We start from the raw sequence: 118,524 nt of genomic DNA, 5'->3' as shown, positions 1-118,524 counted from the left end.
GGTTAGGCAGAGTACACAAGCCTGCCTAGGCCCTAGGCCTGAGGAGGCCCATGCATGCAGAGCTTCAAAAACAGGGACCTTAGATTTTAGACTGCATGCACCTAATGTTTGTTACAATGAGGCCTCTGGGGCTGTAGGCAGACGCCTAACTTTGTGGTAGGTTCTGCAAACTGAAACTGATAAAGGATATCCTTTTGACATTCAACACAAGTTTAAGGAAAAATTAGAAATTTTAAGTTACCAACCAAGAATTGATGTATATAAATATTCCTTCCTCCCAAGAACTGTACTAGAATGGAATAGATTAGATAATGAGATTATTGAGACTAACTGTGTTGAAGAATTTAAGCAAAAATTAGCCCCTTCTATGTATATAGTTAAGTAACTTATCGTAATTGTATATATTTTTAGTTTATTATTGTAATTGTACATATGTATATAATTAAGTAACTTGTCATTATTGTACATACTTATAATAGTTAAGTAACTAATTGAAATTGTACACATGTAATTGCACATCAGCATTATACCCCTGGAGGGTCCTGCTGATTAACAATAAATAATAATAAAATAAGTTCGATTATGAATCATAGAAAAAGGTAGGTAAACAAGGGAGGTCGCCTACACCTCAAAAAAAGTTTCAATTGTGGGATTAGTTTTCTTCATTTTGGACAGGCATGTTCTTAACCTGATACCAAGCAAGGGTGCCTCAGTTCATTGTCATTTTCGTGTTACAGGACAAGAAAAGTCTTATCACCGCTATACAGAGTACTTCAATTAGATTTTGCTGATTTTGGCAGGCAATATTTAGAATTTCAATCATCTGACTATTTTCAAGCCATAACTGCAATGTCTACTAATAAGTCTGCATCTCCAAGAAAGCAGAAAGGTACTAGGGAGAGGAAGAGGCCTGCTGATTTTACTCCACCCGGCTGCAGTAAGAAGCAAAAGGACAGAAGTGAAGAAGACATAACTGAGGACATATGCCAAGTATGTGACACCAATTGTAGAGTATTCATCAACCACTGAAGGAGAAGAGGCTGTGTTCTGTGAGGGACAATGCAATGCCTGGATTCATAGAAAGTGTAGTGGATTAACTTCTGAACTATTTGATATTGTAAGCAAGTCAAATGAACCTTTCCGAAGCTGTTACTGCATGCTGACACATCAAAGAAGTGAGATCAACACACTGAAACACCTTGTAGAATCTTTAACTGTAAAAATTTCCAGCCTAGAATCTAAACAGTTGAGACCAACACCATAGTTAACCCACAACCTCCTCCTAATCAGACACCCAAAGACACACAGCTTCAGTCAACTTCAAATCCAAATTCAATCTTCTAACCCCACCTGTCAACACAAGTACATAGCCCCTACTTTTAAGAAACCCGCTACCCCAGATGACAAGACACAAAATGATCATAAATTTAACATAGTTGTCTATGGTATAGATGAATGCAGCAAAGGGACTCCAAAGAACGAACGACTCAATCATGACCTAGACAAAGTCACATCCATCATCACTAAAGAAGAAAACAGTATTAGTCCTTTATCCATTCGTGACCTTGTAAGACTTGGAAAATACCATGAGCAATTGAAGCAACCTCGTCCACTACTTGTCAAACTCAACTGATCCATTGATGTATCAGCACTGTTGTTAAAAGCAAGATCTCTGTCAAAAAACATTAGAATAAAACCAGACATGTCTCAAGCTGACAGGCTTGTTGAGTCTCTTCTTCTAAAAGATGGTCATTAATTCAAAACAGTATTGACCGCAAGGTCATCAAAATTCGAAGCAACAAAATTTTTGTGCACAAGAAACTTCATGGCCAAGTTATAAATTCAACTTTTGTCCTATCTCAGTCTCATCAGCTCATTCCAATGGACTCTCCCAGTTGCTAACTGACTATCCCACAAGATTCCTGAATTTTTGTAGCTAACTAATCAGTTTAATTATAGTGTATGTATGTACGTAAGTCTTGTTAGGCTGCTGGTACGAGTTACCAGCAGACCCTTGGTAGTTCTCTACCATAAAGTTTAAATAAATAAAATTAAAAAACCTGCAGATATACTATATATAGTGAACATTTGATCCCTAATTCATTCTTGCTCTTGGGTATAGACTGAATTAGGGATTAAATGTTCGCTAGTATACTATGATCTGCAGATGTAGACGACCTCTCTTGTTTCCCTACTTTTTTCTATGATCCCTAATCGAATTTAATTTTTAATTTTTCCTTAAACTAGTTTTTTCGCTTTTTTTGTAATATTATTATGACTGGTGAACCCATGTATACCTACCGCACCAAAAGAAAGGATGGTGCCAAAATTAATGGTTTCGTCTGGACGCGTACCCCGTCTATCAAAAACTGTTTCAAAAATGCAGTGGCCATTACGCTTCGTTTTCAGCTATGTTCAGCCCGTTACACAGCGATACAGACGAAAAACAGTAGAAGTGCCTCTGCAACAATGTTACTACGACATCAACCCTACCTCATTTTTCACTTTGAGTAATACGGATACCACCAGAAGTCACCAGCGCAGGGGCGGATCCAGAGTTTGGAAAGAGGGGGGCACCTTTCTCAAAAACAGTTGAAGACCAAAAAAACTTACTGAAAACCAGTTGAAGACCAAAAAAAAAAAAGGTCGCAACAATAATAGCTAGTTATCCTTACCAACTATATCACGTCTGTTACGTAAAATAAAATCCTATTTATAGCTTCATAGGTAAGCTACACTGCCTCATGAACATTGTGACTACTTTATTAGAGTAATTGACTGCTCTATTAGAGTATCTCGATCTTGTATGCAATTTCGTGAAGGGGGGGGGGGGCATTTGCCCCAAATGCCCCATCCTGGATCCGCCACTGCAGCGTACACTCGTTAATACTCTGCTGCTAGTGAAGCATAATTTTTTCACCAACAGAGTAGTTAATTTGTGGAATTCTCTTCCAGCAGATGTTATTTCTGCACCAAGCGTGGAATTACTTTACTTTGGCCCCTTTTCTGTTACACTTATTCAGTCAGTAAGTTAAGTCACTAGGTCTAAGTCCTTGTAGGGTAGGTAATCCTAAGGCTGCAGCACATGTTGCTGTCAGACCTTCAGTGCTGGTAAAGTAAAGTGCTAATCAAGACACACGATAGTGTGTCGTGCGGCCCAAGAAGCCGGCGCGCCACACCGTGAGTATATTAACAGGAAGAAAGAAAACGCAATTTTCACACCTATGTAGCTCTGTGATCCCTTATCCGATTGGAACCAAATTTGCTAGAGACGTGCCGCCCAGTTAGGGGAGTCTACATACCAAATTTGAATAACGTCGGTCCAGCCATTTCCGAGATACGAGCGAACAAAATTTCGTTTTAATTTCTTCGTTTCTTCTTCTTCTTCATCTTCCTCATTTCGCACACTTCGCAAAATTCGCCATAAAACACGAATGCGTGCTCGGATTTGGCTGAAATTTGGCACACGTAAAGGGCTCATTAAGGCGGATCTCCGTACCAACTTTGGTAGGAATCCGATGAACATTCACGGAGTTATTACCGATTATTTGCGTAAAATAAGGTCGAAGGTCTGTCACGCCTACAGGGTAAACCCCTTGGAGGAATCAGTTGAAACTTGATATGTAGATGGAGCAACCATCGTAGGAGTGCCTTTTTGTGGTTTGAAAGGAATCGGGATAAAGACCATGGAGATGTGACACAAAATCCAACCTGTGTCAAAATTACGCGATCGATTTTTATGAATAAAAAAACTATTAGTTTTCGTGTCTACCAGGCAAACCGCTTAGAGCAATGAACTGAAAATCAGTATGTAGCTGGAATAATCATCATAGAAAGTTCTTGCAGTAGTACAGAAGAATCGGATTACAAATCACTGAGTTATGATTCGAAAGGCAACTACGTGCAGCAAATGCGAGATCGAGATACTCTAATAGAACAGTCACCCTAATAAAGCATTCAGCTGCATGTATAACTTACACAGTTATATTACATTGCAAGTTATTCTGTAGGGAATTCAGCTACAAACAAGTCACCCTGTAGTCAGATCAGCTAGACGAAGATACCTTATAGATGGTTCAGCTACAAAGAAGCCATCATGTAGAGAGTTCAGCTCAAATAAATCACCCTGTAGAGAATTCAGCTACAAACAAATTGCCCTGTAGAGAGATCAGCTAGAAGAAGTTACCTTGTAGAGACTTCAGTTACAAAGAAACAATCATGCAAAGAGTTTAGCTGCAAACAAATCACCCAGTAGAAAGTTCCGCTATGAACAGATCACACTATAGTCTGAATACAATCGTACTTGTCACATGTGAATCTCATCTGGGTCAGACAGTGAAGTGGATTAGACCTACTTAACCCGGACAAAATGTGCTAAATGACCTGGATAATCTGGATGACCCAGCCCACTTAACACTGCATCTGGTTGACATGAGTCATACAACATCATTATCACACTGGTTGACATCAATGACATGAGTCAAACAATATCATACATACTGGTTGTCATGATCGAGTCAAACAACATCATCATATCACACTGGTGACTGGTTGTGTGCTTCAACTTCACAGCATCACCATTATAGCAAAAATAATTATGACATATTTATCATCAATATTAATTGTCAAGGAACTTTTGACAGCCTATTTGTTGGGCCCTACTCTTGGATCATCCCTGCTAGCTGACACCCAGATACAGGGATGACTCATTTTAGGTCGATCTGCGACCACAGTCAAAGTGTAAATCAAAAGTCAAGGCCACCAAATTCGTACCAAGTCAACGGTCAAGGCTAAGTACTAAAGATCGTCACCGGTCAAAGATTGAATAGTTCAAAGCGACTTTTTTTTAGGGTGTCAAGACCATAGATTATCGAGAGAATCTATAAGACTTTACCGATCCTAGGTCACAGATCTACCTACAGTGCGTACCTACCGCTTGATTGATTTGAATTTTGATTTATTTTTTAAAGCTCCTGACAGTCGGCATGGCCGTTCTTCCAGAGATGCCAACCTCTGAACAATTTTAGGAGTGAGACCTCAAACACTACCAGCAATGTGGACCAGATTCAATTAGCTCCAGGATTTTTGGTAGTGAAGACCAAAAAAAAAAAAAAAAAAAAAAAAGGTCGTTGCATGTTCTAAGTACAAAAATAAGCACAGGTCTGCCCAATTTTAAGCACAGGGCTAATTACGAAGCAGATCAGGCGTGAGAAATGCGTGAGAACTAAGCTGAAAGAGTGAGAAACAGAGGGTTAGGCGTGAGAGCGTGAGATTACTAGCCAAAGAGTGAGACTCACGCCTAATGCGTGAGAGTTGGCATGTCTGGTTCTTCCCTGATTGGAAATGAGATATTCAGTCTATTCTATCTCTTAAGACATTTCTATGTAGAACTGGCCATAATATATACTATATTCTTCTTCAACTATTCGGTCTGGCACCCTCGAGTGATTTCAGCAGTTGCCCAGCACTTTGCACTGCTGGGCCAGTCTGCCGCGGCCCAGAGAGAATATAAATCACGTGCTCAAATTAAGCGGGCGCGAATCTGTTCTTGTGCCACGTTGTCACAGGTGTTATCAAGAAGTCGTGATCTTAGAAGTAAGGTGTGTGGACCTCGACCATGCCTCGGGCACAGCTCTGGCACTTTTTGCCAGCTTCGGAAGAACTGAGTGACGGATCCGGAGTATACGTTGGTTTTGGAAAAAAAAGTACATCGTAAATATGGAATTTTAACTAGAGGATCGTTGATAAAGAGGGAGAATAGTGACGGCGTAGCTTGTCTTGTGGTAAGTCTGTCAAAATAGTTGTTGCTCTTTCCTTATTTCAATTCTTAGCCTCAACCTAGTCTCGCGTTACCAGACCGCTATACTTTTCCCACCTACACGCAAAGAGAAGCAGCGGTCTGGCTACGCGAGCCCTTATCACACCATCTCTGCAACTGTACAAGGTGGCTACCCATACCTTATAGCCAAATATAATGTATAGTTGTTGGTGTTTGTGCACACCTTCTGTTATTCCTAGTTACTAGTCATGACAGATTAATGTGCACTGTTAAACTCATTCTTATTGTCTACAGGCTACATTTAGCAAAGAATCCCAGCCTAATTTATGTACTTTCATCACTTCATAATTGATGGTTTTCTCTCAGTTACTAGTCATGACAGATTAATGTGCACTGTTAAACTCATTCTTATTATTGTCTACAGGCTACATTTAGCAAAGAATCCCAGCCTAGGATGTTGGATATTACAAAGTTTGACTGGACTGCCAATGATTTTTGCAAAAAGTTTAAATCTTCTGGATCCGAAGAGCGTTTTATTCAAATATTCGATGAGGAACTGAAAAGTCAAGAGTCAATTGTGAATGAAGACTTCTCCCTCAGTGGTCCTAGTAACAAACGACAATGCCTGATTGAAGTTGCTAGCCACCAAGCAAGAGAAAGAGAAGCTGCAGAAAAAGCTGGCCTAAACAAGGAGTTTGAAGACACAGGGATAGATTTGGAGACTTTAACCTACCATCAAGGTGATGACTTTATATTGTAATCTATGTGTGTATATAGTTTGCATGTTAAATTAGAGAACTGTTGATTGTTGTTGTTAAGTGAAGCTTAAGAACAGACTGAGGTGTTGCTTGTCAAAATGTGGCTTCCTGTGCTTTGCTGGTCATTGAAGCATACCTATATAACTCTATCATGCCACACAGTGCAAGTATTGTGTCACAATCTTTTATTTTCTGTTCAACCTTTCATTGTCAAGCTATTTCTTGGGCCCTTAATGTTTCAGTCCAAATGAGGTGTATATCATTATCACTACTAAGTGTGGGGCTATCTGGTTTCTGGAAACCTGACTGTTAACATGGTCCGCAGGTACAAACACTTTTTTGTTCTAAAGAATTTTTGAGTACAAAACTTACTGTTTACTAATAATTAGTTAGCCTACATCTGTCTGATTGAATAATTTGCCTGCAATATTAGATTGCTTTTGAATAGCATTAAATATAACAAAGGTGGCCGTATATAAATTTTTTTAAAATTGCCAATCTTAAACTTTAGTTTGCCTTCCTGCCTGACCACAGTCACAAGGCTAGATGCCAGTGCACGGCCACCATTTTATGCCACAATAACAAACTCACCGGTGAGATGTGCCTTTTGGGGTTCCGACAACACATAGGTCCTCTGCGCCTTCTCTTTTCTTTTATCTTCATCTTTTCTTTTATCTTCATCTTTTCTTTTATCTTCAATCAGACTAATTGTCTTCTTCTTAATCCATATTGAGGTGTTAATTTTCCATATCAACACTTTCTTTCAGCAGCATATTTAGGTGCCACAGAATTATTTCAAAGCTGCATTTCGAAAGCGCTTTAGTACCGGCGTTGCTATAGAAGAGATGCACTAGCTAGATATCTGCCTGCAACTCCACGATTGGGATCCCGTTTGCTATAGATTCATGAGCATGCCCATCAAATATGTGACCGGATCTGCGAAAACAGGACATAATTGCATATTTTTCGAATTCCTGTTTATTAAATATTTTACTTAGCCAAGTGTACCCACTGGCAAAGTTTCAGCTTCATGTGCCAATAACTTTGGGAGTTACAGCCCTACAAAGTAGCAACAACAGAAAAATCGATTTGTACAGCAACTATAGAGAAAATAAATTACAGGCGCTTACAAAAACAGTTGTAACTTTCCAACGGATTGAGGTACGGAGCTACAATTTACACTGTCATGTTCGCCATGAATAGGGGAATCAATTACTGTGTAAGTTTGTCCTTTACTCACCCTTCCTCACTGCATACAAAGGCGAAATTTGTGATGAAAAATTGATCGCGTACGATCACTTTGACGTGACGTAAACAAACGCTCATAACATACGTATCCTTGGGTCTACTGCAATGAAACAAAGATTTTTTCCAACTCCTCTTGAGCAGGCGAATAAGATGATATCCAGGTTTTTATGTTTAGTCCCTTCCTTCACTAAGAAAGAGACGTTCAAAAAATTTACGGAATTTTTTTCAATAATACACAAGTATTTCACCCAATATATTCAATGCTTTATACTATAAATTTAGGCTTGTGCGATTATGTCCTGTTTTCATAGATCCGGTCACATATAGGAGCTATCCTGTATAGCATGCATCATTCATCTCTTGTTTTACTACTTTTTATTGCATAGATCCCTACTTCATTAATACTGAAACTTTATAAGGTGTTTTAAGGCTACAACTACAGTAGCAAGCTAAACTGCGATGGAACTATAGTGACTATACTGCAATCAAGCATAGGCAAACACTGACTAATGGCTAAAAGGATGTTTCCATACATTATCTATAGTTTTATAAGGTATTTTAAGGCTACAACTACAGTAGAAAGTTAAACTGTGATGGCTTAAAAGTAGGTGTGGCACATGAAGATTGATCGCAGAGACAAACATCGATCGAGCAAGATGAATAAGCAGCTGGAATAAAGATAACAATGTTTATTTGTAATTCTTTCATAGGCCATGAGTGCATACATAGCTTCAAACAATAGTCTGAAGCTTAATTAACAACTTATATATATGCTTAACCTTCAAACCCATGAAACATTTGAAGCTTTGTCCAGCCCTATAATACAAATAGCACCTGACTTGGCTAGCGATATTTGAGTGTATTTCCAATCAAGACACACGGTAGTGTGTCGTGCGGCCCAAGAAGCCGGCGCGCAACCCCGTGAGTATATTGACAGGAAGAAAGAAAACGCAATTTTCGCACCTCCGTAGCTCTGTGCTGCCTTGATGAAACAAGACAAATTTTGCTGTGCAGATTCCCTCCACCTTCAGCACTCCACATTTCAAATTTGAGCGAAATTGCTTCAGGCATTCCTGAGATATGCGACTTCAAAAATTGGCTTAGTTTCTTCGTTTTTTTCTTCTTATTTTTCTTCCTCTTTTCGCACACTTACAAAAACTGCTATAAAACGCGAATGCGTTATCCGATTGCCTTAAAATTTGGCACACAGAAGGGGGGTATATAGGCGCATCTCGGTACCAACTTTGGCTGGAATACCATAAACAGGCAAAGAGTTATGAGCGATTATGCACGAAAAATAACACCAATATGTTGTCACGCCTACAGGGTAAACCGCGTATGGGAAGAAGCTGAAAATCGGTGGGTGAATAGGTTAACTATTGAACCTCAAACCTTTTGTGGTTTGAAAGAAATCGAGCTAAAAACCAGGAAGATACAGCGAAAAAATCAACAGTGTGTAACAATTACGCAATCGAGATTAGCTAAATTTATTATTATTATTATTATTATGCTTGCCACGCCTACCAGATAAACCGCTTGTGGTAATGCTTTGAAAATTGCTGTACAGATGGAGTTATCATCTTAGAAAGGCTCTTCAATGGTGTAGAAGAATCAGACTTAAAGCCACGGAGTTATAACACGAAATCCAACTTGGTGTAGCAAGTGCGAGATCGAGATACTCTAATAGAGCAGTCATCCTAATAGAGCAGTCACCCTGAACAGAATTCAAGAGATCAGTTAGAAATAAGTAACCAGTATAGAGATCAGCTACAAACAAATCACCCTGTAGAGAGTTCAGCTACAAACAATTCACCCTGTTCAGACATCAGTTAGAAGAAGTTTTCTTGTAGAGAGTTCAGTTACAAACAAATCACCCTGTTGAAAGATCAGCTAGAAGATGTCACCTTGTAGATAGTTCAGTTACAAAGAAACCACCATGTAGAGAATTCAGCTACAAACTAGCGACCCTGTAGATACATCAGCTAGAAGAAGTTAAATTGTAGAGAGTTCAGCTACAAAGAAACCATTCTGTAAAGAGCTCAGCTGCAAACAAATCACCTATACAGAATTCAGCTACAAACAAATCACCCTGTAGAGAGATCAGCTAGAAGAAGTTACCTTGTAGATAGTTCAGCTACAAACAATTCACCCTGTACAGAGCTCAGTTAAAAGAGGTTTCCTTGTAGAAAGTTCAGCTACAAACAAATCACCCTGTAGAGAGATAAGTAAGAAGAAGTTACCTTGTAGATCGTTCAGCTACAAACAATTCACCCTGTAAAGAGATCAGCTAGAAGAAGTTACCTTGTAGAGAGTTCAGCTACAAAGAAACCATCATGTAGAGAATTCAGCTGCAAACAAATCATGTATAGAGAGTTCAGCTACAAACAAATCTCCCTGTAGAGAGATCAGCTAGAAGAAGTTTCCTTGTAGAGAGTTCTGCTACAAACAAATCACCCTGTAGAAAGATCAGCTAGAAGAAATCACCTTGTAGAGAGTTCAGCTTCAAAGAAACAATCATGTGAGAGTTCAGGTACAAACAAATTGTCCTGTAGAGAGATCAGCTAGAAGAAGTTACCTTGTAGAGAGTTCAGCTACAAAGAAACCATCATGTAGATAGTTCAGGTACAAACAAATCACCCTGTAGAAAGATCAGCTATAGAAGAAATCACCTTGTAGAGAGTTCAGCTACAAAGAATCTATCATGTAGAGAGTTCAACTACAAACAAATCACCCTGTAGAAAGATCAGCTATAGAAGAAATCACCTTGTAGAGAGTTCAGCTACAAAGAAACCATCATGTAGAGAGTTCAGCTACAAACAAATTGGCCTGTAGAGAGTTAAGCTACAAACAAATCTCCCTGTAGAGAGATCAGCTAGAAGAAGTCACCTTGCAGGGAGTTCAGTTACAAAGAAATAAACCATGTAGAGAGTTCAGCTGCAAACAAATCACCTGTAGTGAGTTCAGCTAGAAACAAGTCACCCTGTAGAGAGATCAGCTAGAAACAAGTCACCTTGTAGAGAGTTCAGCTAGAAGAAGTCACATTGTAGAGCTACAAAGAAACTACCATGTAGAGTTCAGCTGCAAACAAATCACCCTGTAGAGAACTCAGCTACAAACAAATCGCCCTGTAGAAAGATTAGCTAGAAGAAGTTACCTTATAGGGAGTTCAGCTATGAACAGATCACCCTGTAGAGAGTTCAGCTACAAACAAATCACCCTGTAGAGAGTTAAGTTAGAAAGAAACCACCATGTAGAGAGTTCAGCTGCAAAAAAAATCAATCACTCTGTAGAGAGTTCAGCTAGAAGAAGTCACCTTGTAGAGAGTTAAGCTGCAAATAAATCACCCTGTAGAGAATTCAGCTACAAACAAATCACCCTGTAGAAAGATCAGCTAGAAGAAGTTACCTTGTAGAGAGTTCAGCTACAAAGAAACCACCATGTAGAGAGTTCAGCTGCAAACAAATCACCTGTAGAGAGTTCAGCTAGAAACAAGTCACCCTGTAGAGAGATCAGCTAAAAACAAGTCACCCTGTAGAGAGTTCAGCTAGAAGAAGTCACATTGTAGAGAGTTCAGCTACAAAGAAACTACCACGTAGAGAGTTCAGCTGCAAACAAATCATCCTGTAGAGAGTACAGCTAGAAGAAGTCACCTTTTAGAGAGTTCAGCTACACAGCAACCACCATGTAAAGAGTTCAGCTGCAAAAAACTCAATCACCTTGTAGAAAGATCGGCTAGAAGAAGTTACCTTGTAGAGAGTTCAGCTACAAAGAAACCACCATGTAGAGAGTTCAGCTGCAAACAAATCACCTGTAGAGAGTTCAGCTAGAAACAAGTCACCCTGTAGAGAGTTCAGCTAGAAGAAGTCACATTGTAGAGAGTTCAACTACAATGAAACTCCCATGTAGAGAGTTCAGCTGCAAACAAATCACCCTGTAGAGAACTCAGCTACAAACAAATATGCAGTGTAAAAAGATCAGCTAGAAGAAGTTACCTTGTAGAGAGTTCAGCTACAACGAAACCACCATGTAGAGAGTTCAGCTACAAACAAATCACCTGTAGAGAGTTCAGCTAGAAACAAGTCACCCTGTAGAGAGATCAGCTAGAAACAAGTCACCTTGTAGACAGTTCAGCTAGAAGAAATCACCTTGTAGAGTTCAGCTACAAAGAAACCACAATGTAGAGAGATCAGCTAGAAGAAGTTAACTTGTAAAGAGTTCAGCTACAAACAAATCACCCTGTAGAGAGATCAGCTAGAAGAAATTACTTTGTAGAGAGTTCAGCTACAAAGAAACCATTCTGTAAAGAGCTCAGCTGCAAACAAATCACTTGTACAGAATTCAGCTACAAACAAATCACCCTGTAGAGAGATCAGCAAGAAGAAATTACCTTGTAGATAGTTCAGTTACAAACAAATCACCCTGTAGAAAGATCAGTTAGAAGAAGTTACCTTGGAGAAAGTTCAGCTACAAAGAAACCATTTTGTAAAGAGCTCAGCTGCAAACAAATCACCTGTACAGAATTCAACTACGAACAAATCTCCCTGTAGAGAGATCGGCTAGAAGAAATTACCTTGTAGAGAGTTCAGCTACAAAGAAACCACCATGTAGAGAGTTCAGCTGCAAAGAAATCACCCTGTAGAAAATTCTGCCAGAAACAAATTGCCCTGTAGAAAGATCAGTTAGAAGAAGTTACCTTTTAGAGAGTTCAGCTACAAAGAAACCATTCTGTCAAGAGCTCAGCTGCAAACAAATCACCTATACAAAATTCAGCTACAAACACATCACCCTGTAGAGAGATCAGCTTACCTTGTAGATCGTTCAGCTACAAACAATTCACCCTGTAGAGAGAGCAATTAGAAGAAGTCACCTTGTAGAGTGTTCAGTTACAAAGAAACCACCATGGAGATTTCTGTAATCAATATATGTGACCAGATTTGCGAAAAGGGGTCTTCCACACACATCCAATTCCATAAACGTTGGAGACCATAACTCAGTGTTCAAGTAACATATTAACCTGAACATTTCACCATGTATTCAGCTATAGTGGTGCGCACCACTGCCCAAATATCAAGGCAATAGCTCTTTCCAATCTGAAGTTATCAATTGTCAAAGTTGGCAAATTGGATGTGTGTGGAAGACCCCTTTTCGCAAATGCGGTCAAATATGTATTATACAGTATATATAATTTGTACATTTACTGATAAAATATTTAAAGTACATCTACTTCATCTTTTCTTCTTCCTGTAGTAAAGAAAAAAACGTAGGTTAAAAAAGTCCCAAAGCTGGTATACAAATACAAAAAGAAATGAAATCTAATCCAAAACAGCCAAGCTGTAAAAAAAGTGTGTGGCCCTCAGAAAGGCTATGGTGAAAAAAGATGTGAAATCCAAGGTTGCGGCCAAGAAATGGCTGTGATGGTAGGTTAATGGTAAAAATTTTAATAATGACAATTTAGGTAAATTTTGTGAAGCGGCACAAAAATTCACCTGAATTGTCTTTATTAAAAATTTTTACCATTAACCTACCATCACAGCCATTTCTTGGCCGCAACCTTGGATTTCACATCTTTTTTCACCATAGCCTTTCTGAGGGCCGCACACTTTTTTTACAGCTTGGCTGTTTTGGATTAGATTACTAATTAACAGTGTTTTGTGTAGTGTGAGGCGTGTTATGTGAATAACTACTGTATTTTGATACATTTTTCTTTTTTTTTCTTATCTAGGTAAGTATATAACATAAGCTTTATGGCCTTCATGGCGTCCATCCTGGTAGTTGGTCGTCCACCTTTCTTTGCTGCTGCTAAAAGCTTGGTAAAATATAACAAACACACATAGGTTAGTAACTGAATGGTTATACTGTAGAAACATGGTATTGTACATACGATAATAGGGACCACAAACAGAGCCTGAAATTATGGTCAGACATCTGCCATTTTCTGACCATTTTTGGCTAAAGTCTGAACACTTAGAAAGTTTTTATATACTACTATTGAGTATGTTCGACCAAATAGCAGGATTTGTCAGATCATTTTCAAAACATAATTTCAGGCTCTGCACAAAGGTTTGGGTATGGCACATGAAAAAAAATAAAATTACAAACAAGCCTTCAGATTGACCCAAAATGCTTTCAGCAAGTTGTTATGGATTTTCTATTGACTGACTGAATAACTGACTGGCTGATGCCTTCAGATAAGTGTAACTCAGCAATGACGAATGGCTGGATTTCTTTGCCATTTGACATTACTTTGTCCTGAGAGGTGCTTTTGCATACCGCAGTATGTACAATGCATTCTTCATGGAGTTACCAATTTCTTTCTTTGTGTCCCATTTATCTTCACTTACATTCCTTATTTTGATGCGGTATGTGTGGGTTCACCAGTACCAAGAACAGACAATAACAGCTTATCCCTGATTCAGAAGTGAAATGATACCAAGATGCTGCAGTGAGTATAGGTGAAAAAGAGGAACACTCATATATTGGCTTGGTGGAAGTACAATGCTATAAAGTACCCCATTCTGAGCAAGTTAGCCGCCCTAGCTACATCATTTCCATCTGAGAGGGCTTTCAATATTGCAGGTCATGTCTCAAATGTAAAATGAGCTTGTCTTCTACCAGCAACCGTAAACTAAGCTACAGTAATTCAAACTTCTGGTTATGTTAATGCTTATGCTAAGTTCTATACCTACATTTATCCCATATTCAATACACTACAGTACCTGTTGGCTTGATGTATCCATTGTTTATAAGTTTAGCAGATTGTAACTTTATTTTGTACCACTTGACTCATTGTTACTTGTTGGTTTTGTAACATTTGACTGGCCTACTTTATTTCACGGACTGAATTCATGTACTAAGCTGGAATCAGCTTTTAAACAATAATCCAGGCATTATCCATCTCTTGCAACACTGGAGACACTACTATGAAACTATAACTGCTGGTACTGCTCTTCCTTGCAAGTCATATGGCACTAGCACGTGCACTAATTAATTAGAATACACCTAGATACACATGTACTCACAGTGATAAAGTGTGATAGCTTAAGGTGACTAAATTTTGCGATTCACTAAATTTAGCAAATTTGTATATTGGCGAAATTAGCGCATACAAAATTTAGCGATTTTGTGAATTGATGTAATTAAGTTACCATACATTTTGCAGGTTTAGCGTGTACTAAATTTAGCGGAAAAACCTTAGTCACTAAAATCGCTAAATTTAGTCACCTTAAGGTAGACGTTATTGGGAGTGTATAAACAGTGAAATGGACTACTGGAATGATGGAATTTTTTTAAAGTTCAATATGATTTTTTACATCCAAATAAGTACAACTCTTACCGTTAAGTAAGCAAATAAATAGGATTCTACTTAAAATTAGCTCTTAGTATACTTCACCTCACCGCAGACAAAGTTTACCAATGTAATATACTGTAAAGTCAGTTATGAACAGTTTAATGGGAATGCCAAGAAGATTCCTTACCTAATGATAAGAAAATTAGCTAGCTAGCTGATTACATGTATGCATTAATTGTAAAAGTACATTCACCCTGTATAATGAAGTTCAAGAGTTAATAATAAGAGACTTATTATTAACTCTTGGAAGTATTCATTTATTTATTATCAACTATGCCAGTTAGGTACTGTACAAACACAGAAGGCAGAGCCTGTACAACACTACGCTAACCTATAGGAGCCTAAGCGAAAATCTTTGGGTAAAGTGAAACGGGGTAAGCGTTTACAATGGCCTTTTCCACAGTTATTAAGACAGTTCGTTTCAGACAAGTAATAAAGTGTTGAGTTATAAGTCATACAAGTGTTGTGGTGAGGTGAAGTATGCTAAAAGAGCTGACTTCAGTGGGGAATCCTATTTATTTGCTTACTCAAGGAGAGGAGTGGTACTTATTTGGATGTAAAAAATGATATTAAACTACAAAAAAAAAATCCAATCCAGTATTCCACCATTCCAGTAGTCCATTCCACTGTTTATACACTCCAGGCTATTGTTGTAGCGTAGATGTTTTCCTTTGTTACTTCAGTACTTAACACTATAGCGTTAGGGCTGTACTGATGAGCCAGTCTATTTGCATAGCGCGATCACCTCGCCTGGTGGTGCCACTTAGCTACCTGCTAAGAATAATTACTGACTCATCCATCTGTAGCACTAGTGCTATGGCAACAAAGGAAAACGTACACTGCAACAATAGCCTCTGTCACGTACGTTTAGTTATCACTGAGAGTACACGTATATTGTAAAAGTATTTTAATTAATTAGTGCATGCGTTAGTGTCATGTAACTTGTAAGGAAGAGCAGTACCAGTAGTTTTAGCTTGATAGTGGTGTCTTCAGTGTTGCAAGAGATCGTAAGTACAGTGTGAAAGTATCATGAAGTAGCTACTATTCAGTATCATGGATAGTTATATAGTATCATTTATGATACTAAAATGGCAGTATTGCTACAGCCTACAGACCACACCCACCTTATGGATAATGCAAAATAACCTCTCTACAAGGAAGCTTACTCACCTAAGATTTTAGTAAAGCTTAGTTGAACACTGAAACACGCTTAAAGCACTCTAGAATACAATGGGCATTAAACAGAATTTTCTATGATATCAGTTATGTATAGTTAAACCCTACCATGAGTAGGATATCTAGTTATCAACCTGAGGCCAAGGTGTCGGTAACTAGATATCCTACGAGTGCAGGTGGGATTTAACCAGTTTCTATCCCACACTTTGAAGCAATCAAGTTCACAATCAATGTCTCAATAAGGCTAGACAAGCATATCATTGTGTATGGCTTCAAGTTTAGCTGAACTTGTTACCTTGTCCCCAGCTGCCCACAGGCTCAATAACATGACCTTTGGGTGCGTGGGTGGCTGGAGACAAGACTATAGTTGCACAATGAGTATGGCTTCAATTTTTGCAGTTTTATAATGTGTAAGGTTTTGATTACACTTCTTTCAATTGAATGTGTTATGCTGTCTTCCATATATGTATGCACTGAGGTTTAACTATCACTCCCTGGGTTTAACTACCATATACTCCCAGTTTTTTTACTTTGATGTAGGGCTTCAGTGGGATAGAACTGTTTATCCTGACAAACATAACTACAATGTTAAAACTATGCCTCCTATAATCAAATTGTTGTAGGGATGCTTATCAAATGAATGGAGTAGTTTAACTTGGGTGACTGTTCACCGACTGCAAGTCATTAGCTGCTGCAATATGCTTGGGAGAGCCGTAGCAAATCAACAACTGAAACTGAGATTGCAATGCCTTGAATGTCAATGTGTGCTTTATTGTGTCGATGTGTGCTTTATTGTGTCAATATGTGCTCTACTGTCCTGCCTTTTATCCTCACTATTATAGCCATAGCCATTAGTCAAGCACAATAGGGTTTCCATCTAAGGTTATATTGGATATCAGTTTCATGATTATACATGTACATAGGTTTTGCTGCTATTGATAATGGTGTTTAGATTACTTCTTTGTCTTGTTTCAGGTAATTTTGCATTACCAGTTAAGTGCCTGGAACCTCCCCCTGAAGAATGGCTGGTAAGAAAATGCTCAAAAAACATAGTGGATCAGCTAAAACAAGAAATGGTGGACAACACGTGCACTGATGTACAACCGATTTTGTGCATCGTCCAATTGAAGAGGGATGAAACGTTTAATCCTCTTGTGAAAGAAGGGTACAAATACAACACAATTGGAGGAAACCATTCACGCCAAGCCCTCCAAGAGCTTTTGTCTGAAAAACCTGAGCTAAAGTCTTCTAAACAATTTACACATCGAACATGTTCAGTGTATAGCGCAATGGATACAATTCTTGTAAGGAGACTAGCCAACAAACATAACCGAGCTGCAACGCATGTACATGAAATCACCACAATGGATTGGGTAAGGTTCACTTATACTTACAGTAGATATAACATTGTAACATGTACAATTAATTTTAGATTTAAGTATTACTTCATGAAAAGGTTGTCATGTACAGGGTGTATTTTAACTCTGTAATAAAATTAAGTTTGATAGAATAGTGAAGCAATTCAGACTAAAGATATATTGGTGGACCGCTTCAGTGTTTGCCCATGTCTGAATTATGCGTTACCACTACTATATATCTTTATTTTGCTACTTTTACTGTAATTTTGTTTCACTACTTTTGATTTCTGTCACTAGTGCTAGCTAAACTGTAAGGGCAGGGCAGCCGACTAAGGCAAGGTACAAATTGTTTGTGGTAATGCGCAAACGCAAAAAGCCATAGACTATGCAGAGAATTATCTGTGCTTTAAATCTATTAGCTTGTCACAACTCTAGTTGCTTGCCACCACATGATTACTCTTACACGGAGCACGGGTTACACTGTCTCCTTTCTCGCTAAATAGCTCCAAAATTATATGCCACAGAACATCAAAATTTGGTACAGACATCGTGTAAACGTCACTCTGCAATAGTACGCTTTGAATTTTCACGATTCATGCTTGATGGAGTTGTTGGCCAATGTTGTCCGCAGGTGTGTGTTTTCACTACTTTCCATATTGTTATCAGTAAAGAGTAAGGCGTAGAATTGTTCTGCAAGGTGAGAAATGGTTGGGCCCTAGTTTGTGTGCTTTTTTCAATCCATTAGAAATTCATTTTATTGACAGTGAAATTTTTTTCTGGTAGAACAGTTGTATTGATATATCGCATATCGCGATATGTTGACATATCGACATATCGTGGCTTGTTAACATGGCTGACAATCAAATTATTGTACATGGTGATTAAACTTAATAATATGTAATGCTTCTCAAAGAAAGAATAGCTCACTTAAAAAATTACATAGACCATTGTTTAGACTCTACTTTGTATTGTGCAATATATCGCTGTATCGTGATACACCAGAGGCAATATAATATATCCATACATCGTACACACTGTGTGGTTACAACTATAATAGCTACAGTCAACTATTTTGAAACTGATACAATTGCAATTTGTACAAGTAGAAGGAAAAATTTGGAATTCAAGCTCAGTTAGTGATCATAGAAATAAAAGTAAAGAAACAAGTGAAGTCAGATATACTAGTGGACATTAATCTGTAGTTGTAACTGGCCATAACTGAAATGTCCACTACAGTGGACCCTCAGTTATCTGAACACCTTGATTATCCGAATGCTAAATGTGACTGTTCTATTCTATTACAGTAAATGACTGTTCTATTAGAGCAGTTGAACAAAGCTCTGTATATAAATCAATGGGCTTCAGTTATCCGCACATTTTCACTTATCTGAACACTTTTGGCTAACTATAAGAACAAAGCTGTTCGGATAACTGAGGATCCACTGTAGTATCATACAGTATGATAGTAACTGCACATTAGGGATCATGGAGGTTTGGGCTTTTCTGGCAAAAAATATTACCCCAAAATCAGCCTCATGATGTCTTAGTAGTATTGTTGATGTATAAATAAGCCCAAAAGTGTCTTCAGAATGGCCAAAATCACTTTGGATAAGCTGCTACAGAATTTTAAATTTCTTTTATTTAGTAGAATTTTCTACTGACTGACTAACTACCTGCCTGCCTGATGCCTTCAGACAAGTGTAACTTGAAAACTGATAAGGCTACAGGGGTTGACTTTTTACTGTTCGACGTTACTTCAGCTGGACATGTGCCTTTTGGAATACCACAGTACGTACAGTGCATTCTTCATGGACTTACGAGTATCCTCCTTTGTGTCCCATTTATCTTTGCTCACAGCAAAAGGTGTCGATTCGTGCTAGTGAATTAAGTGTCTGTGATATTCATTTCTGAGTGGTACAGCAATATAATAGTCCTTGTTAGCTTGATTTATTGATGAATAAGGGTGTGGTAAATATGGATACCAGATGTCAGCGTAGTGGTTGTAGTGCTTCCCATTCATGTAGAAGAATGAGTGCCATGTAGATATTCATTCCAGACCGATTCATCTGCTTGATGCCTTGTATTGTGACTTCCTGTGTTGGTCTGGTGTGTCTTTTTGTTTGATGTCTGAACTACTTGTAATTAGTGGCCAGACTGGGTGGCCAAAGGAGGCACTATATACCCAGAAATTTTTGAGGAGATGAAACTTTCATGAGTAATGACAGCTTCATGAAATGTAACCATGAGATATTTGAGATGCACAGCTATTACCGTATAGCGGAAAATATTGGCGGGAGAAATTTTTGGCGAATTGATCATTGGCAGAAATTGGCGAATAATATTTTGGCGAATGTATGACATTACTTTGCCTACGCAATTTTAATCTGACTGCGTAGGCGACGAAACTTACTACAGTTCAATGCCTCTCATTCGAATCAACGCGCTCTTATGCAAATAGCTAGCTCGAGAGCTAGCTGTAATTAAAACAGCATGCACTAGCTCGCTAAGTCACTGGGACGCGCATGGCAAGCGAGGCGAGGGCACTGAGCTGAATCGCTTGAGCTGAATTGCCCATCTGCCTGAGCTATTAGTAGTCTAAAACCATACTGTGTTCAATGGGATAGGAAGACTAACCACTCACCGCGCTGTAACAATATTCACCCACTAATGAACAGCGTCTACTACACTTTCAGTGTTTAGAAAAATGGCGAGTAAATTTTTGGCGAATCAATGCACGCTCGCCAAATTCGCCAAAATTTTCCGCTATACGGTACCTTAGCAAACTAAGGAATGCTTTCTAGACTTTTGTAAATCAAAAATTCAAAAATTATATTTTACATGCTTTCGCAAAAGGTTCATCCCTAAAAAATTGGCTGTACAGTACCTTGCCATGTTACAACCTTTTCATATTTGATTTGTAACACTAGTAACAGCCTTTTGTCCACCCGCGCACCATACTACAAATAGAATTGTATGTCAACTGATGATGCAGGTAACTATTTTTACTTGAATAATCTATTTCTTCTGTATGTAGATACAGCAATGCAGAAAGCTTCTCTACGAGCTATCTAATACTTCACTGGATCATGATCCTCCTTCAAAGAAGCCTGAAAAGTGGAGAAAAGCTTGTTCAACGGTTCTGGTCATAGATGTATGTATATGTCTTTTTGTAACCACTATTGGTGTGGTTTATGAGCTAAGACAATATATGTTGCTAGGCAATATTCACGATAGTAAATACTATATATACATGTTAGTTATGTTCCATGAATTGACACCTGCATTTTCTTTACTCTGAAGTTGCAAAGAAGACAGATACTACAGATACTGTTTAATAGTTGGTTAATAGCACAAGTTTTATCACTGTTTAACCTCCTAATGTCTTACAGTATTTAGCAGACAATGCATGCATTGTAAACACACCTATTTCTTTGCTTGTAGTACAAATTGCAGGTAGTTTGACAATGGCTCTATTTAAGGTGACATGGGATTTACAGTGTAATTGTATGCATTCCTGCTTACTACATGTATTACGTATGTAGGGAACTGTATATTGGGCAAAAATATGGAAAGTGACGCAGATCATTATTATGCTTTACTTAAAGTAGTCATGATACAGACAGTTTGACGTCTCCTGTTTAGACACTATTTTACTGTGATGACCCCTAGCTACTGCTTGTGGATCATGCTTCTAAAATTGCATATAAGTGGTATACACCAAGAGTTCGTACTACATGTGTGTAAGGGAAGGGTTTATAATGTTATGACCATACTTAAAAGATATTTGCGTGGTCTCTGTTATAGATTGAAAAGCTTGATGAGAGGCTAATATATTTTTTATCAGCTCTACCTAATGAAACTTTTGGACATGTTAGGAAAATTTTTGACCTTCATGCCCAAGGAGAACTGAAAACAATCGCAAGATCAAAGAAAGGAGCTAAAGGTCAAGTACCAGATTTGCCTGGTTCGTCTTTTAAACCATTCCGTGGTTTAGATCAAGACACCTTATGCCAATTGATGGCAGACATTAGCTCAAAAAAGCTGACATTTAGAGAAGCAGTCAGCAAGTGTAGTGACATCAAGGCTATTCAAAAAGTTAGAAATTGCTTTATGAAGGTCACTGGCTGTAAAACGTGGGAACAAGCTGAAGAAAAGTATCCATGTTATACGTCATCAGAAAAGCTGGAGCCATTTAAAAGTTTAAATTGTTCAGGGGTTGAGACTCCAGCACAGCTGCTGCATTTTTGTAAGAGAGCAATGGAATTCCCTTGTCCTGTTCAAGACTCTGGAGTGGTTGTTGATCACGAAAATGTGTTCCTGATACAGAATTCTAACAGCAGTGGACTGTTATGGAAGACAAAATTATGCGATGCTACCCCTGGTGCCTTGAGGAATTGTTTTGCACAAGTAGGAAGGAGCGGATTCCCAGGATTTTCCCTATCTTTTTTGGATTTTACTGGGATGGAGCTAGATATGGTATTGTGAACATAAGGCTATAATAGCATGTAATTATGTGACCGGATTTGAGATTTACCTGTTTGCACAAACCTACTTTACAGTAGAATTAAACATAATGGGGCGAGATATGTCAAAAATCCATTTCAGAGTGCTTGCTTCAATATTGTAATGGATAAATGGCATTGTTGTACACTGTATGTATTTCCCATAGCAAAAAAAACCCTTTGTTTCATGTCGATTCTTTAGAAAAGACAGAAGATATGAGCTCTTCTTAGTTTTTTGCCAGTCGTAGGAAGACAAAAATTGTCTAGTGATAGCTTTGGTAGTGATTAGTGAGTGTGAAAGCTAAATCGATACATTCATTTAATACTGCATGCTCTGATGCTTTAAGTTATGGCCGTTTTTATTGAGCATCTCTGGTTTATTTTCGTAATATCACTTTACACATCGATTTTGTTACTGTTACCACTTTTGTAGTATTGCAACTTCTAAATTAAAACCTTTATTAACTATTGTTTTGGTAATGTACAGTAGTAAAAGAATTGTAATAAAATGGAATTCAAAAACGTGAGATGCTTACAGATCCGATCACATATAAATGTGATAACAATTGTCATAAACTTTTCTTCTTTAGGTACAACAAGAAGCAAAGCAGGCATTACGTGTGCTAAGGGCATTAAACTATAATGATGGACTGCAGCATTTTTACGTCATACTGATGTGTGACTTGTCAGTTATTAGTTACCTTGCTGATAGCCTGCATGGCTCTTATGACAAGCTGGATTATGGAGCATGTGGATTATCAGAAGAGAACGGTACGTATGTACTTATAGATTGACGATGTGGAAGTATATTGATGTACCATAGTCCAGTCACAGATCTTTTGTAAACCACGCCCACTTATTGAGATTACAAGCAGATGTTAAGCCATGCCCATTTATCAGTAGTTGCATGTATTACAATTAGAGCTCGGCGGTATTGAAATTTGGACACACGGTATTAGTAACAGGAAAATATCGCGGTATATCGGTATATAGGTATATAGTTAGTTTGTTTTTGTAATTATTGCATCATTTCTTGGGCCTAGTACGAAGCGGTATCATCCCAAAAACCAAAAAATATGTAGTTCAGTACAAGTAAGCATGTGTTGTAATGTGACAACCTCAAGTTTTTGTTTAGGGCATGTCTGCTAAACTATCAACAAATTGAATAATTAAACACCAAAGGCTGGGTTAAAAGCAATCCTATACCGGTATTCATCGATGTACCGGTATTTCGATATATCGGTTATCAAACACTGTCACGGTATGATAATCGGTTATGATAATTTATCATGATAAACGGTATTACCGATATATTGCAGAGCACTAATTACAATCTGTATAGCATGAACCCAAGTTGCTTACTGTTTTGCGAGCTTACATGAAACCACGGCCCACTTATTGTATAAGTCATATCATAGCCTAGTCTTGCAGCAGGTCATTATTATGTGAGCCATGCCCACTTTGTTATCAGGAATGTGTAATTGAGTGTGTACTCAGTGCAGCGTTCTGAAATTTGTAGGTATGCAGAGAGCCACACCCACTATAGATGCTCGATTGCTCAACATGCTGATCCAGCACCTGAAACGTTGCCTCAAAACATATTTCTGAACACACACCCCAGTTTTCACTAGTCCGGGTCAGCAGTTGATGCATTTCACACTAAACATTGTATCTATTTATATCTGACTATAAAAATGAATGAAATCTACTTTAATGCAATTGTTAACATTTCCTATTCTAATTATCTTGCACTTGTTCAACCTTTTAAAGTTTGCGTGTATATTTGTAATATAATTTATGTATGTATTATAGTATTTGTATGTGAATCTAGAACATGGTGCAGGAAATAAGCAGCATACAACCATTGGATTGTTGATGACTACCATAGGATCACCATCTTTTCAAGCCAACAAACCAAATTTCTTTACCCACAAGAATGACGCTTACGTCACTGATTCAGCCACTGGTAAAAAAGTCTATGATAATCAAAAGCCAGTATCATTTTATAATGAGATGATGGAGCTTCTTTCTGCTCAAGATGACTGGATTTTGAGTGCACCAACAGGAATTGGTATGTATGCATATGAGAAAATGTATGTAGTATAGAACACCACATATTTTAATTGAATTAAAATTGCCATAAAATTGATTGTTGTGTCATGCACACACCAACAGCTGGCCTTTGAGTGGGCATATGTCTGATGGTTTGGGAAAAACCATGTGTGCTTGTCTGTCCACGCATGTACGTGACCAACTTCAAGGTACGGAATTATAGTTTACAATCTTATATACCATTTTTTGTTGCATGTAGGGTGTGTGGTTGCATTTAGGGGTGTGGCCTCTGCTTAATGGAGCTTGCTTATGGGATCATTGTGATGCAACAGATGTTTTAATAACTATAAGAAACAATGTAGTAGGCCTTGTAAGCTTCCAGAAATATGGGATGTGTTCCCTATGAATATGTATGAAATGAATACCAGCCTTGAGACTTTGTCTAGGAATGGTCTGGATAGACATCCTTGAAAGTTTTGATTGTGGATCAGCAGCTGACTATGTCTGGTTATGATAGACAAATCTTAGAAATATCAATTTTTGATTACACAAATTTAATGTTTATTCAATGCTGTTGAATCATTTATGGCATAATCACAAAATTTTCTAAAGGCCTTGAAGGGTAAGCTTTCTCGTAGAGTTGTTAGTTGGTGTCGTTTTGTGTAGAATGGCAATTTTGTGTTGTCAATAATGTATGTGTGGTCTGTATATATTCGTAAAATAAGGACTGAAATTTCAGTTCTTAAAAATATAAGGGCTGAAGATTCAAAAGGAGTTATAAAAAAGGAGCTGAAATTTCAGTTCATGACTGAATTTTTAGTTCTTAAAGTAAGAACTGAAAGTTCAGTTCTAAAAAAAGGAGCTGAAATTTCAGTTGAGGACTGAATTTTCAGTTCTTAAAAATAAGGAGTGAAATAAAAAAATGACTGAAATTTCAATTCTTAAAAAAAAAGAAGAAGCAATTTTCACTTATTACAAATTGAAATTTCAGCTCTTCAAATAAGGACTGAAATTTCAGTTCATAGAATTTTCAGTCACAGTTCCATAGTCATAATATGTTTTTAGGTGAACATTTGTTTCCACATGTAGGAAGCGCTATGATAGCTGGAATAACTGGTGGGAGAAATGTGTGTACAGTGGAACACAGTGATGTTAATTTTATACAATCAAAAATTAGAGTAGTTAAAGAAGTGTCAAAGCCTGTTCAGACTACAGATGAGACTGAGACTATTGCAGAATATGACAATGGCACTTCATAATCAGTGTTTTAAAACTTTTTTTGTGTGTGTATATTAGGCTGCTTATAAATTTGCACTCCTTTTGTTAATGCTGTAGTATTGTATACACTTTTGTGTGCTGTATGAAATGCTGTTTGTTTTGAATACTGAAATTTGTATGTGAAATTTAGAGACCTGCAAAATATTAGAAAATAATGCAGTGTTTTAACACTTTTTTTGTGTGTGTATTAGGCTGCTTATAAATTTGCACTCCTTTTGTTAATGCTGTAGTATTGTATACACTTTTGTGTGCTGTATGAAATGCTGTCTGTTTTGAATACTGAAATTTGTATGCGAAATTTAGAGACCTGCAAAATATTAGAAAATAATGCATTATTTTCAGCCAATATAATAGAAAGTAGTAATTGTCAATATATAATAGATCTTGTTTTAAATATTGCAGTCACTATTGATGCCAGGATGTCCTGACTGGGTAAACTATTTGACGCCTAAATGATCACCCAAATTACAACTGGGTTTGTAAAACTATCAACTCCTTGTAGTACATACCTGTTGTGGAGTCAGCGAGAAGGTATCTGTTTCATTGCAGCACAGTCCCACAAAGGGATCAGACAATGCATGGAAGATAGTCTACACAACACACTATACAATACTATATACTTTTCTCTGTAACTTCCTACCATAATACATAGCTGGACAGGCAGCGATGGAGTAGCAGTCAGATACTTTGAAAAGAGTAGAATAAATGCAACTGGCTTGTCACTTCCTTGTTCACTCCTAACACATAAAAGATAACATGTAAGTGTTATACACTGTCTGAGCATTACTCAGTTAGCTGGTCAAGGATGGCCAGTTTGATCACAGGTTGTTGTACTATCACAGACACCGTTGTCAGTAGAGGAAGAAGACTAACAAATGGGAAACAATCATGGAATGAATAGTAGTTGATATAAAGTAGAAATAGATATGTAAGTGGTATAACATATTACAATGTATGTGTGTGTTGGTTGTAGTGGGTGTTTCAATGCTGGTAAATATTAGCATATTTGCACTGTGAAAAATTTGGATACTAACACAAGTTCTTTGGCATACTGTATCTTCTGTTCCTTGTCTTTATCCTTTATCACTGAAGATCAAGACACAAGGTAGTGTGTCGTGCGGCCCAAGAAGCCGGCGCGCCACACCGTGAGTATATTGACAGGAAGAAAAAAAAAAGTCATTTTCACACCTTTGTATCTCGGTGATCACTTATCTGATTGGAACCAAATTTGCTACACAGTTGTCCGCCAGCCAAGGGAGTCTACATTCCAAATTTGAAGGAAATCGCTCCAGCCATTTCCGAGATACGAGCTGCCAAACTTTCGTTTTTTTTTCTTCGTTTTTTTTTTCTTCTTCGTCTTTTTGCACACTTGCAAAAATTGCTATAACAAGAAAACACGTACTCCGATCGCCTTGAAATTTGGCACACAGAAAGGGAGTCCAAAGGCGAATCCTAGCATCAAATTTGGTACAAATCCGATGAATGGTTCAGGAGTTATGACCGATTATTCGCGTAAAACAAGATCGATTTGTTGTCACGCCTACAGGGTAAACCGCTTCATGGAATGAGTTGAAAATTGCTATGTAGATGGAGTAACCATCGTAGGAGTGCCTTTTGGTGGTTTGAAAGGAATCGAGATAAAGACCACGGAGATATGACACAAAACCCAACCTGTGTCACAATTACGCGATCGATTTTTATGATTAAAAAAGTATTAGTTTTCACGCCTACTAGGCAAACCGCTTAGAGCAATGAGCTGAAAATCGGTGTATAGCTGGAATAATCTTCATAGAAAGTCCTTGCAGTAGTACAGAAGAATCGGATTACAAACCACTGAGTTATGATTCGAAAGCCAATTCCGTGTAGCAAATGCGAGATCGAGATACTCTAATAGAACAGTCACCCTAATAGAGCATTCGGCTAATTTATTTACTCCATTATAGAATTCTATTACATCACAAGTTATTCTGTAGGGAGTTCAGCTGCAAACAGTTAATCTTATAGACAGTTCAGCAAGAAGACAGTCACCATGTGGAGAGTTAAGCAAATATACCACTATAGAGATTCAGAACATTACAAGTCACACTGAAGAAAGTTCAGCTATAAACAAGTCATGCACTGTGTAGAGAATTCAGCTACAATTAAGTCACTCTCTAGAGAATTCAGTTACACAGAATTCAGCTACACACAAGTCACTGTGGAGAGAGTTCAGCTACAAACAAATTACCCTTTAGAGTGATCAGCTCCAAACAAAACACTTTGCAGGGTGTTCAACTGCAACAAATCAATTACCTTTAGAGCGATCAGCACTGAACAAATCAACACAAATCTACCTGTAGAGAGATCAGCTAGAAACAAATCACCCTGAAGAGAGTTCAGCTACAAAAAATCACCCTGTAGAGACATCAGCTAGAAACTAGACACAATGTAAGGAGTTCAGCTACAAGCAATCACCCTGTAGAGAGTTCAGCTAAAACAAACCAACCTGCAGAGAGATCAGCTACAAACAAATCACCTTATAGAGAGTTCAGCTACAAACAGATTACCTGTAGAGAGATCGGCTACAAACAAATCAACCTGCAGAGAGATCAGCTATATACATACAAATCAACTTGTAGAGAGATCAGCTACAAACAAATCACCCTGTAGAGAGATCAGCTAGAAACTACACACAATGTAAGGAGTTCAGCTACAAACAAATCACCCAGTAGAGAGATCAGCTACAAACTAGACACAAAGTAAGGAGTTCAGCTACAAGCAAATTACCCTGTAGAGAGTTCATCTACAAACAAATCAACCTGTAGAGCAATCAGCTAGAAACAAATCACCCTGAAGAGAGGTCAGCTACAAAAAAATCACCCTGTAGAGAGATCAGCTAGAAACAAATCACCCAGTAGAGAGATCAGCTACAAACTAGACACAAAGTAAGGAGTTCAGCTACAAGCAAATTACCCTGTAGAGAGTTCATCTACAAACAAATCAACCTGTAGAGCAATCAGCTAGAAACAAATCACCCTGAAGAGAGGTCAGCTACAAAAAAATCACCCTGTAGAGAGATCAGCTAGAAACAAATCACCTTGAAGAGAGGTAAGCTACAAAAAATTCACCCTGTAGAGAGATCAGCTACAAACAAATTGCCCTGTAGAGAGATCGGCTACAAACAAATCAACCTGCAGAGAGATCAGCTACACACAAATCAACTTGTAGAGAGTTCAGCTACAAACAAATTACCCTGTAGAGAGATTGGCTACAAACAAATCAGCCTGTAGAGAGTTCAGCTAAAACAAATCAACCTGCAGAGAGATCAATTACAAACAAATCACCTTATAGAGAGTTCAGCTACAAACAAATTACCCTATAGAGAGATCGGCTACAAACAAATCAACCTGCAGAGAGATCAGCTACACACTAATCAACTTGTAGAGAGATCAATTACAAACAAATCACCCTGTAGAGAGATCAGCTAGAAACTACACACAATGTAAGGAGTTCAGCTACAAATAAATCACCTTATAGAGAGTTCAGCTACAAACAAATCACTCTGTAGAGAGATCAGCTAGAAACTGGACACAATGTAAGGAGTTCAGTAACAAGCAAATCACCCTTTAGTGAGTTCAGCTACAAACAAATCAACCTGCAGTGAGATCACCTACAAAAAAGCACCTTGTACAGAGTTCAGCTACAAACAAATTACCCTGTATAGAGATCGGCTACAAACAAATCAACCTGCAGAGAGATCAGCTACACACTAATCAACTTGTAGAGAGATCAATTACAAACAAATCACCCTGTAGAGAGATCAGCTAGAAACTACACACAATGTAAGGAGTTCAGCTACAAATAAATCACCTTATAGAGAGTTCAGCTACAAACAAATCACTCTGTAGAGAGATCAGCTAGAAACTGGACACAACGTAAGGAGTTCAGTAACAAGCAAATCACCCTTTAGTGAGTTCAGCTACAAACAAATCAACCTGCAGTGGGATCACCTACAAAAAAGCACCTTGTACAGAGTTCAGCTACAAACAAATTACCCTGTATAGAGATCGGCTACAAACAAATCAACCAGTAGAAAGATCAACTACACACAAATCAATTTGTAGAGAGATCAGCTACAAACAAATCACCCTGTAGAGAGATCAGCTAGAAACTAGTCACAATGTAAGGAGTTCAGCTACAAGTAAATCACCCTGTAGAGAGTTCAGCTAAAACAAATCAACCTGCAGAGAGATCAGCTACAAATAAATCACTTTATAGACAGTTCAGCTACAAACAAATTACCTTGTAGAGAGATCGGCTGCAAATTAATCAACCTGCAGAGAGATCAGCTACACACAAATCAACTTGTAGAGAGATCAGCTACAAACAAATCACCCTGTAGAGAGATCAGCTAGAAACTAGATACAATGCAAGGAGTTCAGCTACAAGCAAAATCACCCTTTAGTGAGTTCAGCTACAAACAAATCAACCTGCAGTGAGATCACCCACAAAAACGCACTTGTACAGAGTTCAGTTACAAACAAATCACCCTGTAGAGAGATCAGGTAGAAGAATTCACCTTGTAGAGAGTTCATTTACAAAGAAACCATCATATAGAGAGTGCAGCTACAAAGAAATTACCCCGTAGAGAGTTCAGCTAGAAGAAGTCACCTTGTAAAGAGTTTAGTTACAAAGAAACCATCATGTACAGAGTTCAGCTACAAAGAAACCACCTGTACAGAATTCAACTACAAACAAATCACCCTGTATAGAGATCAACTAGAAGAAGTTACCTTGTAGATAGTTCAGCTACAACAATTCACCCTGTAGAAAGATCATGCTAGAAGAAGTCACCTTGTAGAGTGTTCAGTTACAAAGAAACCATCATGTAGAGAGTTCAGCTGCAAACAAATCACTCTGTAGAGAGTTCAGCTACAAAGAAACCACCATGTAGAGAGTTCAGCCTCATACAAACCACCTAGTAGAGAATTCAACTACAACAAATCACCCTGTAGAGAAGAAGTTACCTTGTAGAGAGTTCAGCTACAAAGAAACCACCATGTAGAGAGTTTAGCTGCAAACAATTCACCTGTAGAGAGTTCAGCTAGAAACAAATCACCCCGTAGAGAGATCAACTGGACGAAGTCACCTTGTAGAGAGTTCAGCTACAAAGAAACCATCATGTAGAGAATTCAGCTGCAAACAAATCACCCTGCAGAGAGTTCAGCTACAAAAAAATCACCCTGTAGAGAGTTCAGCTAGACGAAGTCACCTTATAGAGAGTTCAGCTACAAAGAAACCATCATGTAGAGAGTTCAGCTGCAAACAAATCACCCTGCAGAGAGTTCAGCTACAAAAAAATCACCCTGTAGAGAGTTCAGCTAGACGAAGTCACCTTATAGAGAGTTCAGCTACAAAGAAACCATCATGTAGAGAGTTCGGCTATAAAGACACCACCATGTAGAGAGTTTAGCTGCAAACAAATCACCTGTTACAGAGAGTTCAGCTACAAAGAAACCATCCTGTATATAGTTCAGCTATATTTCAAGTCACCCAGTAGAGAGATCAGCTGCAAAAAAATCCTGTGGGGAATAATGAGCATGTAATAAATATATGTATATAATTTGTATAATTACTAATAAAATCAAAAATAATTGAAGTACTAAAATTCTTCTTTAAGTTCTTTTCTTCTTCCTGTGGTAAAGAAAAAAAACATGGGTTAAAAAAGCCCCAAAGCCAGCCATAGGCCGGCTTTGCAGTATACAAATACAAAAAGAAGTGATATCTAATCAAAAACAGCCAAGCTGTAAAAAAAGGTGCGGCCCCCATAAAGGCCATGGTGAAAAAAGATGTGAAATCCAAGGTGGCGGCCAAGAAATGGCTGTGATGGTAGGTTAATGGTTACATTTTAATAACGGCAATTCAGGTGAATTTTGTGCCGCTTGGTCTTGGCACCAAATTCACCTGAATTGTTGTTATTAAAATGTAACCAGCCATTTCTTGGCCGCCACCTTGGATTTCACATCTTTTTTCACCATGGTTTTTATGGGGGCCGCACCTTTTTTTACAGCTTGGCTGTTTTTGATTAGATATCTCTAACACCACAGACTCCACTATCAAACTATAACAAACAAGACTGACATGTCAATTACACAAGCAAGCAGTGGTTATAACTAACTTTGATATTGCATTAGCTAGCACAGGTGAAATGTCTGCTAACTGACAACAAACTCTTCTCAATATCTGCTGTAGCGGGATGCAAGTAGACCCTGAAATCAGTAAATGAGCAGTCTATGCAATATAATGATAAAATGTGATTTTCAAAGTAGATATACAGCTTATAAATATGCCATCTTTAAAATACAGAACTACACCTACATACTTAAGAACAGTTTGATGAGCTCAGTTATTCGTGCATGAAACGGTTGGAGATGTGCCTGCCACAGCTTCCTCTGCTGACGCAAGTTCTTAGCATCAGACTCTGATGGAGGCTAAACAACAAAGCACACATGATACAAAACCATCGATCACAACAACGGGGAACATATATCACACACCTGTGCTGTGTTGACTGGCAGAGGAAGCGGCAACAATTCTGACAGAACCATCAATCCACTGAGGTATGACTACAGCACTACAATACACAAGTATTATCAGTAATAGTAGTATTAATAGTAGTACTGGCAATAATATTTAGTCAATAGTAAGGGAGTACCTGTGGGGCATTGAGGGTATGACTTAATAGTTCCTGCAGCATGGAGCACCATGGGTTACTGCTCATCTCTAGTATTACAACAATGTAGTAAGGTCATTATACACTATAACAAATAGTACCTTCCTCTTTGGTGGGGATACTACTACCATCTGTTATTGTGCTGGGAACAAAAATCAGCAACTGAAGACTGTACAGCACTGAAATTAACCATGCTGTATGAAAGCATAATGCTTTTCTACATGCAAGCAGTAACTATGGTACCAAGTAATGGATATATTTTAACTGTCAAGAGGCTGATACAGCATGAGGAAAAGCCAAGTGCTGTATTTGACATGACCCCCCCATTGCTGTATTTTCACACAGGTGGTGCTTTATAATGCACTTCTTGGTTGTCTTGTTCAGAGCATACATCACGAGTACCCAAATCCAAACTGCTGGTAATCAGACTACTGTATCAGTAATGTTCATATCTAGACTGGTAGGATTGGTTTGGTTAGGTTTGTGATTTACAATGTCACACACTGAGTGGGATTATTTTGTGACATTTCTTCTGATGTCATAATGTGTACGGGGCAGATGCAGTACAGTTATACGGCTAAGTGTAACACAAGCATTTAAGGTAGCTGTAATAACAGTGAAGTTGAAAGTCTTTGTGTATTAGTCTATCTATTGTTATACACATAACACACCTGAGCTGCAGCATTGGAGAACACTCTGGAGTGTGGTACAGAACACACTACCATGTGTATGGATAGCACCAGGTTGATGATCCTCGTATCTTGATACTACACAACACAAAGTGATGTAAAGTGGCTCTACAATTAGTGGTATAGTTGTACTTTGTAGGTGCCATTCTTGAGTAGCTCATTCATTAAGATTTTCAGAATTGCCAGTGAGTTTGATATCAGTGCTACAAAGACATGTGCATTGGCTAAATTGGCTGTTTCTGGCCCCACGACGGTAACAGTATGTTATATACTTTCTGTAAAAAAAACAAAAAAAAACTTATACAGTACATATAAGTATATTTGATACCCACATATACCTGTAGCAGTGAAAATAACACTTCAAATGTATTTGATGAAAACATTTCAATTCAACAATTTCAAATCCTTTTGATCTGTAGAAGAGTTTGCAGTCATATTAAATTCTTACAGTTACTTTCACTAACCATTTGCAGTATACGAAGACTGTGTGATAAACAGTTTCATTATCCGAAGACATGTAATCATCGATGCACCAGGCTTCAGTAGTTTACTAATAGTTAGCTGTGATATTTTGCTACAGTACAACAAAGGATAAAAATTTAGACCATATACAATAATCATGTCACACACTTTTTGATGAAGTCTACTAGGCTGGAAACTGATGATTCATCATTGGATAGATCCTTAACAGGTTGTAACCACATAGACAGTTCCGCCAGCTGAACACTTTGATTGTCTACATAGATAATGTACTATTAAGTCAATGACAGACTACAGTACATACAGGCCACACGTTCTACAGTTGATGTTTACAGTGTTGGGAAATTTACTGTGAACACACGAAATTCTTACCTTTGAAAACGTTTGCCATTGTGACCAGCTTTGAGCTGTACTGCTTAAGAAATGCTGGCTCTTCACATCCTTTATTGATTAAAAGTTACATAAATAAAAATTTATATACAGAGTGTGTGTGTGTGTTTGTTGTGTGTTTGTGTGTGTGTGTGTGTTTGTTGTGTGTGTGTTTGTTGTGTGTGTGTGTGTGTGTGTGTGTGTGTGTGTGTGTGTGTGTGTGTGTGTGTGTGTGTGTGTGTGTGTGTGTGTGCTTGTGTGTGTGTATTCGTAGCTGAGTAGATATCTTAATCTTCTTCATACAACCGTATGAAGACCACATGACCTTTATGGTAGTGGAGAGGAGGAGGAGGGAGGAGGTGTGTGTGTGCGTGTGCGTGCGTGTGTTTGTTGTGTGTGTGTGTGTGTGTGTGTTTGTTGTGTGTGTGTTTGTTGTGTATGTGTGCGTGTGCATGTGTGTTTGTTGTGTGTGTCTGCGTGCGCGTGCGTGTTTGTTGTGTGTGTGTGCGTGCGTGTGTTTGTTGTGTGTGCATGTGTGTGTTTGTTGTGTGCATGCACAGTTTCCTAATAGCAAGTAATTAGTATTAACAACCTCAAATCTAACCTTCTAATATAACAAGTATCAGCATTGTTGCATATTGACAAGCTATGGATGACTTGATTCGTTTGTTATCACTGTCAGCTTGGCCTGAAGAACATTAATACAATGAAGGTGCATATACAATGTGTACAACCTCTAACCTCTGGGCTCCATAAAAGCCAACAAGGAAGTGATGTTATCATCCATCGAAAACACTTTGGTTACAGCATCTTTGCCTATAAAATCAAAAGAAACAGTTTGGTCAAACATGCATGATACCCAAATTTAAAGTGTATTTCTTGTAATCGAAAAAATAAATTATCAATCAAACTATTTAACATAGCAACCACTACACATATTTTACACGGTGAAAAATGACCACTCTATCTCTAAAAGCTGGACAACTATGTTTGGAAACATGGACACTTCAAATCACTGACAATCACAACTTAATATTGCATTAACAGTTGACTCCAAATTAAGACATTAAATAGCAACATGCATACAATAGAGATGCAGAAATCCACAGAGACCTACCAACTGCTGTCAGTGTCATGGAGTATAGGGTGTGCAGTGTAGAGATACACTCTGGTAAGTCTAGGTCAGTCACAGTTTGTTTAGGCTGACGTCTTATTGTATCAATGGCGTGTATCACCTGTACAAGAGTATCAACAGCAGTTGTTAAGAACAACACACTACTGAGTATAACTACCTGTAGATAGTAGATCAACATTATTCCCAGTGGATATGCAGTACATGCATCAGTACTGTCACCCTTTAAGAACACCTGCAAACACACCACATAAATGCTATAATAACATGACAACCACAACCAACAATCCGTATCACATTTGGCCACATGGATTTAAATGGAGTATCATGTTAGTGAAACAAGTATGGATAGAGAAATAAATAAATTATTGAGTCTACTGTTTCTTGCATTTTTTTTCTTTTGATAAATATTTGTAAACCTGAAAACTTTTGTAGATTTTCTACATTTTAGTGGCTTGTCTGTAAACTAATAAAACAGTTAATGGTTATTATCATCTAATAATCTGAACTCAAGCATAACCTCCTTGGGTAGTGCATCAGTCTCACAATCTGAAGGCAGTGAGTTTGATCCTCACAGGGAGAATGATATTCTGTTCTTCCACTCCTTTTGTGTATACCATCTTTTATTCATATAGTTTTACTTGCAGATGCAAACTACCTGGCTGGTTTTCAATAAGCAGGTTACACTTATTTCATCAGTATTAAGACATGCCAGTAATAGCCACATAATTGAGATCAGTAAATAGCTGACTTTTATTGCCATTTATTTATGCTAGTACCTATGGAACATGTGAATACTCAACAGTGGAACATGTGATACTCAACAGAGGAACATGTGATACTCAACAGTGGAACATGTGATACTCAACAGAGGAACATGTGATACTCAACAGTGAGTTCAAACAAATGCTGACATCATCCAGTATGCTGAGCTGGTTCAAATTTTCACTATGAAACAATAGTTTACTCAGTATTCTATGAAGTGTGTGACGATGAGTTGTGCTGGCTTGTTCCTTCTTCTTGTGGTATTCCCTGTTAGTCAGACATCAACACTTGATTGTTCTGATCAACAGTCAACAGGTAGTGCTAGTGGTATGGCTGATCATCAACAAGTCACTACACTACAATATTGCCTCGTTGATAACTGTACCATCATGAGGGTGAACAATGGAGAGATATTGGACATCATCTTCACTACTGATAGTCTACTGATAACCACTTCAAGGGGTAACCAAACTTCTCTGGTGATTGCCAAGGATGAAGCTGAGTTGTGGTGTGCGAATGCTGAAGACCGAGTGTTTCTTGTTGTGCTTGTGGTACTATCATCAGTAATAGTATTTGCCAGCGGCTATATTCTTACCATACACCTGATCTTTCCTGAGCTGCGCAATACAATAGGAAAGATACTAATCATCAGCAGTTCTGCTATGATTCTTCTCCAGGTTAGCAATGTGGCTATAACACTAATGAACACTGAGATAGCGCTTGACTCTCTTTTTATCTGCCGAATTGTTGTCCAAGCAAGTATCCAAGCATACATGGTACGAGAGGCTTGCTCCACTTGTATCCTGGCCTATGTTGCGCACATGATGAATCGTAGTGACAACCTCAAACAAGGAATGCCAAAACATCTCTTCAGATTTTACATGGCTTACCTAATAGGATCACTGGTAGTATTTAACATCTCTGCCATACTCTACGATGCTGCAACTGGCGATGCTGACCAACTGCTTCTTCCTAGCGGCCATTGTGAAATTGGTCATGTTGGTCAATATGATGTCATGTACATAATGGTTGCCTATGGTACTCTTAACAAGGCAGTACAGGTGGGTCTGTTTGTAGTCTACTTGTTCTATTTCTACAAGTTCAGTACAGAAGGTCATGTTGGACACAAGCAAACCCACAGACGGCTTTCCAAGATTGCGGTTAACATTGGGGCTACCGTGGGCATAGCTAAAGTGGCTTGGTTTATTTTGGCACTCACTGGGCAAGCGGAATTGGGAGTCATCATAGGCATATTCATTTTAACCATACAGGAGTTTGTCATCATGGCTATATTCATGTGCAACAAGAAGGTGGCTGGCTTATGCAAGCAGAAGCTGGGCAAAGAATAAGTGATGACATTAATCAACTTGTAACTGCTATTTCACTATGTAGTTGCTGTATATACATACAAAGCTGTTTGGCATATTTAATCTTTCAACAGCTGTAGTTGATACGTTCAGTTTCATGGTTGTATCAATGATACGTTTCATAAAATTTCACTTTAGGTGATATTACGTAAAGAAACTACAAACACCAACATATGTTCTATCTACGTTGAGCTTACTCAACGCCTGCATACGTATGTAGTGCTTACTTTTACATAGATGTTTATGAATAGTAAAAGGTTCACAACATGCCCTTTGGTACATTGTTTATTAAACAAGCACAGTCTGCTTGTGGTGATGATAGTGATTTAATCAGTTATTTCTGCTCTTAATTCTACCAAACGATTATTCTGTTCATCCAGATCACCGAATGGCACCAAGCCAACTTTCTGAGTGTAAGTCAATTTACGACATTCTTCTTCTTTTGCTACTCCTAATAAGCACTTTGGTATCTCGGCCATTTTAGCATGTAACAAAGTATATTTAATGATATGTATGTACCAGCACACCAACACATATAATACTGCATGCTCAATTTGCATCTCTTAGGCTGAAAGACTTCCGTTGCTACACTGAATAATGATTGTTCTACAGGTACACCTGATAAAACAATTATTCACATTTGATAGCACCCAAGTTTTGGCCGTTAAATTAGAAGCTCATTGGATCAAAGACTTTTGATAAGAGCTGGCAGCTTTTGTGCTTTAAAAGTACATAATATAAGTACTCTGAAATACCTGTAACAAACAATGCGTAGCGCACGTGCGTAATGAAAATGCATCAGTATTTGTATCCTGTCCTCTGCGTGGCGTACCCAAGATTCAACACAACAATTAAGGAGCCTACTACCAACTATGCCTGCGAGCAAAGTTTGGTAGGATTGCGTTATATAAATTCGAAGATATGAAAGCGACTTAGAATAATCTATTCAGTTTAAAAACTCATCTATCAAAGCACGTAGAAATTAATTATTTCAGCTCCCGCAGTTTTCCACCTTGTAGAATACTTCTATGGATTCCTTTTTGTGCTATGCACCACTACAGTTACTAAAAACGTACACAAGTGTACTATTATGATTGATAAAACAGTTATAGAAGAAATATTGCAAAATGTTGATCCATATTGTTTTTTTTTTTTTTTTTTTTGTTTCTTTTAGCAAATTAATGACATAAGATAAAACAGTACATAATAAACAAAAACAAATTATCTTAAATATGGGCCTCAGCGACCTGCACAGCAATTGGTGCCTCAGCAATGGGACAGCGCTCCATAGAGTTGTAGATAATAGCTCACAACAGAACTGTACGACATGTATTTTTTCAGTTTTTTTCCCAAAATGTCAAGCCATCGTGCGCGCCCCAGTCTCATTCCGGATAATTAAGATCACGCGATGGATGCGCGTCTATATAGGGCCATATGAAGAGACCAAGCATGTGGTGTTAGCGAGCGTGGTCTATTTTGTAAAGTGAATCTCGTTAGTATTACACCGTGAATATTTTTAACCTAACCAAGTAATAAAACTGACTATTTCGCCATTGATGTATACGGATTTATACACTTAGTGGGATCGAAATACACTGAGGTAAAAAAGTCAACAAAACCGGCACTACTGGAGTTGCAGTACACCATCTTAGCCTGGGCTATGGCCTAAGTGTAGGTTCAATATCTATCATCGGCCTTATTTTCTTCGTTGAAGGATACCGAGGACGACAGAGTTCGGGCAGCATGGAGCCAACGTAAAATTTCTGCGAGAATTTCTGTAACTTTTTGTACATAACCTCTTTCCAGAACTTATCATCATAGTACTGAGATTCGATGAATTACTAAGGTCTGGCTGTTATGAGGTGTGTACACAACAAAATCACACCAACTTGGCCGTAAGATATGCAGCTGGCCTTGCACTTGATAGTAGTTATGCTTGGGTTTGAGGTGATATGTTTCATCTGTGTCAGTCAAAAAGAAAGAAGATTTCTGGCATAGATCTTTCACTGATGTATCTCTTGCTAGGAATGGACACTTGATCTCGAGCAACTCCAAGGGATCATCTGCTGATGGGTCATAAAGCAATCCATCAGGTGATGCTACAAGCCATGAATCCTGTAATGTAGAAGTATTTACATGCACGCATATTTCATACTTTACCTTCAGGTCTACGTGTAACCCAGTCATGGTAACAGTGGCATCTGGATGGTGTTCTGATTTGAGGTATTCAGTGTATGCAGCTCTCGCTATTCCTTCTTTGATGCAGCCATATCGCATTGCTGATGTCTCTCTTGTTGATGAATACAAGATACGGACTGTCAGTGGACCAAACTCAGCTCTTTGCTTACACACTTCACCAAAATGAGAGGCTGTTATCCGTATCTTGCGTTGTTTTCCACATTCACCTGAAGGATCATTAGCCTGCTGTGCTGTCCATAGAGCCAACTGCTGTTGCTGCTGCTCAGTAACCACCAATCGAGGCAAATGTTCTCTACATAGCACCTGCAATTCATCGATGGTAACATCTACCTGTGCTGCTGCAACACCATATGATGTATCTTGATTGCTGGGGACCAATTTACTCATTAACCGTTACCGCTTGTACTTTACCAGTACTTTTCTAGCACTGTCCAAGGTATGCTTCCGTTTTCTTCTGTTACCATGTGTGTCCACTACATCCAGTGCAGGTGTGTTAAAGCCCAGTCGTCTCCACACTTGTGCAATCCAGTCAGGGCCACATTGGACTCTGAGTGCAGCAGCCATGCAATGATGCTGAAAAGACCCAGATTGTATGCGGTTAAAATATTTTCCATCATCCATCTTGCAGCGGATTGACATGTAGTTTTCACACAGGTTGGTGGTTTTATTACGGATCAACTGTGCAGCTTTTGATTATTATCAACCTTGTGTCAAAGATGCCAGTTACGAGGAATGGTGTAATATACCTAACACAACCCCCACTGAACAGATGATAGCAGTGTATCACAAAGGAACAATGGTGTTTGCTTATAAAGGTTATTTTAATTGTACCACTGGACTGGAGCTATTCTACTTGATGTCAAAAAAAGGGTCAGATTTGTGTACAATTAATAATGGGAGACCACCTGCACCTAGTGTACATGTGACTGGAATACTCGGCCTTACATTTGATAAAGCATCTCCCACTAACCACTATTGTAACTGCAATACTTATAATCAAGGATCCACACTGACAGTGAGCATGAGTGTTGTTGGTGTGACTGTCTCATTCCATCTTCCATCAGTAGCAGCAGAAGTGACACTGATACGACTATGGCAATTGTTGTCCAATAAATGTAGCATTTAAATGACCATTTTTGTCGCAGCAGGCAGCAGTTGTTGACCTATGGGATTCAATTCCACCAAATATTCTATTAGAAGGTCACACAAATGGATGGCAGACTGTACATGTTTTACAGGACATACAGAGATATTTTATGACTCTATAATAACTGTGTATATAGCTATGTGTTGTACTTTTCTACAGCGAGGTTTACAAAACATTAAAAAAAAATGAAATTACCACTACTGAACTTTTTGCTGCTGTATAACTATTGCTATAATATTATTAGTTTATTGCATGGAAGAATGAAAACATTGGACATACTCTCTGTGTCCTGTATCTGCTCCTTACAAAATTATGTTTAATTGTTTTCAGTCTGTGTGCATATTATATATAATTATATTATTATTATATGCATACCTACAAAAGCGGTGCACATGCATGCATGCAAACCTTTTAGGCAACTCAACTAACATACAGAACTTAGCTATATACTGTGTATTATATGGAGTGATGTATCTGTTTTCACTATTAAAAGTATTAATTAAATACGGGAAATAGAGATCGCTGCAAAAATGAAAGGAACAAAAGTCAATCAAGTCAACATGTTAAACCATTCCTAGAACTGCACTAGAGCACACTTACACCCTTTAAAAGCCTAACATTTGAAATTGTCACACACAGATCTATTCAGACTGGTAAAGACTATGAGAATATAGTGTGAGTTTTGCATAAACTAGGAATGAAGGGAAAAGCATGCACTGCAACTGCAAGCTCAATTGCTCCTGGATACACTGTTTTAGACATGGCAAAGACAGCTACATACTATAATCCTTAGCAAGCAATTAACAAGTGTAGCAGTAATCTCTCTATACTTATCAAGCTCTATAAACTAAACATATTCAGTGATATCTGTATCACCATTAGACAGGGTATGTACCACCTCCATTGAGTTTGAACAGATGCCTGTACATGTGGCAAAAATTCAAGAACACATATTATTGTGCTTTAAAGGATTTGACATATATACTCCATTGTAGCAGTTTAACATGCTGACTTGTTTAACTCTCGTTGCTTTTTCTGCAGTTTCTATTTTAATATTATTTGATCAAATAAATTTATTAAGGCTTTACAGCACACATGCTGAAGGTCTGTAGGACACCTGATCCTACAGACTGTTTAAAGAAATTAATTATCCATCATTAATTTTTGCATGGAACATGACAACTATAGCTGTAATCTTCAATGTCAATGTGCCAAATACTCCAGGTACTATAATTATATCAATAATTTAATATATCTGTAGCCCACAAAGTGTGTAGCTAAGGTGTAGATTTTTGTTGTAATATTATGATCTATGATCCAGCTCTCTGTACAGTGCGACTTTATTATGCCTAACCATGCATATTATATGGATTGGAAATCAGAAAATTGTACATTATATAGACCACACACCATGTGGTCTATATCATTATGAGAGCCCACCTGCTACTTTACAATCACAATTTATACAATAAAATTTTGAAACTGTAATTAATCGGCAAAAGCAATACGTGACGGCAATCAGTAAAACTTATGTTTAGCAAGGGATTTCATGTCATTTCTTGCACTTATATAATAGTGAGTTGGTGAGTGATATCTTGTCAAGAGAGACCAAGTATTCCAGACACATCATTGGCAAGACTGTGGCTTTCCACCTTTATAAGTTCCAAGATGACCAAGACAATACTTGTATGATAATTTCTGCATGGATCTATTTTTCAAACTCTTGTAGCATGTTCGTTTTAATGATTGCATGACAAATAAAATTAGTGTTAGGTGATATGTTTCTGTGCTGGTGTCTTATATCTTACTACAAAACAGTTTAGGTTAGTATTGCACAAATGTATACATACACGAGTACAAAAAAGCCAAATGACATTAAATTAGTCTTTTAGAGTAAGTAGCACTATGTCTTCCCTTCCACCCATCTGATGGTGTACTCCTGCTACTGCCACCATAGCCAACCATTTGCACTGTCCTGTAACAAAAAGGTAGATGAAAAGATACTTACAAATTCTATTTTTACACAGTACAGTTTGGCTGAGATTGTGTGAATGACACCAGGAGAGTGCCAAGGTCAAAAAAAACAAAAACATTAGCTATGTGGTTGTCTACCTTACTACCTAATACATGAAAAATTTGGTGGTGACTTTAATTTGGCAAATTTAAAACATACTGACAAATAGCTACATTACTAATTTAAAAGTGAAGTAGGGTAAATAGTAGTGAAACAATGAGATGAATGATGGTATTATAGCTCTGTGAGAAAATCCCCACATTGGCATGTTAAATATACTAGTTTTAGTTTTTTTTGACATACAGCTATGCACATGTGACTGTTCTATTAGAGTGACTGCTGGATTAGAGTATCCTTTCACCTACCAGGAGGCATGTCACTATGCTAGCATTATAAAAATACAGTCAGACCAATAATAAGGGTGTGTGATCATCGTGATCAAGTAAATAGATTGTTAAGAGGTGTGGACTCTACGCTCGATATTAAATAACCAAGACGGTTAATGGGCATGATCTTGAATCTGTCATGAAGTTAGTTATCTTCTGGGTGTCCAGTACCTCTTACAGTAGTGTAAGCTCTTTAAATATTTTTTGTGGTGTCTAAATATGATGTTCAAGGAAAGTGTTGATACGGAAAACTAATGCCTCAATATAGTTTTATTGCATGAAGACGACAACGGACCAGCGTGATTGAATTAAAAGGAAAGACATGGCACAGAGGGCACATGCTTGTTGGAACCCCAAAAGGCACACATGGTGAGTTTATTGTTGTGGCATAAAATAGTGGCCATGCACCACTCCATTTGGCCTCCAGCCTTGTGACTGCAAGCCATGAGTTTTGGTGATTTAAAAAATTCTATATACGACCACCTGTATGTGTTTTCTTGTATTTAATGCTGTATCGTGATTGACGCACCTTTGGACATGACTTCTGTTCCCAAACCGTGGGCAACCATTTGACCTCCATCTTAAACTATGTAAGAACCCGATGGCTGAACCCAATGAATATATAATTAAACTATTGAAACAGATTCCCGTAATGTTAAGATTTGTACTCAGTAAACATGTAACACTTATGCATCAATTGCTATACACATACCTTGAATCACTTTTGTCACTTGAATATCTTGAACTGGACTTTAGTCGAGAATACATGTCTGTGAGTATGTCACACAACACCTCATTATAAACACTACACACTCAATCTCAAAGTTGTATGTATGTCAATGGTCATGTGCAAAGAGTTATTGCATTTATAGAGTTCTGCCAGCATTTGTGATATGTGATGTACATACATACATTCTTCCTGAAGTTCTTGACCAAAATGCTTGGCAAACTACTTAAACATAACAAAGTATATTCAGTTTGCAAATGAATCAACAAACACTACATATATCCAGCAACAGTACATTATATATACTTTATTTGGAACATAAATATCTCACATATGTGCACATAAAATATGCAGAGCTTCTACTAATACTAACTCATTGACAAGCTCTCTATGTACTCTTGTGTATAGAAGAACACGTGATGTATGTATGTATGTGTTTATATAATTATTAATGCTTCCAACAGTACAGTAAAATGGTTGAATCTCAAGCAAATATACTTACCCATGTGGCCGGCTGCAGCAGATCCCCAAGCAGCTCTGTACACAAGTACATGACTATTTCAAACACCATAGAATAATATAGAACAAATATCAGACCTTGCAGATGCCAAGTGTCTTAGATTTTGGGATGACACAAATGCCAGTCTGGCTGCAGTGGCAGCAGCGGCCGCCCAAGGGTTAGAGCGAACTGAACTACTGCTACTAGACATACCTGTAGAACAAAATGGATGGATTGTAGTAACTTTTGAAGGGGAAATACACTTGGTGATCAGTTATTAGTGAACAAATAGCAATTACACACAATTTAATATTTAAATCAAAGTTTATACACTAGATATGAAGCAGTAACTCCCTACTATGACATACTTCTTCTATCCATTTGTTGTTGTTGTTGCCCCATTCCAGCGTACCATCGAGCGGCTGCCATTTGTTGGTAACCACCAACAGATGCCATCAGTGGATGCATACCCAATGAATGACTAGACCTTGCCCCTCTGCCTCGGCCAGACTATACAATCAGAGCAATAAATATACTAACAGAATTGGAAAAATAGATCTACATTAGGAAAAAAGAATGTAGGTGTGTTGTTCTACTAACTGTTAGGGAATATGCCACTCAACTAATGCCTGCTAACAACATTGTACTTTATACACTTACTCCCATAGCCATGAAGTCATCAACATGCATAGAAGGAGGTCTACTGGTGTTCTGTTTCCTCAACCTGAAGATGTCCTTGCCTCTGCCAGAGTGAGCCATAGTAGCTCTATGAGCCATCGCTATACGTGCATCAAAGATGACATTTTATACAACATACACATAGTATAGTTTGTATGTACCTTCTTTGTATCTCTTTTGCATCTCAGCATTGCCAATCCTATGTCGCCTATAATAAACAAAGTTACTTATCACAATATTTTCTGTTTTCAGGTATACGTGCAGTGCCTGATGCTTATATGTATGTAGCGTAGGCCTCTTCTAAGAAAATCTGCTTACTTTTCTCTGGCAGGTGAAGGAGGTGGTGATGGTAGCAATTGCTTTTGTAGTTCCTCCTCAAGGTTGAGGTCAGGAACACACTCTGATGCTAACGTCTTCAAGTCCACCTTGACCTGTTGAAACACAGCAATTATCAAATGTGTAAGAATCCATGTTGTTACAGACAGCAAAAAAAATTATAAATGTGTAACCTTCAGAGATAACAGCACATATATTTCAGTAAAGCCATACATCAAAGAGTTTTTGGTTGTCTGGTAAGGTGTTAATGTGAGCTCAAAGGAAGGTATTACAAAATAAACAGAATAAGTGCATTGCAGAAGTCAGACCATTCAGTGGGGACATGTGCAAGCTAGTTATATCAGTCACTACAATATCTCCCACACTTTAGTTATTGACACTTGTGCTGGCTTTGCCTCAGACTAGTGTCAATAAGATACATGTATCTTCCCTTACTTGGTAACAAATTATAACTTACTGTTTCTGGTGTAACTTCTGTTTCATCATAAGGAGGAGTAGATAGCCAAAAATCAGGATCACTGTGTTTAAACAACTAATACTTAAAAGGTATGTAAGACTGGGTCATACCTTGTGTCTTCTGTTGTTATCAATATCATTGGACTTCTCTCATAGAACTGCTCTTCAAATGATAACATCTGGGGCACCACGATAGTGGACACGTCAGGAATATCTATAAAGGAAGAAACCAAGTTAGTCATACAACAACCAATTTCACAGTATCAACACATGTTCCACCAACAAGCGTACCAAATTTAACTGTTTCGAGATCAGCGATAACAGAAAGAACCTCAGTAATTCTGTCACTAAATGTTTCAGCTAACGTTTCATTATCTTTACAGTTTACCTGCAGAAGTCATGAGTAATATAATATTAACTATTGTGATCTCACATACTTTTATCACACTGATTAGTTTTTCGAGCTTATTAGGTTTACCGTCTGCTTCAGCATAAACAGTCCTGATCAGTTTAGCAGGAAGACAAACAGTTCTTGATAGAGCAATGCTATCTAGTTCTGGGGGCTTTTCTGTATCTTCCATTTTTGACTCCTCTTTAATTCTCTCAACAACATTTGGATCAGGCTGGTATTTGATCTTCTCTTCAATGTCTTGACTCTCTTTTTTGACCACTTTTCCATAGTCTTGATCATCTTCACCCTTGATTTCATCATCTTCATCCTTAATCTCACCCAACTCTCTATCATCATCCATCTCTTCATCAAGGACCTGATTCTCTTGTTCAATCACATCAAACTCTTGATGTTTGCCCTCTTCAGAGTCTTTGTCAACTTTTGAATCAAGATGTTGTTCTCGTTTGGTTTGATCTTGAACTGGTTTAGTTTCATTATTGCAGGAAGTAGGTAAGGGGGAACACAATGACTCCAGCAGTCCAACAAAAAGAGATGTACATGACAGAAGCTCATCTGATGGTGAAGAGGTGGATCTGTTTTACAGAATTATTAAGGACAATTTTTGATAAATGCTAACGTACTCATAAGTGTCTATCAGTCTCTGAAGCAGTGCAGTAAACTCTGCGATCTTCCTAGGAAAGTGACTGACAAAAACAGAGATGATTATGTAAAACATCAAACATGCATGCATACATACGTGTGTACATACTAACGGTGTGATTGTTTGATTATAGTACGTTCAGAGTGCTGTACATGGTGTGTTTGTATGTACAGTACATACACATGGACAGACAGACAGACACACATGAACATGCACACACACTAGTATGTACACAACACACTCCACATGACACTCCGCATGACATACGTACTTGATCATGTGTACCATGCCATTGTCATGTTGGCACAGTGATACTAATATCTTGAGGCTCATCTCAACAGTAGGAAATGCAGCAACTTTACTAGTCAAGTGACTAAATATTGCAGTCACTATTGATGCCAGGATGTCCTGACTGGGTAAACTATTTGATGCCTAAACGATAACTCAAATTACAACTGGGTTTGTAAAACTATCAACACATGTAGTACATACCTGCTGTGGAGTCAGCGAGAAGGTATCTGTTTCATTGCAGCACAGTCCCACAAAGGGATCAGACAATGCGTGGAAGATAGTCTACACAACACACTATACAATACTATATACTTTTCTCTGTAACTTCCTACCATAATACATAGCTGGACAGGCAGCGATGGAGTAGCAGTCAGATACTTTGACAAGAGTAGAATAAATGCAACTGGCTTGTCACTTCCTTGTTCACTCCTAACACATAAAGGATAACATGTAAGTGTTATACACTGTCCGAGCATTACTCAGTTAGTTGGTCAAGGATGGCCAGTTTGATCACAGGTTGTTGTACTATCACAGACACCGTTGTCAGTAGAGGAAGAAGACTAACAAATGGGAAACAATCATGAAATGAATAATAGCCGATGTAAAGTAGAAATAGATTATGTAAGTGGTATAGCATATTGACAAGGTGTGTGTGTGTGTGTGTGCGTGCGAGTGTGTGTGTGTGCGCGCGCGTGTGTGTGTGTGTGCGTGTGTGTGTGCACACGCATGTGTGTGAGTGTAGTTGTGTGTGAGTGTAGTTGCGTGTGAGTGTAGTTGTGCGTGCGTGTAGTGTGTGTTTCAACACTAGTAAATATTAACATATTTGCACTGCGAAAAATTTGGATACTAACACAAGTTCTTTGGTATTCTGTATCTTCTGCTTGTCTTTATCCTTTATCACTGAAGATATCTCTAACACCACAGACTCCACTATCAAACTATAACAAACAAGACTGACATGTCAATTACACAAGCAAGCAGTGGTTATAACTAACGTTGATATTGCATTAGCTAGCACAGGTGAAATGTCTGCTAACTGACAACAAACTCTTCTCAATATCTGCTGTAGCGGGATGCAAGTAGACCCTGAAATCAGTAAATGAGCAGTCTATGCAATACAATGATAAAATGTGATTCAAAGTAGATATACAGCTTATAAATACACCATTTTTAAAATACAGAACTACACCTACATACTTAAGAACAGTTTGATGAGCTCAGTTATTTGTGAATGGAATGGCTGGAGATGTGCCTGCCACAGCTTCCTCTGCTGACGCAAGTTCTTAGCATCAGACTCTGATGGAGGCTAAACAACAAAGCACACATGATACAAAACCATCGATCACAACAATGGGGAACATATATCACACACCTGTGCTGTGTTGACTGGCAGAGGAAGTGGCAACAATTCTGACAGAACCATCAATCCACTGAGGTATGACTATAGCAATACAATACACAGGTATTATCAGTAACAGTAGTATTAACAGTAGTAGTGGTATAAATTATATGTATTCAATAGTAAGAGAGTACCTGTGGGGCATTGAGGGTATGATTTAATAGTTCCTGCAGCATGGAGCACCATGGGTTACTGCTCATCTCTAGTATTACAACACTGTAGTAAGGTCATTATACACTATAGTGAATAGTACCTTCCTCTTTGGTGGGGATGCTACTACCATCTGTTATTGTGAAGTTGATGAGTATCTCAATAATGTCATTTTGGATCTGTAGGGAACAAAATATCAACTGAAGACTGTACAGCACTGAAATTAACCATGCTGTATGGAAGCATAATGCTTTTCTACATGTAAGCAGCAACTATAGTACCAAGTAATGGATTTATTCTAATTGTCAAGAGGCTGATACAGCACGAGGAAAAGACAAGTGCTGTATTTGTCATGATCCCCCCTTCCCAGTGCTATATTTTTCATACTGTACACACAAGCACAGGTGGTGCTTTATAATGCACTTCTTGGTTGGCTTGTTCAGAGCATACATCACGAGTGCCCGAATCCAAACTGTTGGTGATCAGACTATCAGTAAGTATTCATATCTAGACTAGTAGGATTGGTTTGGTTTGCGATTTACAATGTCACACACTGAGTGGGATTATTTTGTGACATTTCTTCTCATAATACGTATGGGCAAATGTAGTACAGTTACGTGGCTAAGTGTAACACAAGCATTTAAGGTAGTTGTAATAACAGGGAAGTCTCTGTGTATCATAATTTCAAAGTCTATCTATTGTTATACACATAACACACCTGAGCTGCAGCATTGGAGAACACTCTGGAGTGTGGTACAGAACACACTACCATGTGTATGGATAGCACCAGGTTGATGATCCTTGTATCTCGATACTACACAACACAACAGTGATGTTGTAGGCTCTACAATTAGTGTTATATAGCCGTACTTTGTAGGTGCCATTCTCAAGTAGTTCATTCATTAAGACTTTCAGAATTGCCAGTGAGTTTGATAACAATGTTACAAAGATGTGTGCACTGGCTACAGAAATTGGCTGTTTCTGGCCCCACGACGGTAAGAGTATGTTATATACTTTCTGTAAAAAAACAAACAAACAAAAACTTATACAGTACATAAAGGCATATTTGATACCCATATATACCTGTAGCAGTGAAAATAACACTTCAAATGCATTTGACGAAAACATGTCAATTCTAGAAAGCAACAATTTCAAATCCTTTTGATCTGTAGAAGAGTTTGCAATCATATTAAATTCGTACAGTTACTTTCGCTAACCATTTGCAATATACGAAGACTGTGTGATAAACAGTTTCAATATCCGAAGACATGTAATCATCGATGCACCAGGCTTCAGTGGTTTACTAATAGTTAGCTGTGATATATTGCTACAGTACAACAAAGGATAAAGATTTAGACCATATACAATAATCATGTCACACACTTCTTGATGAAGTCAACTAGACTGGAAACTGATGACTCATCATTGGATAGATCCTTAACAGGTTGTAACCACATAGACAGTTCAGCCAGCTGAACACTTTGATTGTCTACATAGATAATGTACTATTAAGTCAATGACAGACTACAGTACATACAGGTCACACATTCTACAGTTGGTGTTTATAGTGTTGGGAAATTTACTGTGAACACATGAAGTTCTTACCTTTGAAAAAGTCTGCCATTGTGACCAGCTTTGAGCTGTACTGCTTAAGAAATGCTGGCTCTTCACATCCTTTATTGATTAAAAGTTACATAAATAAAAATTTATATACAGTATGTGTGTGTGTGTGTGCGTGCGTGTGTGTGTGTGTGCGTGCGTGCGTGTGTGTGTTTGTTTGTTGTGTGCATGCACAGTTTCCTAATAGCAAGTAATTAGTATTAACAGCCTCAAATCTAACCTTGTAATATAACAAGTATCAGCATTGTGGCATATCGACAAGCTATGGAAGATTTGATTCGTTTGTTATCACTGTCAGCTTGGCCTGAAGAACATCAATACAGTGAAGGTGCATATACAATGTGTACAACCTCTAACCTCTGGGCTCAATAAAAGCCAACAAGGAAGTGATGTTATCAACCATTGAAAACACTTTCGTTACAGCATCTTTGCCTATAAAATCAAAAAAAACATTTTGGTCAAACAAGCATGATACCCAAATTTAAAGTGTAATTCTTGCAACTGAAAAAACAAATTATGCAATCAAACTATTTACCATAGCAACCACTACACATATTTTACACACTGTATTGGGTGAAAAATGACCATCTCCATCTCTAAAAGCTGGACAACATATGTTTGAAACATGGACACTTTAAATTAGCACATTGACAATCACAACTTAAACATAGCATTAACAGTTGACTCCAAATTAAGACATTAAATAGCAACATGCACACAATAGAGATGCAGAAATCCACAGAGACCTACCAACTGCCGTCAGTGTCATGGAGTACAGAGTGTGCAGTGTAGAGATACATTCTGGTGAGTCTAGGTCAGTCACAGTTTGTTTAGGCTGACGTCGTATTGTATCAATGGCTTGTATCACCTGTACAAGAGTTGCAACAGCAGTTGTTAAGAACAACATACACTACTGACTATAACTACCTGTAGATAGTAGATCAACATTATTCCCAGTGGATAAGCAGTACATGCATCAGTACTGTCACCCTTTAAGAACACCTACAAACACACCATATAAGATGCTATAATACCATGACAACTACAACCAACAATCTGTATCACATACTTGGCCATATGGATTTAAAAGGAGTATATATCATGTTAGTGAAAGTAAGTATGGATTAAGAAATAAATAAATTATTGAGTCTTGCTTTTTTTCTTCTTCTTTTGCATAAATATTTGTAAACCTGAAAACTTTTGTAGATTTTCTACATGTTAGTGGCTTGTCTGTAAACTAATAAAACAGTTAATGGTTATTATCATCTAATCATCTGAACTCAAGCATAGCCTCCTTGGCACAGTGGGTAGTGCATCAGTCTCATAATCTGAAGGTAGTGAGTTTGATCCTAACAGGGAGAATGACATTTTGTTCTTCCACTCCTTTTGTGTATGTTTTAATACCAACTTTTATTCATATGGTTTTACTTGCAGATGCAACCACTTGGCTGGTTCTCAATAAGCAGGTTACACTTATTTCACCAATATTAAGGCATGCCAGTAATAGCAACATCAGTAAACGGCTGACTGTTAATACCATTTATTTGTGCTAGTACCAGTGGAACATGTGTTATACAACATGTGAGCATGTGATACTCAACAGTCAAACATGTGATACTCAACAGTGAGTTCAAACAAATGCTGGCATCATCCAGTATGCTGGGCTGGTTCAAATTTTCACTATGAAACAATAGTTGCTCAGTATTCTACGAAGTGAGTGACGATGAGTTGTGCTGGCTTGTTCCTTCTTCTCGTGGTGTTCTCTGTTAGTCAGACATCAACACTTGATTGTTCTGATCAACAGTCAACAGGTAGTGCTAGTGGTATGGCTGATCATCAACAAGTCACTACACTACAATATTGCCTCGTTGATAACTGGTACCACCATGAGGGTGGACAATGGAGAGATACTACACTACTGATAGTCTATTGGTAACCACTTCAAGGGGTAACCAAACTTCTCTGGTGATCGCCAAAGATGAAGCTGAGTTGTGGTGTGCGACTACTGAAGACCAACTGTTTCTTGTTGTGCTTGTGGTACTATCATCAGTAATAGTATTTGTCAGTGGCTATATTCTTACCATACACCTGATCTTTCCTGAGCTGCGCAATACAATAGGAAAGCTACCGATCATCAACAATTCTGCTATGATTCTTCTCCAGGTTAGCAATGTGGCTAATGAACACTGAGATAGTGCTTAACTCTCTTTGTATCTGTCGAATTGTTGTCCAAGCAAGTATCCAAGCATACATGGCACGAGAGGCTTGCTCCACTTGTATCCTGGCTTATGTTGCGCATATGATGAATCATAGTGACAACCTCAAATGTGGAATGCCGAAACATCTCTTCAAATACTACATGGCTTATCTACTAGGATCACTGGTGATATATAACATCTTTGCAATATTCTATGACACAGTGACTGGCAATGCTGACCACTTGCTCCTTCCTAGTGGCCATTGTGAAATTGGTATGGTTGGTCAATACGATGTCATGGACATAATGGTTGCCTATGGTACCCTTAACAAGGCAGTACAGGTGGGTCTGTTCGTGGTCTACCTGTTCTACGTACTTCTACAAATTCAGTACAGAAGGCCATGTTCTACACAAGGAAACCCAAAAATGGCTTTCCAAGATTGCAGTTAGCATTGGGCTGGCATAGCTAAAGTGGCTTGGTTCATTACGGCACTCACTAGGCAAGCAGCATCACTTTAACCATACAGGAGTTTGTCATCATGGCTATATTCATGTGCAGCAAGAAGGTAGCTGCCTTGTGCAAGCAGAAACTGGGCAAAGAATAAGTGATGACATTAACTAACTTGTAACTGCTATTATATATGAATGCTGTATATACAAAGCTGTTTGGTATATTTAATCTTTTAACAGCTGTAGTTGCTATGTTCAGCTTCATGATTTTATCAATAATATGTTTCGTAAAATTTCGCTTTGTCTCGTGCACCTCACAGTTAGGTGAGGAGTTTCTTTTAGCATGTATATGTCCAAATTCGGAGTTCACATGATACAGTCAGAGTTTGTTACCCAACCACACAAAAGGATTCTTATTATAAATGGCGCTTCTGACAACAAGATATACTGTCACATACGTAGTACCGTGCATTGATGTAGACAAGGGAAGCTGGAAATCATATTGTAGACATGTTTACTATCTACTTACACATCCTTGAAATTAAGAACCAGTTACCCAACAAGCAAGAAGACTGTACAAGTTTATATAGTAAGTTTACATTTTACCAAAACATAGACAAACACACAACTCGCATTTACTTCACTGTACAGAAACAGAACAAAGATAGTCTTACTCTCCATGAAGAAGTGAATCCGATAGTATAAACGTTATGTCTTGTTTCAGTGTTACTAAAGTAATTAATTGTGTGTAAAGTTATTTTTGTAGCACAAGTTTTTACCCAATGCAATTCATTGCGATTTATCTCAAAAACAGAATTATGCAAACTAGTCAAGTTTTTGCTCAGTGGGTCACATACTATAAACTATGAATTAAATGTCAACATAGTTCTTGCACTTTCTTGATCTCAGCTTGGCTTATATTGTACTGTTTTCCTGTGATCGTTGCTGGAACATCAAATGGGTGATGGGAACCCGGCATATGTACATATGTGGCCAGTGGAATGACCGACCGGGACCATGAGGACGGATAAAATTTATTTTTACATACATCATTCTGGTCTTTGTTCCAATCCACCACTTCATTTCGTATATGCAAGCAACATACATGTATTGAAGAATAGCATAATTAAAAGATATTTCTTTTATTGTTGAAGTCGTAAACTCTTTGTCTTCGCTACATCTCTTTACTATGATTTTATAGGTAAAAACTCATGGAAAGATCTTGTACCTGGCACTGGGGATTTAATGTTTTCAAATCTTATAATCTTTGTTACCTTCAACTTGTCTTGTTGGACATAAATAAACTCTATGTCCTTGATAGTATTTTTACAATACTCGAACATCATTGGTGGGATAAGGATTTGTTCACTATATGGTCGCTGCAAAATGCTTAACAGTCAATCATAATAGAGATTTGTGGGGTAACCACAATTCCATCGTGTTTGCCATGAAAAGGGGAATCAATTACTGGGTTAGTTTTTCCTTTACTCACCCTGCTTCACTGCATACAAAGGCGAAATTCGTGAAGAAAAATCGATCGCATACAATCGCTTTGACGAGACATAAACAAACGCTCATAACTTATGTATCCTTGGGTCTACTACAACAAAACAAAGATTTCCAACTCCTCTTGAGCAGGAAATAAGATTTATCCTTAGGCCCTTCCTTCACTATGAAAGAGGTGTTCAAAAAATTTATGGAATTTTTCAATAATACACAAGTATTTCACTCAATGTATTCAATGCTTTATACTGTAAATTTAGGCTTACGCGATTGTGTCGGGTTTTCGCAGATCCAGTCACATATGGCAACTATACAAGACTGGCATTTATATAAGTGACCTTCGTTCATGAATCAACTTCATTACCTCAGTGTTGTACTTTCCTTGATGTATATTTCACAGATTAAAGCTAAAAAGGAACTCTAAAACATTCTCCAGTTCATGCTTATAACACTGCATGGAATTGTTGAAAATTATGACTGCACTAGACATCCTATTTGAGACCCAGCGTTTAATCGACACCCCACACATATTTCTGTAAAGATGCTGTATATCCCCAGCAACTAAACAGCACCAGGCATTTATACAAGACTGGCTGTGATTCAAGGCAATACAGTAATCATAAACCTTTAATAGACATACTAAAAGTTTTTAGAATTAGGAATAAGGATCACAGAAAAAACCTACTAAAACTTTAGCTCCATACCTCAATCCGTTGGTAAGTTACAACTGTTTTTGTAAGTGCCTGCAATTTATTTTCCCTATACTTGCTGTACAAATCTATTTTTCTGTTGTTGCTACTTTGTAGGGCTGTAACTCCTAAAGTTATTGGCATATGAGGCTGAAACTTTGCCAGAGGGTACACTTGGCTAAGTAGATTATAAATATCTAATAAACAGGAATTTGAAAAATGCGTGATTGTGTCAGGTTTTTGCAGATCCGGTCACATATTGTTTAGTAGCCAAAGCTGTTCGTAAGAAATAATCGCATGGTTATAATTCAAGACAATACAGAATAGTATTTATAAAATTGTTAGTTTAAAAAATGAAGTAGGGATCTATGCAATAAAAAGTAGTGAAATGAATGATCGTGTTACAGCATAGCTCAATGGGAAGTCCCTACTTTGGCATTAAACAAAATTTGCCAAAGTAGGGACTTTCCCACTGAGCTATGCTGTAATACCATCATTCATCTCTTGTTTCACTCTTGTTTCACATAGATCCCTACTTCATTTTTAAATTAACAATTTTTTTAAAAATAGTAGTTTGTTAAGTTTTTTGTTGTGGCACAGCTAGCTACAATGTAACTTGTATTAGTCCACTTGTATTTTCTATTTTCCACATCTGTAGGTAAATGGGAAGGCAGATACTATCACTTATAAACATCTTGCCCATTGCTCAGTGAGAAGTGGAGTTCCCATATTCTGAGGTTATGGCTGCTTTGTTGTAGGTTGCGGTTCTCCTTGCTGCACTCTTCAATAACGTGTATCAGGGGATCGCATTCTAGATCCAAGCGTCCCTGTGTGCCTCCAGCTGTCGACCTTGATGTTGCTGAGGGGTACCTGTTTTCTTTAGAACAATAATGTAATAATACTAATTTTATATTGTGCTTGCTTCTTTTTCTTATAAAAAAATATGTCTACCAGAACAATGTAACTTGTAAATGTTTTATCATACACGACTGTTGTATTAGAGTGACTGTTGCATTAGAGTGACTGTTGTATTAGAGTGACTGTTGTATTAGAGTATATCTCGAGTCAGCCAAAGGGTGTGCAGCTAGTTAGACCAATAAGGAGTGAGGTGATCTTGTTTATTGTTAAGTAAATAGCTAGATTGTTAAGAGGTGGGGTCTCCATACTCTATCACTGTTAGTCCACCTAGATCTTTATTTGATGGACGTGGTCGCGAACCTATCGCAAACGGGATTCCAATTGTGAAGTTGTAGATATCAAGCTAGTGTACCTCTTATACGTAGTAGCACCTGCGCTTCTGAAATCCAGCTCTGAAATAATTCTGTGGGATCTATATTATGCTGCTGAAAGAAAGTGTTGGTACGGAAAATCAACACCTCGATATGGTTTAGTTGGATGAAGAAGAAGACATGCAGCCTGATTGAAGATAAAAGAAAACACAAGGTGCAAAACACCTACACTCGTCGAAACCCCAAAAGGCACATCTCACTGGTGAGTTTGTTATTGCGGCGTAAAATGGTGACCATGTGCTGCTTTGTTTGGCCTCTAGCTTTGCGACTGTGGTTAGGCAGTGAGACTAAATCCAAGTTTTGGCGATTTTTAAAAATTCTATATCCGGCCACCTGTAAGTGTTTTGTTATATTTAATGCTGTATTATATGGATTAGTACTATTCCGTAAAGGTGATTATAGTAGCATAAAATGTCTCTAGGATGATTTTTGATGGCATGCAAAATTTTTGGGGCAATCCTTACTTAAATGGTACTACTGTACCATTTGATACAGTAAGTTATAATAGCTGCCTGTCTTCCTTGGCTACCTTAGCCAAAAAGCAATACTATCAACTATCAAAGAATCATTCAATTTATATTTTGTCAGGACATGTAATAAAGCTACAGTAGTATTTGGTTATCCCAGCGATGGAACCTCTTTGGGTGTTTTAGGATAGTACATGTACTGTACGCAAGCGCAACATACTACGAATCGCACAACACCAGTTGCAGTGAGCTGATATTGCAATTAGCATGTGTTACCCATGTAACAATTCAAACATACAGTGCCACGATTGGATGAAGTGTTACAATATGGTCTCATAAACATGTTACGCAAAGCAGCCGACAGACTACAATCATAAATAGCTAAATACATAGTTGCATGTTTCTCAGTGCGCTACTCCTTGCACAACTTCTGCTTGCACAGATCAGCCAACTTCTTGCTGCACATAAACACAGCCATAATCACACATTGCTGTAAGGCAAGAAAACCTACTCCTATAGCTAAGCCAGAGACCTGGTAGTCAGCAAAGGTCAGATCATTTGTGATATCCCAACAGCAACCCCAATGATTATGGACCCTCTCGATAGGCATTTCTGAGTCTCCCCCTGACGGATCATGCCTTCTTTGGAAAACTTGTAGAAAAGTACAAGTAGATAGCAAAGAGACCAATCTGCACTGCCTTGTTAAGAGTAGTGTAGGCAATCATCACATACATGATGTTGTATGTATCCGGATCAACAATGTTACAGTGGCCACTTGGAGACAGCAACTGGTCAGCATCACCAGTCACAGCATCATAGATTATTGCACAAACATTGAATATCGCCAGTGATCCTATTAGGTAAGCCATGTAGCATCTGAAGAGATGTTTCGACATTCCACGTTTGAGGTTGTCAGCGGTACATCATGCGAGCAACATGGGCTAGTATACAGGTGGAGCAAGCCTCTTGTATCATGTTTCCTTGAAAGCCTGTTTGAGCAAGAATTCTACAGACCAAAAGAGAGTCAAGCGCTACTTTGTATACCACTGTTGCTTTGGCTATCTTACTGGCACAGCCTAACATCAGAGCAGCAGTAAGGACCATCAGTAACTTTCCCATTGTATTACGCAACTCCTTGAAGATCAGATGAATGGTAAGAATAAAGCCACTGCTAAGTATTATTGTTAATATCAACACCATGAACACAACATGAGTTGTAGACGTCGCACAAGATAGCCCAGCTTCATCCTTCATGATCACCAGAGAAGTTTGGTTACCCCTTGAAGTGGTTACCAGTAGACTATCAGTAGTGTAGATGATGTCCAGTATCTCTCCATTGTCCACCCTCATGATGGTACAGTTATCAACGAGGCAATATTGTAGTGTAGTGACTTGTTGATGATCAGCCATACCACTGGCATTACCTGTTGACTGTTGATCAGAACAATCAAGTGTTGATGCCTGACTAACAGGGAATACCACGAGAAGAAGGAACAAGCCGGCACAACTCATCGTTACACACTTCGTAGAACAATGACTATAATAGTGACAATCTGAACCAGCCTAGCATATTGGATAATATCACTATTTGTTTGAACTCACTGTTGAGTATCACATGTTCCACTGTTGAGTATCACATGTTCTACTGTTGTATATCGCATAGTGAAACCATACTAGCACAAATAAATGGCATTAACAGTTAGCCATCTACTGATCTCAATTGTGTGACTTTTGTTGGCATGCTTTAATACTGATGAAATGTGTGATCTAGCTGCTTATATCAAAAAGCCAACTAGTTTGCATGTTTCTTCAAGTCCTATTTATGACTTCTTTTTGTATACAGGAATGGGCTATTGCAGTTTCAGCCTTATTTGTAGGATACTTATTACATACATGGTTCAAGTCTCCAATATGAAAATTTTTATAAGAAATGTTGAATTAATGTGTGAGAAATGGAACTCATGACCATCAGATTATGAGACTGATGCTCTGCTGTGCCAGAGGCTACAAAGCCATTATTCATGCAAGCAAACCAAATGAATAAAAGAAGGTTTAGAACACACACACACACACACACACATACACACAAACACACACACACACACGGCTACACATAGTACTCATGTTGTGTGAACTATTTAACAACTCACTGATAATGGAGGGACTGCAGACAAAGGTAACTCATTCTCCTAATGATCACGAAAAAATGTAACAGTAACAAGCACATGACAAACTCACTGCTGACTGTGTCAAAATACGAATAATGAGGTTGACAACAGCTGGATTGCTGGACAGCATAAGAAGACCTGTAGACCAGAAAGTCTTGCATGTACATACGTATGTATAATAGTAAACCCTACACAATACCATGCTACACTCCACTGCACACTACAGGTTAATTCTTAGCACTTAAGATGATGTACACACACTACAAACCACTGTACAGACACACAATACACATTCTACATGTGCAGGTAGGTGTACAGTACAGAGGAAGCTTCACTACATACATGTACACACAACGGTAGCTAACCTTGTTGGAATGAAGCCAAATACAACAGCAGCTCCCTCACACCAGAGAATATGACAGGATCACTACCAGTTTGTGGTGACGATAACAATACCAGAAGACTCTCTAACAAACGCCTACCAAGAAAAATCAAAATAATAAATTCTCACACGCACAGATACACAACATATTGATAGAGAAACTTTGTATGGTTGGAATGCTACACCAGTTTTTTTTCCCTTTATCATACACACCCGTTACACTATATACATGAGAAGATCTCACCAACCTTGCTCTCACTGACCGAGCCACAAAAGCATAACAATCAGACACCTGTGTGGGATACACTCTAGCGGTTGTAGGGAATGACTTGATGGGTGGTTGAACCTGTAACAGACAAGATGGTACATACAAACATACACAAGCATGTATGGTACAGCTCATTTAGAGGGTTACTAAATCACTTAGTCACCTGACATGTTCATTTAGTCACCTACACATGTTCATTTAGTAACCCGCCCCCAAGGCAATTTGTACTTGGAAAAATAATTATAACACGAAAGATACACTGGAGTACTTGATAATACTGTAATACAATTCTTCTCCATGTTCTGCGATATAATTCTGGACAAATAGTAGACTAAACGGCGAATCTACTGCAGCTCTAGCCGTTACTCTGGTTACCGGTAGAATAATTATTTTTGTGGGCGCTGTAAGGACTTCAGGAAGAAACCGTTCTGCCATTCTGCATTGCTCTTTCACGCCACCCTAATGCTCTGGCTATAAAGGTATGTACTTTAAACCATAGTCTAAATAAGTTAGACACCGCGACCAACGGGAACTAAGCGATTTAGTAACCCCTCTGGCCCTTAGTAGCGCCCTCGCTGCGCTCGGGACGCTACAGCCTCGGGCCATTGGGGTTATTAAATCGCTTAGTTCCCTTGGTCTTCGTGTCTAACTATTATTTAGACTATAGTATAGCTTCATTTACAGGGTTACTAAATCACTTAGTCACCCGACATGCTCATTTAGTCACCTACACATGTTCATTTAGTAACCTGTCCTCAAGCAATTTTGTACATGATAAATAATTATAACACGAAAGGTACACTGGAGCACTTGATAATACTGTAATACAATTCTTCTCTGTGTTCTGCAAATAATTCTGGACAAATATTGGACTATAGTATGTTCACGTTGAGCTGAACCCTGAAAAACAGCTAAAAATTAAAAGTGGATTTTTTTTCTCAACAGAGTTAACATTTCAGCCAACCAGATGATTATTGGTAACAGCAAAGGTGTCAACAACAGACACGTACGGTTTGGCTCCATTACAAGTTCGGGAAAGGGCTCTAATGGACACTGTACTTATATGGCTTCCCCATGGGAAATGTATTGTGAAAATTTTGATTGGCCGTAAATATTATGTCAAACATTTGAACAAAAAGATTTTGAAATATTTTTAGCGGATCAAGCAGTACTACAAATGAACCAAATTTCAAGATCGTGAGTAATTGCATCCATGAGTTATTAAACTTTTTTGAGGATTCAGCTCAACGTGAACATACTATAAGCAGTAGCTCTAGCTGTTACTCTGGTTACCGGTAGAATAATTATTTTTTAGTGGGCGGTGTAAGGACTTCAGGAAGAAACCGTTCCGCTGTTCTGCATTGCTCTTTCACCCCACCTGAATGTTCTGGCCACAAAGGTATGTACTTTAAACCATAGTCTAAATAAGTTAGACACCGCGACCAACAAGAACTAAGCGATTTAGTAACCCCTCTGGCCCTTAGTAGCGCCCTCGCTGTGCTCGGGACACTACAGCCTCAGGCCATCAGGGTTACTAAATCGCTTAATTTCCTTGGTCTTGGTGTGTAACTATTATATAGACAATAGGGCTGTGAAATAATGAAAATACTATAACCATTTTACTCCTGTATGAACATGTGTAGAAAACTACAGACAACATTCATTTCGAATACTGCGTGCTCAAATCTCTGAAGCCCCACACTAACGCGGCCATTTTGTCAATTATGACATCAAATTTTGTCATTGCGGAAATCGTCCGTTATTCAGGTGGCTCCCAACACAAGTTTGGCTATATCAACATTACAGTTTGTGGCTATCAGATACGAAGGCCTTATATACAATTCATACTAACAATTGTTGATGAAGCTACTTCTATAGCTGCTTTCAACTCCACAAGACAAGTGCCAATCTTTTCTAATTCCTCTGGCAACATTGGTTTAATGTCATCAACAGATACTCCTGAAGTATCATTAGTGTCCATACATTCCTCTGGGCTGACTTTTGTGACTTCATCTAGACTCTCTATGGCTTCTTTTAGACCAGTGTTTTGTAATCGTTTTCCAGTTTGGTCTCTGGTGTGTTGACTGTCTTTGTCTGTAGTTGGAGCTTTTTCAGGAACTGTTGTCGCTTGTGCTGCAGTGTTGATTTTGACAGGTGAAAGACACACACGCGCATGCACGCACGCACAAACACACACTCCCTCACTTTCATCATGTTTCTCCTCCACTACTACAACAGGTTGACTAGTAAAAGTTCCTTGTAATGCCTCCTCTAGTCCCAGCCCCAGATCAAGGTCATCTATCACTTCATCCTCAGGCAGGTCCTCCACCTGTTCCTCTACCTCAGGACTCTGTGGTGGCAGTGGTGCAGTTACCTTGACTGGAGTAGCAGCCACCACCCTAAGAGAGTGTATAGCGTATGTTCAAAGTGGATCCATGGTTACCAGGAACAAGTGTGCATTTTATTAGAGCAAGCGTACGCTTTTATTAAAGTGATTAAACAGATAAAATAAATACAAATTCTTAAGTAAGCACAATGGCAATCAGTACAAAACAGCATCCAATAACTGATATTGACAAAATGCTCCTGGGTATTTTATTTATTTAATACATACAGACAGCGTAAATACCAGCCACAATTAAAATAGTCAAACTGAGCAGCTGTGTTATACAAACAATAGTCTACTACATCTAGGTATTATTTAAAAATCATTCCTTTTAAAAAGAACCATGCACAAAAATCTACATTTTTGAGATAAACCTTGATGCAACATTTTGATCACAACATCTACTATAGTCACCCCTTAAGGAGCAGTGACATTTCTTACTTGTCTACTTCTTGTTGGAGATGAGCCATCACTTCGTAAAGATGAGCTTTGTGCAGTAAACTGCTACCAGCAACCATCACCCTCACTGTCTGTATAGGAGACATCATGTAACACTCAAAGTCAGTTACAGGTATATAGTAATGGGAGTATTTAAAAAAGGGGCAAGTAATGTGAAGACTCATCATTATTGGGACCACCAACACGGTCAAAAATAAAATCAGTATAAATAAGGCAATGAAGTCATGAAATACACCAACTGAAAGTGGTCACTATATAGAGGAGGCAGCTAAGTGAGGTTTAAACTAAACACCTCAAATGGCAAAATGGATTGACTGCTAAACCATTTTTACATCGTAGTGTATGTTGTATTAGAGTATATGAATGCAAGCTCACTACTCCAAGCAAAATAACTTTGCTGTTGGAAAACAGAAAACTGGGATGATCAGGACATGATGAAATGTGGTGTAGGCAGGTATAGTACATGTAACATGCAACAAAACAGATTTAGCATGTACCTGGTCGGTAATAAGTAAGTTGATTATTTTCCGATAAGGAGTCTCCTTGCTAATCACCTTTCCCTGTAATGACAGGACAATACAATCTGTGTGTGTGTGTGTGTGCGTGTGACAATGTTACCTTTTTGAGCTTTGCATCCCAACCAAAGAACCTCTCCATACCAATAGGATACTCTAGCATACTCTCAATAGCTAAGAAGTGAACACAAAATTGGGATAGTAAATAAACAGAAGCAACACATACCCATGCATGCACCCCCCACATACAATACAAAGTGCATACACGCTTTTATTCATGTACACACTCACTATACATGCATATCCTGCATACAAACACACACAGACAATACCTTTCAGTGCCAGTAGTTTCAAAGAAGTTGGCATGTTGTAAGAGGTAAGCAGTAAACAAACCTGCTCCAGAGCAGTGTGTTTCTGTGGAATATACAGTAAACTTTAGCACTGTACACACAGGCTACATGTATACACCCGCACTACATTAGCTATTTTTGTCATACAAAGATCTATTTTAACCCTTAAGCTGGCATAGGTAATCTAAACTTAAAAATACATGTGCCTTAAACAAGCGCTGTAATTCTTGAAACATACTATGGCTATGAAATTAACGTCATTCTACCTGTGGCGTACATCTGGAATAATACAGATTTAAATGACACCTATGGTCTTACTCTAATGCTAAACCGTGAGGCCTAATCTTGCCGTGTAACTTTTTAATAAAGAAAACCCTTTACAAAAAGATCATAACTCAGTGGAGGTTACTCCTGAAAATATAAGTTTTGTTGATTTCCCCATCAGCCACAGGTAAGTGACTCAACATAATTAAACCCACAATCAAAAGTAAACATCAGGCAAAGACTTTGAGTCACGGAAATGTGACTCATAAATCACTGTAGTTTAACGCTTCATAATAAGTACATGTAAGCTTCTGTAGTTACTGTGTTGATCTCCAAGTAGTCCAGTGATAGCCTTTGATCATTGTGTCATTGTATAGTTTTAGATTAAAGGAGTTAAGTTACCCCACAAATAAATGTCACTATGAATGCCTCCTATATTTCAAAAGGTTTTATGTGGGTAAAAGGTTAAAAGGATGTTGTAAACATTTTCATGACACAGTGATACTGAGTCTACAACAATGCTAAGACACATATTCAATATTACTGTATGTACTAATAATTTCTTACCACAAGAGCTTTAGTCACACTGCGGCCTAGTTGACTAAGAGTTTTGACTAGCTTGAGACCAGCTTTTAACTGCCTCACATTCATCTACAGTAACACATACTGTATTACAACACATACTGTATATATGTATGGAATCAAATGTTGCTTTGATGTAGTGTACTATGTCATTGTATGTTGTGTTGTATGAAAGTATGTTCCCTCCCAAGTCTGCCACTGAATGTGTTACACATAAGAGAAAGTTAATATATACTATATATAATTATCAAGACTTATCCTCACCGTATCAAAAATAAATGTACAATTGTCAAGTAGTATACTGCTACTTAAAGAAGTTGAAACATCTACAAAGATAAACTGCTTTAAAAAGAGAGTAGTGAATTTCAAGGAGGTCAGATAGATTGAGGATGGTGGTGTTTGTTTCCATTTACAATTTGTTGTTTCTGCGATGCCAGAAGAACTGAAAAGGTTGCGATGACTCCAACGCAGTTGCCGCAATACCAAGAAAAAAAAACCTTGATGATCTCCACTGTACTGTATGATAGTGACAGTACGTATGTTGTGAACTGACTATTATATTGTATTTCTTATGTTGTAATTATGTAGTGTGTATACATGCAAGTTTGGCTTTCATTAAGAGCAGCGTGTCAACAATCTCTCCTAAGTTGGACCTCTCTTGGTGTTCATCAGATCATACATGACAATGAACATATTCCAGATATTCAAGACACACACTACACATATTACTTACTGGAACAGTGACTTCTTTAGCTGCATCTATGCTGAGTGCTTCCAATGTCCAGCCAACTAGTTTTTGAACAATTTCTAAACATCAAAAAGTTTTTAGACTAACGTATCAATAGACTATCAGTATACCTTTACTGTCTGAGCTAGAACGTTTCTGTATTTGAGCCTGTAAAACAAACAATGCAATCAATACTGCTAAATATTTCTGAAAGTTAGAAGTACTTGCTAATGCCAGCTACACCCATATACACATAGGTTACTATGGTTACAAAAGCATATACTCCACAAATATTTCAGTATCATTTTTTATGCAATTATAGACATGCACACCTACCAAACATGGATACAAGAGGTTGTTGATTTCTTCCAAAGACTCAACCCACCTAATAGCAAACAAATAAAAATACAAACCCACAATCACATGTCACACTTACTTGATTGAAGGATGCAATTCTTTCGGCTTCATCACTAAATCCCGCAGCAACGCAGCCTAATAATTAGCAGCACAACATGTATGCATGGCAATAATACACACAGAAACACATGAATTTGTAGCACGACGTACACTAAATATGTTGTCACGTTAGGTTTAAAAGGCAATAATCTGTAGTATATACATGCACACACTAATAACCTACTGAATGTGTAGGCAATACAGTGTACTACACGTATAATATATACACGTACCTCATCAGATAGAGACTTCCTTGAACCTGCAACGAAACAGTACCAGTGATCACAGCTATAACAGACACACATCAGTATAAGTTAACAAACAAACAAACAAACACACAGTTCAAGAATCCAAACACTGGCTGCAATGGGAAGTTTTTTTAACATTGTTATAAATTTAAGGCGAACCTTTTGGTTTTAATTACGTATGTAACACTTTCACACCTCAGATCAAATGAACCACCCGGGCTACATTTCGTATGTAGCCCAGCTAGCCGGGCTATATACGAAATGTAGACCGGGCTACAACCTGGCAGTGATTATATAGACATTGGCGCTGAAATCGATTGGGGGGTGTGGGGATCGGTTAATACTCCTGTGATTAGGATGCACGACTTGGATTTCACCATGACAACCACTGATGGAAAGTGTTTTGTTATCCTTGCCATCCTATGAGTTGAAAAACGTTGGGCTAAGGTGAGAACTAGCAATCGTTTCCACACGTTTTTTAATACGGACACGCCCCCATAATGAAGCTACCACTTTGCACAGAGTAACCACTCTACCAGCAAGCTTACCTGTCTAGGCCTTTAGTGAACTCCAAACTTTTTCCATAAACGATTCAATAGCACTGATTAAAAGATTAAACTCGCGTAATCGCAGCCGGATGTAACCAGAACGTACTAGCTGCTGATCCATAATCAAAAATTTTAGGTATGCATATATAGCACACCCAGTTGCTGCACTCGTATTGGCTGGGGTGATTGATCGCCCTGTACAGGCTATCAGCCTTACATATTAGCTGTAACATGGGGCATTTGGGCTTTGCCTGATACGTATGCCCTCTGCCCTCGGGCATACATATCAGGCAAAGCCCTCATGCCCGTGTTACAACTATTACATAAAGCTCAGTTCATCATCACCACTTCAATTTGAGAGTGTCATTATATGAACATACTTTTCCATGTAGACAGAATTATTTACAAACTGCTACATTAGAAGCAGCTACTTGTGCTTACATACGTACATTTTAGAAGGTTATATTATATAGTCAAGTCACTTCATGAGTTGTTGGGTACAGCAGAAGCAGTGCTAAGACAGTCTACTTTTGCAAAAGTACAAAGTGAGAGACAAGCAGTGCTAGAAATAATTAACATTGGCAGAATGCTTTGGTGCTGACTATTACTGGTATACAAATGAATTGAAGAGTTTTCAAGCCATATATCTATCTTTCAGCTACTGTATTTAGAAATGAGCCTAAAAAGCGATGTAGTGAAACACAATGCCAACCGTCCAGTAAAAAAACTTGCTAAACCTAGAAGAAGCTTTTGCTATAAAAGGAAGAATTTATGTTTCTGCATACAGTGGCAGTATCCATCATTGTAGGGGGGAGGAACTCTACTAAACAGTACTACTGTACTGTTTGACACTGAGACAATAATAAAAATTGTGCAAACTGTGTGTGAGATGGTCACATGTGTGTAGCGGGTATATAACAGCTGATGTTTAATGCTATGCTGGTCAGTACAGTAGTAGTTTCTTGTGGTGATCCCTGGGCAAAAGCCACTAGCTGATAATAATCATATGCTGAGAGCACCGTGCGCCAAGCTTAGGTACCTACCACCTACTACTCAATGGTACATGTATGACTTGGCACAAAATTACCTAAAGATTTTTACAATCTTCCCATGGGGTAACACCTTAAGACAGACACAGCTCGATGGACTTTAGCAGTAAAGTCAAAGACACATATGCTGTAGGAATATCAATGGCTACTCTGGCTTCCATGTGACTGGACTATTGACTATTGCCAGTAAACAAACAGGTGTGCAGTGGTAGTATGATTGTCTACTTTTGCAATTGTCCCTCCCTCTTTGAAGGTTGCCTGACCCATACTGGGTAGTAAAAAAAGGAAAAGGACAGTGTGTGCTGTACGTGTGTACGTCACTGTGGCCATTACTGGTTCATACCTGAAGGTTCTTTCTGTAGCTGCTTCAATAATGACTCATGAACTGACTCATGTAGAAATGGTAATGACTATAAGGATAAGAGGGAACATGCGTAACAAGCAAAAGTTCAAACACTACACCACACACACACATACACACACACACACACACACACACACACACACACACACACACACACGTACAACACATACACTGCACACAACACACAACACACACCTGCAGTGGAGCCAATTCACACTGATAGGGGTTAAAACTCACAGCACTACTAATCCAAGTGTCATCTCCATAATAATCCATCTCCATACCCTACAAACAAACACAACAGTCACAGCACGTAACAACTAACAGTAAACCATCCTAAAACAGTTCATTACACACCGAAATACTGGAATTATATATTTTGTCAATTCTACATTATGTGAAATCAACAAGTCTCAGCATAATTCCAGTTAGTAGTACTTGTGATCTACACTGTTTGAGGTTTACTTCGAGATCACAATACACATCTGGTAGATCCTAAAGTATACTACTGCCTTTGGACCTGGAGTTTACAGTAAATGAGCCTGGCACCTATTCAGCCATGTACTACACTTTGTTTATCAACCAGTGTGCTTTAAGGATAACCTTAACCCTTAAACCTGTAAAAAACTTTTGGGGAATGCGTGCTCACACAATATGGGCACGCAGCATGTATATTTGGGCCAGTTTTCTGGACTATGTGGGTTTAAGGGTTAAGGGAGACCTTATATATGATCTTAAGGCCTTATTGTTACTTCCAGCACAAGAAAGAATGACACAGACACAAACAACACTTATTATAAAGTAGCACACATGTCCTTTAGCTAGATAAAAGACACGACTACATACTATCAATTACACTAACCTCCTGCCCATCAAAATCATCATCCCCAAAAGCTATCTCCTACAACAAACACACGATAACAATAGTATTTGTTATGAGTACCAAACCTCATCAGAAAACTCTTCATATCCCATAGCAGCCTGCAAGAAATACAACTCACGTTACTATAGTTACATCTAAACAAGTTTACATCAGACACAAACCCTCCAACTTAAGTAAGAACTTAGTCTCCAAAATAATGACATGTAGTCCTGGCAGGTATTATAAAGGAATCTCTTTTAGAGCAGAATAGCTAAATCTCCTCAGTCCCCAAGGTATCCTTTATAGAGAGACTTCCACTGAATCTTAAATAGCTAGTGTACTGTACATGAACACCTATACTGCATATAGGAAAACCTTGGTGAGTTTCTACAGATTTGACAAAGTTTAACTGATTATTGTTTTATAGAGCTTGAATTTTCTAAAGTGTATTTATCTAACTGCCTATTTGCAACTCACCAAAGTTTCCCTCTATACTGTAAACATGTTTACTACAAGCACCAAATATTTTTTCCCTATTATCTGCCACCTCTTGGGTGGAATTCTCTCACTGCTGTAACACCTGTTACAACTATAATGAATCCGTATCCTCTGCCAAGGACTTTTACCTAAAGTAACTATTTGTAGTATAGCTAGCTATTTAGTTTTGTATGTGTTTTGTATTGTGTGCATTGTATTGGTGTGTTGTATATGTGTGTGTGCTCTGGTAGGGAGGAACGGCTACTGCAACTACCAGTGACATTAAACTATAAATCAATACATCATTCTGTGAGTCTGGGGTTACTCTTACTTTCTTAGACATGGATGGGCCAAGGTCATCAAAGTAGTCAAACGTTGGAGAATGGTCAGGAGAGAAATCTTCAAACAAGTCTTCATATCCCTGATCACCTGATTTCTGATGAGAAGATATAAAGCACACTTTTGATGTTGAGTAAACAATAACCACATTCACACAAACACACACACAAAGCAGGAAAAGCCTCTGATAGACGTGGAAAACACAGCCCAGTGAACCACCACTGGGATGCCTGTACACCACTCAGGCGCTCAAGTCTTATGTAGGCAAATCCTTGTAATAACTTGCAGGAGGACAGGCTGCAGAGCCTGAAGTTCTACAACAAGCCTAACACCATTTAGCAAGACAAAGATAGTTGACATTTGCTCCCCAGTTAACACCAGGCCACCAGGCCACCATTATAAGACTGGAGCAATGTGAGAAACATTTCTTGTATACACATGCACACACGAAAGTATGCACGCACAGGTATGTAGGAATTTCCAACCAACTCAACAGTTTATGGAAACATATCACATACTGTAGCTATAAAAATATTTTTAAAACATCAAAATCTGGATGTTGATTACACCCAAAGCCACTCATTTGTAGAGATCTAGTGTATGTATTGCATACCTGGTCTAAAGCATCTTTCTTTGACAACATATCGTCATCAAGTCTTTTCTTCTTCCTTCTACTGGGGCTGCGAGTTCCCTCCCCATCAGTGGCACTACCTCCACCGGCCCCACCATCAGACATAGGACTGATTGCCCTACACCACATAAACGTGCACAATAAAACAGTAATTCTTAATGACCCGACTAGTTTCACTACATAAGCGGCACCAGCCATGTGCCAAAGTAGGGACTATCCCACCAAGCTATGCTGTAATAACCTCATTCATCTCATTTCACTACTTTTTATTGCATAGATCCCTACTTCATTTTTAAATTAACTATTTTTAAAATACTAATTCATTTAGTTTTTGTTGTACTTGTAGCACAGCTACAGTAGCTACAGTGTAACTTGTGACTGCTCTACAGTGTAACTTGTGACTGCTTTGTATTTTCTTTCATTGGATGAAGAAGAAGACAAGCAGATAAAAGAGAATACAAAGCACAGAGGGACTACACTTATTGGAACCCCCAAAAGGCACATCCCACTAGTGAGTTTGTTATTGTGGTATAAAATGGTGGCCAAGCGCTGCTTCGTTTGGCCCCTAGCCTTGCGACTGTGGTCAGGTAGTGAGATTAAAATTCGAGTTTTGGCGATTTAATTCTATATCTGGCCACCTGTTATATTTAATGTAGTATTATAAATTATACAAGTACACAGAAAAATTTAGAATTTTCAACTAGAGTAGGGACCATAATAGCGCATTATTAAAAAGTACTGAAACAAGCTGGAGTAGTGCATAATTATTAAACCACAGTAAAACAATAAGAAATGGTATATCCCTATACTGTGCATTTCCATTATGGTATCTTGAGAGCACAGTAGGGATATAACACTTCTTATTGTTTTATTGTGATTCAATATCGTGCACTACTCCAGCTTGTTTCAGTACTTTTTATCAATGTGCTATATGGTCCCTACTCTACTTGAAAATTCCAACTTTTCTGTGTAAACTTTTTTGAAAATATAATTATGACTGTGGTGAACCCACGTATACCACATCTGAATTTACGCCGCGCGCCCCAGCTATATCAATTATCATCTGAAACGTGAAGTATCCATTACGCTTTGTTGTCAGCTATGTTCAATCCGTTACACAGCATTTTGAATCAAGAACTGTTTGAAAAGCACCTCTATAATCTATGCATACCAAAAGAAATGGAGCCGCGTGCCCCAGTTATAACAATTATCGTCTGAAAAGTGAAGCATCCATTACACTTCGTTGTTGGCTATGTTCAACCCGTTACACAACAGTACAAATCAAGAACTGTTTGAAAAGCACCTCTGCAATCAAAACATCCACTATTAATACGGACGATTTCCATTATGAAGGGAAGCCATCACGTGCTATCGCCAAATCGACACTTTTCGCTGTCAGCAAAGATGAATGGGACACAAAGGAGGACACTGGTAAGTCCATGAAAAATGCATTGTACGTACTGCGGTATGCCAAAAGGCACTTCTCGGGCTGAAGCGATGTCGAACAGTGACAAAATCAAGCCTGTAGCCTTAGCCGTTATAGAGTTACACTTGTCTGAAGGCATCAGTCAGTCAGTTACTCAGTAGAAAATTCCTTTAAATAAATTATTTTTAAAATTCCATAGCAACTTGTTGAAAGTGTTTCGGGTTGAGTTTTACCTAACCAATACTGCCACATCATCGTCTGGGAAAATTGAGGCTGTTTTTTGGGTGATGTTATTTCATGGGCCACGCCTACTACTTTGTGGTCCCTACTATACACTACTATTGTAGTGTACGATGGACTAGTACTATTCCGTAAAGGTGATTTTCATTGCGTAAGATGTCTCTAGGATAATTTTCAAAGGTAGAATTTTGGGTGACGTGCAAAATTTTTGGGGCGATCCCTACTTAAACAGTACTACTGTAGGATGTGTTGATGTGGATACTCTAATCTGAGGCCAAGGCGAAGCTGAGGTGTTGATAACTATATATCCTACGAATGCAGCTGTGGTTAACTGGCTTTTATCCCATAATTTGTAGCAGCCAAGTTCACAAACAAGGTAATAGGAAGTCAGTGGTGTATGGCTTCTGAACTTGTAGTTTTATAGTGTGTATGGCTTCACTGTGTAAGGCTTCGATTTGGTACTTCTTTCAACTGAATGTGTAAATATATTGTCTTCCATTGGGGTTTTCAACTACCCAGTTTTTTACTTTGATGTAGGGCTACAGTGGGATAGGACACACACATATATATATCCCGTTGCCTAGTTATCAGGTCCTAAAGTAGCTACCCCTTTGGAGCACAAACTGAAAATCAGGAAACTTTGATAACACACACCTGTATAGTAGTCAGTGGAGGGGGGACTGGTGACCAAGATGGATATACGTATCACTTTTAGGACATACACTCAGAATGCTCTTTTTAGAGGTCTGCCATAAGAAATTTTAGCTTCTTGAAATCATTTTTATCTAGTGACTGTTCTATTAGAATAAATGAATGTTCTGTCTATAAAAATACCGCGATACAAAGATCATAAAATTACTAGTGGGGCTTGTGCCATCGCATGATTGACGGTACCAAACTACATAGCCACAGCTGTAACAACTGCTCATACACACATTGATCTGTTTATCTGTAGCATTTTCTTACCTTCTCTTCTTTCTTGACGGCTCAGCATAGCCATGAGAAAATGATGAACTTGCTTTATATCCATATACACACAACGACAGGGCGCTGTAGTAGCCACGAACAAGTACCACATCAGTTGGAGTCTAGAATATGGACCAAATAGATTCACTGTAGGCATCCGAGCATATGTCCATACCTTTGTTTTCAGAGGGAGTACAAAGTTGTTATCACTCTCATACTTCAACCTTGAATAAAGGAAAAAAAAAAATATATATATATAATTCTTTTTCCTTGGCACATATAGTAGTCAACAAAAAATGGTTGAATCAAAAAAGAAAAACTAAGTAAGAAACAATGAAGAAAAAAAGATTAAAACAAAAAAAAAATCATCCCTGGTGGGACTCGAACCCACAACCTTTGAATTAGAAGTCCAATGCGCTAATCCATTGCGCCACAGGGACTTGGTACAACTTGCTTCATGAAACGCATATACATAGTGCACATAGTACATGTACTATGTGCCAAGTGGTTGAAGTGCTATCAATCTGGTACATAATTAAAACTTTCCTACTGATAAAGAATTGCCAACTGTGTATGTCTTAACAGGTGAGGTCTAGGTGGGACTTACCATCACTCAAGAGGTGCAGTACAGCCCTCCTAGTAATTCTGTCCTAGAAAGATTTGGTACACTAACTCACTGAACCTGATCTGCCCAAAAAATGTGCCTTTGTGTCAGTACAACATATTATGTGTGTGCACATTTGCCTCCATGTGGGTGGCTTATGATCACAAGAATGTTCATCACAATAACATTCTTAAATTAACTTCTCACTTTCCCAGTTCCTCGAATGCTGGTGCCAGGGGATTATTGCTATCGTTACAGTACACATTTAGCTCAAAGGTAGCTGGAGATGTAGCCCTATACGAAATACAACCAAATGAGTAAAGACATTTCACGTAAATACTTTATATATATGCATTCTTATTACAAGCTATCCACAGACTTACCCTAAAGTTTTACTAAGCTCAACATGGGGTGGTACGCCTTCAGGAATCACCCTCAACTCCCGTAAATGAACTGGAGACGAAAACTTTATCAGATTCAACTTCAGATCCTAATGTACATTACAAACGCCGTGAATATGAGGTAGGTTGCTAAAATAGCTAAAAGTACTTGTAATTCCAAATAAAGCACACCAAAAGTACAACTGAATTTCTTAAAAAGAAAAGCTCTTTTTCACACAAATACGTCCTATAGGTAATAAATAGTCAGGTCCCAATTATAACTCACATCTTTCCCGCTGTGAATGAAGGTTTCATACACCAATAGCTCCGCCATTCCGCCCCCTCCAATTAAACAACGTGGAGCGATTAGCACATGTGTCAAGTGAACTCGCTGGAGAGTTAAATGTGAGTGAAGAATCAGCAATTTATTAGATTTATATGTCTAAAAATGCTTTTTTTGGTGTTTTTAGTACAGCACAAAGGACTAACACGATATACATGAACAGTCCCTGAGCGCCCATATTTCACACCAGGATTTAAAACTGATGGCTGAAAGGCTTTGTGATATAGTGTGTAGAGAGTTTGACAATGAAGTCGAGTGTAGGTTGTCAGAAGCGCATCTGATACAGGAACGGATTAAAGAAAGTAGGGAACTACTCCACCGCCTACGTTATGCCATTCTAGCCTCATATTACAATGATCCCAGTCAGTTAGAGAAAATTGAATGTACTGTGGATGGTATTGAAGATGAAGTACAGCAACCTTTGACTCGATTACTAGCAGAGAGACAATGGGAAAGTAATGTATTACAACGAAATGGTGAAGCGTCAGAATTTGTTGAAGAATTAAAAGATTTGACTACGTCAATTTTATCAGATGTACAATTTGTGGTATCGCCACCAGATAGTCCTACAGGATCGTCATTATTCAACATGGACTCTCAGGAACACAGTGTTAATCCATCAGTAATGAGTTCTCTCAATCCCAGCCCTATGGTAAGTGCTGCGGCAACACCAATGCTGGGATCACCTCGTGTTAAGAATGATGAAAGAGATGACAAGACTACTGATGTTAGTGTATCAAGATTTTATATAACCAAGCGTATCATTGTGGGTAACACGTCACAGTATTTACTCACTACTGCAAAGAATGATGCCACCACACATAAATGGATGGTTTATGTGCGGGGTCCACCTGAAGACGATGAAATAAGCCAGTTCATAAGTTCAGTATGGTTTTTCTTACATCCCAGCTATGCCCCCAATGACTTAGTTAAAGTGACAAAGCCACCATTTCATCTTGTTCGCAGAGGCTGGGGAGAGTTTCCAATCCGAGTTCAACTTCATTTTGATGATCCACAACAGAGGCCCATTGATATCATTCATAATTTAAAACTTGATAAAACTAAGACAGGTCAACAAACACTTGGTGCTGAAACAATAGTCGATATTGAACTAGAAAAGGCTTCATCAGTAAAAGATAACACAAACACAGAACCAAATAAACATGTAGCAAGCAATAGCAGTGATACTCTACTAAATCACACATTGGAAAATTATATGAAAAGAATTAGTGACTTGGAAAAATCAGAAATGAGAAATAAAATGGTAGAGTCACCCCAAGTATCGACCCCAGTAGATGATAATAGCCATGCTAGTGATGGGACCAGGTCACAGGTAGATGATCAACCTACGGAGGATGATGATGATGATGATAGTGACAGCGATACAGTGACTAAACCCACTAGAACTGGAGCTGTTTATCATATTGATATTCCAACTGCCGACCCAGATGAGGTAGTGATGTTGGATCATTGTTATGATCATTGTGTTGTGGTGTCATATAAACGTAATCAGTCCAAATCTCTGTGTACAGCTGATAATAAGCCAGCTTTAGATGACGCCGTAGAACAGTGTATGCATAAGGTTGTCCGGCTGGTACCACTGATTGGTGAGAGATGTCCGTCAACTCCATTTACAGCCCCGTCTGTTGAAGAGTTTTACAAATGGCAGATTGGTAAGCAAAGGGCAGCAGAGTGGATGAGAGCAAAGTCTTTACAAGATCTAGTAATTGATCAGTTACCTTCTGATGAAAGTCATGTAATCCCTAGCACAAGGACTGTTGTGTATTGGTGTCGACGTAACGGCTACACTCCACTGGATGCCACTAGCTCTAATCACTGTATAGTATGTGGATGTGTGATGGACATTGATGAGGACAATAGTGATCTTCCCTATCACCAGTTATGTGGTATTAAGTGGTATATAGATGGTGGCTACATCAATAATGGTTTACTTTATACTATGACCAAACCATTTGGTATATATGAACAGTTAGCATCAATGGAACAGGAGCTATTAGTCAAGGAGGAAGATCAAAGAGTTGACGATATGGATATTGACATAGCAACTGTAACTCATACTAACCCAATAAAGAGATCATGTAAAGAGAAAAACATGATGCATAATTTTGTGAGGCCTGCCATTGATCCTCGGATACCTAGTAATTGTAAGCCTTCATCAGCCGCACTTAGATGGGTGAACCAGGAGGCGTCTGAAGTGAATGTTGTTCTACAGCCAATACTAATGGACGGTGTTCTGGCTCATGCACCAACTCATATGCTGTATGCGGCCACACAAAAGTTCCTTACTGAATTAATTCAACAGTCACTGGTAGAAGAATGTGACGAGGATGGAACCTCGCACAAGGAGCGATGTATAACTCCAGCACAGGTCTATTCTGCAATTAGTAAAATCCCTACGTTTGATTTCCTAACTAATCAATATCTTGGACTATCCAGTGAAGATTTTAACAGTTGAGATGTGCTGGTCACTGTGTATTTTTAATGCATTGTACTACATTTTTTATACATTAGCAAGTCAGTACTAAATTATTTATATAAAATCTATTGGACAACTGGGGACAATGGGGTAGTTAGGGTCACTACAATGAGACGATTTATTCCGGACACCTCTATATCCTCATCTTGAGGTTGTCAGGATTGCAAATGTATCCAATAAGTGTTGTGGTTATCAACTAATTATTGAGGTTTACCACCATAACACCTACACATATAACCTCAAGACTCTGAACTGGATAAAATAAAATATTCCACAAAACTATGCTAGCTATAAGGCTAAAGCTTATGCATGCGAATTCAGAATTGTACTATTTTAGTGGCCTAGCTAACAATCTATGTGATCCTGTAATGAGGAGTGCACAAAAATTCCTTTTGTATCTGACACGAGATACACACAAGAAAGGTTTTCATCCAAGCTTATAAAGGCCGCACCATTTTTTCACAGCTTGGCTGTTTTGTGTGGATAAAAATATATTTATATTAAAAAATACATATACATCATGATAAAAATAGTACTCACGTATGTCCATATATGTACATACTAGCATAAATACATACGCTGATGCCATATTTAAGAAAACAGAAGTATAAAATAATTACTGTAAGTAGCCAACTATCACTTGTAGGATAGAGTGGAGGGATTTTCAACTGCATCAATGAGTAACTGTTGTGCTGCCTTTTCATCCTCATCATAAAGCGTCTTGTGGGGATATTTCTCTTTGATCTTAATTCTTTCCTAAAGTAGTATTATAGATGTCATGTAATAAAGTAAGTTGGTTTCTTTAAACCTGGTACACACCTACACATGGCCTGACCAGCTGAGGGGTTCCCTAAAACTCTGCACGTGTACGTAAGTTTGTCTGTCCACACTTATTTTAGATGTAGCACAGCTAAATTAATAAAACAAGTGCAAGAAAAAATTACAAGCTAGTACATTGATCGTTGGCTATTGTACAATTATAACTAAGGAGTAAACAACAGAGACTATCATTTGTCGTGCAAATTTCATAACTGCCATTCAAAAAATGCATTTCAGGTGAACCCCCTTTTATTGTTTATTGTAATGACTGTTGTTATAGCTTTCACCTAAAATTCTCCCTATAAGTTGTCTTTGTATGAACCTTTATAACAATGCAGAATGGTAGAATCAATACATGAAGCTTCAATTCTGTTCATTTTTGGAGGCAAAACCACAACATCTGTGGAAGTGAATATATCCCATCGAAAATATTTGCAAAAGGGCTGTCATTGCTTTATGTGCCACTTACAATCAATGAGGCCAAGGAGATGTGTGCCTACTGTGACATATGTACTTGCTAGGGCAATGTTCATTAAAAAACTGCATGCTGATAAAAATCACACTCCAGTTAAGAAGAGAGGCATCAAATGTGAGAATAGTTTTAAACACACACACTGTACACCATATGGGGCTGGTGCATACACTTAACTGTTTCAGCATATTTATCATAGTAATTCTTTAGTTGTGTTCTGAAGCCAATGTTGGGTCCAGCTTGAGGTCTACACTGTCTGATAATAGTGAGGGCTTGTTCATGGCTCAGACTAGTCACCAACATGATGTACATCGCTGTGATTGTTACAGACCTTGATACCCCTGCCACACTGTATGGTAAATATGTCAATGGCTGTAGCATATACAGTAGACTTACCATTGGATAAATACTGATCCTCCACTCAACCTAATGGTAAAAATACACAGCCAGGTAGCAGTAGGATCTAGGATGGTACATTTTGTGCACGTACACCACACATGCACACACGCATGCACACACGCACACACACACACACACACACACACACACACACACACACACACACACACACACGCACGCACACATGCACTACAAACATATAGAACCTCACATGCACATACAGTATATGGAGAGGTTCCAAGTTTTACTGGCCATGTTAGCCTGTGAATACACAATTCTTTTTTTACACATTGTAGCCTGCACATACTGTATGCAACAACTGGTCCCATAGTGGTTGTTATGAAGTAGTTACACCGATCAAGACTTACCGAGACTCGTGAATGAATTCAAAACATTCCTCATAATATTGTGTTCTAGAAATGAAAAGTACAACATGCTAATATGCAGACAAAAAGATTATTATCTACATAAATGTTAAATAAATAGATAACCAGCCCTTTGAGGCCATTTGTAAAGCACAACATTAGAATTGTCTCTCTTTAGCAGGTAAAGTAATGTACATGTAGCAGTAAAAGAAAGTGGATGGCTGGGGAAGATTTGGCAGTGAAAGTCACAAAATTAACGTAGTTTGAAGCATACAGAGACCTGGATGCCACTTTGAGGACCTATCCCAGAAAAATGTTCACATTTTTGAGATAGCTATTTTCACAGTGTTTTCTACAGGGCAGCTCCTTACAGTTTCAAAAATGTGACTGTTATATTAGAGTAGCTGAATGCTGTACTAAAGTAAATATATTTTGGCAGTCATACCATAAATTGTGCACAATTCATACATGTAGTCTAGGTCAGGTATATAGTCCTAAAGGTGTTGTGCGGTGAAACATTTCAAAAATTAAAACTTACAAATCAGTGGATGGAGCGTCAGCACATCTTATACACTTGTACACATATTCCTATGGGGGAAGTACATAACAAGTGATACATGCACTATACCATGAGCTCCTCTTAATAGACCTCAAATAAACTATACTGTACATTTAGTTTCCCAAGAGGCCGATCCTTCTATATACGCATGTAGATTTCTCTGAGTGTCTCTTTCTCATCCCTGCCTGCATCATTTTTCACCCCACTGTAAGTATTAATCACGTGTGGATATATTTTGATGCTGAGAAGATTGACTATCATTATACAGCAGAGAAAACGTCTCTTGCTGCTTCACAAGTATGTAAACAGTAAGAATTACGTAGATTTTAGAAGGGCAATGTTAGATAGATAGATAGACTGCTGGTGCAGCGAATTTGAGTGTTTTCTTTTAATAATGTAAATAACCTCCTGCTCACATGAAATCCCAAATGTGGATGAGGCCATGGCCTTAAAATAATCAGTCAGTCCCGAAATATCTGTTGTGAAGTTTGGTGGTACAGTCGTATGTCCCTAAATAAAACTCTACTAATATCAATGTGACTATTAATATGCAAGCCATTCACCAATTCAGAGTTCGCCAATGTGTGTATAAATACAACACTCACTAAACCATGCATATGTTAAATATATTGAGATATAAAGTAAATACCTTGTCTTCCCCGGGTGTCGCTGAATCATGGATAGATAAGACATGAGTTATTTTATTTTCAATAAAATGTTCTTTTGCTTTAAATGGTGATCCTACAAAAGACAGAACATGCCAAATGACAGTGAGTGTGAGCAATTTCAATTTCAAAAAAAAAACATGGTTGCCTAGATATATAGCATAAAATCTTGCATAAGTATCACTTCATACTTTTATTTGTTCGTGACAAATACTATATACACATTAATGAATTGTGTAGATGACCTCCCTTTGCTTTTAGTCTCCATTCAATTTCCTTACGAACTTGCTTGTTAACTTTTTTTGTAATAGCACAATTCATGGTAAATCACATTTTGCACATAGGAAAGGATGGTGCCAGACACTTTTAAGATTAACTGAGCAAGCAAAATGTCTGCTGTTATATAACATTACAAATGGAGAAGTAGCAGCCTCTGCAATCAATCCAGTCACTACAGAAGTTACAGACAATTCTTGTAGCCATAATGCACTACTTCTAAATCAGCCAATCATCAAATACGTGGTAGTGAAGAAAGAAACAGGATGTAAAGTAGGCAAAGGTAAGTTTGTGATGCATGCATTGTAGCTTCTGCGGTTGGTGAAAAGGCACAGATAATAAATAAAAAGACCATGTAGTGCACAATATGGCTGACCAAAAATGGTCGATATGGAATATCTCTATGGTTGAATTTCGGGATGTAGCTTCTCCAGACAGTATTGATACACCATAATTATAATAGGCACTGTCATCATTAAGGTTGGGTAAATTCATTTGCATGGTGCAGAAAAAGCACTGGAAATAAACTTAATTGGGGCGTATTTTATACCTCTATGACAAACACCCCCACCCACAATTCCTTTATCCTGGAATTTATCACCTATGATTGTTGTCAAAAAGCTCATCTTGCTTTCTAAACAAGGAGGTGGTACTCCAATATATACTATACTCCGATCTCCATGGTCAAACTTGAAAAATAAGCTTTGACTTCCACTAGTCTAGCAGCTCACATAGAAGAAGCGGGCGTCGCCAGACTACACTTGACCAAAGGTTAGTATATTTTGTGCTTAAATTGCTTATCTGAAAGTATCGATAGTGGTAAACACCTTTCAAGCTGTGCTTGTCCTTTGACCGACTGCAATTTTTCGCTTTGATCGAGGACGAAGATCAGAGCATAATGCACTTGCCAATTTCATACCCCACCCCCGCGGAGGGTGGGGGAATACAGGGGATTTGACAAATCGTGGTGTCAAATTCCCCACTACTGGGGCAAAATCGGCTGTCAAATCCCCACTATGTTCCCACCCCCATGGTAGGGGATTTGACAACACCTCAAGGATGACTAAGCGCATATTTCATGCATGCGACTAGTAATAAACCTGCCCTGTAGCTAGTAAAATTATATCAAGTGCGATTTTATTGTTTAGAAATGCAACTACCGAATATCGGTCAGTGAATTGGACAACTGTCAATTGCCCCAGGGGTGGGGACAAGAAGCAATGTCAAATCCCCACCTGGGGTGTGGGGCATGAAATTGACAAGTGCATAAGATATATTGGAGTGCCACCCCCTTGATGTTGCACTCACCATAAACTCCACCGACATAGAGTCTGGGAAGAATCTAAGGGATAAGCATTACACAATATTACTCGAACACACTTCGCTAACTTTAGTCATTGCATTATTACCCATCACTCCTGACAGTGCACAAACCAAGGTCGAAAATCTATCTGAATTATGTGGCACGATTTTTCAAATTAAAATTACTGAAATTTCCTTGCTTACAATATTATCCGTAATCTACCGTATGACTTAACAAGTTGTCTCCTTTCAGTTATCATGCAACAATATACCTTCAAGAGTTTCTTGCTAACATAAATTTTCTATCAGTTAGGCGAGCTGTATGTTACAAAAAAATATTACATGCATCCACATAAAAATAAAGTTACAGACAGGTTTATAATAAATCAATAGGTGCACGTAAGGCCCCTATTTGGTGATTATTAGTTTCTCACCCACCGCCCGCATCCTTCTTAAGCTACCGCATGGTAAGCCATTATTTATTCTGCGCATGCTCAGAAGAACACGTGATACCAAACTGTTATAATTTTTGTTAATGAACGCTACAATGCGCTATATATCACCAGAACTGTTGTTTTCCTTGGCAAATTGCTGCAGTGCCAGTTGCAATCGTGCTCTATCGACTTCATCAAAGCAGGCTTTCAGTTGACTGTCGAAAAATAGTTGGCGATCACGAAAATTAGAACCAGCTGGTGAAGGAAATGTTTGTAGTAAGAAAGAAAGACAATTTGGACAAGGTCTGTACATCAGTGTGTTAATATTATAAAATAATGGCATAATGGTAATACCCTCCCGCCCGCATCATAACATTTAGAAAGGCTGGATGAGAAACTAATAATCACCGAATAGGGGCCTAATGATAAATAATATAGTGTCCACGTACATCCATATATGTACAAATAAATAATAATAGACATTTAAAAATTTAAGTAGCCAACTATTAAATAAATTAAGATGATGGTGGCTTTTCAACTAGTAACTGTTGTGCTGCCTTTTCATCCTCATCATAAAGTGTCTTGTGGGGGTATTTCTCTTTGATCTTAATTCTTTCCTAAAGTGGTAAAGTACACAGCGTGCAACAAAGTAAGAAGACACCATTACAAAATCACACAGGGATGTACAAAACTTGTTACAATCTTTTGGGAAATAGAAATCAGTTAATTTACGAAGTCAATAGCCAGAGTCAAAAGATATGTCAAATTCTGTTAGCCTTCTACGTATTCTTCCACACTTTATACATGTTTTTTTTTAAACCTTCAGATTATGGATGTGAAATTGTGTGCAAAGCAGCTGTGCGTATAGTACACTACACATAGAGGATTTTCTTGACAGTAAAGCAAGCCAGACATAGTTTAGGGAAGTACACTATATAGTGGATGATAAATGAAGCAGTGCACGGCCACTATTTTACACCACCATAATGAACTCACCAGTGGCATGTGCCCTTTGGAATTCTGATGATTGTGTGCCCTCTGTATCTTGTCTTTCCTTTTATCTTTAATCTTCATACAATGAAACCATATCGAGACATTAATTTTCTACATCAACTTTCCTTGAGCATGCACAGCATATTTAGATGCTGAAACTATTAAAGCGCTTACGCTACTGTATAGTCCTCTATGCTAACTATAATAAACAAACTAGTATACTTAAAAATTACTGATTTAAAAATCAAGTAGATAAGGATCCAAGCAATAACAAGTAGTGAATTGAAACAAGAAATGAATGATGATATTACAGCATAGCTCGGTGGGAAATACCTACTTTGGCATCGGACAAAACAATCGCTATAACAAGCCAATGTAGGGATTTTCCCACCAAGCTATGCTGTAATACCATCATTCATCTCTTGTTTCACTATATTTATCATCACCTGGATCCTGGATCCTACTATATTGTACAAACAGTTAACAATATGTCTAGATCTTGTGTCTTTGCATGACACTTCCAACATGTGAAGAGCCAGTTATCATTCACCTTTCTAGTGCCATTAGTTTGAGTGCATATAACCCATTGGCATTATAACATCTTCAGGAATTCACTTCACCCGTATTTCAAGCTGGCATGAATAACCCACCACAAAGTGAAAGCTTGGAAGCTAGGTTAAGCTGTAAAACTGTTGTACGATTTTCATTTCTCACATACAGGCTACTTTTTTGCTCACGAGGACAAAATGACACACACGCACACACGCACACCCACATTTCCAAAGCAATTACAGTAACCAGATGCAAGGCCAGCTGCAGGGCATGCGCCTGTGCACCTGGTTAACAGCTACAAATCAACTGTTTATTTGCCAAAATATTAAAGAAAATTGTAGACAATCCACAAGTGTAAAACAGCTAAACATGGCATATCTACATAGCCTCATAGGCTACCAGAAGTAAAAAAATTTTGTGAGGTGGAGTCCTATACTTACACAAACAAAAATGAAGGGCAGCCTCAAGGCTTTTTCTATAGAACTTTAGTGAGAAAACATGCATGATAGACACACTATATACTAGTTAAAGCACTGCCGCACGTACAATATGGAAATAAAAGCATGAGGGCATGGGCTATATTAGGCTCGATACTATGCCCAAGTGCTTTTATTTTCATATTGTACAAGCGTAGCGGTGCTTTAACTGGTTTAGAGTGCTTTCTTGTCGTCTTGCTTGGAGCGTTCGTTTCGTGGATTCGAACTGCGTCAGTTTTCAACCACCAGACAATCGGTAAGTGTCTATGTAGCACAGTTGCGGTAGTAATACAAGCAAATAATATCTTTTTGGCTACTTTTGGCAATTAGAAATGTTACGCACATGATCCTGTTTTTGTATATATTTTCCAATCAATGCGTAACTGTTCTTTATTTTCCATACCTGTACTTTATTGTGACACAAATGGAAAATATAGCAGACTTTAATGCATTACGGAAAATAGAGCACTCTTTTCGTTTTGATCTCGCCAACGCAAAGAAAAAACGGTTGAGAAACTACTTCTGTGTGTTTGTGGCTTACAGTGGTTTCTAGTTTAAAATGGTTTTTTTGCAGTTACGCTTCCTTAGTAGTGCATAGCAACATATTTATGAATTACAAAATAATTTATGAATTATGAAATACACTAAGTTGCAATTCTCTAGCCTGGTTTTTAGAAGTAGCACAACATCAACTTGTTTTATTAGAGGATATGACTGCTCTATTAGAGTATTTTGAAGTCACATGGCCCCTTTGACCTTCACCCTAAATCTGTCCCTGAATACCAGTACCTCATAAAAGCATGCTACATATACAGTTGTTCAATCAGAAGCACCACACAAGATGGCATATTGCAGGAACAAATACCATTTAGATGATACGGTATATGCAAACTCGTGCATGCAATATATATCTTGCTTTTCCGTAAAACATTATGTACAATCAAGGAGATGCCAGCACTAGCTCCTACTGAGGACAACTTTAATATGGTCAAAATCCTATTGATCAAACAGATACTCTGAATCTTTGTAAAAAAACTCATATGCAAGTTATACAAAGTCAACAAGGAAAAATATTATAAGTGCTTTGGCTCATAAATTTCTTACATACAACATTTCCACTCAGCAGATCTACTATAATAGTCAGTATGTGATCACCTGAGCCCCTGCCAAATATAGTAATATCAAAGAAGTGAACATATGGTCACTCCCAATGGTATTGTACAGGAACAAGCATGTTTTCATGTTGTAAACATGTCTGAATCGTCCATACTGAGATATTTTTAAAGCCTCATAACTCACTTGTTCTTGCCAGTATCAAAGCACTTTTTTGATTAACAGTTCTGGGCATTTAAATGGCTTCGCTACTAAATGTTTGGGTGCTGGCCCATGTGACAAGAGTTATTAACAAGAAATGAGGGCTCAGGTGAAAGCAAACAGACTATAATGGGACAGGAATAATACACTTACTGTTTCAGCATATTTATCATAGTAATTCTTTAGTTGTGATTTGAAGCCAATGTTGGGTCTAGCTTTAGGTCTACACTGTCTGATAATAGTGAGGGCTTGTTCATGGCTCAGACTAGTCACCAACATGATGTACATCGCTGTGATTGTTACAGACCTTGATATCCCTGCCATACTGTATGGTAAATATGTCAATGGCTGTAATATACACAGAGGTCTCACCAGTGGATGAATACCGACCCTCCACTCAACCTAATGGTGTAGAACAACATACAAAAGTATAGGCTGCACACACACACACTACACACACGTACATATAGGATCAGCAGATACATGCAACACACATACATATATACAAGGTGCACAGAGATATTATATATCCATGCACAAAAACAACCAAGCTGTATAAAAAGGGTGCGGCCTTCAAAAAGCCTGGATGGAAAAAGTTGTGAAATCAAAGGTGGTAACCAAGAAATGGTGCCATGATGTGGATGATAGTAAATTTTAATAATGGCCTTTGTGCATTAATAAAATTTATCATCAACATCATTGCAGCCATTTCACGGCCACCACCTTTGATTCACAACTTATTTCATCCAGGCATTTTGAAGGCTGCACCCTTTTTATACAGTTTGGCTGTTTTCGCATGGATTTCGCTTCTTTTCATAGTTTAAATATATACCCAAAGCCAAACATAAACTAGCTTTGAGTTTTACACGAATCATCATGTTCTTCTCTACAGATGCAATGAAGATGATATGACAAACTAGTGCTCTACCGATACAGAATAATACCTACCGATCCAATACTAAAGCCAATTTATACTGATATAGTGCTTACTTGTTCATGGCTATATAAAGTTGTAATGTATATGTAGTGCCTGTATTAATTTGTAATATACTATAATTCGCTTTATTTTTGTGCAAAACATTTTTGTGATAAAAATTTTGAGTAAAAATATTTTTGTACGATTTATGTAAATGACTGCTCTATTAGAGTAGTTTGATCTTATATAAAAATTTTTGTGCAAGAAATTTTCGTACAAATTTTGCATACGAAAATTATTTTACAACGAAAAAAGCAAATTATGGTATATGCAATTTGTTTTATAACATGCAATTTGTTTTATAACAAAGTCTAGTAAGATTTTGCAGCCCCAGAGTATCCATGCAAACGTGATAAGTTGAGTTGCTCAATTTTTCTGCACTTTTATGCTAGGACACAATTTGTAGTCTGTTGTCACAAGTTTTATTCGATTTTTATTAGCATAGCAATGATTAATGATGACGATTGGTGCGAGTAGGTCTTAACAGTAGTGTACTACCCCGCCGATCTGAACCAAAGTGGCTATAATATCATAGATAATGTCCAGAGGTATATATTATCTATGATAATATCGACTTTGATTCGATAGAATACTAGAGAAGTTGCAATAGTATTGTATTACAGATTACTTTTGTAATGCTCTAATGGAGTGCACATTTTTTTGAGAATTTCTAATAGAACACACCTAGAAAGTTCTAGAAAAATCTAGTATGAAATTATTAACTTAGAATATTTCGACTCCACAATTTAGAGCTGTTTGGTTTTTTTCCTTGTAACTCTATAGCTGTCAATGCAATTTCTTTTTAACCGCAAAAGGTTTGAGTTATGGTGGTTAACCTATATATATATACGCATACCGATTTTTAAGTTAAGTGATTTATGTGACAACAAGTTGGCCATTTTTAGTGCAAATAATCGCCCATAGCTCTATGACTATAATTAGATTTGTTGGTACATGATTGTACCACAATACGTTCTTAAAGTGTACCAAAGCTCAAGACAATCAAGCTACGCATTTGCATTTTATAATGGTTTTTGTAAAGTCTGTGAAAAGAATAATCTAAGCCCTCAAAGGAAGAAAAACACACACAAAGGAATTAAGCTGGATTTTGAAGGCTTATATTTCATGATTGCGTTAGGCAATCTTGGTATGTGAGGTGCTGAAGGTGGTGGGAATTTGCAGTAAAAAATGATCCCAATTCGAGAAGGGAGCATGGAGGTACGTATGTGTGAAAATCGCATTTTGTTTCTTCCTGTAAATATACTCATAGTGTGGTGCGTTGGATTTCTTGGCCACACAACCATCTGTCTTGATACCATAGTAAAAACATTATACAAACCATACACCCCACCACAATCACACTTTCCTCCACACTTGTTAAAAAAGACACTACCCAACAGGAAATGTATCATGATTGTCATCTTAATAGAGAAATCTCCAAGATTTATGTAACAAAAGATCTTACTCATCGTAGCTATGGACATGTATGTGTGTATTGTATCTAAACTATCTTGGTCCCATAATGATTGTAACAAAGTACACCTCATGTACCCATCAGGACTTACCGACACTCGTGAATGAATTGAAAACACTCATCAAAGTATTGTGTTCTAAATGGAGATATAATAATGACTACAAATACAATGTGCACACGTACAAACACACATCTACTTACGTACTTAGCTAAAGGGTGCTGGGTAAATACAAGGCCAAGAAAATGAACACCCCAAGGGAAGAAGGTGAATGGGCCACAGACAATAGCAGGAACTGTGAGGGACCTCAGGTTCCTTGGTCCATACAGTGTATGATCTGTATGCATAGTGTAAGCCCCATTGTTGGAGTGCAATTCCAATGCAAGGAAACCCTGACCCTGTCTGATCTCCATCATACAGTTAGAACCAGGGGTGCTGCCATTATAGCCACACCACCAACAAGTGGTATGTTAATTACTAGGTCCACCAGTAGGAGGTCGGCAGCGCATGCATGCGGCGCTGGTTTAAAGACTAACTACATCATATCAGGTTACACTTTCAGGCCACTCACAACAAGTGTTATATGTATGTAACAAAATCTCTGAGAACTTACAAATCAGTGGATGGACTGTCAGCACATTGTATACACTTATATACACATTCCTATGGGGAAGACAACAAGTGGTATATGCAATATTATATGACAAGGAATTTAGCTCCTGAATGCATCAATAAAACAGTCCACTGATAATGAAGTAGATGACTCAAAATTATTATTTTTTACCAATCAAATCACTTATATATTGGAGATTTGACTTACGTTATCCCCAGGTTCTGCTATATCATGGATGGATAAGATATGAGTTATCTTGTTTTCAACAATTTGGTCCTGTGACCCTGCAAAGACAAAAAAACACATACATATGCATAGGAAAGTTTTTCACCAGTATGCATGGACACCAGAATCCAAACACTAAAAGTTTATCAAGCAGCTAACATCAGAGATATGTGATCTGACCAACTTTAATCTGTAAGATGTTTCAGATGTAATAATACAAGACAGGAAGGCGTGAATGGCCACGTCATGCACAAATATAAAATAGGAACAAAACGTCATGTAGGTATGTACAAAGACAAATCCTGTAAGGCCTTCTACCAAGTGTTATTTTGTTAGCTAAAATTTTGTACGTAGCAAATGTTTTAATACAGAATCACTCACCGATCGCTCCCCCGACATACAGTCCAGGCAACACCTACACGGACAACATGCACTACGCAATATTACAAACACACTTCGCTTACTTTATCCATCGCATTACCCATGACTTCAGCTGGCTGCAAAAAAGAAATTTCCTCAGCTCGACAGGCTCTAGGGCTCAAGCTCAAAAGCGCGAAACTTTTAATTTGAAATGTGTGGCACAATTTTCAAAATTAAGAGCAACTTTGCCTCGAGAGCTGGGCGGTTTGTAATGATGTATTCGTTTTATCGAGAAATCCACCCACTAACGGACGTCGATCACTGGAAAAAAACCTAGTAGTAGCGTGTAGCTCATATCTGCATGTGTATCGCCAAATATCGAAATTTGATCACATGACGTCATGATGTTAAGCGACTATGTCCTATGGCTTCCGTGAATAAAATTAACCAACACATTCCCGTTTTAGTTGAGACATTGAACTTTTATTTCGTAGTACAAATCTGAAGTACGTAGCTACACATTATGATGTGGTTACAAAACCCTATAATTATGTTTTATAGCTAACACTAAAATTGATGAAGCTAATTGTGAAACTTCCCAAAAATTCTTGTAGATTGCTTTTCATAAAGATTAGAAAGGATGCAAAAGTGAGCCTGTAGTATATACCTTATACAAAAAGGATCAACTCTAAGTAGCAGAGTAGTATAATCAAAATTCAGTCATAAGTACAATAATCAAACTTCAATCTCACAGACGTTGTTTTCAGATAAATGCCAACTACATTGTCTGGCAGACTGTCTAATTCTGACTCGCCTTTTCCTTTACACGGAAAGGAAGCCATTTAACTTCTGCACAATCATCTATTACAGGTCTATACAGCGTTAGAGGCATCCTGCTCTGGTAGCTTATACTGATATCTTGTACATGTGGCCTCTAGTGGTAGCGGTGATGTGTAACATGTCTATATATACTAGGTATAATAGTATTTGCTAACACATGACTTATTTCCATTATACATGTTGTGTGGGTAGCCAGTACCAGTTCCTTGGTTCAAGACTTGGTAGCTCCCTAGATCCCATTGAAATATGCTTTAAAAAGACATGAGTTATTTTGTTGTCAACAAAATGTTGCTTTGCTTTAAATTGAGCTTTAAATGGTGAAAAGCCAAAACATGCCTATAATGACAGTGAATGTAACTCTGAGAAATTTCAATTTGAAACAAAAATTTATAAACACTGTTGTCTGGATTATAGTTTCAAACAATTATGCATGGTTTCAAAACTTGCACTAAGTATCTGGTTCACTTCATGTTTGTAACAAATAAAATGTATTAGCTACACAACACCACAAATTTATGAACTGTGTAAATGACTTCCCTCCCATTGCCTATGATCTCCATTCTAATATTTCAAATTCCTTACACACTTGTTTGCTAACTTCTTTTTGTAACAATTCATGGTAAACTATCACATTCTGCAAAAAGGAAGGAGCTAGACACACATTAAATTAACTGAGCAAGCGACATGGCCATTCCACTCTGATAGATTACAAACAAAGAACAGTATATGAGAAGTACCAGCCTCTACAATCAATCCAGTCACTATACAGAAATTACAGACAAGAAACCATAATGCGCTGCTTATAAATCAGCTAATCAACAAAAATATGTGGTAGTGGAGAAAGCAATGAGATGTAGGGCAAGTTAAGTTCGTTGTAGTTGCTGTGGTTGGTGAGAAGGCACATCTGGGTCGGATACTAAAGAAATAAACCCTTTGATATACATGTAGTGTACAAATCTGGCTGACCAAAATGGTTGTTATGGAGACGGAAGCACCACAAACACATCTAATAGAAAAGGGAATTGAAAGCAAGCAGAGAGTAATGAAAACCATCATTTGTTATGAAGCCATATAGGAATAGTAGCATGCTCCCTTAACATATTTACCCTGGAAATTACTGTTGCCTTGTGGTCTCTATGCTGCACTTACTATAAACTCCTAGAGTCTGGGCAGTATCTAAAGGATAAACACTACATAATATTACTTGAACACACTTCGCTAACTTTAGTCATTGCATTATTTATTACTTCTGACAGTGTACAAACTGAGCCTGAAAAATATCTGAAGTGTGTGGCACGATTTTCAAATAAAGATTACTAAAATTTACCCGTAACCTACCATGTAAGTCAACAATTACAATTTGTTAAAACTGTCTCTTTTATCATGCAACGATATACTTTCAAGAGTTTCTTGCTAACACGAATTTGAAGTGCATACTTTATATACCTAGACGAGGTGTATGTTACAAAAAAGAAAAAAAATACTGCATGCATCCACATAAAAATAAACCAATACAGACAGGTTTGATAATAAATTAACAGGTGTACGTAATTATAAATATAGTGTCCACGTATGTCCATATATGTACACATAGATAATAATAGTGGATATTGACATCTAAAAATGTAAATCTACTAAGTGGCCAACTATCACAATAATCAATTGTAAGAAGACGATGGCTTTTCAACTGAATCAATGAGTAACTGCTGAGCTGCCTTTTCATCCTCATCATAAAGAGTTTTGTGGGGATATTTCTCTTTGATCTTAATTCTTTGCTAAAGTGGTAAAGTACACAGCATGTGATACAGTAAGAAGACATCATTATAACACTGTATTTCGACTGTAGAATTTCAACTTTTCACACTAGCAATCAATTAATTTTCCTAGTTCCATTAATTTGAGTGCGGATTGTCTGCAATTATGTTTAGTATTATGATAAACAATTGAATCATTGTTTTGTGATTGTTTTATTAGAGTATATGACTGTTCATTTAGAGTATTTTGAACTTTCAAGTTGCATGGCCCCTCTAGCTAAATCCATCCCTGAGTACAGTTGTTCAATAGTTCCACTTCCTGCAGCTGACATGCCATCTTGTGTGGTGCTTCGGATTGAACAATTGTATACGTAGCATGTTTCCATGAAAATATCATTTAGATGAAATGGACAGCATAATTTTGATACTGCGTTAGATTGGTATATGTAAACTCATGCATGCAACATATATCCTACTTTACCACCCTGTAAAACATGATTATATGTAAGTACAATCAAGGAGATGCCAGCACTCATACTACGGGTTACTGTATTACTGATCAACAGTGTTGGGCGTAATGCATTACAAAAAGTTACTTTTGTAACAGGTTACGTGTATTATTACCTAATGCAGTAGCGAAGTATGCTAGTAATATCTAACGGATTGTTAAATAATGTGTTACTATAACGTAGCGTATTACTACTTGTTACTACTAACGACACTCATTACCTAATGAAGTACAACTAGCACGTTACTGTAATATTATTACCTAACGAAGTACCTTTATACATTGTGTAATATGTAATATAACATATTACCAAGGGTCCATAATAAAAGAGTCTTGATATAACTAGTTACCTTTAAACTGAAGTAATACTACATAACTATCATTGCAGTGGCAGTAACGAATAACAAGTAACATATTACTTTTTAAAAGTACCTGCCCAACACTGTTGATCAAACAGATACTCTAAATCTTTGTGATAAACTTATGTGCAAGTTGTAAAAGCCAACTAGGGAAAAATATAATCAGTGGTTGGCTCATAAATTTCTTACATACAACATTTTCACTTAGCACAAAATCTACAGTACTAATGGGATAGGAATAATACACTTACCAGCGTTGAAACCGGGTCACTACTGCTGACCCGGATGACCCACTGACCCGGATAGCAATCCGGGTCAGACCCGGATTTGACCCGGATTGAATTAAGCCGAGGCGCGTGATAAGAGCTATGTTTCGGGTATTCTCGAGCGAGCGAGACTACATTTTGAGCGTTCCATTCGTGTTGAGTAAACGAGTAGTTATGTGATAACTAAGCCGGTAAGTTTATAATTTAAAATCAGTCAGTGGGTTTGGTTCCACGTAACTACTGTGAGTTTACAGACAGCAATTGGGTGTGGCTTCATACATACTTAGTATTGCAATTTCCCAATATATTAAAAAGGGTGTGGCTCACAAAAGTACTTAACATCCTGCTGCAAGACTATACCTAGACTATATACAACTCATACATTAATCGATTAGTGGGCGTGGCTCCACGTAAGCTTGTAGACAGAAACGGACACAGTTTCATGCTACAGACTGCACTTACTAATAAATGGGCATGGCTGAGCGTATGTTTGTAATGCGATAAGTGGGCGTGGCTCATGAAAGAGCTACGCGACTAGCGTTTATAGGTTCCACGTCGTCAAACGATCAATTTCGTTTCTCACGTGATCCAATCCGGGTCAGACCCGGATAATTTATAAACCGGGTCAGACCCGGATGACCCGGAGAAAATGTGACCCGGTTGACCCGGATGACCCGACCCGGTTTCAACACTGACACTTACCACTTCAGCATATTTATCATAGTAATCCTTTAGTTGTGTTCTGAAGCCAATGTTAGGCCCAGCTTGAGGTCTACACTGTCTGATAATAGTGAGGGCTTGTTCATGGCTCAGACTAGTCACCAACATGATGTACATCGCTGTGATTGTTACAGACCTTGATATCCCTGCCATACTGTATGGTAAATATGTCAATGGCTGTCCTTACTGTATACACAGCAGGCTCACCAGTGGATGAATACTGATCCTCCATTCAACCTATTGGTAGAGCAGAATACATGGTACACAGGTACTGTATAGGATGGTATCTTTTGCACACACACATACATGCAAGTATATACAGATATGCATGCAGGTATATATGTATACATGTGAATCACCAAGTTAAACCAACTATCACTTATCACTTTTAAAAGATACCATGAAATGACATATCATGATATTGTGTCAGATAGGTACTTTGCAGTATCATTATGTCAAGTTACAGGGTGTATATATGGTAAATCTATATATAGATTGACCTCAAGGCTCTCTGAATACACTATACTAACATCCCATATACAAACCATACACTCCACCACAGCCACACTTTCCTCCATACTTGTTAAAACAGACACTACCCAACAGGAAATGTATCATGAATAAACGTATACCATGTTAATAGAGAAATCTCCATATAAGGAGAAAAGATTTAGGTAACAAAAATATATTGTACATGTATCTAAACTATCTGTGGTTGTAATAAATTACACCCCATGTATACTTCAGGACTTACCGACACTCGTGGATGAATTGAAAACACTCATCATAATATTGTGTTCTAAATGGAGATATAATAATAATGACTACAAATACAATGTGCACACATACACATGTGTATCTATATTTACTTAGCCAAAGGGTGCTGGGTAACGAAATTTATTTTTAAGAAAATGAACACCTCAAGGAAGAAGGTGGATGGGCCACAGAGAATGCATGGTGAGGGACCTGAGCCTTTTTGGTCCATACAGTGTACAATCTGTATGCAGTGTCAGATCTGTATGCATAGTGTCAAGAGTTCATAATAGATACATGGATATACTCTTGATAGAGTGAGCCCCATTGTTGTAGTGCAAATCCAATGTGAGGGAATGTCTGGTCTCCGGCACACAGTCAAAACCAGAGGTGCTGGCATTTGCCACACCACCAAAAAGTGGTGTGTTAAATATATATATACCAGGTCCACCAGTAGGAGGTTAGCAGCACGCATGTACGCACATCTGGTAGCTACATGATGGCGCTAGGTTACATTTTCAGGCCACTCACAACAACTGTTATGTGTATGTAACAAAATCTCTGAAAACTTACAAATTAGTGGATGGACTGTCAGCACACCTTACACACTTGTACACATAATCCTATGGGGGAAGACAACAAGTGGTATATGCAATATTGCATGACAAAGGAATTTAGTTCCTGTATCAATCAGTAAATAAAGCCTTGTCATTTTAATGACTGATATTGGTCAAATTAACAGTCCATGGACAGTGACAAGTCAATACGACTTTTATTTCTTGGAGATATAACATACCTTATCCCCAGGTGCTGCTGTATCGTGGATGGATAAGATATGAGTTATCTTGTTTTCAACAAGTTTTTGCTTTGCTTTGGGTGACCCTGCAAAACGACAGACAAAAAAAATGCTTAGATGCCTAGGAAATATTTTTTTTGATGAATATTGCAGCACACATACACAGATGATTCACAATCACAGGAAAAACAACATAGCATTGTAGCTAGCTCATCAGTACTGGCAGCTACGCATACAGAATTTTCAGAGTTGCTTATGCCTTTAAAAGTATTGGACAAAGCGGCCCTTCCTGCCATTACAGGTTTTTGCAATTGAATTCAGCAACTTTGCAGCTGGCGAAAACACGAAAACATGGTATAGCAGCTGCTACAAGAACTTGTTCAAGTACAACAATAGTAAACAACTCTTTATAAGGCAATAATTCTTCCTCTACAGCCTATCCAGCAACATTCCAAACTCTACTACACCATTTGCAATGGGTGTGGTGATGGGTGTGGTCACTCGCAAGCAAGCTAATTAGCCTGTCAGACAGCTACCAGCTCCAATTACCTTCTAGTGTCTCAAGTGTAACTCTCCATGGCATAAATAATTCACCTCTTAATGAACGGTTGGTTTCTTGGAGCTGTTTTGTTTATGACGAATTGTAATGCAAACGCGACGAATTCTATTGCAAAACCGACGAATTCAACTGCAAACGGGACGAATCCAATCGCAAAGGCGACAAATTCAATTGCAAAAACCTGTAATTAAGATAAGTTCTGCCACAAATGTTGCTGACTCACAGAGGAGTGGAGTGCAAAAATGGGCTAGCCAAGGCCACAAAACAGCCTGTTAGGGACGTCCTGAAAATCTCACAATGTTGCACATTCTGCACCTTGACAGTTGGTCCAGAGTGTTTGCATAACTCTCATAGCTGTTGACAGGTCTGGTGTCCAGAGTTGGGGTAGTTACTTCAAAAAAAGTAATCAGTTACTAGTTACTAGTTACTTTCATCTCATGTAACTCAGTTACATTTACAGTTACTTTTTACCAAGTAACTAGTAGTTACGTTACTAGTTACTTCTTACTAGCAATATCATTTCAAGACAGTAGACATAAAGTGAATTAAGTGATAATAAATTTGCAATGTAATCATGTGAGACAATAATACAATTAAATTACATATGTACAAGCACTGTCCACATAAAACTAAATATGTAAAAAGTCCTTGTTGTATCTCATGAGAAGTAATTTTTCAAATCTGTCATCAATCAATCGGTTCGTTTTGGTGTTAACACTAATCCACCTAGACTGAATAGTCGTTCAACTGGGGCACTGGAAGGCAATGCCGTATTGTACAAAAGGAAAAGCCTTTTTACTACAGGATATCTGTGGAGACTCTCAATAGTCTTTGCATTATTTAAATAATCATTTGCTTCAATTTCCACATTGCTCTGTGACTCTGATTCCTCATCTGATTTAAAGTCATAGAAATCATCTTTATTCTTTTTAGTTGGCTGATCCTGTGATTTTTGCACAGCCACAACTTCATCTGTAGCATGTGATCGCATTTCTTGGATGAGCATTTGCTTATACAGATCCTTTTTGCTTTGTGATTCCACCCACTTGAGCTTAAACTTTGGCAAAGTTATGGCTGCTATGATGGCATTATCATTTTGGAAAACCTTCTGGAAACGATCTCTGATGGCATCTTCTACTGCACCAGCAAGCCCAATGGTCATTGATGAAAGATCAGGTCGAAGAGCCACCACTTTCTTGATAATAGCTTCTAAGGTTGGCAATACAGTACCAAAAAAACAGTTGTCTTCTCCTTGCAAAATGTCTAAACCTCTTGAAAGAGGCTTTAAAACAACACAATACTCCTTCAGAAACTTAAACTCTCGCTCACTGAAACAACGCAACTTCAATTTCGTACAGAGCTCATTTAATTCTACTAAAGAATTCTCTGTTACTCTAACTATTGCATCATAATAAGAGTTCCACCTTGTGGCAGTGGGCACAATCAGCTTTCTCTTAGTTACTTCTTGTACAGTATCTGAAGCTACTGTGGATCTACTTGCCTTATTCCATAAGGCAGAACTCTTAGCAAATGAGTTGCGGTACACAGTCTTCGATGTAGTGGAAGATGAAAGGAATTTGTCAACATCTTTACTGGCAACCAGATTAAGTGTGTGTGCAGCACACCTATAGTGTGGTGGTAAGTCATACTGCACTTGAGTTAAATCATCATCAATGTTAGTTTCTTCTGGGTCCACTGATAGCAGTTCATCAACGTTTTCAAAGGCCACATCCTCTCCTTCTTCCTTGACGTCTTCACGTTCTTCAGTAGTACAATTAGCAGAATCTGAGAACACTGTAAAAGCTTTAACAAAGTTGGATCCATTATCTGTGATCGTAGCACAAACTTTTCCAGCTAAGCTATAGCTTGTATGGATTTGTTCTATTTTGCATGCCAGAACATCATAGGTGTGTCTTCCTGTCATCCTTGTACATGCTATGGCTGCTTTATGCCGTTTTAACATCTGTGGATCTATCCAGTGGACAGTCATCCCTAAATAGCTCCTGTGATGAGCTGTCCACACATCAACAGTAGTGCAAACAACATCAAGTTTTTCCAATATCTGCTTAATCTTACTGAGCATCAAGTCGTAAACTTTGTCAAGATGTAGGGTGAAAGATTTTCTGTCTGGAATTTGGGTGGAGCAAATGTTATTGATTAATTTACGAAAACTTGGTGACTCTACAGTTGACAAAGGCTGCATATCCTCTATTATATACTCAGAGAGCAAACTTCGCATTTTCTGTGCAGGGATGGAGTTTCTGGCTAATACATCTGGCAATGTGCACTGCCTCTTTGGTTCACTATCATCAGTATCACTTCTTTGCCGCCTCTTTTCAGTTTCAGGTTTGTCTACTTCTTTTGCAACCAATTTAACATTCTTATGTATAGCAGTCAAGTGTTTCTTGAAATTAGAAGTTGTGTTTCTAGCAGAAGAAAGTGTCTTGCCACCACCACATAAGATACAACGCACCCTTAAATTCTTTGAATCTTCGCTAACAACGTGAAAATAGTGCTTGTACATCCACCCATGAAATGTAGCAACTCTTGGTCCAGCCTTCGCTACTTCAGTGGAACTAGCACTATCAAAATCTCGTACTAACTGTGTAGAATTATCTTCCACCATCATCCCAGGGTTGCTAGAGTCACTATCATTCTCCATCGCTGAGTCACGCCTGATTGAAGCTGAATCACGCCTGATTGAGCTGAGTCATGAACGAGCTGAGTCAGCAACTGTATGCCACGAGTTGGATCACGAGACAATAAGATGTGCATTAATAAGAATCGGGTTTAAAAGCTGATTGCTCAACAAAATTTGTGTAAGTTACTGAATGGCTATACTGTATTGTAACGCGCTACAGTAATGCATTATTAGTGTAACGCAAATACTGATTAACGCATCGATACCATAACGGAGTAACTCACTAACGAAGTAACGTAGTTACTATTGTAACGTAGTTTCTTTCCAGACATTAGTAATCAGTTACTAGTTACTAGTTACAAAGGATGTAACGCGTTATATTACTTCGCTACTTCAAAAGTAATATATTACGTAACGCGTTACAATTGTAACGCGTTAGCCCCAACTCTGGGTGTGGATATATACAGGCTATCAGTAAATCAGTACCAACAAGCTGAATTTGAAAAATCAACCATTATGTGCAAAATCCTAAGTTGACAAAATAATAATGTTAGCACAAATTTGCAAATTCTATGCATTCAGAGGGTTAAAAATGCTTTATTTCAGAACCCAATTAGCAAACACTAAAAGTTCATCAAGACAGTTATCCAAATATTTAGCTCCAACATTTAGTTCTAGTCCCTCATTTGTATGTGACAAATGCTACAAATATCTATAGCACATTACAAAGTAAGTTATGATTTGTGGTTGTTTAAACTGCAAGCACATCATGCCATGATAGTGCTACATTAACATGAAGGACATCCCTTTAACTAGCTAACATCAGAGCTATATCCAATATGACTTGACCAACTATATGTTACCTCCTTAATCTAGCAGGATGTCTTAAGCTTGAGTGTATCAAGACAGGAAGGGAATGGTCACATGCACAAACAAAACGCCATGTACGTATACATAAAGACAAACCCTGTAAAGCTTTATTATTATTATGTAATGGGCTGAGATGCCTAGGCTAACTTTCTACTTTGTTAGCTAAAATTTTGTATGTTACAAATGTTACAGTCACTCACCGATCGCTCCCCCGACATACAGTCCAGGCAACACCTACACGGACAACATGTACTACACAATATCACAAACACTCTTCGCTTACTTTATCCATCGCATTACCCATGATTTCAGCTGGTCTGCGAAAAAGAAATTTCCTCGAGCTCGAAAAAAGTGCGAAATTTTTTAACCTGAAACATGTGGCACAATTTTCAAATTAAGAGCAAGTTTGCCGCGAGAGCTGAGGCATAACTAAGGAGTGGCTTGTAGTGATGTATTCGTTTTATCGAGAGATCCACCCACCAACTGGTGTGGATCATTGTGTGCAATGCAATTTCTACAGCCATGCGGAGAAAAACGTAGTCGTAGCGTGTAGCTCATATCTGCACGTGTATCGCCTAACTGAAGTAAGTGTAGTCTGTAGGAACTTTGGGTCATTGTCATATTTACCAGTATAATTCGTAGCACACGCACAACGCTATAAACACTTGAAGTAGCATTTTGTTTGTATCTAGTGAACATGAAACCAGTGTGCTTTATTTAGAATAGTTTGTTTTGCGCTATTCCTATAAAATAAATCTCCAACAAGGCTCCATGCTATGGATACAGTGGTTTGTGGTTATGGCTTTTTATATGGCCTACATGTAGATGTTGACGTGTTGGTAATGTTCCCTTTTCTGACCTGTTTGTAGTCTGGAGTGAGCGAATCCTCAGGCGGCAGTGGTGAGTTGGATAAATTGTCTTGCAGTAATTTAAGTGATATGTGTTGTGTGTATACAATCGATGAAATTAATTTTTTGGATAATACTGTGTGTATGGCACATACTGTGTGTATGGCATTCACAAACACCTTGTAGGTCACTGTAAACTCCAACAAGTAGGAGAGTATCAGTTATATGGTAATGTTGAGTCAATGGGTAGTGTGGAGCTCGTGGACTCTTGTAGAGAAGCACTACTGCTGGCCTTTAGTAGTGCCAAGGTAATCATCTTTGCTAGCTAGCTTTTTGTCAGAAGAGGTACGACACACTTATGTGCTCATAGGATTAGCAAATTAAAGTACTTTAGTTGTAAACTTTTTATGCGTAATTCAATGGTGCGGTGAACCCTAGTGGTTTGATATTTATAGTTCTTATGTGTATGTGTCGTACCTTCTCTGGCTATATGTGGTATAGATCTATGGTTCATAGGAATATTGAGATGATATAACGCATCATTTGGACCTAATACTGATAGTATTGTTTGCAAGATTTAATACATACAACCACAATGGCCCTAAGCTTTGTTTACCTCAAATGGAGTTCTCTACTTGCTTCAGTTTTTCTTGCTGTCGTTTTGTTTCTTTGTTGCAGTCTCTTCTTTTGGCTCTTCTCTAGTCTCAGTGCTTTAGTGCATTGCAACTAGAGTAGAGAGAAATATATGTATGTACACTGTAGCTGTATTGTACTGTCAATTCTCTCTCCTCGCATAGCTGTCCATAGTAGAGTATGACCCAGCCACTGAAGACCTGCAGACTATCTCTTTACATTACTTTGAAGAAGACGACATAAGAGTGAGCAAATCTACACATTCACACACATAGTGAATAAATGGACAATATAAAATCACGCTCTTAAGGGTCGATAACTCAGCTCATGTTTTTAGTGTGTTGTTTCTTTTACAGGATGGTATGAGGCTGACTAATCATCGGCCGATAGTGAAGATAGATCCAGAGGGACGTTGTGCCACCATGTTGATCTATGGCAGCAAGTTAGTAGTGTTACCATTCCGACATGACTCACTATTGGATGAACAAGACCTACAATCACCGCAACTGTCACACAAGTAAGGAGAACGTGTGGGTGTTCTGTTTCTCTAGTCACCATAATGTCAGGAACTGGTCTGTGGCCAATAGTATAGTTTTAGGCTTTCTTGCTCTCAAGTCTTTGCTAATAGTGAGTTTTGCTGTGGTTAAAGATTTGTTCTATCACTAAGGCTTCATAGGCTTGTGTTAAATGTATTGTTGTAATAGAACAGGGTCCGTCCATGCTTTATTTTATTGTATAGTAGAGATCCTGCCATTAAATGTTATCATAGAAATATTTTACATGACAAAAAATACTTCACAGAAGAGTTTTAGTGTATCTAATGTTTAATATATTCACACAGCACCAATAATGGATTTTTAAAGCAATCATCAAAATGTTTGATTCTGCTTACTGATCTGACCATACATAGTCAAAGGCTATAGATAATCAATTCACCTTCATTTTGACGTGACAATAGCAAACTCACACATAACGTACATTGTGGTTGCTATGAATATCCGCTTTCTGTGCCTGGCCTTTAGCTGTCATCTTCATGCAAAGGAGAATTTTCTGTATATGCAGTCTTCTAAAAATGTCACATCAAGATACTCTAATAAAGCAGTCACCCTAATACAATGGACAAGTATGGTATTCCAACAGTGCAGTTATGCACTATTTTCTATTAAAAGTGTGTTTTTCAGTTTTAGTTGGGTCCCATGTGCTAAATTAAATAGTAGTCAGCTATCACACCATAGCTAGCTGTGTGGAGAATCTCTACTTTGTCATTGACCAAATTGCCCAAGGAGGGATTTTCCCACTAAACTATAGCCTCCTACTAAACTAGCTATATTGTGATAACTATCTTGTCTCCTTTTTGGTACATGGATTGATCCCTGCTTCATTTTGTTAATCATTATAAGTTGGTAGTTTTGGATAGTGAGTTTCAATCTATAGAGGAAGGCTCAAACGAATAGCATTAATTGAAGCCTGAATATTTACTTGTTTCTGTGTCTAATATTGGTGTGTGCAGGTAGGGATGATGATCTTCGTACATGACAAACTAATCAATGCAAATTGCGACAATACAGAAATTGCATTAATATAATATAGTTGCTATAAATATAGTGCGTGGTTCAGATGCACTTGACTGGTTAGAGTATTTTATGGTTCATTCAAAATGCTCTAATATAGCATACACTAAAACATTCATATATACGCTCAACAGTTATTTTGTGTAAGCAACAGTACAGATAAATGAGGGTCTGACAACTGCACTTCTGAGTGATTTTTATTAATTATAGTGATGTGTGGTAAATTTCTATGTTGTGGTTATGATATTTGTCTTGTTATATTGTGTGATACATAATGGTGTGGTACTTTTAGACTGCTGTAGAATCATACCTACTTCACATACTTATTGCACCGCACCAGTTATTCTTATAATAAATAAGTAATGTCTCAGCAGGCTTAATTCAGTTAAGTGAAGTCAGATACTATCCCTAAACCACTAAAGCTATAGATATGGGAGACCATGCATATTAGAGATGCAACGATACAGTATGTAGACGTATCGATATATTGCCTCTGGTGTATCACAATACAGTGATATATTGTGCGATACAAAGTGGAGTCTAAGCAATGGTCTATGTTGTTGTTTTTGCTTTTGAAGAGAAATAAGTAAGCTAATTTTTCTTTGCGAAGCATTACATACTACTCAGTTTAACCACAATGTACAATAATTTGATTGTCAGCCATGTTAACAAGCCACGATATGTCGATATATCACGATATGCGATATATCGATATGGTTTTACTTTGTATCGATACAGCGATATTGTCTTAAAACGATATGATACGCGATATATCGATATATTGTTGCATCTCTAATGCATCTCTAATGCATATATGTGCATATACTATAAGACTGCTCTGAAATCTTGTTGTAGTCTTCTCTGCATTTCGAGAGACCGTCTTTCCTAAGCTCTATGTATGTCACTACTATGTTCAGTCTGTTCAGCAATCTATTCAGAACCATCTCATTATCCTTAAACATGTGTTATTACGCATAATATGGACTTTATTTGATAAAGCACACAAAAGGATATGATTGCAAAAACAGTTTTTCCTGTTCAAAACATTAGAGACACTAAAGTTATCATGTCTATGTGCTGCAGACAGATACTGCATGATGCTATGGTGATCACTCCACAACCCAGCCGGGGGCCAGCATTTCCAGTTGCCACACTTTCTGCTTTACCAGCTGTACCAAGGTCATCTTCTCCACCATGTATGACAATACTTTATCTCACTATTGAGAATGGTCCATTGAGGGAGATTAGCGACCACGGTAGCCATGTTGCTAGTGTTAGCAACGATATTTCTCAAATCACCAACATGCCTAGAGGATGAATAAATGTAATATAAGATACTTTACTAATATGAAAAAAATAAAGCTTATACCTTTCCTCATCAGTAGGGGCTCCATGGGTCATACCCAATGGATTATAATGACCACGTGTACTAGTACATACATTGCTGAAGTCACCGTATGTGTGTATGTATATGTGGAAGCCATGCGATCCTTGAGGTAAATTGGTCACTATTTCCTTTACTGTGACTATACCATTCTGTGTGAAATAAGAGTATGCTAGCAAATTTAGAGAATACTGCTATCACCTCTTTTAAACATAATGTTCCATTCAGGCTTCCTACTGTCAAAGAGACTGTGGCACATGTGATGGCGTGCTCCTCTGCAATAATAAAATAAAGTAAAACTTTATTAGTTTTACAGTGAAATTCCTTCATAGACAGGCACTGTAGCACACACATTTGTACACACTTGTATACGATGTTCTATTGTTATTGTTTTGTATGCTAAATGTTTACTGTTTGTGTTTTTGTGCTCTTTCTTTGGATTACATGACACAGTTCACTAGTGTGCAGCACAGCATGTGTTGTTTGAGCGTGTCTGTACGTCAGCATTTCATAAGGTTAATGAACACAGCAAGTTACATATTACATTTTAGGCTACACGTTGCATGACATGTACGAAAAACTTATGTAGATGGTAAAAGTGCAGCAGATTCTTTGTGCTGTGACTAAGCACTGATTACTGTACATGATGCACCAAGGGGTCTACAAAGAGAAAGACTAGTTCGCCTGTGACAGCAGGAATGAGTGTTACCACGGATACAAAGCTAGATGAATGCACTGTTAAATTTCCATTGTAGAAATCAGCCAATAGTTTAGTTGTTTACTTAAGTTATGTGCAACACCGTCACTACAATCTACACTTTACAGAAAATGATTCTTCTAATTGAAACTAACCTTAAATCTCCATCAGTGCCACACCTTACTTACGTGGTATATTTCACATTTATAAGTTAAGGGTCTATTGCTTTTTGTAACATAATATATCAACTACAGTATGACAACTGACCCTTGTGAACACAAATTGGAATTCTATGTGACCACATTGTCTGTCCATTAACACACATGCATGTTACAGAAGATTGGCCACGCAGTAAATATCCAGGATCACAAAAAAAATCGGATTGTGTCGCCGACCCTTCTCCCTCCATAAGCAAGTCCATTTTCAAATATCTCCACTCGTCTGCACTTGCGAGGCTTACACGGCTCACGTGGCTCTTGAGCACTTGTTAACACACAGAATATCAATATGATACTTGTAATGAACAACTTCATGATTGTCAATATCTCCTTGAAACAGAAATATAATGGTTATCATTGGCTTGGTACTTTTATATTACTCGGTACGACTCTTGATGTGGTTTCTATGTTTATGACATCTCTGGCAGCCGTTGTTACTACAAGTTGCTACGTGCTTCATCAGACACATGTCATCACGTGTACTGCATTACCTGCCAATTATGTTGTTCACAAATATAATAATAATGATTATAACTATAAAGAAAAGGTCTCTTGAGGGGGAGGAGAGGGGTCTGTGTTCACTACACCTACCATGAGCTTAGTATTAACTGATGTGTCAGAAGTTATACAAACAATCTGGAACTGATGCTGGAACTGATGCTCCAACTTTACTGGATATGTCAGAGACATTTGCAGACTCATGTATTATACAGTACTGAATAGTGGTGAATAGGATCTTGAAGGCTTGGGAGTAAGCATTGACCAGAAATTAGCCTCAAAGTATGCCTTGAGTGGAGGGTATAGTCAAGTCTAAAATTGCCTTCAAGAGAAACTTTATTTAACAGAATTTTCTATTGAATACAGACCTCAATATGAAGAACAGTACTTGAAGTGTAGTCATGCATGTACTACTTGTGATGAAAAGAAAACTACATTAGTGCACTACTATACTGCAAATTTCAGTGCAAATATAATGAAATGGGACACAAAGGGAACAAAGTTAAGTCCATGGTACCAAGAGTTCATAATATTTGTATGGGCAATACAAATATTATGAACTCTTGATGGTAGATGCTTTGTACACTATACAGTGTGTTGAGAAGCAAATGTTGGGTGTGAGTGATGTCAAATATGTAGTAAAAGAAAAAATCAAATCTGTAGTGTTAACCATTGTGTTACAGGTTAAAACATAGCTGAATAATCAAGTGAAATGGTTATTTTGAGTGGTAGCAATTAGTACCAGTAGCAGGCATGTTTAGTATGCAGTAGCCTATTTCTTTGATGTGGTGTATAGGAGTTTACTGATAGTGAAAAAAGCTAACAAACAATTTGACACTCTATATAGATTAGACTTAAAACTCTTCGGTGATGTATAATTTTTTTTCAGCAGCTTGTGATTTGGGAGTGCCATTTTTTTTTCTGAGGGGGTGGTTCCCTACTGCACAGTACTACCGTGCTGTATGGTATTTTACCTGCTTTATTGTGAAGGATGTAGGAATTTGCCTGTTTATATATGTTGTAATGTATTAGTTAACATGTAATTCCTGTAGTGATCGTAGTGCAGTGTTACCCAGTTTGGTGATCAACTTGAGGGAGCTAGCTACACCAGTGATCAATGTTAAGGATTATCAGTTTCTTCATGGATACCATAACCCTACCATCTTGTTCCTCTGTGAACACCTACCCTCCTGGTCTGGGTGAGATTGTGTGTGTGTGTGTGTGTGTCTGTCTGTCTGTTTGTCTGTACTGTGGGTATTCTGTTCAGCTATGCTGCTAGATACTGTTTAGGGGGCAGGTAGCTTTATATGTCATGTGGTAGTATATGACATTGGAAGTTCTGTTTGGTACAGAAAATGTCCAAGGCATGTACAAGTTATGTGTTGTGAGATTACCAATCACTGTCTGTAATTGATTCAGCTTGTGGTTAGGATGAAAAATTTTTGCAGAGACTTTTGATAGTCGCAACTGAATTTGAAGGTGACAGCTATTTTTCCTGATAGATTTAGTGGCTCCAACTCAGCTTGTTTGAACCAGTACTTGAAGAAAATTACTTAGGGTAGCAGGATTTACAAATTTGAAGACCAGATATAGAAAAAAAGCGTATATGTAAATCTATATTATTTTGTAAAAATTCCACTGGTACGTACCTCCATATCCTTAACACTTACTGTGAACTGTGTCTAATGTTGTCTTTACCTCAGGCGGGTGCCAGTCCGGAAAGACACTTGTGGTATAGTAGCAGTGTCTATTAACATGTCAGGCCAACAATACCCGGTCATCTGGACTATGGCCAACCTTCCATTTGACTGCTTTAAGGCTATAGCAGTCCCCAAACCATTGGGTATGTTCAAGAATTTAATGTGCATGGCTTGACTATGTTAAACGGTACTGACTGTATGTATCTATGTATGTGCAAGTGTTTAGTGTGTGTGTGTGTGTGTGTGTGTTTATTGACAAGGTGGAGTGCTGGTATTTGCTGTCAACTCACTACACTACCTCAACCAGAGTTTCCCATCTGTTGATGTTTCCCTTAACTCCATCACAGACAACAGTACTAATGTGCCACTGAGTAAGTTCTCTGATGTGTACGTGTGCGTGACATATTTGATGGGTAGACTGCTGCTATGTGTACGATTGGGGGGTCTTGTTATACCATCCATTGTGCTGCGTATTGTACTGTACCGTAGAGTCGGGTTGTTAAGCACATATGTCTATTAAGCGCATATTATTTGTTAAGCACATACATATTTCTTGTACTTAACCATGGCTGATAAGCGCACATGGCCCAATGCGACGCTTACACGTGACGAAGCTACGCATGGGAAGAAAAGCTGGAAATACTGGAAAATTAATGTCTCCTCAAGTGCTTACATATCCCTTGAAGTCTCCCTTTGCTATGTATACAGCAAGCCAGCCTTCTAGATTGTGATAGTTCATCACAAAGGATTTCATTCAGAAATGGAGTCAAATATCCTTAAAATTCCTTATACATTGGTGTGGTGACCATGAACTACTCTATTACAACGTAGTGATTCCGTGTTAAACACACCGTAAATATTAATTAGGCGTATGCGCCTAACAGATAGTATTATTTTACTGAAATTAACAATCCGACTCAGTATGTAGTAAATTATAAGTGACTGTTAAATTAGTGTTTTATTTTTATTGAAGCTGTATGTTCTATTAGAGTAGTTTGGTACTGTTCTGCATAAAACAGTGGCTTTAACAAACTAACATATCTGAGCACAATTATGCCTCAAACGGAGGCCCTACTGTATTTATGTATTTGTGATTTGATAGACCTTTCAACATTAGTGTCTAGTAGCACTACCTCTGTCTCTTTAAATGTCTCTTTAAGCTACACCTTGGTGACTACATTGAGTCATAAATATGTAGCACATTGTTTTCTCACTATCAGTGAAACATGATATTTGCTGTGAATAAAAGTTTAGAAAATTGTGTGGTTTAGAAAATTATATATGTATACATATTCTCAAATTAAAAGCACTGTGCTTGTTTCATGAACAAGTTATAACCTATATTCTGGTCACCCCAATAGAGAAACAGCCAGGAGTGGTGCTAACACTGGACAGCTGTAATGCCACGTTCCTTGCACATGACCAGCTATTAGTATCACTGAAGGGAGGAGAAATGTGAGTGTTTAATTCTATACAATTTATTCAGGTAGTGGTGTACATTACTTGCTGTAACTCATACTTTTATCCCATTTGCTTTAAGCAATATGATTTTCAATATGTTGTAGTACTGAAATGTGTTTCCAAAGTTACACTGTCTTTCTTGTGTATAGTGTGTAGTTTTGTGGTGCTAATTTTTGTTGGTGATGATTGGTTTAACCAGTTAACTTGATGACATATTGTTTTTTTTTATCCATGGTTGTTCCCAATAATTTTCAACCAACACATTAAGTTGTAAACAGTTGTACAAACTACACTGTACGTATATGCAAATTGTAGTCTAAAATGTTGTGGTAAATTTCTTGTATATACATAGTATTCAGTGTATATGATATGATCTTTGCTACTAGTTATGTTGTAACGCTCGTTGTTGACTCGGTTACCGTGAGAGGGATGAAGAGTTTTATCTTTACTAAAACTGCTGCTGGTGTGATTACCTCATGTGTAAGTGAGTGTGTAGTGTGTGCGCGTGTGTGTGTAGTGTGTGTGTGTGTGTGTTGTGTAGTGTGTACATGTGTGTGTGTAGTGTGTACATGTGTGTGTGTAGTGTGTAGTGTGTGTGTGCGCGCGCGTGTGTGTGTAGTGTGTGTGTGCGTGCGCGTGTGTGTATGTGCGCGCGCGTGTGTAGTGTGTATTTATACACATGCATGCATGTGTGTAACATGTCTCATAAATTTCTGGTACCATATACTACCCTCACACATACATATTATTCCATCATACAGATGTGTTGTGTGGGTAGCCAGTACTTGTTTCTCGGTTCAAGACTTGGTAACTCCCTCCTACTGAAGTATACTTCAAAGAGACAACTTGACCTCGTAACATCACCAGGACAACTAGCCTTCAAGAGGATCAAAACAGAAGACTGGATGGGTGAGCAGATCGTGGATTATATTTCTGTGTAGCTTTTAAATGTATTTTTTAGAGCGTTTATATTTTTGAGTAGTTTAAACAATGTATCGAGTACAGGGAATTCTTATTTAATAGCTAGCTACCTCAAAGTAGACAGCTAAGAGATACTGAATGACCTCAATAAGAGATCGCCTCGCCAGTCTCTGTACCACTTGATCCACTGAAATCTTTTCATTGAAATGTCTGTCATTTTATTTGCAACCCATCAAAGTTTTCTCAATGTGGGGAAACCATGAAACTACAATTTAATATGCATGGTCATTTCCCAAACTTGTGATCAAGCTAAATCGTACATGTCTGCTCTTCACACCTGTACCGTCATAGGTTTTCTAATTAGCTAAAATGTTACTTCTGTTCAGAAAAAATACATTCTTCCTTTTCACTGTTTTTTCCGGCTTAACTACATGTGCTATTCTACTATTAGCTGATGATACTGATGATTTGGAGATGTATGGCAGTGAAGCTACTTCAGGAGGAGCACACCATATTTCTTATTCCTTCGAGGTATGCAATATCTTTAGTGAGACGTTGGGCCAAGTGTGGGGCTGTTGCTTTTAAAAGTGGTCATGGCCATTAAGCAAATTAATTTTACTAGCTTTGCATGCTGTGAAATGTGGTACTCATCAAAGAGCTGGACATGTTTATGACATAAATACATACTTCTGTTCTGTGTGACTTCAGTTTACAATGTTTATGCCATGGTATATCTCATGGTTACATGTTATGACATGTTCCTAAGGATAGTGTGTTTATGTTGTTATGTAGTTGTTAGGTAGTAACTTGTTAGCTAAACTTGTGTTGGCTAAACCTGTTTACCAATTGAAAGGGCTGTAACCGAGTGTTACTAATTTGTATTGAGGATGTATGACAAAGACATAAAGCACATTGTACATGTATTGAAGTGTGAAACTTCTCTTGAAAGACCCACTGAATAAAGGACACTATCTGTTTAAACTCTTTATCAAGATGGCTTCTGTGGTACCTATATAGACCTCTACCAATGCCATTTTTACTTCTAATAACGGAGAACAGTAAAATTGCAGTTTGGTCTTACAGTGTTCTGTTGTGTAGAGGTTCCACATACTGTAGCGGAATATCAGATATATCAGTATGTTACTTAAATGCACAGGTATGTAATCTAACACATCAAAATGACAGTTCTATTACAATATTTTGTTGACAGGTGTATGTTCTATTAGAGTAACTGAACAAAACTGGCTAGGTCCCACATGCTTGAGCCTAATTTTACAGTAGATTTGAGGTGAAGTGTTTACTAATTATAACAAGTTGATGCTGTGCTACATAATTCTAAAATCCAGGTACCCAGTTAAATCCAACTCCTTGAATATACGGAACTCTCTTTATAAATTAACACACACATCATGCTATTAATTTATTTCTCACTTTGCTTTGTAACAATGCGTACAGTACATTCATATTTTGTAATTCATCAATTACGTTGCTATGTATCATTACTAATGAAGTGTAACTCGGGCAAGCCACGTTAAACCACAAATTATGCAAAGAAGTATCTTTTTAACTGTTTTATAACTTGTCTATCGTGTCTTCATACACAAATTCACTACACAAATTCACTACACAAAGCCTCATGGCTACTCTTAATTTTCGTTTGCGTACAAAGGGGATACGTCCCCTTTCAATTCGAGAAGATATGTAGCTTACAAGGCATGCTACTTTGTTTTTCAGTTCTTATATGCGTGTTACAGCATGTAGGCTAGCCCCTACCACCTGGTTTCAGTTACTCCCTTCAAGCTTACAACGAAAGCAGAAAGTTAAGCTTTTAATACAGTACATAAATAGCCTTTATTTGTTGAATGATGGTTTTATTTTCTGTAGCTCAAAGCCTGTTTGCTCACATGGGTGTTGGGCAGACATACCTACATGCAGACACACGGTTTTAGCCAAACCAATTTCAGTAAACCACCCATAGCCGGTTGTGGGTACATGCGTGGTTTAAAAAATTTCCATAAATTTTTTGAGCTCTTGCTTTGCAATGAAAGAAGGTCCTAATGGCTGGTCCTGAAGAGTTCAAAACTCTTTGTTTCATGTCAAGGAGAATCTGCCTCGCGTTGGACAAGCAGTTTGCTCTCGTTTGTCTCAAGTTTTCACCACCCTGGTCATAGGAAAGACCTAGAAGACATAACTTACTGAGCTATAGATCCACCTGTTCATGGAGAACACAATGGTGAAAGTTGCATCTCCAAGAATACTGTGTTCGTAAGTTATTACTTTAATTAAGCACCTGTAGTTTATTTTCTGTATTGTTACTGTACAAATCGATGTTTCTAGATCTGTTGTTACCACTTTGTAGTGCTGTAGCTTCAAGTGTTTATTTATTCTTTTGCACAAGTGCTGAAGGTCTGTAGGACTACACCCTGTTTGAAGTTGTTACATAAAAGTGGAGAAAGGAGAAAAAATCCATAGACAGCCTTGAAACTGTAGCCATTACAGGAGTCTGCCAAGTGGTCAGGATGTTTTCTCCTTGACAATTTCATGTATATGTATCCAAGGAACTCTAGAGAGTGACTTATTATCTCAAAGTACCCCATGTGGAACCAAATGGATATTAGTTTATCTATTCTCAGCTTCTAGAGCTGAAACTTTTGTAAGTCTTTTCATTCAATATTATTTATGTTCTGTAAAAGTTTTCACCATTGGGGGAAGCCATAAAGGTGTGTAGCCTTTCCCGAACTTGTAGTGGACACACGTTCGTGTATGTTCTTGACACCTTTACTGTCACCTCGGTTGGGAGAAGCTAAGAAGAAATTGGCTTCTTTTCTCAGGGCTCAGCTCAATGTGTACATACATACTGTAAATCCATGAGAAGATGTGTGTATAATGCACAAGATTTGTTGAGTTAGTGAATCGTTCCTTGCCATTTCATAGTAGTATGCCTCTACATGTATGTAACTATGTAATAAGAAGGAGAGCAAAATTTGCATTGTGGGTGGGCAGGTTTTGGTTTGATTACTTATAGTAGTAGGATCTCTTAAGCACTGTGAGGCCTTGTTCGTAGCTACTATGTACATAAGTAGAACTTGTCAATGTAAGACACTTGAAAAATGTAGCTCCTGAAGTAGTTAATTCTTGCTAATCTGGACACTTTGATAATCCAGACACTTGATCCTAGAGTGCTTGTATTTATGTACATGGTTCAGTGTGCATGTACTTGTACTTGTCTAGAAGCTTTTCACATCATCTGGATGAGAGTTTTGGTAGTTTACAAGTGGCTTAATAACTGTAGTAGTTTCTTGCTACACAACATAATCCATTATTAAAGTATTAAAGACTCTAATGTGTTTTTATAGTGTTACGTATAATTTGGGGTGAGCCTGAGTGAGCCCCACACTAGCGAGTCGCCCATGTAACTTTCGTCTCAGCGACCATGCCCAAAAACTACAGAAGAAATCGGAAAGAGACCCTGAAATAAACGGACTTACCGTGAAATAAACGGCGTAAATCACAGCACTTCCATAAATGTTCGTCTCATCGACCATGCCACGGAGAAATATACGATGTAGATTACAGCACTTCCATATATGTTCGTCTCATCGACCATGTCACGGAGAAATATACGGCGTAGATTACAGCACTTCCATATATGTTCGTCTCATCGACCATGCCACGGAGAAATATACGACGTAGATTACAGCACTTCCATATATGTTCGTCTCATCGACCATGTCACGGAGAAATATACGACGTAGATTACAGCACTTCCATATATGTTCGTCTCATCGACCATGTCACAGAGAAATATACGAAGTAGATTACAGCACTTCCATATATGTTCGTCTCATCGACCATGTCACGAAGAAGTATACGACGTAGATTACAGCGTATGAAACACGTGTATCAGCGTGTGAATATGAAAATCACCTAAGGTTGGCTAAATGAATGCAGAAGAACGGCTTAGAAGAAGGAGACAGCTGTACAGATTGAGAAGGGACCGAGAAACACCAGAAGAAGCTGAAGAAAGACGAAGGAGAAACAGAGAATACTCCAGAACAAGATATGCTCGGCAAAGGGACACAATCTTGCAGCAGAGAAGGCAGAATTAGTATGTAAAATAATGAATCAGTCACACAACAATAACATTGATTTATCTACATAATAATTTTGTTCAGGCTCGCCCCACGATGCTGTTTGCATCTGTCTAGTTATGTAGCCTTATGAATACCTCATCTTTCTGTCTCCTTATCCTGACTGGTTAGGACAAGGATGTACAAGTGTTAAGAGTGAAGAATGTTTTTCTTGTAGTACAACTGTGAACTCCTCTACTGACATGATATATATTTTTGTTGCTACATGTCTCATCACTTCAGTCTGTGTACACAGTGTAGCCACCTGGATGTGCTACATACACCGTATGTGATAGAATGGTTATCACACTCATCATTACTTTATGCAATGAATTGTGGTTTACACTAGTGCCTTGTTGTAGGATCTTTATTTGTGGTGATTGAGTAATGATATGTTGTTTGGACGTAAAATAGTCATCTTATACCATATACAGTACTCTTGTGTAGCTAATGTGGGATGCAAGCATTTGTTATCATTTGTTAATATGCCACACCATGGTCCCTGCTTAGCTATAGTTGCTTGGGTAAGGTAGTAATTTTTATATTTATACCATATAAGGTGTAGGGTGTTTTTAAAGCAAATTATCATCCCAACAACAACCATATGAGACTGGTACATGACCAGCATTACATATTGCTTGGAATTAACTTCATACATCCACTATCATTTTATTGCGTATTTTACGGACTCAAGTTTAAAGAGGAAGGCTATAGAACGTTTTCACTTCATCATTAATCTTGCTGTATAATTAAACTAACAATACACTCTCATGTACATACATACGTATGACTCTAAAAGAAAGTAAAACTGAGACTGATAAATATGTATTACAAGAGGTAAACAAAAGGCACTACACATGGAGTATCTATCATATTAAAGTGTTTCTACTGTACAAATAGTTCCATGTGCTCTAGTAGGACTCCTTCATCATCAATATTCTGGTCCCTACAGATACGTACTTCAATTTCACCACACATGGGCACAGGTAGCTGACGAAAGAAGTATGGCTGTCCAACTTGAGCACAACAGTTGTTATCCTCCATACACTGTAGACCATCCCACAGCAAATCTTCTGTATAATACTTTCCTCTTGTGAACCTTCCAACGTTACCTGACTCACAGTAGTAATGATTCTGTACAAAACTGGGAGGCTGTGGACCAGGAGTGGCAGCACACGGACAGTTGTATCCTCCAATGGTGTAATTGTATCTGTAGTCTTCACTCAGCCCAACAGCATAGGTCCATATGTGCTTACGTGGGGAACCAGTTGTAATAGATATACCATCAACATACGGCCCATTAATTGAGGCAGAATATTTCTCAGGTTGATATCCACTGGCAGTACCTAGGGCATACCCAGTTGGGTAGAAAGCATTCATACTAGCCTTCTGGTAAGCTCCCAACCTGCCACAGATTCTTCTATATTTAATGTGAGTAGGAAATGTCACAGAATAACAGCCTGCACCATGTCCTCCTGTACAATAACTGTTGTCAGTGTTCCATCCTTTTGGGCAGCTATCTCCTTTAGAAGTGTTTAGGCTCACAATTCTCTTCCATCCTCCTTTGTAGCCACCACACTCCAACTCGATGTCATAACTACCAACTCCATACTTACCCCTTTTGCCTAGTTTTTTGTACAGGACCAGACAGTTGTTATCATCTTCTTCATGTTCATGAGGTGATTCTCCACTGTGCCCCATTACAACAGACACTAGCCAGAAGAAGATGATCCACACTGTACCATTCATTGCTGTAGAGGTTGAGCTGTGTGTGGAGTTAGCTGTGATGTAGGGCTATTTATATCATTTGAGGTTGTTTCCATTTTAGGTTGTGACATATTGAGATGAATTTGTTTGGTTTGTTAACACTTCAATGGTAATATTTTTTTATGTCTTTGATGTCCCTACAATTTGTGTTCTTCTAAGTTATTGAGTGACTTTCTTAAGAGTTGTTGATGGGTTTTTTTTTGTGTTATGTGGTAAGTAGGGTGGATATATAGGTGTACACAGAATGTCATGTTTAGCTGTTTTGCTGGTCACTTGTTGTCTGTTTTGTGTAGTTACTATTGTGTACGTATTTGTAACTGTAAAGGTGTATTTTATCTCTGTAAACAAATTACTCATAAAATATACTGTGGTTCATGATAGGGATTGTCTTGGAATTTTTGCAAGCCCCTAATAGAGCAGTCACCTAAAAACCGCCTTGTATAGCAGGCTTAGTCATGTGACAACACTTAGAATAGATTTATTATAAATCACTCAATTAGATAAGTGGTGTTGTTATGATAAAAAAGAGCTGGTAAAGTTTTGGGGCATTTAATTGAAAATTTTGACCAAATTGTTTATCTTCATAAGATTACATGTATTATTCATCTTATTGTTTCACAGGCCTGCAGTAAAAGTTATCCACTTTTCTGTGCTAAAAGCTATATATCTGTGCTTACTGAGTCTTTCCGCATGTCCATGACCCATGTATAGTCCTGTATTCAACAAATCGTTATCCACCCTCGAACTTGATAACTTTCTAAGTTCTCTTCACCATTATTGCCGGTGGTTCCATACACTATTATGGGATTTCATTGTATGTGCTGGTGTTTGGTGGAGCATGTTGTAGTGTTACTTGGCTTACTTCAAGACTGTAACAGTACTCTTTATCCCTAAAAGACCGTGTATAGTGTCATTTGTAAGTTTCTCTTCGCGTATGTGATTTACTACGAGGGGCTATGAGAGGTCATATACATGTAAGTGCTAAAGGGATACTAATCCTTTTAATTTAGTATCAAAACTATTTATTGGTGTCATATTGTCTACCCACAATTTGTAAACATCTGTACCTCTTGTTGACCAGAAGTTGCTGAAAACATTGTTCCCATGTCCTGTGCCAGAAACATGTTATGAAACATGTTATAATTTTATCTTTCTGATGTTCTACTTTCTGCTGGAACTCCTTTCTCTACCAAAACTTTTCCAGTTGCAATCTGTATGATCATTTATTGTATGGTGTGTTATTATGTTGTGTTTTGTGTTTATTTGTATTGTTGCGTTGCAATTGTTTTGTACTATCAGTTTGTAACTGTTGGAATCTTGGCTGAATTCTAGAATTATATAAACAAACATCTAATCAAAAATGTGAATAATGCATAACAGCACTCTCTAGTCCTCGACACAGATTCATGCACATAATGCTATGCCTGCCTCATTGCAACATACCTTAATAATACAAGTACACAAATTTTTTTGGAATTTTCAACTAGAGTAGGGACCATAGTACATCGATAAAAGGTACTGAAACAAGCTGGAGTAGTCCATGATATTAAATCACAGTAAAACAATAAGAAGTGTTATATCCCTACTGTGCATTTCTGTTATGGTATCTTGAGCACAGTAGGGATATAACACTTCTTATTGTTTTACTGTGATTTAATATCGTGCATTACTCCAACTTGTTTCAGTACTTTTTATCTATGTGCTATGGTCCCTACTCTAATTGAAAATTCCAAATTTTTCTTTGTACTTGTTTGTTAACTTTTTTTGTAAATACACCTGTATTATTATTATTGTGACTGGTGAACCCACGCATGCCGCATCTGAAATAGCGCCGCGCGTCCCAGTTATATCAATTATCGTCTGAAAAGTGAAATATCCATTACACTTTGTTGTTGGCTGCGTTCAACCCGTTACACAGCAGTATGAATCGAGAACTGTTCGAAAAGCACCTCTGCAATCAAAACAGCCACTATGAAACATAGACGATTTCCGTTACAAAGGAAGCCATCACGTGCTATCGTCAAATCGACACTTCGCTGTCAGCAAAGATGAATGGGACACAAAGGAGGACACTGGTAAGTCCATGAAGAATGCATTGTATGTACTATGGTATGCCAAAAGGCACCTCTCGGGCCGAAGCGATGTCGAACAGTGAAAAGGTCAAACCCGTAGCCTTAGCCGTTATCAAGTTACGCTCGTCTAAAGGCATCCGGCAGTCAGTCAGTCAATAGAAAATTCCGTTAAATAATTATTTTTAAAATTCCGTAGCAACTTGTTGAAAACGTTTCGGGTCGATATGAAAGCTTGTTTAGGCTTAGTTTTACCTAACCAATACTGCCTCATCGTCGTCAGGGAAAATTGAGGCTGGTTTTTGGGTAATGTTATTTTGTGGACCACGCCTACTCCTTTGTGGTCCCTACTATACAGTACTATCGTACTGTATGATAGCAAATGACAGAATAATCTATTAATGAATTTATAAAAAGTAAACACTAAAATTGGAAATTTAAAATGGGGAATAAGGATCGCTAATAAAAGCCACCAAACAAGATAGGATCACTGGGGTGGTAATGTAAACTACATCCCTATGAGCGATATCCGCAATAGTGTTTCTTAACGCTGAGATTACGAAATTTGATGGCATAATTGACAAAATGGCCGTGTTAGTGCAGGGGCTTCAGAGACTTTGGCATACAGTATTCAAAATGAATGTTGTCTGTAGTGTTTTACACATGGAACCACGAGATAATAAAGATAAGAAGTAGTACATATACTGTGACAGTGCAAAATGCGCTCCAATGAGGAAAGCATACTGAGAATTTTAAATTATGGCACAACTAGGCTTATTTGTATTGCACTGTATACTATATGCCTCACCTTTGCTCCTTTTTCGAATTATAAATGCTATCATAGGGAAACACTATCTCGCCCAATACCTCCCTGTACAAAGTCCTCACACTACAGCGGCCATTTTGTTTAGTGACATCATAGATATACACGAAACGTAGAACTTGTCAATGTGAGACGCTTGAAACAATGAGGACACCTAGGCAGTTTTTTTCAGGTTCTGAACTAGTTAATTCTTGGATATATGTGATTGGATCTGCAAAAACCGTTCTTATCGCCCAAGACAGGAAGTTTGCAGAAACACAAAGCTTAATGAATGCACTATCAAATTTCACTGTCACAGTCGACCAGAGTAAGTGGTCTGATTTTGCTGGCTGCTTTTTTAAAGCACAGTGGCGAGCCGTATGAGTGGTCTGGAGTCTTGATGGGGCCCTGGCCAACCATGAGATGGCTGTGTGTGGCTGTACAGCTCTGTGGTGTTGTACAATGACCTGTGCTGTAAATCTCCTTTCATTTTAGCCAGTTCTGAGCCCTGAATGGCCATAACTTGGCCTAATTCATCCCAACACGTTCCTTTTCAATTTTTGAACACCGTCTTGCCTGCCTTCCAGGGCCCCCGCCTCCCACCCTTCTGGAGCTTGCTTGATACAGATAACCTTGGTTAAAAACTATCTAAAATGGTGGGAAACTTAGCTGTTGGCTACTTCTTCAGTGGATGATCTGGAAGGTAAGAAATTGCTGTAAAACGCATGAAAATCTGGTATGCATAGCTACCACCACTGGCCAGCTACAACACTCTGAATATTTAAAACCGACGTTTCTCAATACTTTTAATTGGGCGATAAGAACGGTTTTCCCAGAGACAGTCACATATAAACTATTTTGAAACACTGATCCCAGAGTGCTTGTATTTTTATGCATGGTCCATTGTGCATTTACTTGTACCTGTGTAGAAGCTTTTTCCCATCATCTGGATATGAGAGTTCTTACTCTTTAGAAGTTTACAAGTGGCTTAAGAAACACAATCCGTTAATAAAACATTAAAGACTCTAATACCTCATCTTTCTGTCTCTTTATTCTGACTTGTTAGGACAAGGATGTGCAAGTGTTAAGAGTAAAGAATGTTCTTGTAGTAAAACTGTAAACTTCAGTATACATTTTTGTTTCTACATGTGTCATCACTTCAGTCTGTGTACAGTATAGCCACCTGGATATGGATATGTGAAAAAATTGTTATCACAGTCATCTTTTACTCTATGCAGTAAATTGTAGTTTGCACTAGCCTCTTGGTATAGGATCTTTATTTGTGTAGTATAGTATGTTTTTTTGAATGCAAAACAGTCAGTTTATGCTGCATACTCTTGTGTAGCTAATGTGGCATGCAAGCATTTGTTAATATGCCATACCATGGTCCCTGC

At 38.0% G+C, this 118,524-nt stretch overlaps 7 protein-coding genes, 1 long non-coding RNA gene and 1 other non-coding gene across 12 annotated transcripts; 4 read left to right on the top strand and 5 right to left on the bottom strand.

Annotated features, from left to right (window-relative positions):
- Positions 1-5,530: 5,530 nt before the first annotated feature.
- On the top strand, positions 5,531-25,790 carry LOC136263103 (uncharacterized). The gene is made up of 8 exons (XM_066057589.1): positions 5,531-5,783; positions 6,204-6,519; positions 17,285-17,682; positions 20,702-20,818; positions 21,472-22,143; positions 22,760-22,940; positions 24,001-24,240; positions 25,311-25,790. The coding sequence occupies exons 2-8, from the start codon at positions 6,234-6,236 to the stop codon at positions 25,478-25,480; spliced, it is 2,064 nt and encodes a 687-aa protein (XP_065913661.1). The 5' UTR covers positions 5,531-5,783; positions 6,204-6,233; the 3' UTR covers positions 25,481-25,790.
- A 12,662-nt stretch (positions 25,791-38,452) lies between these two features.
- LOC136263531 (uncharacterized) lies at positions 38,453-40,551 on the top strand. 2 transcript variants are annotated; one of them, XR_010704677.1, is made up of 3 exons: positions 38,453-38,767; positions 38,820-39,648; positions 39,701-40,551. It is a non-coding gene; the product is annotated as an uncharacterized lncRNA (long non-coding RNA). The 2 variants fall into 2 exon arrangements; XR_010704676.1 differs by having other exon boundaries at positions 38,453-39,106; positions 39,180-39,648.
- Positions 40,552-42,080: 1,529 nt separating this feature from the next.
- LOC136265189 (protein virilizer homolog) lies at positions 42,081-73,631 on the bottom strand. The gene is made up of 60 exons (XM_066060029.1): positions 73,540-73,631; positions 73,257-73,363; positions 73,081-73,167; positions 72,445-72,493; positions 72,270-72,391; positions 69,620-69,755; positions 68,999-69,103; positions 68,277-68,309; positions 68,191-68,229; positions 67,524-67,613; positions 67,308-67,374; positions 65,353-65,378; positions 65,100-65,155; positions 65,000-65,048; positions 64,795-64,831; positions 64,670-64,743; positions 63,922-64,005; positions 63,073-63,154; positions 62,844-62,914; positions 62,723-62,785; positions 62,208-62,296; positions 61,586-61,779; positions 61,233-61,513; positions 59,361-59,458; positions 59,096-59,208; positions 58,801-58,868; positions 58,713-58,751; positions 50,895-50,969; positions 50,718-50,835; positions 50,325-50,399; positions 50,188-50,271; positions 49,953-50,021; positions 49,731-49,836; positions 49,565-49,674; positions 49,431-49,513; positions 49,218-49,364; positions 49,066-49,161; positions 48,451-48,526; positions 48,332-48,399; positions 48,171-48,239; positions 47,996-48,104; positions 47,794-47,884; positions 47,650-47,736; positions 47,278-47,358; positions 47,131-47,227; positions 47,000-47,080; positions 46,779-46,939; positions 46,488-46,550; positions 45,893-46,439; positions 45,747-45,843; positions 45,567-45,669; positions 45,457-45,517; positions 44,982-45,094; positions 44,825-44,871; positions 44,646-44,764; positions 44,354-44,495; positions 44,084-44,198; positions 43,989-44,023; positions 43,472-43,529; positions 42,081-42,334 (listed from the first exon to the last, which is right to left on the bottom strand). Exons 1-60 carry the CDS (start codon positions 73,585-73,587, stop codon positions 42,235-42,237), a joined length of 5,790 nt encoding a protein of 1,929 aa, XP_065916101.1. The 5' UTR covers positions 73,588-73,631; the 3' UTR covers positions 42,081-42,234.
- On the bottom strand, positions 72,636-72,709 carry Trnar-ucu (transfer RNA arginine (anticodon UCU)). The gene has a single exon. It is a non-coding gene; the product is annotated as a tRNA-Arg (tRNA).
- On the top strand, positions 73,538-76,151 carry LOC136265190 (uncharacterized). Its single transcript, XM_066060030.1, has 2 exons — positions 73,538-73,658; positions 73,724-76,151. Exon 2 carries the CDS (start codon positions 73,799-73,801, stop codon positions 76,070-76,072), a length of 2,274 nt encoding a protein of 757 aa, XP_065916102.1. The 5' UTR covers positions 73,538-73,658; positions 73,724-73,798; the 3' UTR covers positions 76,073-76,151.
- A 436-nt stretch (positions 76,152-76,587) lies between these two features.
- Positions 76,588-81,663, bottom strand: LOC136265187 (dual specificity protein phosphatase 22-B-like). 3 transcript variants are annotated; one of them, XR_010705423.1, is made up of 9 exons: positions 81,038-81,663; positions 80,957-80,990; positions 79,357-79,448; positions 78,687-78,736; positions 78,152-78,196; positions 77,781-77,810; positions 77,562-77,733; positions 76,913-77,003; positions 76,588-76,849 (listed from the first exon to the last, which is right to left on the bottom strand). XR_010705423.1 is itself a non-coding variant. In XM_066060026.1 (8 exons), exons 1-8 carry the CDS (start codon positions 81,059-81,061, stop codon positions 76,730-76,732), a joined length of 567 nt encoding a protein of 188 aa, XP_065916098.1. In that variant the 5' UTR covers positions 81,062-81,448; the 3' UTR covers positions 76,588-76,729. The 3 variants fall into 3 exon arrangements, 2 of the variants coding, with proteins under 2 accessions (XP_065916098.1, XP_065916099.1); XM_066060026.1 differs by lacking the exon at positions 76,913-77,003 and having other exon boundaries at positions 81,038-81,448; XM_066060027.1 differs by lacking the exons at positions 76,913-77,003; positions 78,152-78,196; positions 78,687-78,736; ... (1 more) ...; positions 80,957-80,990; positions 81,038-81,663 and adding an exon at positions 77,995-78,145 and having other exon boundaries at positions 77,781-77,847.
- Positions 81,664-81,796: 133 nt separating this feature from the next.
- LOC136265188 (dual specificity protein phosphatase 22-like) lies at positions 81,797-88,765 on the bottom strand. Its single transcript, XM_066060028.1, has 8 exons — positions 88,470-88,765; positions 88,387-88,420; positions 87,988-88,064; positions 87,781-87,830; positions 87,261-87,305; positions 85,092-85,121; positions 84,873-85,044; positions 81,797-82,001 (listed from the first exon to the last, which is right to left on the bottom strand). The coding sequence occupies exons 1-8, from the start codon at positions 88,488-88,490 to the stop codon at positions 81,900-81,902; spliced, it is 531 nt and encodes a 176-aa protein (XP_065916100.1). The 5' UTR covers positions 88,491-88,765; the 3' UTR covers positions 81,797-81,899.
- A 1,834-nt stretch (positions 88,766-90,599) lies between these two features.
- LOC136263140 (dual specificity protein phosphatase 22-like) lies at positions 90,600-98,838 on the bottom strand. The gene is made up of 8 exons (XM_066057636.1): positions 98,715-98,838; positions 98,632-98,665; positions 94,362-94,447; positions 94,139-94,188; positions 93,567-93,611; positions 93,020-93,049; positions 92,795-92,966; positions 90,600-90,980 (listed from the first exon to the last, which is right to left on the bottom strand). Exons 1-8 carry the CDS (start codon positions 98,733-98,735, stop codon positions 90,864-90,866), a joined length of 555 nt encoding a protein of 184 aa, XP_065913708.1. The 5' UTR covers positions 98,736-98,838; the 3' UTR covers positions 90,600-90,863.
- Positions 98,839-99,521: 683 nt separating this feature from the next.
- Positions 99,522-109,223, top strand: LOC136264803 (cleavage and polyadenylation specificity factor subunit 1-like). The gene is made up of 12 exons (XM_066059572.1): positions 99,522-99,587; positions 100,077-100,157; positions 100,269-100,429; positions 102,567-102,756; positions 104,403-104,494; positions 105,333-105,479; positions 105,984-106,123; positions 107,342-107,435; positions 107,828-107,921; positions 108,203-108,350; positions 108,814-108,893; positions 109,155-109,223. Exons 1-12 carry the CDS (start codon positions 99,522-99,524, stop codon positions 109,221-109,223), a joined length of 1,362 nt encoding a protein of 453 aa, XP_065915644.1.
- The last annotated feature ends 9,301 nt before the right edge of the window (positions 109,224-118,524 follow it).

The sequence above is a fragment of the Dysidea avara genome, chromosome 8, assembly GCF_963678975.1.
Source record: "Dysidea avara chromosome 8, odDysAvar1.4, whole genome shotgun sequence".
Classification (NCBI taxonomy): Eukaryota; Metazoa; Porifera; class Demospongiae; order Dictyoceratida; family Dysideidae; genus Dysidea; species Dysidea avara.
The sequence above is the reverse complement of the archived record's forward strand: the minus strand, read 5'-3'. Positions and strand labels throughout refer to the sequence as shown.

What these genes read in the sequence shown, in the direction of transcription:
- LOC136263140 (XM_066057636.1), bottom strand. Translation starts at nt 98,735, where the DNA reads ATGGGTAATGCGATGGATAAA. An exon ending in TGGGTAATGCGATGGATAAA is followed by an intron (nt 98,666 to 98,714) that starts GTAAGCGAAGAG and finishes TTGTCCGTGTAG; the next exon opens with GTGTTGCCTGGACTGTATGT. An exon ending in CAATTCATCCACGAGTGTCG is followed by an intron (nt 93,050 to 93,566) that starts GTAAGTCCTGAA and finishes CTCTACCAATAG; the next exon opens with GTTGAATGGAGGATCAGTAT.
- LOC136265190 (XM_066060030.1), top strand. Translation starts at nt 73,799, where the DNA reads ATGGCTGAAAGGCTTTGTGATATAGTGTGTAGAGAGTTTGACAATGAA.
- LOC136265189 (XM_066060029.1), bottom strand. Translation starts at nt 73,587, where the DNA reads ATGGCGGAGCTATTGGTGTATGAAACCTTCATTCACAGCGGGAAAGAT. An exon ending in ACCTCTTGTATCCATGTTTG is followed by an intron (nt 64,832 to 64,999) that starts GTAGGTGTGCAT and finishes TTTGTTTTACAG; the next exon opens with GCTCAAATACAGAAACGTTC. An exon ending in TGTTATTTTCACTGCTACAG is followed by an intron (nt 49,365 to 49,430) that starts GTATATATGGGT and finishes GTTTTTTTACAG; the next exon opens with AAAGTATATAACATACTCTT.
- LOC136263103 (XM_066057589.1), top strand. Translation starts at nt 6,234, where the DNA reads ATGTTGGATATTACAAAGTTTGACTGGACTGCCAATGATTTTTGCAAA. An exon ending in CTGGGATGGAGCTAGATATG is followed by an intron (nt 22,144 to 22,759) that starts GTATTGTGAACA and finishes TTTCTTCTTTAG; the next exon opens with GTACAACAAGAAGCAAAGCA. An exon ending in TGGATTATCAGAAGAGAACG is followed by an intron (nt 22,941 to 24,000) that starts GTACGTATGTAC and finishes ATGTGAATCTAG; the next exon opens with AACATGGTGCAGGAAATAAG.
- LOC136264803 (XM_066059572.1), top strand. Translation starts at nt 99,522, where the DNA reads ATGGGTAGTGTGGAGCTCGTGGACTCTTGTAGAGAAGCACTACTGCTG. An exon ending in AGCAGTCCCCAAACCATTGG is followed by an intron (nt 106,124 to 107,341) that starts GTATGTTCAAGA and finishes TCACCCCAATAG; the next exon opens with AGAAACAGCCAGGAGTGGTG. An exon ending in TCACTGAAGGGAGGAGAAAT is followed by an intron (nt 107,436 to 107,827) that starts GTGAGTGTTTAA and finishes CTTTGCTACTAG; the next exon opens with TTATGTTGTAACGCTCGTTG.
- LOC136265187 (XM_066060026.1), bottom strand. Translation starts at nt 81,061, where the DNA reads ATGGGTAATAATGCAATGACTAAA. An exon ending in CTATGTCGGTGGAGTTTATG is followed by an intron (nt 79,449 to 80,956) that starts GTGAGTGCAACA and finishes TGTCTTTTGTAG; the next exon opens with GATCACCATTTAAAGCAAAA. An exon ending in ATGATAAATATGCTGAAACA is followed by an intron (nt 76,850 to 77,561) that starts GTTAAGTGTATG and finishes ATACTACTTTAG; the next exon opens with GAAAGAATTAAGATCAAAGA.
- LOC136265188 (XM_066060028.1), bottom strand. Translation starts at nt 88,490, where the DNA reads ATGGGTAATGCGATGGATAAA. An exon ending in TAGCAGAACCTGGGGATAAC is followed by an intron (nt 87,831 to 87,987) that starts GTAAGTCAAATC and finishes TCTTCCCCATAG; the next exon opens with GAATGTGTATATAAGTGTAT. An exon ending in ATGATAAATATGCTGAAACA is followed by an intron (nt 82,002 to 84,872) that starts GTAAGTGTATTA and finishes TTACCACTTTAG; the next exon opens with GAAAGAATTAAGATCAAAGA.